The sequence below is a fragment of the Dermacentor silvarum genome, chromosome 1 (genome assembly GCF_013339745.2).
Source record: "Dermacentor silvarum isolate Dsil-2018 chromosome 1, BIME_Dsil_1.4, whole genome shotgun sequence".
Lineage (NCBI taxonomy): Eukaryota > Metazoa > Arthropoda > Arachnida > Ixodida > Ixodidae > Dermacentor > Dermacentor silvarum.
Genome location: NC_051154.1, coordinates 94125931 through 94270109, shown reverse-complemented (window position 1 = coordinate 94270109; position 144179 = coordinate 94125931). Strand labels below are relative to the sequence as shown.

General features: G+C 47.5%; 1 protein-coding gene across 2 annotated transcripts; it reads left to right on the top strand.

The window, feature by feature from the left end:
• Positions 1-23647: 23647 nt before the first annotated feature.
• Positions 23648-112163, top strand: LOC119432722 (ubiquitin-conjugating enzyme E2Q-like protein CG4502). 2 transcript variants are annotated; one of them, XM_037699881.2, is made up of 6 exons: positions 23648-23980; positions 104739-104988; positions 107185-107492; positions 107934-108161; positions 109631-109832; positions 110191-112163. In XM_037699881.2, the coding sequence occupies exons 1-5, from the start codon at positions 23663-23665 to the stop codon at positions 109778-109780; spliced, it is 1254 nt and encodes a 417-aa protein (XP_037555809.1). In that variant the 5' UTR covers positions 23648-23662; the 3' UTR covers positions 109781-109832; positions 110191-112163. The 2 variants fall into 2 exon arrangements, with proteins under 2 accessions (XP_037555809.1, XP_037555817.1); XM_037699889.2 differs by lacking the exon at positions 23648-23980 and adding an exon at positions 92454-92816.
• Positions 112164-144179: the final 32016 nt, after the last annotated feature.

Below are 144179 nucleotides of genomic sequence, written 5' to 3'. Positions count from 1 at the left end.
CGGTTAGCATTGAAGCAATATATATAGCGACAAATCGTATAGCCACCGTCCAAACACCCTATGAGGCGTGTACTGCAGCGGGACTCCTCGATCGGGCCTTTCTATCAACACTGCGGCATCGCGCGTGGCCTCCGAAATGCGCCGGTGCATGCGCTGAGAAAGGCAGCCGCCGGGCACTTCTGCCGCGCCTTTTTCTTGACACGCTGCGTAGCGACGCTGCGGAGCAGTCCGCGCGTTGCCTCAGAGATGAGATGCGTGGCGCGGGGAACGCGTTGTTCCCTCGCTTGCCGCGCACTCAGTGGCACTCAGTGACCAAAGTTGGCGAGAGATTCATTGGAGAGCGGCACATACCGAGTGCATTCGTGGCACAGCTCGCTAAAGCGTTGGCGTGAGGAAAAAAAAAATTAAATTGTGCGTTTTTACGTGCCAAAACCACGATCTGATTGTGAGGCACGCCGTATTGGGACTCCGGAATAATTTGGACCACCTGGGGTTCTTTAACGTGCACCTAAGTACACGGGTGTTTTCGCGTTTCGCGCCCATCGAAATGCGGCCGCCGTGGCCAGAATTTGATGCCGCAACCTCATGCTTAGCAGCCCAACGCCATAGACACTAAGCAATCACGGTGGGTGGCGTGAGAAACTTTGAGTTGGCGTGAAATATGTTCATCGAATACCGGCACATGTTCGGTGGCACATACCCAGTGGCACACAATCATACAACTCTCACCCAGTGACCCAAGTGGGAGAGAGAGAGAGAGAGAGAGAGTGAAGGAAGTTAGATACGGACGGACTGGGTCAAAGTTCCCAAAGAAAGCTAGTAGCATTAAAAATGAACATGTACGAGAAAATTGTGACGGAACAGGAGAAACCCGAAACTCAATAGTGCGTCTTGCAAAAATATTAAATAATCTAAAGAAATTTTGAAATATTAAAAGAGAACCACACCGAACCAGCGCTGGCAACCTTCTATACTGACGAAAGCACACTATGCAAGCCGACATTAAGTAGTTGCGAATGAATAAGCTTCGCTGTCATTACTTTGATTGACTTGTTCGGTTGGTGTTGTTTTAACGTCTCAAACCAATGTCTGGACCATGAAAGACGCAATAGTGGAGGACCCTGGGTTAATTTTTACACAACTTGATATTCTTTAATGCGAACCTTACATCAAAGCACACGAGTCTCTTTGCATTCCACCTCCACCTGAACGCAGCCGCCGCCGCATCCGGGAATTATTTCTGCAACTGCCAATGCGACTGTTTTGCATCATGAGCTGTGCAATACGTCGAGATATAGGCGCCCACCAAGGAATTCGATCTGTTCACAGCTACGTCGAGTTATACCACGTTTACTATACGCTGGCGTGCATTATAAGATCAGACACTGCTGGCTCCATATCTACTTTTCGTGAAGATGTGGAGCTACGTCTTTCTTTCTTTAATATTATTTTTAGTGAGAAACACTTTATTCGTAGCTAACTGAAGAAGAAATAAACTTTATTTAAAGTGCCGGCACTTTGCTTTAGGTGGCCTCAGGTGTCGGCTCGAAGTCCTTGGACTCGGGCGGCATCTTCTGAAGTAAATTTTTGTTCACGTACGACGGAGAACTGCGCTTTCGGTTTCTTATGTGTAAAAGAAAGACAACACGTTTGCATTGTTTTCAACTACTGTAAGACGGTGAAATCTTGACTGTAAATTATAACAGCCGTGTGTTACCTATGTCCGCCGTTTTATATACAACTTCACTGTAGTAGTGTGTTCTTTATCCTGTAGTCATTCTCACCTGAGAGTCTGAATAAGGTATGCGCGCTCTTGTGTGTGTTTGTGTGCGCGTCCGTGTCTGCCTTTTGAGAGCATACAGGGTGCTCTTTTTTTTTTTTTTACAGCGAAGCAGTATATGCCTTAGGCGAAAACACTCGTCGTCCGACCAAAGAAACCCTCCGGCGGAAATATACCTATGGAAAACTCGCGCCTCGTTCACTTGGTATATACCAAAATTGGCATGGAAGGGTACGAATGTATGACTAACATGACTGATAGGTCATGACATCAATAACATCACATGCTCGTCGGTTACGTCACAATTAACGATATTAAAATCACGTGTGGCGCATACCCGCATTGGATATGTGGGTATTGAGCCAGGGATATGCGGGCATGAGCCAGGGACAATAAATAAATAAATAAATAAATAAATAAATAAATAAATAAATAAATAAATAAATAAATAAATAAATCACGTGTGGCTCGTGCCCGCGTTGGATAAGTGGGTATGAGCCGCCGAGAGAGGAGCGGGACGGATCTCGTCGGCGTCGCGCCAACGCCTCGGCAGGAGATCGGGCCCGTGATGTGGAGCGCAAGCGGCAATGTCGGGCCGATCCGGCGGCTCGTGTGGCCGAGCTAGACAAAGACGTAACCAATAATTGAGAAAGACGTAAATGAACCGTCGGGATTGACCCATTGATAAACACCGGGGCCGCACATTTCAGCTTCGCTGGTTTGCCATCTGTGCGGGATGCATGGGCGGTGTAATTTTTTTAGCTGCACCAAAGTTTTAAAAATGATCTGTGGCAGATAACACAATTCTAACCATCGATATAAATAACTCGATGAGGCGGCCATTACTTCTAGGAGAAATTGATTAATTGAATAATTATCATAATTACGCTAATTCACTTTTTAATTACTTTATGGCACACATGTCAATCTACGAATTATAGCCGGTGAGTTCGCGAGGCGTATACACTTGGAACGAATTATTAGGACTGCAATTTTCGAAGTGTCTGACAAAATGCATTGGTGTTCCATGTTACTGTTGTGCTTGAATGCATAAAATTGTGTTTTCTTGAAAAATGGAACGCCAATGCATTTCGTCGGACATTTTAAAAATTAATATATCCAAACGGGTGCAGTCCTGAGAATTCGTTCCAAATTGTTGCATCTGAATAGGGAGGCACCGGTTTCAAGGAATGGCTTTATTGTCCGTGCTGCATACTGGCAGCATAAAGCAACAAGTCACCTAGTACCAACATGAACAAGAATATATATACAGCCAAAGATACACTCGCGCATGCGCAACAACATGGTGCTGTCACTATCACTTCATCATCCAACAGCGGTAGACACACTTGCCGTATTCCAGATAGCGACACAACACTTCCTTCCCTACTAGATCAAAAACGGTCGTAGCCCCAACGCTCAGGAGGCCGCCTTTCCCGGTTGCTCCGTCTTAGTGGAATCTGTTCATTATCGGTTTCCCCCTGGTCTGACGGCCGTGGTTCAACTTGAGGCTTAGGCTGAACTACAGGCAGCGGAGGAAAAGCGACCTCGGACGCGTGTGGCAGGCACATTTCCCTGTTATCTTGATTATCGTCGTCAAGCACGGAATGTCGCAACTGATCTGCATGTACAAAACGCACTTTGTTTGCAGTAACAACCAAGTACGTAGTTGGAGACTTCACTCGCGTAACTTTTCCAGGAAGCCACTTAACTGACTCGCCTCGCATCGAACGAACCAGCACACGGTCACCAACTGCAAAATACCGCGGCTTCGCTCTGCGCTTATCTGCTGACCGTTTCACCCTTTCATTTTTCTCAGTCATAGCACTTGTCAGCTTCGGTCTCAGCAGGGTCAATCGTGTCCGAAACTTCCTTCTCAAAAACAATTCGGCCGGAGTCTTTCCGGTGAATGTGTGCGGCGTAGTTCGATAGCACAAAAGAAAGTTGTCTATTCTGTGCTGCAGGGTTCTGGTACTGCCTTTTTCTCTATCCTCCAACAACTGCTTGAACAGTGCAGTCTTTGTAGTCTGTACAGCACGCTCCGCCGCCCCGTTGGATTGCGGGTGGTATGGAGGCGTGAATGTGTGTTTTACACCGTGCGCTTTCAGAAAACTTTGGAACTCCTCGGCACGGAATTGCGGCCCGTTATCTGTTACCACTTTTAAAGGCAGACCATGCGCAGCAAACAGCGATCTAACCACTGCAACTGTCATAGTGGCCGTCGTCGTGTTACACACTTTAACTTCCAACCACTTACTATAAACATCAACTGCTAAAAGGAACATTTTACCTTCTTTCTCGGCAAAATCAAGATGCACCCTTTCCCATGGGTGCTCACACGTTTTCCAGGGAGTCAGAGGCGCTGGCTGTGCAGCAGTTTGCACACTGACAAATGCTGCACTTTCGCACCGTTTCTTCAAGTGCCTCATCAATTCCTGGCCACCAGATCATTCACCTTGCTACCATTTTCATCTTTACGATTCCCAGGTGCTGTTGATGCAGCAAGTTCCGTACAACATTCTGTAAACATTTCGGAATGATTACTCTATTCGTCCAAACGACGCAACCAGCTTCAACAGACAGTTCAAAACGTCGAACCCAAAAAGGTTGCAATTCCTGAGAAACAGCTTTTGGCCAGCCATGCCATATGTCGCGAACTACCGTTAGTAGTTTGTCGCGTGTTGTTTCACGCTCGATGTCCTTTGCTGTCAGAGGAAGATTGTCCAGAGTGGAAAAATAAAAAATTTCTTCAGTTTTCTCAGCTATCTCGGGCAATGGCAGTCTAGATAAAGCATCTGCATGACCAATTGCCGTTCCGGGCTTGTGTGCTATCTTATAGCTGTAGTTAGCTAGGAAAGCGAACCACCGGTGTACCCTAGCAGTGGCCACAGCACTGGCTTTCCTTTTCGGGTCGAAGAGCACGGTTAGAGGTTGATGGTCTGTTAACACATTGAAAGCTCGACCATACAGATAGTTGTGAAATCTTTTCACACCAAACACAATGCTCAAAGCTTCTTTTTCGATCTGGCCATAATTACGTTCAGCGGGGGATAGTGACCGCGACGCAAATGCAATTGGTTTGTCTTTTCCGTTCACGACATGCGACAAAACAGCACCAAGACCATATTCGGACGCGTCACACATTAGCTGTATTTCTTTTTTTGACATCGTACAACTCGAGAACATTGTCATTTGTCAGCATTTCTTTGCAAGCCCTAAATGCATCATCACACTGACGCGACCAATGCCACGCTGTTTCTCTGCGCAACAAGTCATGCAGGGGTTCTAGAACCGTAGCCATGTTAGGCAAAATTTTGAGTAGAAATTTATCAAGCCCAAAAAGGCTTTCAGCTGGGTCACATTGTCCGGTTTTGGCGCATGCTTTATGGCTGCTACTTTATCCGCAGTGGGATGCAAGCCATTTTTGTCAACTTCATGACCCAGGTATCTTATTCGTTGTTGGAACAACTTGCACTTATCAGTGTTGACCCTTATGCCATGTTTTCGTAGGCGTATGAGCACCTGCTCCAACCTGTCATAGCACTGCTTTCGATCTTCGCCTGCGATGATGACGTCATCTAAGTAACAGGCCGTGCCAGACAGCCCGTGTAGGATTTGGTCCTTCACTGCTTGAAACACTGCCGGCGCGCAGGCTACGCCATATGGCAACCGTCGGAACCTGAACAAGCACAAGTGTGTATTGACAGTGAGCAGTTCTTGCGCTCGCTCGTCCAATTCGAGCTGCAAGTACGCCTTGGACAAATCCAGAACAGAAAACACGGCTCCGCCATGTAACGTTGCAAATATGTCCTCTGGCAGAGGGAGCGGGTACTGGTCAACCTCTATTGCACGGTTTACCGTGACACGGTAATCACCGCATAGCCGAAGCTCCTTGCTGTTTTTCTTTGGAACAATCACCAGAGGGGTCGCCCAAGTACTGTGGCGCACCCGGTATACGACTCCAGCTTTTTCTAAGTTGGCCAATTCCTGCTCGACTTGTTCGCGCAGCGCGTACGGCACCGGTCGTGCCTTACAGAATACCGGTGAAGCGTTCTCTTTAACAACAATGCTTGCCTTGAAACCTGTTATTGCTCCGTAACCAGGCTCGAACACTTCGCGATATTTGTCAGTCAAGGGTATTTCCTTTGTCAGTGCGTTCACTTGCATTACTTCATGCCACCGGATTTTGACTTTACAGAGCCAGTTGCGGCCGAACAACGCAGGCATTCTCGCGCCTTTAGTCTCTTTAGCAATTACTAAAGGCAAATGAAAGCACTGCTCATAGTATCTCACTTCAACATCAATTATTCCTATGGTATCAACCGGCGTGCCATTGTACGTAACAAGTTTGATATCAGCGTGCCTGAAATTAGCACTTGGGAAATGCTTCGCGCACTCTGCTTCCGACATTACGGAAACTGCCGCTCCTGTGTCTAGTTCCATGGATACCTCTTTCCCGTTCAACCGTACATTTATTAAAATGGCAGGACTGCCCGAACGGTTATCGGTGTGACAAAGCGTAAGCAACTCTATGTCCGGAGGTTCCGACTCTAATTGATGTACAACTCTGCTTTTGGACATTTTCGCAATATGACCTTCCTTTTGGCACTTATAACAAGAGCTGTTCAAGAACGGACACTTTACAGGTGCGTGCCGCCCCCCGCATCGATGACAAATTGACTTAGCTCTTTGCATCGAAGTCCTTGGTGTCGGATTGTCGGGGCCGTGGCCGCTGGATGCCCCTGCCTCTGAGCGCGGTCGCCTGCAGCTTCGATGATTTGCTCTGCCAGTGGACGTCGCTGCTGCTGTACAACTGTGCAGCGCTGTTTTCCGCAACCATTTCCAATGCATCTCTCGCTGCCATCTCCATGGCTGTAGCGATGTTGCAAGCACGGTCCCAGGTGAGCTCGATGTCGGTCATCGCCAGCAACCGGCAACGTATGGCCTCGGAATTCAGACCGGCTATCAGGCGGTCCCGCAATGCTTGTTCCAGGAAGCTGCCGAAATCGCATGAGGCTGCCAATTTCTTGAGCTGGGCCACGAAGTCTGTGACACTTTCTTGAGGCGCTTGCTTCCTTTGATTAAAGTGGTATCTTTCGCTCACCACTGAACGCCTTGGGGAATAGTGCTTCTGCAGCGCCGCCACGACTTCCTTGTACGTCGCTGTGCTGGGCGTCTTTGGGAGGAGCAGGCTTCGGAGCGTCACATACGCTTCTTCTCCGATGGCGCTCAGGAATAGATGTAGCTTCTTGGCCTCGGCAACCTCATTAGCCGAGGTGTACAGTTCGAAGCGTTCGACGAAGACGTCCAAGCTTCCGCTGTTGGAATCAAATTCCGGTAGCTTGCCGACCGCCGTTGCCATCTTCCGTTTTTTTGTTCTATCCCATCCTCGTCGCCAGTATGTTGCATCTGAATAGGGAGGCACCGGTTTCAAGGAATGGCTTTATTGTCCGTGCTGCATACTGGCAGCATAAAGCAACAAGTCACCTAGTACCAACATGAACAAGAATATATATACAGCCAAAGATACACTCGCGCATGCGCAACAACATGGTGCTGTCACTATCACTTCATCATCCAACAGCGGTAGACACACTTGCCGTATTCCAGATAGTGACACAACACAAATGGATGTGCCTTGTGAACTCAGCGGCTATAATTGGTAAATTTAAATATGTGCCATAAAGTCACTAATTAAAAGTTAATTAGCATAATTATGTAAATTAGTCTTAAGTATTTTGATTTCTCCTAGAAGTAATGGCCACCTCATCAAGTTATTTAGATCAAGGGTTAGAATTGTGCTATCTACGACAGGCAAATTTTAATAATTTGCTGCAGCTAAAAAAAAAAAACACACACACACACACGCTGTATATATCGTGTGGTTTATAAACCGGACACAAAAGTTTCTTTTAGGTTGGGCTGGTCACTGTGACAACTCACCGAACTTTATGGCTCGTTAATGAATAAGATTACCTCCGGCATCCTCGTGCCCCCCCATACCGGCGGCCGCGGTGGCTCAGTCAGCTAAGGCGTTGCGCTGCTGAGCACGAGATCGCGGGATCGAATCTCGGCCGCGGCGGCTGCATTTCGATGGAGGCGAAATGCAAAAACGCCCGTGTGCTTACGTTGTAGTGCACGTTAAACACTTTCGGATCCATGAAGTGTGCCGTGAAGTGTCACGACGCTCAGCGGAGTAGCTTTATAGTTAGTATACCACTCAGAGCAGTGACTACAATTACTAGGGAAAGCAGCATATCATATGTGACATTGCCGAGCATGCGCGATAAGTTGAGCAGCGCGGGTTTTCTTTTATATTCGGGGAGGCGCGCCTTGTGCGTGATCGAGGCTTAGGAAAGCGCGCGGTGTCCCCCAGCGGCACGTGGTCGTTATTTATGCCCGCTCTCGTCCCATTTGTTTCGCTCGGCTGGCCGCACGCGTCGGCCGCCGTGACGGGAATGCGATCCACCGTCTTTCCCACTCGATCAGGCCGCCCTTCAGCGCGCGCAATTACTTCGGCGCGCACGAATTTGCGGCCGCCGCACTCGGGGCTTCGGGCGCTCCTCCCCGTGAGCGCGTGCGCCGCGTCGCCGATGCAGCGCCCTCCTCACGACGAAAACCTACGCCAGGGAATCAATCAGATTACAGAAGACGCTTAAAACGGCGTTATTAAATCATCTTCGCGATTAGTGAAGACGGAATCGAGAAAAATTAAGTTCGTCTCCTTAATGCGAAAGAAAAAAAAGAAAGAATATTAATAATAATAAAGAAGGAAATCGAAGATGAAATTTTAGTTTTGTTTGTTGAGCAAGGAATGCGCTGCCTTTTACTTTACGAATGGTAAAATTGTTATTTTCAGTCGTGTCGTTAGGTCGGGTGCTGAATCCCGGATGCCGCGCTTTCATGATGGTGACGAACACGTGCTGGCGTGATATAGTAACTAAATGTAATGTACTGCAATAAGCTATATGAGTATGACACCGAGCTGCCACTCCGCGAATGAAAGTTCTTCTTGCGACTTCGTGCATGCATATTTCTACTTTGATCTCCTTTCGTGTGTCTTTATTTATTTTCGCCTCCCTCTTCTTCTCTTACATGTGGGAGTATATAAATAAATAAGTGATTCATTAGTGTTGTCAAAGTTCCGAAGCCCTATAAGGTCTGTCAGCCTTAGTACGAAGCCCTGGTACTAATTTCGACCACCAGGAAACGAACCGCCCTCTTCGTGAACAGTAGTAGTATACTTAGGGTTCAGTGTTCTCGGTTTTTGTTTTTTTTCCAAATTTGGGAACACTTTTCTCGCATTTTGTTTCTACCACCCAAAAAAACGTGCTTTTTTTTTCTTCTTCTTTTTTCTGTGAACACTTTTTCGCGTTCAAGGTTATACATTTTTTTCGTATAAATATTTGGTTCACTAACTTTGTTCACATCGACACGTTATGACTGAAGATCCTGTGGTTCAACACTGTAGTTGCATCCAATACACAGAATAACTACGTTTTCGAGAAGCAGTCCTGCAAAGGAACAACGCCATACGGCGATATGACTATCAAGGAATTACGAGTGAGCGCATCTGATATACGAACACAAATAAACTGAGACTTTATTTTGTCATTACGTGGACGTGGCGCTCCTACGAATAACACAGAGAAAAAAATTACTAGATACCTCCCCACGTTCCCATGAGTGGACTTCCTCCGCAGCGGCCGTGGCGCGAAAAATGCAAGGTCACAGGCAATCTCTCTGTGTAGCCTTCCAAGTACAAGCGATCGATAATTTCCTATTCACGTTGCAAGGTAGAGTGCTACATTGGTGCTTGTTGAGCCTGAATACTGCGTACGCATACGTATATATGACTCGTTGAGGCGAGCGCAAAATGTCGCACACTAACAGAATGGTTTAGTCGCCACATTTCTTCGTATATATAGACAGAATGCATCTCCTCCTCCGCACATAGTCGTTACGCCACCTGCACGCATTCACTGAACACACCGGACTGTGTAGTTCGGTGCCGGCCTGAGCTGACCGCATTATGACACCGCTTTATACGGGATGCGTTGCCATCTTGCGGTCCGAATTGACTTCCGAAGACGCAGGTAGCTACACATTTTCAGTGCTAATGACCGCGGGATATACCGGTGCGTGGTTTTCAACGTAGCACTAATGGTGATAAGGAAAGATCGAGAGATCAGCCCAGGTACCGCCTGCATGTTCGCTTTGGTTCTTCGGCAGTCGTCTTCGGCAAAGATACCGCTGGAATTGACATGAGGCGTATAATGGCGCCCGCAGTAACTTTTTCTGCCACGACACTATCTCAGCGATATGTGATGCCTCGCCACCACTTATTCCTTGAAATGACCCCGCTAAAGGGCAGTATTCGCCGAGACGTCGCTGCAGTGGTCAGGCTCGCTTGCGTCGTGTGGCGTGCTCTTTTTCACGCTTGCAGATTTTTATTTCCTCACCCTTGCTCTGTAGTCTGAGCAATGATGATTTCGTTCGAGGAGAAGACAGTTTCTATGTAGGTGCAGTTTAATCACGGACCCAGAAAGCCCATCCTAAAAAGTTTCACCATTCGATTTTTTCATGCTGTTCTTGATATCGATAATACGTAACAGCCAGGTTAGCTATACCGTACTTCTGCAGCGTAAAATGCTCCAGTTTCTCTCTCTCTCTCTCTCTTTAGGCGCCTTTCACGGCTTATTTACGTGAAGAGCTCGCTAACGCCCCCCCCCCCCCCCCTCTTATCAGTATTCAAGTGGGTACAACTAACAATTCCAGGCGTATTTTTTTTGTCCCCCCCCCCCCCCCCCCCTCCTTGTTTTTAACAAATCTTTCAACATAAGGCATTTGCCATGCAGATGCCGGTTAAAGAGACTCTGGTTATAGCTGGTCCTATAGCTCTCAACCTGAGCGTAATCAAAGCGTTTGTGCTGAGTACGATCAATGGCGATGTGATCACACACCAAATTAACATCACGACTGGGTGCGGCGCCTGCTGTTGCGAACAATTATATAGTGTAAGAACCTTTTGAGAAGCCTCCAAAATTAAATATTTCAAGACGCATATACCGATCGCGGACGCTTTCTAAATCTGCGCCATTCATAAAGCGTAACAGCGCGCAATGGCACTTCTTGTGGAACATATTTTGCGAGGACGTGGGGTATGCCGCTCCCACTCTCCCCTGCCTGTGCGGTCCCTGCGTTGTGGTGGCGCACGGACCCCCAGCGGCCGCCTCCTATTTCGGGGGCCGCGCGTCAGCTGCTCACGGTCTCGCACGCGCTATGCTGTTCCGCGAGTACGCGCATTATACGGTTGTGTACCGCGACATCCCTCTCTTGCTCGGCGCTAATTGCACTGAAGGACTGGAAGCGATAAGTTACTTCCCGTGTTTGCCCTGAATGGCAAGATACAAATGAACCAATTGTTTATCGACTGACAACAACGTCGTAAACTTGGCTATATGAATGCCGCCGATACGATAACCACAGCTAAACATAAAAGAAAAGGAGGCTGGGGTAGCACCAATACTAAAAAAAAAAAAAAGAAAAAAAAATACTTGCACACGTAGACGCAAAGTTGCATGCATCGTATACCAACTCGAAAGTATACGCGGATATCCTTATTTTTTGTCTTTCTTTCTTTCTTTCTTTCTTTCTTTCTTTCTTTCTTTCTTTCTTCTTAACGCAGACCTTCGAGCTTACGGAGGTTTCGCAACATCTACGTGTCGTATAGCTTCAGTTGTTTACTCAGTAACTTTTAATTGAGTTACGACTATTAAAAAGACGATGATAGGAGTCGATGTGCTGATGGATAGAGGCCGCTGGTAGAATTCTTGGTAACGCGGTAATATTATCGTCGCAAAAGCGTCACACCAAGGTGGCCAGTGTAAAATAGTGTGTGTGCGTGTCACTTCTGCATGTGTATTAATAGCGTTTTTTGTAAAAAAGATTATGCATGTCCGACGCTCACGTTCGAATCTATGTGAAGCGAAGCTTTCAATCAAGCGGTTAATGAAAAGTTATTCTATATTCGATGCGCACAATTGTGTTTCTTTTCAACTTATGCAACGTGTAATCACATGCTATGCTTATGCACCGCACATGTCACAAGTTTAATTTCATGCAGTGCTTATGTTTATGAACTGTACCTTTCACGAGCTACGCCGAAATGCGAACATCAAATCAGGCGGATGCTTATAATAGTGCGGGGCGTCGATACAACGATGTCGCGAGGATGAACGGCATGTGTGATGTCGGTCGGAGGCAAGAATGGCTAGCAGAAGTGTATGCACAGAGAAATACGAAGTATTCTGAATACATTCTATACCCCTGGAGTAAAAATTACTTATGCCCATTCTGAAGGATTGGCCAAGAATGGGCACATATATCCAATGGCCCAAGGATGGGTAGCCGAAATATGAGAAATTAAATAAAACAAAAGACAAATGAGCCGTTGAATATCATGCGGTATTTTGTTAAGATGTCTTTGTGCTTTAGAGACATTATACGTGCAGGTGTTGTGTCGTGACTTATTCTTTGGCTACGCAGTGCAGATGTGCTCTCACTGGCACGACTTGGTATGCCAACATGCAGTGCTATAGAAGCCGGTTTGCTGGAGCCTGACTCGTGAGTTTATCAGGCGAGAAACCGACAACCGACGACCCACGCCATGCCATGGGAGGCAGGAAAAGAAAGATTCGCTTTGAAAAAACTCCGCCTATGTTTGATCATACTTTCCCTGTGTTCCTTCAGCAATAACCTCATGATGGTAATGTCTGTCAACACGCAAAACTGCAACGGCGGAACCGACGCGGAAAAAGGGTGCCAACATCGCCTTTCAGGAAATCAATGAATAAAATACACATTACACTAGAAAAACAATGTGCACATGTTCTTTTTTTTTCTTTTTTTTCCTGTTCTTTTCTCTTTTTTTTTTCATCAGGCGTCAAGCATTAGCGTGCAAGGACCTCTTGCAATGTCATTGTGTTTTATTCCAAAGAGCTTCCAGAGGTGGAGGGGGTCTCAAATTATTTCCCCGTAATTAACGCTCTATACTGATCTGCATACTTGAATTTGCTGTATGCCACATTTAAGGTGAACTTTTGAAAGATTATGGAACATGGTTTCATGGCGCAAATTTAGACGGGACACAGCGAGATACACAGGACAAGCACAGGATCGGCATTGGTCCTGTGTATCTCGCCATACCCCGTCTAAATTTGCACCGTAAAACTATGTTACATCATACTCGTAACCAACTAGCCCACCTCAGTGTCTTGATCACTGTTCTTTAAGGATTCATCGTAATCGGGCCGTTCCGGCGTGACCTGGAGTCGAGCGCAACCATGGCCCGCGTTCTGACGCACCGATGTCGCACATGTCGCGGACTTTGCTGGGAAGGCCACCGTAGATGTTGCATCAAAGCTGGAAGCCTTACACACTGGGCTCCCGAAGAAGCCCTGCAGTTAATTCTTTCTTTTCATATTGCTTTTATTCTGTAAAAGCTTGATCTGGTGCCGACATGTATACTATTGAATACTGTCTTCGCTTTGCCCATACGGTGTTCTATTGGGTGTATGTGTGTGCGTGCGTGCGCGCGCGCGCGTGTACCCCGGATCACAAGCCGCCTACACGGCGCCGTTCTGCCGTCATCGTGGTTGCGTCACCATCGTTGGCCGTTGTCGTCATCGTGCCGTTGCCGTCAGCATTCACGTATTGAAAACGGCGCTCCCGGGCAAGGCCAGCGATGACCTGCAACGCAAGGTCCGCCCGGCAGCTGAAGGCACTTCCCTCCTATAGATGAGTGCCTCCGTCCTTCCTGTCCGCGTTACTCCGCCTAAGGAGAGTGTAGTCCGCAATTCCGTGGAAGATGACTACATGCGAGTCTCCGGTCGCTTTCTGTCCATGGCGTGTCACTGGCCATAAAACACCAGGAAGGTCCGTCTTCGAGCCTTGACTGGGCATTGCAGTGAAGCGTGTAGTTTCCAGTTCGCACGGCATAACCCAGCAGCAAAAATCCAGCTCAGAGACGTGGAGGAAAACTGCCTCGTCTGCGCCCCGCTTTATGGCTATGAGCCTGTCGTAAGATGAGTTTTCACGCAGCCGTCTGGTTCACCTTTAGCTGCACTTGCCACTCAAAAGTGTTTGAATTGCTACGTTGTCGGGAACAAACCCTCTCCCTCGAAGAAATAAAGTTAAAGAAATAACCATAAACTGTCACGCCTTTATATTTGCGCAAACGTTGTTACTATGATATATGGACGGCGCCAAGCCTATATATACTGCACTAGGAGCAATAAAATTCCAAGCACGCATAGTTTTCCGAGAAATTGGTTGCTCTGAAACCAGATATAAAGAGCGGCTGTAAAACAAGAGATACTCTGTGTGTACAACAGCAGCTGTTGCTTCCAACAGTTTTGGATAATATTAACATATCGATTGAAACAGATATAATCACTTTAGGTCGTTTCAAAATTTACAACGCATTCGCATCACTGACCTGCTTAATCCTGAAGTAAGTAAGGCCGTACGAAAATTTCGACGAATACAAAGTTGTACTCGACAGAAGCTGAATACTTTAATGTGTGCCATCTTGCCGAAAAAGTGTACGCTGCCGCTTCGTCCATCTGACACTTAAGCCCTTAAGCCATACGCTCTGCCGTAGTGAGGTAATTTCGCTTTATTCTTTGTGGCGTGCCATCCCCCCCCCCCCCCCCCCCCCGCGCCCCCATTCTGCCCCATCTTTCTTAGCATTCTGTACATCCCCTCCTCTCTAAACAGCAGAAGGTGTTGTGCTCTCACTATGGTGGCTGGTTGTACCGGCGGAATCTACCACCTCGTTTCTTTCTCTCTTTACCTTGGTGTCTTCTTCATGTTGAAATAAAGATAATGATAATAACAATACTGTGCGCACGTACCGCAGTCTTATTACAGCGGCAATAACATTTTTTTTTAGTTAGCATGACTGTTAAAGGTAACTGAAAAAAAAAGTGCAGTCCGCGTCTTAGCTGAGGCTGAGAAATTCCAAAAGACAGTGCAGTACAAGTATAAAGGCAAAATTTTCTGCAACACATTATTCGAGGCAGCGGATGTAAGAAGCTAGCGACAACGAACCCAAACAAGTACTGCGTAAAGACGCACAGAAGGGAGATATGACGCGTGCCTGAATCTTCTTTCTTGAAAGCGTCTGCACATGCTGCCGCTTTGCATTTTACAAAACAAACAAGCATGCGCGCGCGCGTGTGCACGCACATGCACGGACGACCCCCCCCCCCCCCCCCCCCCCCGAATTTGCACCCTTTTTTCAGTTGGTGTGCTGAACCCTTTTAAAAATATATCACCCCAACCAGACGGGCTTCCGTCACGCACTCGACTTGATCCATTTGCGACAGGCATACGACCAGCCTTTGATCACTGAAATTCGCCGGTACGTTTCACTGACTACGCGCATTCTGGAATTCAACGGGCATCTGAAATTCAACCTTGATCGCCTGCAAGTCTCAGGGCCTTATTCCTTGTTCAATGCGTCTACACAGGCCCGTGTCGACAAGGTTTGGTCTGAGCGTGGTTTCCAAGGCAGAACGTCAATTGCTACAAGCAAGAATCATGCTACCTGGCAAGGACCAGGTACGAAGGCTAAAAAATGACGCGTGCTTTTCTCGCCGACGCTTGAAGTTACGCTGCCCGGACGAGCTTGCTCGCATACAACTGCACGCCAATTACAAAGCTAACCCGCGCACCCACCAATTACCAAGATTGCCTGCGCACGACAACAAACTCGAAAGGCTTAAAAAGCGCCGCACAACGTGTTTGCCAGGCGCCCTCAAGAACGTGGTGCACAACCTTTCCTCGTACGTGCGAACCTGGCAGGACCGAGTTGGCGGTTCTAAACCTCGGCCTCAACTTCAATGTGGAACCCGCAACAGACGTGAAGAAGTTGGTATGCGTCGCTCAGTGTGCTGTAAGTTTGATCAAGCATGCACACCACCGCGACGAGGCTCGCACACGTGTTGTAAACGTCTTGTCAAAGCTGCACACTCAACCCACATCGGCAACTGTGTCCCAGAAGGAGCGTGATGCCATCAAGAGGCTACGAGACAACCGGGAAATTGTGATACTTCCTGCCGATAAAGGGGACGCCGCAGTCCTACTAGACATTCTTCCTCTTTCTTTCTGGGGTTTTACGCGCCAAAACAAGTTATGATTATGAGGCATGCCGTAGTGGAGGGCTCCGGATTAATTTTGACCACCTATGGGGTTCTTTAACGTGCACTACAACGCAAGCACACGGGCGATTTTGCATTTCGCCTGCGTCGAAATGCGGCCGCCGCGGCCGGGATTCGATCCCGCGATATCGTGCTCAGCAGCGCAACGCCCTAGCTGACTGAGCCACGGCGGCGGGTAGTCTTACTAGACATGCGCAAGTACAAGGGAAAAAAAATGCGTACACTACTGAGTGATGCTGACGCGTTTGCCCAGGTTGCAAGAGAACCGATGCTCAAGTTGCAAAGGAAGCTGCCAAAATTGCTGGCCGACATCTCACGCATGGTACCGCCTCAACACAAGCAGCTGTATTACATACTGATTTGCAACAACGGATCAGATCCAGCCATATACGGCATGTATACCGAAGATAGACAAGCCTGACGTTCCCTTACGCCCTATAGTAGAATTCACCCGTTCGCTGCTCCACAAGCTGTCAAATTATCTGCATAGAGTCATCTACCACTTGTCGGCAAAGGACCTACCAATATCAACAACACTTACGACTTCATTGAGAAGGTTAAAGATACAAGGGTCCAGCCGGATGACATCTTAGTTTCTTCGATGTAATATCACTTTGTACACGCGTCCCCATAGCCGTGAAACTTTCCATCGCCGCACTCGACAACGATACCGCGTTGCCCGAGAGGTCCCCCATCGAGGTGCACGATCTAAGTAGGCTAGTCAAGCTTTGCTTATCGAACACATATTTCATATTCGAGCAGAAGATTTATCAGCAAATTCATGGAGCGGCAATGGAGCGTAGATTTCGGTCACGGCCGCTAACATAACGATGGAGGCTATCGAAGCACATGCGCGTTGTCCTCCTTCACGCCAACGCCAAAACATTTCTCCGGCACGTTGACCACTGTTTCAGTAGTCTACAGAGGGGGGAGTCTTCACCTGTTCACGGCTCACCTGAACAGCATGCAAGCAGCAATCAATTTCACCGTAGAAGCGGAATCTAATGGCCAGCTACCGTTCTTGGACGCTCTCGTAAAACGCGATGGACCTCGTTTGCCATTCAGTGTGTTTAGAAAGCACACGCACACTAGACGCTACCTTCACTACAATTCGGTGCACCCGTTTCGCAAAAAAAAAAAAAGAAAAAAAAAACGTTGTCAGCTCACTTCTTCACCGGGCAGACGAAGTGTGCAAAAGAGCGGAAGACCATGTGGCGGACAATGCTATCATATACGGCAGGACCTAGCGGCCTGTGGGTACCCCAGGAACCTAATTCAATCTGTTGGACGCCAGCTGGCTCGCGAAGCACCTGTTCAGTCGGGACCCATCATAAAAAGGGGCCGCAATCCCGTACGTCCCAGGCGTTATCGAGACCCTGGCACGGGTGCTTCGATCACATGACGTGCAGACAGCGCATGTTCCGTCGCGAAAATTCAGGCACGAGCTAGTCAACGTGAAGGACCGCCTGGACAAGGACAGGTTCCCAGGCATCCTATACGTGGTACCATGTGCAGATTGCCCATACGTCCACAGACGCGAGACCGGTAACTTCAGACACGACTTCAACACCTGGACCGCCTAGACCGGTAACTTCAACAGGTTGCGTCAAGTGCCCTGGCGGAGCACTGTGTGACTACGTCACATACTATCAGCTAGGAAAAAGCACGTGTGATGGCCAAGGAGAAGAATCTATCTTCACGCCTTTATTTATGGAGTCATTGATCATCCAAACTACTCCGCACACCCTTAATCGCAACGACAGGAATCTTCTGCCCGTGTATGCCAGATGCTTTAATCATACGCGTATCTCAGGACTCAATAAAGTTATTTCCTCCATACGCGTATTATGCGCCATACATAAAAACCGCGCACTGCGCCTGTTTTCACTCATTGTGAAGAAGGCTCCGGTGGGGGAGCCGAAACGTTAACAACGATTTTAAATCTTTTTTTTGGCTGGTGTCCTGACCCCTTATTTCAAAAACAAACTAAGAAACACCGATGGTGCAAATTTAGACGTTTTCCATCCTTGGAAGGGGTGCAGGACATTGCTCCGCTTTTCCGGACGCCCTTTTGCTCATCTTTTATTTGGCCAGGTCATAAGTGGCCGACAAGTGCTTCAAGTCGACGTCAACAAAACTGAGAACCGGCCAGTCATGATTGCTGCGGCGCCGTTTCTTAGAAAACGTTCGAGCACATGAACTAAAGCACAGGTGACCGGCCAATAACAATATTCCTCACTAAAGAAAACCTTTCTGAATTAAGCTCCTAGGCGCTATGACGTAAAGCTCACGTAAAGCTCACGCACCATATATGTTTCTATTCCATTTCTGCCACTAGCCCTCCACGATTAGCCAAAAAAATTTCAGGCCGCTCTCATTTCGCCTGTCTTACAAGCGACGTCACAAAAACCGCGAAAACTCCCAATCTGACATGATGTGTACACACTGATTATGCAGAACTAGGCAAAAAATATATTTACAATTCAATGGATTTTTCTCCATTAGGCCTCCGCTATTTCAGGCCGCTCTCATTTCGCCTGTTTTTCATGCGACGTCACAAAACCGCGAAAACTCACCACGTCAAAGTGACGCGTACGCACTAAACATATACATGAATATGTCGAACAAAACTGAATTCTTTTTTTTTTTTTTTGAAATGACCGAAAACTACCTCGTTACGAAAGGAACGAGGCAGTCTGGTTGCTTGCCGATCGCTCTGGCACTGGCTGCTCGAGGCCTCCCGGGGAGAATTAATTTCTGCGCGTGAAATTGCGTGGCAGTTAAACGTTGTCGAGCACCTTCGGCACTTATACGACGTCGCTCTGCCAACTCTGCTTTGCTGAGGATCCGTTTTAGCGGCATTTATAGTCTTCCGTTGCACGTCGCCGCAATTTTTCTACCAGCCACCGCAAGCTAGGCAAGGGAAATTGGACCAATCGCAGACAACGGCACCGCCCTTTCACTGCGCTAGCTCAAACCCAACGAAACCATCTCCACTTCTGCGCGCTTCTCACCTCTCGTCAACCAATTAGATAATAGCTTTTAGACGTTTATAAACTGCGCAAGAAAACGAAGACACAAGAAGGAAAACACACACGACACCACGTGTCGTGTGTGTTTTCCTTCTTGTGTTTCGTTTTCTTGCGCAGTTTATAAACGTCTAAACGCTATGAACCAACTAGCCCACCAGAACGTCCTACTGAATTAGATAATAAAAACCTGTTAATGTAGGCAATGCTATATTGGCTTTCAAAGCAAACAAAAGTGACATCCTATAAACGAGGAGAGCGTTTGATTGGGCTTTCACACAACTCTGCGGGTCTCCGCCCTATGCTTGCGTGGGCGGTTATGTAAATTTGACGTCAGGAACTTGCAATAAAATCGGAATCGAACAGTTTTATGTTATAAGGCCCCTGGGCCCGTTTCTTTTTTCTTTATTTTTTTTGGTACTCATTCTATTTAATTTTCTATTCTTCTTACCACGCGGCGCACCGACTGGCCGATCCCAGCCATAACGGCGAGGTGCGCGTCAGGTCCGAGCAAGTGACGAAGGGCGAAAAGAACGGAAAATGAAATGAAGCAATAGAGAATACGGCCCCTGGATCCAAATACTCAAAGCCATCTTGTTCAGAAGTGTTCGTCATAGGCCGGGTGCGTAGGGTAGCAAACCAGTTGTGCTGAACTGGTTAACCTCCCTGCCTTTCCTTCTCCACTTTTTCCTTCCTTCTTATTGCGTTCACTATCGCCATTGGCCCGCCCACGTTCTTAGAAACCGTTCTTGCTTACGAACAGCTTTGTGAATCCGCAGACTGAATTCACAAAGGCGTCTTGCCCTTATACGTGTTCACGCGAATTTTTGTCATTAACCGATCTCCTTTGCTAATGTCACGTTCGCTATCGCGGTTAGTCGGCGCCTGTTCTCCGGAATCGCTCTATAGCGTACGATATCCACAATGAATATGAACCGAGAGGTACACCGAGCAGGCCACGAGGGCGCTTTTGTGCGTGATGGGATACATTTTAGCGATAGTGTAGCAACACCGGCTGGACGTCGATTTGCGGCGCGGCAGTAGCTCTTTCAGGCGGGCTCCAGATAATCAGGTATAGAGATAAAATATTGACTGTAGCGACACACCAGCAAGAAGCAGAATTAGACCACAAGAGCTAAGACGTACAATGGATAAGTATATAGAGACAGTGAAGAGAGAGAGCGAGGAGAGGAAAGACAGGGTGGTCGCAAACTGGAAAAAGGGTGGAAATTGAAACGCAGCTGAATGACGAAGCTATTAGCGTGTACGCCTTCGCCGAAATGCATCTACGGGATTTGGACGAGCCGTTTGTTATTGACATTTTTGTATGCGCGGGGTGCAACAGAATGACTGGGTCAAGGAAAGGCGTAGGAATGCTAATTAGCTTTTTTGCTTTTGCTTTCAGTACAGTTCTCACGAGTTTATCTGGAATTCTTCCTTTTTTTTCTTCTTTTTTTTCACTATCAGATGGTATTTAATTAGCATCGCGATCAGTAGCGTTGCAATGTTGTTAGCGTGCTTGAAAGTTTATCAAAGTGACGATGATCATTTCTTGAATCTGTCTACTGGGACACAGTGAAAGGAAGTCACTTGAAAGGGCATATTCAATGATCTTGCACCCCCTCTACGAGAAACGAAAAATTGTTTCTTTCACTATGTCAGGATTTACAGAAATACTTAGTGGTTTGTTATAGGTGTACTCGTACATCAACTTATACCGGAATAACTGAAAGAAAAAAATAGACAACAATATTTGATGAAGTCACACGAAAGTAATGCAAAATACGAGCAGGTGAAGAGCCAGAACAACCTGTCACAGCAGCACATCCGGTACAGCTGACAAACAGAGAGAAAGCTCTTTATCGAGCTTTCTTTTTTATAGCCGGCGTATATTCGCCTACATAGTCATCTTCCTAGGATGGAACGAACTCAAAGAAGGGTCCTAGAAGACAGTGGGGATATAACAAAAGCAATACTCCTGACAAGATCACAAGAACTGTACATGTAGCTTTCAGCACTCTCTCTCATCTCTCTCTCTCTCTGTGTGTGTGTGTGTGTGTGTGTGTGTGTGTGTGTGTGTGTGTGTGTGTGTGTGTGTGTGTGTGTGTGTGTGTGCGTGTGCGTGTGCGTGTGCGTGTGCGTGTGCGTGTGCGTGCATGTGCGTGCGTGCGTGCGTGTGCGTGCGTGCGTGCGTGCGTGCGTGCGTGCGTGCGTGCGTGCGTGCGTGCGTGCGTGCGTGCGTGCGTGCGTGCGTGCGCGCCCTCACCAGTCCGGTCTTTCGCGCTGTTCTCTTCGAAGGAGAGAAATAGAGAGAAAAGTCATAAGGGAAAGACAAGGAGGTTAACCAGGCTGAGCCCGGTAGGCTACCCTGCACTAGGGAAGGGGAAAGGATTGAAAGTGGAGGAGGAAGAGAGAAGTTCACATCCTGCACATTTACACAGTCATGCGTTCATCGCTGAGTTTCGTCACAGGCGGTCATACAGGCCAGTGCACCTCAAAAAACGCAGCAGCGCCTTTGTAGCCCTGCACATAGCAGACGCACGAGGCCACGGGCCCAAGATCTTCCCATCCGTAAAAGACCTGTCGTCTAAGTGCTCTAAAGCCGTCCGAAGGGCACTCCTCTCATCTTCGTATCTAGGACAGTCACGTAAGAGATGTCTGGTGGTTTCCTCAACACCACATGTGCTGCAGTTGGCACTGTCCGCCATTCCAATTAGGAATGTATAGGAGTTTGTAAAAGAAACTCCTATTCGCAGGCGGCACAGTAATGTTTCTTCTCGTCAGTTAAAACCCGATAAAAGTTGTAATTGCATCTGTGGGCCCATTGCATATAGGCGCCGATTGGTAAACTCTGGTGTATTCCATTTTCTTAGAGTTATAATATGTGCAAGACTGCTGAGGTGTCGCGCTGCATCCGTTCTTTACAATGGTATCGAGATTCTGTCACATTCTTCATTTGCCTCACGGGCAGCTTTGTCGGCACATTCACTGCCAGTGATGTTGCAGTGCCCAGGTAGCCACTGAAATACAATGTCGTGGCCTTTGTCCACCGCTTGATGGTAGCGTAATCGTATCTCTGCTACCAATGTTTCAACAACTGTACAGTTGACAGGGTGTGAATATAGCAAATTACAAACCCTAAAGAAGTTTGGAAATAACATGGATGTGACTGTGTAGTAGACGACGTTGACAGAAGTGGAACGCCGTCATGTGTGTTCGTACCATACTGAGTGTGAAGAAAGTATGCCGCGTATCTCTCTTTTTTTCTTTTTGTGACTGTGTGGTCTTCCTCGATGCGGGCGAGCCTGGCAGCAAGCGGTGTCCGAGACGTGGAACTTCGAAAACGTGCGGTGCGGGCGACTGGAGCATTTTCATGGGGGTGGTTTCGCCGGCGGAAGTGGCCGCAAAGGCCCCTGGGGCATCTGCTCTCGCCCGGCCGACGCAGCCGTACACGAACGTAACTTTCCCTGGGTGCGTGCCGTCAAAGGATTCTTCTGCACGCGGCCAACCTTGAAGGGACCCCGAAACAGATGGGGGCGAGTGTGCGTCCGTATCGCGGTCGGTTCTCGCTCAGCTCTACTATCAATCAGTCATGGTTAGTTTTGTTCTTTGCGTGGTGTTTTCGAGACCATGTCTGGTCGCCTAAACTCTCGCTCCTATTGCATCGCGTTGGTTTGCCTTATTGGTCTGAGTTGGCGATTGGCGGAGTGGCCGGCGTCTCCCACCAGTCCGCGTGTCTTTTGGATGCCGGAAAAACCTATAGTTAAGGAAGAGGTCTCAGTCTTTTCGAGGAGAGCAAGGAGACGGCAGTCCACGCGCCGCTTCAGCACGGGAGACCAGGCCAGTCAGGCAGGCCGCCGCCGACCGGTATGACATCGCTTTGTACGTTGTGTGTTTGACAAGTGTACAATGTAACTTTATCTTAATATCAAGTTCAATAAACCTAGTTTGTCCAATGCTACCTTTCGTAGTAGCTGCCGATCGGTGCTTGCCTCTGCCGGAGCTCTTCCCCTTTATCGTCGTCTTCCGGGTGAGCTGATGAGTCTGAATGCAAACAACTGCGTCACTTCGCTTCGTCAATAGTTATCGAAACATTTTCAATGTTTCATTCGCTGCTGTAGGACAAGTGAAAGGGTTGTGTTGGTACGTCTCCCTTCTCCCTGTGTCTTCGCAGCGCCTGTAACTTTAAGTATCCGTACAACCGAAGCCTGAGAGCGACGATTAGGCCCTCGAGATAAAAGTATAGCACCGAAAGACTAGGAAAACAGCGAGAGAGGGGAGGAGGGGAGAAGGATGAAGAGTCCGAGAGGCGGCGGCCCTCCAAGTGATCACTCAGTTCCTTGATCTTTGCAAACAAACACGGGGCGCGCGGGTGCTCTCTCCGGCGACGCTTATCGACCGCGAGGTTGTTTCTCGGTTCCCGTGTTGGTCCGCACGCAGCGTGCGGACCCCCAGCGCACGCCGGGGCGGGGGTTGGGGGAAGGGGGCCCGTTCCTTCGAACCGGCAAACAGCGCCGAGAAGCGGGGAGAACTCGCGCCGCGGTCAAGTGCGGGGCAATTTTCGGCGAAACCACGTGATGCCATTCAACATCTCCCATTGGTTGCCAGAACCTCGCTGGGGGTCTCTGATGGGCGGGTTTCTCGAGCGCCATCTTGGAAGTCGGCCGGACGTCGACTGCTGCGGTTGTCGCTCTCCTGCTACTGCACTGGTGCGTCACGTGAGCGCGCGGAGCGGCGGCGGCCGTCGAAGGGAACAAAAAGCACAGCGCCGCGCTGCGGACGGCGCAGTCAAGGGGACGAAGCGCCGAGCAGGAGACGGCCGCAGCGCCAAGAGCGCGGGGTTCCGCTGCCGACTCCGGCCTGCCGCCTGCAGCAGCTCTTCCCCGGGGCCGTGCGTGCGGGCGGCCCATCACAGCAGCCACCTCGGAGCCAGCTGCGGATACACGGTTAGCCACCACGCACGTTGCCTGTACTCGTAGTGATCCGCACGCGCGCCGCGCTGCTGCTCCTGCCGGGTTACAACCGCGCTCTCTCGCCGGGCTCCGGCGCTGCGAAGTTAATGGTCCTCACTGGCGGAGAGCGAGGAACACAGCGAGCGCCCAGCGATATACCACTGCATGCTTTCTTCCCCGATCCCCAAAGCGGACGCTTCCTGTCCCTTTTCAGCGGTTGCTCACGTTTACTTTCATATACTTGCAGCACACATGACAGAAATACCGTGGTGTCTGTATTTCTGTCATAAGAGACACGGCTAATAGAGTCCCTAGTGCTGCTTTTTTTTTTATCTTCATGCTTTTCTAGCATAAACAATTTGTGAAAATATATTCTGTACGGTGAAAATTCGGCCTCGCTGCTCGATATTAAACAAAGCGAAATTGTCAGAGCTGCCACGGACACGATATTGTCTGTCAATGTTCCCTGTAATCATGCGGAGGCATGTTACGATATAATATCTGTGGCTATTACCCACATTACTCTCCTGGAAGCCCTTGTAGCGTCGATATTTCATGCGAACTATAGGCGCCTTGGGCTGAATTCACAAAACTTAACGTTCGTAAGTGCGGTTGGCTATTGGCCGGCCGCCTTTGCTAACTATGTTTGCCACATCACGATTCGCGGGCAGCTATCCAACGGACAATTCTAGCGTATGAACTATTTTGTGAATACGAGCCCTTGTTTCTTAGCACGCAGCCGTGGCAAGTTCTATCGCCGTACTCGGTTGCAGTGCTCATGTATAACACTGCGGAACGAGTCTCAAACATATGGGTCTTTGGAGCGACAAAATATATTCAGGGCCTTTCTAGTGCGCCGTCCAGTAACGTATCCCGTCACACGCGTAGCGACTTCGAAGCCTTGGACATGCAATGTAAAAATCTCGCAACTAACTGCTCGTATAAACATCGCACCGAACGGCTCGTGCGTCGAAAGTAATGTAAAACACGTGCAGATGATGATACAGGAGGACCTATCGCAGCAGTACATGCGCGCAGTTATTTCCGGCTGTTATCAGAGAACGCTGAGAATATTGAAGACCACGCGGTAAGCCAAAGCGTGCGCGGATGATAAGCCAGACCGGCATATCGCAACGCATGCGCATAGATAATGCCGGCTTTTATCAGAAAGCGATGCGAATATCCCAGACCACGCACTCGGACGTTATCGCGAACCCTTTCGCAGTTGTAAACAAAAGAGAGAGAGAGAGCGAGAGAGATTTTTCGTGCAAGAATCACGGTATCATTATTCAGGCACGCCGTAGGGGAGGGCTCCGATTTGATTTTGACCACCTGATGTTCTTTAACGTGCACGCCATGCATGAAGCGTTTTTGCATTCCGTTCCATCGGCATCCGGCAGTCGCGGCCGGAATCGAACCCTCGAGCTCAGCCACGCCATAGCCACTGGGCTACCACAGCGACTCCGTTTCGAGACGTCTGTTCTGTGATTCTTGGAATACTGCAGTATTTATGAAAACTACTGTTATTCGCAGTAAGTATTTCTGTAGAAAAGTACTACAATAAGATACGGACGCCACATGACAGAAAATTTGCACGCAAGCCCTGAATAGCGTGAGCTTGCAAATGAACTTCTGCCATGTGAGTGTTGTGCTCTCGGCAGCTGAAGCCCGCATTCGCTGAAGAGTCTCTGCGAAGCGATTACAGGGACAATAGACGATATGCAAAACCTGCAAGGGCGCTTCACCACACGCCTCCTTTGATGTAACCAAGATGGCGAATCTCGGGCTAGAATCGCACTTGAAGTATGAGCATGCGAGATGGTAACATCATTCCTGCCGCTGGCCATTTCCCGCACCGTCCAAGCTTTCAAGGCGCGTGTCTCAGCGTTACTAGCATGAACGCGGCCATATTGGTTCGGGCAAGTTAGCTGTGTGGGAAAGCCCACTTACAGACTTTCGCATGTCCTCTATTGTGTGGCGAAAGTTTCCCGGAATCGGAAAGTGCGCGGTGTTAAACTTTGGGTGTAAACGCGCACTCTGTTCACCCGGATTAAGATAATTAATCCTGACCAGAGATCCAGCTCGCGCTGGCGGCTAGGGGCCAGGAGCTGCTGGCCGTATATGGGTCCCGAAACCAGGGAACCACCCCGTCCGACGTCTGAGAAGACGCCGTCATTTGCGCTCAATAAATGTTTTTTTTTTTCTCTCTCTCTCTCTGACCAGAGTAAAGATAGTTGCGTGGGTGAGGCGTTCGATGATGAGCACTGCTTTAGTTTTTTTGTGCCGTCATGTTATGGTTCGATGTCGCTCTATAAATTACGCATATATGGCTCGCGCACGTGGGCACGTTCGCAGACATAAGACAATGAGTGCGGTAGTCAGCGCGAGCTACGCCGTCGATGGCCGAGAGTATCAGACGTAACATTAAGTTGTTTACCAGCGCTAATGACTGCCGCTCCGCGTGTAGGTAAAACCGTGTTGAGAGATCGACCCAGGAGCAGCGAAACTGATTACATAGCTCTATCGAGACATTTGCGTTCCCGTGTCCTGACGCCCAAGCATGGTCATATCAACCATGACCAAGCAGTAAAGTTTCTTTCAGCATTTTCGAATATACTTGCAAAAATCTCAAGACGTGCTCTAAATCATTTGTATGCCTACGACCAGTATGTATAAATCGAGCTTGATAAATGATGAAATCGTGTCTAACGATAGCTGTCGATACCAGGACGGAACACTTGTTACATACGTACAATAGAAGCGTAGTACTTTTTGTTGAGATGTGCGCTTGTGACATGGTCATTGCGAATAGTGTTTTTAGCCATCGTGGCCGGAAAATATTTACGGCTAGCACCGCCTCGAAGCGAGCAGGAAGGACAAGTTTAGCAGAATAAATGGCACTGACATTTCGAGTCAGAAGCCCGTCTGACCACGCACAGCACTGTGTTCCCCAGATCCCTAGCTTTTCCCCAAGCTTGTCGCCGCTGCCTTCTCCAGAGGTCCTCGATGTCAAGGCCACGAGCCTTCTCTCTGGCACTACGGCAGCCCGGACTTCGGGGAGCGCATCGGCCGGCGAGAGTGCCCTCTGTCATTGTTGTCCCGTTCCAGGATGACTGGTCGCTGGACTTTTTCTTTGGCGGTTTGGCCGGTTGAAGCTCTAGTTGCAATAAACTGTCGCTTCCACTGGCTCAGAAATATTAATGAAAAGATAACGTTTGACAGAACAGAATGTTATATGCGAGCCGCAGGTTTGCAGACGACACAACCCTGTGCAGCAACGCTGGAAATGACTTGGAGAACACTGCAGGTGAAATTACAACAAATGACCTAGGGTCTGAACGGGAAAAGTTTAAGGATAAGTTTCAAGATTAGCAGGCAGAAATATTCAGCAGAGGTACCAGCAGCCATGCATGAGGCATTGCGCGAGTATCCTAGCAAATCATCTATAAAGATTCCACAGCTAGATTAATCCCCCGCAGAAAAAAATCCGTAAAGTACCGATCACGAAAAGGAAAGGAGACACAATTTCTCCGATTCTATTCACTACATGCTTAGAAGTATTCAAGTTGTTAGACTGGGTAGAATCTATGACGAATATCTCCCCAACCTTTGCCGTTTGCACATGACATTGTCCTGTTCAGCAATGGTGGAAATGACTTGTGACAAATGATTGAGGACTTTAGCCCACAAAGTGTAAGAGTAGATCTGAAGACTAAAAATCCACAGGGTCTCTTATGTTAGCTCTAAGACGACTTGAAGGCGAAAGCCCAAGTGTCGATGCATTAAAGACGGACACATGACGTACACATCCCCCTTAATTCGCTTAGGCTACTTCGCTTAGTCATCCCTCTTAATTCGCTTACTCATCCTGTTAATTCGCTTATTCATCCTCTTAGTTCGCTTATTCATCCCCTTAATTCGCTTAGTGTACTTCGCTTAGTCACCCCTCTTAAATCGAAAGGTCGAGGGTTCGATTCCCACTCAAGGTCGTTGGTTCGAGTTATTTAATTAACTATATCTTAATTAACTGTGCCTTAATTAACTTCGCCTTCATTAACACCAAAGGTCGTGGGTTCTACTCTCACCTATGGACGCGTTCTCGCTCAAGGTCGACTGACTCATGAGACATACAAGGTTTTCGCCTTAATATGCAGAAGACGAAGGTAATGTTCATAGCCTGGAAAGAGAAGGAGAATTCGTGATTTTAAGTTATCCCCTAAAATCAGGTCAAGAGTACGTGTATCTAGGCCAATAGTCATGAGAGACACTGATCATGAGAATAAAATTTGCAGAAGAATGGAAAATGGATTGCAGTGCATACAATATGTATTACCAAGTCATGACCAGCAGCTTACCGCTATCCTTTGAATGAAAATTTTACAATCACTGCATTATACCGCTACTAACATATGGGGCAGAAACTTGGAGGTTAACAAACCAGCTTGTGAAGAAGTTGAGGACCAGGCAAAGATGTATGGAACCAAAACTGTTAGCCGTAACGTTAAGAGACAGAAAGACAGTGGTGTGGATTAGAAAGTCGATATTCTTGTTGGCATTAAGAAGAAGAAATGTAGTTGAACAGGCCATGTAATGCGTAGGGCAGATAACCGGCGGACCATTAGAGTTACAGAATGTATGGGTGCCAAGGAAAGGGAAGCGCAGTCGAGAATCGCAGAGAACTGGGTGGTGTGATGAAATTAGGAAATTTGCAGATGGTGCCAGCTGGCACAAGACGGGGATTATTGGAAATAGCTTAAGGAGGTTTTGGTGCTGCCGTGGACATAAATAAGATGATGATGATCATGATCATGATGAATCTGGAAAAAAGTAAGCACTAAGCTAACATACCGAGGTGGCTGCAGGGGGAGGAGGCAGCGAACAAGAGCAGATAATTGGGCAAGTTAAGATTCGTGGTTGGGCGCAGCGCAAGGGGCAAAAACGAAGAAAGTGGTCTCGCTTTTTTAGTCTTCGTCTCTTGCGCTGCCCCCAACCACGAGTTCATGATTGGAAGTCAGCCTCTGGAAGCTGTGAATGAGCAGATTCATCTAGGCCCCGTAGTCACTGGGCACCCAGATCATGAGGAGATCCAATCCGTCAGACTCTAGACTATAGTCTAAACGTTGACGTCTACGACGACATGCTGAACGCTGTGATACGTAAGAGTTCACAGGTCGGACAGGATGTCCGAGTTCACCATAAACGTCCACTGGGTGTCTTAATTACCTAACCGGCCGCCATTGGCTCTTCTTTTTCACCTAACGTTCCGCCTATTTCCATTCCACATGACCCGATCTCCGATGCATAGCCTGAAGTTCTTTTCTCCGACGGGGCACACACGCTCTAACCCCCCGCCGTGTGTCTGCCCTTTCCCCCGTAATCGCATCGCGTGTGGGCTGGGACAGCCCTTGCCAACTTCTGTGACCTGGGCCTGCAGGGGTCCTATACACTTTAAGAACCTGCGAATTGCCCGAAATGTTCTGCCTCCTCGTCCGCAACGGATGCTCACCAGGCTGTGCTGTGTCAATGCATGGGTAAAGGCTACTCGAGAAAGAGTGCTTAGAGGTACCGGGAGACGTACAGGCCAACCTGAGCGCTATGTGCGGTTGCTCATGGACAATTGGTTCTGTAAGGCACTTATGTAATTTATGCGCAAAGCATGCCTGCACGCATTTATTTATCGTTTATTTGACTACTTTAACATGCCGTGTGGTATAATACGTGCGCAGAAAAAAAAAGGAATATCTTAATAAAAATGAGCGCATACAAACGAAATTTCCAAATTTCCATCCGAAATTCACTGATGTCTTTGAAAAGTATGCAATCACATATATAGTGCATTCTGCCAGACTAACTTCAGGGTTCAAAACGTGGCTGATATCGAAGAAGTTTCAGAAGAATCTAAGGAACGCGCAAGTAACAATCGAGCGGGAAATGACGTATATAACGCTAAGAGGAAGTCAGCAGTATGGATTACCGAAAAAGCGCATGTAGCTCATATTTTAGCTCATAATAAGATAGAAAAGAGCAGTTGGGCAGAAAATGTAATGTGCATAGCGGATAACTGACGGTTAATTACACTGATATAATGAGTGCAGACTGAAGAGAAACACTGTCGAGGGTTAATTAGTTAACCAAATTCTGGAGTTTTACGTGATTTGAGGCACGCCGTAGTAGGGGACTTCGGGTTATTTCCGACCACCTATAGGTTTCTTTAACGTGCACCTAAATATAAGTACAGCACCATTTTTGCATTCCGCGGCCATCGGAATCCGACCGCCGCGTTCGTGATCGAACCCGCGTCCTCAAGCTCAGCAGTGCAAGGCCACCAAGCTACCGCGGCGAGTAGGCGATGGCCGAGGATGAGGTGACTCAAGGAAATTGGGAAATTTGCAGACAGAGAATGGAGTCGGACTACGGCAGCAATTGGGGGATCGCTGGGAGAGGCTTCCGTCCTGCAGTGGACGTAACAAGATGATGATGATGGCGACGACGATGATGAACGCGTTTTGCCGTGACACACAAACTACGCACGGTTGCTGAAGGGAAAAGGTCGTGATGTTTGGGAACGCAGGGGCGCTTAGGCTCAACCCATGACCCCTGGACACGGACTTACCAAAGGAAGAGCTGAGCGGGTGAAACAAGAAAGCGCGGATGTAGCAGGTGTGCAAGCGTGAAGCACGGAACCATACTGCCGTGTGTGCGTTGGCTATAGAGCTGAAGGCATTTCAGGTGAACTATCCTCGAGGTTAAGGCGTCGGGGAATAACAATGTGCACAGCTTAAGTGTCTAGCAGCCGCGTTCCTGGTCCAATCGAGAAATTGCGGCGACGTAGCCAGTACTTGTGGCACAGAGACAGAGCACGGAAATATCTGTAAAAAAAAAATGTTATAGAGTGACTTAAGTTATCAATCACGCTTCATAAGGACATGTAGATTTAAAAAAAAAGAAAAAGAAAGCGGCTAAAATCGAGCATTGGGATATAGCGGTCAGTCAAGTTCGAACGGAATAAATCATTGCAAATCACAATCATGCGGACTTCCAGCAAGAGCGTTATTATCTACGCCGTGATATCGATCAACGATTTAAGCGAGCGCTCCGAGCACAGGAAACGCTCGCATCTGACACGAGGCTTCCATCAGCACTGAGGGATACAAGGGCAATTATGAGAAGCACCAATGTATCGAGCTGTACCATATGCTGCTCTTAGACTGGTAGCTGTTTGTTGGATTCGTGAGGTTATGCCAGCGCAAAATAAAGCGAGACACAAAGGGAAGACACAGAGGAGGTAGCGTATATCAAGCTCATCAGCCACTATCTCGGGAGCGTCTCTATAGCCGCCAGTATAAAAAGAACTGAAAACACTTCAGATACGGAAGGGCAATGCTCGCGCTTTTCCGGGCTGGTTTGATGAAACTAAGTACGCTCGTATGCTGGCATCTTTTTTTTTCCCCCTATTTCTTTTACGTTTTTTTTTTTTTTTTTGGGGGGGGGGGGGGGGTGCGTGAATGCGGGCTGAGGGCCCGTATTCACAAAGCAGTTAGACTGCTTCGTAAGGGAAAAGGCGCCGGCCAATGTAATAGTGAACATCCGTATTCACAAAGCTGTTCATGCGCCGGTTCGCAAGAGCACAGTTTGCCAGACAGTAGAGAGTATAGTTATAGAGAGTAGCCGTATGTACACAGTATATTAAACGCTCGAGCGATTCGTAAGATTAAGATATACGGGGTGATCATTTTTAAGTTTCCGGAATTTCTAAGGATCGCCTGTTGCAGATAAGAGAATTCTTGTCCTTGAGCTGGATTATTCAGAGAGGCGGACACTACTTGCATGAGCAATATAGAAACACATATTCAACTACTTTACTGAAATTCTCAAACTGACTTCTTAATCAATTACTTTACGGCACATATTGCAATTTACAAATTGTAGCCGGCGAGCTTGCTAGGCGTATCTACTTTGAATGAATTTACACGATGACACCAATTTGCAGATACGCGCCATTAAAGTCGCCGTAAATATGCACTGTTGTTCCACTTACTTTTTTTTAAACAAAAACGCTGTGTTATGTATTGAAGCACAAAAGTAAATGGAACGCCCGTGTATTTCGTCGCACACTTTGGCAATAAATATGTCGAAACTGGTGTCGTGCTGGAGCTTAAATCCAAGTGGATACGCCTCGCAAACTCACCGGCTACAATTCGTAAATTGCAATGTGTGCTGTTAGTAGTTATATGTGCCGTAAGAAGTTGGTGAATTTTTGTAAATTAGTTGAATACATGTTTCGACTTCTCACGTTAGCAATGTCCGCCTCTTCTAATAATCGAGCGCAAGGAGAAGAATTGGGTTATCTGCCACAGGCGATTTCTAAAAATTCCGGAAAACTTAGATATGATCACCCCGTATAGGGAATACATACAAGTAAAAACGGCCAGCCAATTACAAACGTTTCTTACAAATTAAAATTTTTTGTTAAAAAGGCCCTTGATTCCTCTAAATGCGCTGCGTGCGTTCACCTCCTAAGCGGCCGAAAGGAGAAGAAGGGGAGAGAGGGGGAGCGATTGGTAAAAGCCAGTGAACATATAACCCGCGGTTGCAAAATGACCTGATCGAATGCGCTCAGAAACGACGTTAGTTCACGAAATTACAACGATGGCTGGTAAGGGTTTAACCGAATTTCGTTGTTGCAGTTATCACCATCTTGTTTGTCATCACCATATTTTCTTGGTTTAAAAAGCCTTCAGTCCGCAGCCTTCGTGCCAGCCGCCATACGATCTTGAGAGCTGTCATCGTTGTCATGCCGTCGTCTGCCGTCATCCTCGTCGTAGTCTTCGTCTGGCTATAGATATATGCTAAAGACATGAGTGACGCTTAAAGCTTTCCTTTGTGTGGTCCACCACGGTTTTTTTTTTCCCTTCTTTTTTCGTTTTTTTTTCTTGCGCAACCGAAATGTACACTTCGATTCGAAATGGATTTTAGTCAGATCTTTAGCTATCACAATTGACCACCGCCTATTTTTATACGAACCGCTATAGCGAACGAACCGCTTTGTGAGTACAGGCCCCTAGGGCACAAGTAGTTCGTGTGCGTGTCATAAGAACAGGAAACGCTAAGTCGCGACAGCGAGCATGCTATTTCTCGCTGCTACCCAACGGCAAGACAAGTTCTTAAGCATGCTGTTTTGTGAATTCAGAGTGGCATCTCGCAGCTGCGTGACTTCATTCGGGCTTACAGTTCTATGATGGCTTCCAAGTGACCCAAAAAGCCGACGGGCGTTCGGTACTTCCGATCGGGCCGGCTTTCACGCCCTGTAGGCAGCGGTGAGATGCGTCGCTGGAGGGGCTCGTTCCGCTGCTACGCTGCCAGGCCAGCTGCTTGCGTTCACATAGAGCGCAATGAGCCGTGCGCGTCGCTAGAGCCTTGGTGTTAATTGCCTGCAGCGAGGCGCGCCGATTAAATCCCGGTAAGTGGCGGCGAAGTGAACGCCGATGCTTCTCCGTTGGCCTAATTTCGAGGGGAATTGATCCACGCCGAGGCGCAGGCTCACGTGCCCAACAGGGTCCCGAAACGCGCGAGGAAGCATCTCGGATCCAAGGACGCGTTAATTATGTACTCTCGTATTCGCTCGAAGAAACATTTCGCGGTCATTCCGCACTTGTTATGCAACTTTCATCCAGCGCCAGTGGAGCGTCCGCAGTGGGCGCATAACTATAGCGCAGTAGTTTCGTCCTGCTGGTCCTTTGGGGCCTCCCCGGTTGGAACGCGACGCTGGGTCGAAGTGTCCGTTATACTTCGCACCCAGGAGTGCGCTGGGTGCAACTGTTCTTCGAAGAGCGAAGCAGAGGAGCAAATAAAATGCCGGTGCGCTTCCGTGCGTGGTACGCGATTACTTGGGATACGTATCAGCCACAAACACGCACAAAAGTAATGGAGGAAACCCTGTTTGTTCCCGTGGAACGATGGCAATTCCGTGAGCCGCCCGTCCTTGAATTATTGATCCGGATGCAGAGAAAGGTCAAGATGGAACGGATAACATGTCCAAGCAGTACACTGCAGCCAGCACCAACGCTGCGCTTTTTAAACGCATGGGACCCGAATGCGCGGCGGGAAGGAAGGCAACTGATAAAGCAAGGCCGCGATTTTGTAGCGATGCCTTTCCGGTGCTAATGCCTTTTCGCGCTTTGTCAGTTGTCAGGGCAACGGTCCGCTCGCGTTATCAACGGGATCAGCCGGCCGTGAGCGGTGGATGATAAGACTAGTATAGAATGGGTAATAAGGCATCGTTACAAAATACCGGCCCAAGTAGATAGCGCGTTACATGATACACAGAAACTCGGTGTCCGTCACTTGTATGTTCGTATTGCATCTCACAAGTTTACTGTTACGTAACTATACTGTATTGCGTGAACTGTGCCATTCACGTTAAAGCTTCTGGCTACCGATTATGCAGCGCAGTGGGCTGTCGCAGAAACCTTCAACGCTGCGGTCGTTATGCAACAGTGAATAGTTTCCTCCACAGTGCGCTTTTCAGTGCCATAAATGGGTCTCGTCACCGTGCGCTGCTGAAGTCGTGCTTGCGAAAGTGCAGAAATTCTTGGCATAAATAACGAGCGTCTCAAGCAACCGCAAGCTGGAAACACGCGCGGTAAATGCCGCCTTTCGCGAATATCTGATCGTGCCGGCAACAAACCGGAATGTTGTCGAGGAAATATTTTTTATACACACTAGCCGCGCATCAGGTATGCAGCGCGCGGTTCTGCTCTTGTGGCCAAAGCTGCGCACCTCCCACAAACCTTTTTGTTTGTTCTCTTGCTTTTTATTTTTCTTTCTTTTTTTTATTTGTCCAAGCGTACGAAGTTGTAACTTAGTCTATGCAAATGGTCAAATTTTGCGCAAAAGCGATTTGCGACGAAAAAACTGCATAAACCGGACTTCAGACATGGGTAGCTTTAGGTATCCGGCTTTCCATTATTTCAAATGGCGCGTACGTGTCCGAAGCATATAAAATGTTTTACAGAACCGCAATTCTCAGTGCATATAACATCACCTGACCGATGAGTAGATAAGCGTAAACATGTCCCTGCGAGAATGCGAGAACCACGCAGGACGAACCCCACGAAGGACGACCGAGCTAATAAAGAAAGGAAACATACGATACAAACAACGATGTAAGAGCGGTTTCGACAACCACCTTTTGCGATAACACCAATAAATGTTCACTTGCTAGCAAGTGAACATATATTGGTACCTAAAATACCAAGACTTTCTACGTATGCAGTTTGGGACTCACCATGACGTCAAGAAAAGTGCCTTAATCCTTTTTAAACAAATTCGTGAATTCGTGTTGATAAGATGTTGCCAGTATTGGATTACTTTGTTGTATTTCCGTATGTTACTGGGCTCTCGCCTTTAGCTATCGTGCCTTCGTGTATTAGCTCAGATTTTTTAAAATCCACGCGTATCCAAGACCTATAGTTCGTTCATTTTAATAGATGAATCCGCAGTTGATGTGTCTAATTACGTCTATAATCCTCAACTGCACCTTGTAGCAATATAGACTGTGTTTTAAAGTAGTCACATTGTGTTTGATACGCGAAAGATATGCCAAACAATGAGAAATGTTTCATTCATTCATTCTGTACTGTACCCGCTCCTGAAATGTCGCAGTGCGTCGGGATACCAACGCACTGCGATCCTTGCTTTTCTTTCATCCGAACTCGTTAGCGCTAAGACCGTCCTCGATAGATAACCAACTGGTTCGACGCTATGCAACTCTCTTCTATATTTACTTATACTACCACAAGACAAATTCACCAGTTGAAACGCTGGCTTCAATAAGAGGCTCGAGACCAGTTCAATTAAATCGTTTTAAAGAGTGTGAGTGGATGATTTATTTGGATGAAATCGGAAATGGTGGTAGCTATTGTGTCGCCGGCTTCTCCACGAACAATAAATTGTACAATGATCAAAGGATGAACATGAGGTTATTTGAAAAAATGTTCCGGCGTAAGCGCACATTTCGCAAATGTGCCTCAAGAGCCGATATATATATATATATATATATATATAACGGCATTAAGACGGCACATTCAGCACTCTCTGAAAGTAAACACAAATCAGTGAATCGAGTCCATCGAATATTACAAAATAAATAAATAAAGACACACCAAGTGTTAATACAGAGATATAATGTCACTTTCAGTAACGAAGGTTATAAAGCTTTCAGAGCTTAAATATCTCGTAATTATTATGCACTGCTCAAGACTGCACAGAAAGTTCCCAGATGAGAGACACCCAGGGGCAGCTTGCACGAAGCTTTTTACCGTGGATAAATTTGATGACGGCTGAAAAGCTTCCCGGAAGTGATGGGCTGAACAAGCAAGTTGTGCAGTGCAGAAATGTAAAAAAAAAAAAAAAAAAAAAAAAAAAAAAAAAAAAAAAATTACCGCGAGTGTCACTCCTCCGTCACTCGATAAATTCCTATGCAAAATCTTACTGTCGCACACACGAAGTTGTTACTCATACGTAAACTGCTGCTTTGTGCAAGCGGCTTCCGTTACATATATTTGTCTCGTTATTACAGCAATGTGAAACAGCTACGTCCCGGAGCGCGCAGCTCGCATTAATGCATTGATTGTGGCAGCGTCCAGTGTGACGGCATGCAGTTGTCGCAGCGTACGAGAGATGCGCGGCCTTTTTCAGCCGCCACCCGTTTGACTTCCGCGCCATGTCGCCCGGGCGCAAACTAGGGCGCACAGGTTCTACTTTCGCTCTCTTGCTTACAGCGCCGCTCCCCTATAGGTCACGCTAGAACGTCGTTACCAGGCAGGCCGCGCACTGTTTGGCCTCCTTCTTCCCAAATCACGAGAACGGTGCCGACCGCTCGTTTGGTGTGCCGCGACAAGCATGTGGACGAAAGGGATCCTCGGAAATCGTTTCGGGCGCTTGGTGGAGCTGCCGTTGTCTCTCATATTTTTTTTACTTGAGTTTTATTGCGCGTTCAGCGTTCGTGCATATCGAATTATTGATCCATAGCACCGTTTTAAAGAAGGCCAGAAGCTTACAATGGACAAATATGTACACAGCCATGGAAAGACCAACAGTACCGCGTCACTCATGCGTCATACTGGCCTGCTTAGTTACTGCGTTGTATAGCCTGCCTAGTTCGAACTCATTACGGTACTGTATGTCGGCTAAATTCGCACAAAAATAGGCACGCCCTTTCGGATTTCTCACGACATGCCACTGCAGATAGCGAAGATAAAGAAAAATAGTGCTGCGCTGCTGAGCTCGAGGTCGCTGGTTGGATTCCGGCCGCGGCGATAGCATTTCGATGGGGGCGAAATGCAAAAATGCTCGTGTATTTCGATTTTGGTGCGCATTAAAGAATCCCAGGTAGTCAAAATTAATCCGGAGTCCCCCGCTACGGCGTGCCTCATAACCATATTGGGGTTTTGGCACGCAAAACCACAGAACTTAAGACAAAGAAAAGGTACCTCCTCTGTTATTCGACTCAGGCGGATTTCTGTAGACGGCCATTAAGGATTTACTTGAGTTAAGGGGGAGTACACTTCAACTCTGGATGTAACGAAGTTGCAACACGGAAATTGAAGAAAGAAAGAAAAAGAAGAAAGAAACAGTAAAGCGCTCGCGCCATCCCATTCGCGACATAATACATAATCTTTCAGATATCCATTAAAGAATTCACTTTCAAGTTTCAAGGAATGAAAACCTACATCAAGTAATTAGTCGGTAAACCTTGAACGCCGGTAAACGAAGTTGCACGCACTTGATAGAAAAAGATCGCGGTTAAGGCTGTCTGATTGGTCGAGTGTTTTACAAATTAATGACAACTGAACATTACTGGGGGGTAACTCATGGGATCCGGACCTAACAAGTGTTTTACAAGAAAGTTTAGCAGGCATACAAATCACGTATCTGTCAACAACTACGCGGAAGACATTAGAGAGTTTTAGAATAGGGGCCCCAAAGAGCTTTGCGGGTGTTAGCGTTGGGGCATGCATGAGTGAATTGTTTTAGAATAGGGCTTTGCGTTTGCGAATAGCGTCTTGCGCTTGCAGAGCCACTACGGTGTCAAAGAAAAACTATTATAAATATTAAAATAAACTATACCCTTTTGTAATAAGAGTAATTTTGACTTTCGTGTTTTTGCGTTTAATAACAATTTAGAGCTTATTCTATTAGCCGCAAGCGATTTGTTGCGCTTAGTTTTGAGTAGCCAACTTTACATGTCTTTACTAGCCAAGCTAATCCATGTTAGGCCTACAAGCCATGAAATCGACAATCGAATTCGGAATCAGCGGCGTCCAATGAATCAATCTCCATGACACACGTTAGTTGAGAAAAAGCGATAACTGCAGACACTTCTCCTAGCTTACGAACTTTACGCGTTACCACGATCGAGCCCAGTTTGGCGCTCGGTGAGAGCCGTCGCTTCGATGAGTGCCGCCATGTTTGTTGACGCAAAGCTTTTGGGGTAGCTTTTGGGGCTCCCGCTAAATCAGTGAAATAGCGTGCCCGACGCAAAACCCAAACGCAGTTTGCGTCTCGCGCATGCGCAGTGGCTTCGATGCTATTTCTTTGGGGCCCCAGAACGTTTGGGGCCCCTATTCTAAAACTCTCTATTACATTTAAGTCTTCACTTACACGAAACTATGCATCACATTTATCGTTTCGTTAATACACGTTGTTGCCGCACATATCTACAAATTGATGTAGTTAGAAATCGCCTGCAATAGAGTATTAAAGTTGCACGCACAAAGCTTATCCACAAATACGTCGACGCTTGTGATTCTCCGCCTGTGGTAACACGGACACCAGCACAGCTATACAGCACGGGCGGTTGCTGTATACTGTATCTCAGGTTTTCACTCGGCAATATGCGCGGAATCGATTTCCAACTGTCGGCAAGGCGGAGGGGGTTTCGCAAAAACGGAATTTGTCAGCCACCATGTGCTCGGCGCATAGCGCTGCGTAAGATTTTCTCTTTGCATATTGTTCTGCTATGAGGAGGTGAATGACAAGGTTTCCTTTCGTGCTTTCATTTCTACGCAATGAGAGAAAAACGATCGCAGTCTTGACAACGCCCTTCTTTCATACGCGACGGTCCAGCGAGATGATGGAATAGCCAAGATAATGCCCTCGTGGTCGTATCCGTGTCCCACTGTTCATTTTCTTCCTCCTTTTGTTCGACCAAGTTGGTCGACCGCTGCACCATGTCAACAGCCGGTGGACGCTCACCGTCGCAACGCCCACGCGGTCGCTGTGACTTTGTGGCTGGCAGGAAGCTCTTGGTTCTTTTTTTCTGGCTTCAGCATAGTTCGTGAAAAGCGTCGCGCGTGGAGCACGGACGGTGGTTTTAAACATAGCTGGGCAAATTTCTGGAGTTCATTGTCTCCGGCAACAGAAACAGCAATACGGTGACTATAGAAATAATGGTCGAAATCCCCGTTTTTATTTTTTTTCCTTCCTTTTTAATATAAAGCACGCGCAAAAGGACAATGTTGGCCAGTGATCGAGTCGCGTTCGAGCACTTGGAGCGTGACCCGCAGCCCCGTCGGCGCTCCATGGCAACGGCCACTGGCATGGGCCCCCAAGCGCGCACTGTTCATCAGCCCCGACCGCGGACGATGATGCCGGTCATTTGAATGACTCGCTTGCCGCTAGGGGTGGGGGAAAAAGGGCGTGGAGGTGGAGAAGAACTTTCATGATGACGAGTTTTCATCGTAGGCTGCGGAATTAGCTTTTGTTTACTAAAGTTATTGAATCCCCGCAATTCATTCATTTACTTCCATGGACCAACGGAAAAACTTTAGCAGACATCAACAGATGGAAACGCTCCAGGGGCATTGAATGATTTATCAACAGGTTACTGCTAAATTAAGGTGACCGTGACGCCTCTAACAAGATGCATTAAGTTTAAACGAGGCTTTGTTTAGAGGAACGCGGAGAATTCGTTTTTGGACAACTTTTTTTTTTTTTCTTTCGCGAGACGTGCTCCGAGTAACCGAGGTGCTGCCTTTACGCTGCTCAAAGTGAGATCATTATGCAAATTTGCCACAACGAAGGACTGATTGCCGTCGACTTTTTATTCGCTTCCCTACCCCTGTTTAGAAACACGCCTTTCTGTCTGAGCTTAATCGCACGTGCGTGAGAAGTGTTGAGACTGTCTGCGTGTCAAAGCGGAGAGGACTCCGAGTCCCCTTTCCGGCGTGCACACGCACGCGCGCGCACAGATGCACACACGTACGCAAACGCCAACATACAACACACATGCCGTTCGCTCCGGTGTGCAACCAGATGTTTCCGTATCACCGCCGGTAATGTCGCATAAAAGAGTCCATACATTATTCACTGAATAATTCATAAAGAATTCCTTGTTTTTCGGCAGTGGCGCCTGCTATAGCGGGAGCGTCAATACCGTCATAAAGGCCTTCGTCAGGTTTGTTGGCGGCAGCCTGTACCACCGGGGATTATTGACGAGTCGCGACAAACAAAATATCAGAACAAGCACGAGGAAAGAGTCGGGAAGTATCCGCCTATACAGTCACTGAAGCGGTATTTCGCACAATTTCCGTTAGTCGACAACGTGTAACGCCATGCATAAGGAAGCAGGCCGACCAATGAGCGCGGAAAAAAAAAAAGTGCGTGAATCGTTCTGACGGTGTCTTCCAACGTCTTAGTAGCAAAGTGCACATTAGGGCGAGTTGCTTCGCATTCATTCTGCTCGCCGCGCAACACGGACGTGAGCACAAGTGGGAAGGGTGCAGGGCAGACACTGTCCTGTATCATCCTTCTGCGTGCTTATACTGCGCACGACCTATAATTGCGCTACAAGCAAACTGAACCTCCAATGTCTATTCGGCGTCCTGATCAGGAGTTCGGTAGCGAAATCGACAGGGAATCGCACGATAGAGAGAAAATTAATATTGTGATGCATGTAAATAGCAGATAACCTCAGTATTAAAAGCGTTAGTTTTTATAGCCCCGATCATTCGCTTCTTCGCCTGCTTGAAAACGTTTCAAATAGCACAAGACAGCGAGGAGACTCGGCTAATTCGCACCATACCGCCAGCTGAATCTTTCAGGCACAATCAGTGGTGTTGCACGCAACGGGTCTGTGAGCTGCATGGCGGAAGCAGTTTGGAGCGCTTAAGGTGTGCACCATTAATCCGCAAGCCCTCATACAACCAGCTGTTCCAGATGACGCGCCATTTCAAGACACGGCTTGCATTCACGGCTCACTGCAACGAGCGCTTCCCTGATGCCGAAATTTCACGATCCAAAGAATGGTCACACAGACGTTGTATTTTGAAACTAGACTATATTATTTTATAAAATTCTAAGCCTGGGCCTGAGCACAGGGTTGAGCAACATGGAAGATACACATATCTTGATAATGTATATTTAAGATGATATTTGGATTTCTTGTACTTGTATCATGGTACATTCGGCAAGACGGGTATCAGGAGGAGGAAATAACTTTAATGAGTCCTGAGGAACCCCCTCCCCACCCACTCTTTGTTTAGTGGTCAGACGGGTATCAGTATCTGCATTTTCTACACGATAATTAAAGTGTTGTGTACCATTCCTTGTTTTTGACATAAATAAATTTTAAGGTACTTGGCACTCCTATATCGCAAGATCCAGGAAGACGCCCAGGATAATTGAAGGCCTGCAAATAGTTGCAATTAAAAGTTTATTCTACGGTAATTGAAATTTTTGCTCGCTAAAATTTTAATAACCAAACGCGACAAAGAAGATCAATAATGCACTCAGTGGCACCGAGAAGAAACTGTGCAATTTCCAATTTTAACGAATGGCGAGCGCCAGCCCGCATGGCGTGTGACATTCATGCGACGCGCGCATATTAAAAACGAGAAGCGAATTAAACCAAAACTAAAATTAATTATCATTATTCCTGAAAGGAGTATATAAGTTTCGGAACAGCATGATCGAGGCATGCTATATCTCTTTATATAGAATAAGTACTGATTTCTGGCCCTGGTGGTATTGAGGAAACGTGGTACTTAGAGCATATGTACCTCAATACGTGCGAAACAAAACGCAGGCTCTGCTTCTAAAATTAGCACAGTGACGTAATGCTCTCTCATGAGAACGCAAAGAAGCATTGAAGTGAGGCGAGTACTGTGGCCAAATGCGCGTGATCGGCGAGATATCCTATGTCGTTTGAGAGCTCCTGACGTGTTTGCTTTTTTTCTCCGCTATTCTGTCCGTCTCCCCCCCCACCCTTCCACTATAGTGTAATGTATCAAACCAGATGCTTCGCTTCCGGTTAACCTCGTTGCATTTCCCGTCTGACTTCTTTCTTTCTCTCTCTCTCTCTTTCTTTCTTTCTCTCTATATATATTCTGGGAACTTCCGCAAGAAACCTGAGCCTCACTGATGACAGTCGGTGTGCTATTTTATATCACAAAGATTCTGCTGTTTCACTGTCTAGCAGGTTGCACTGTCTGGTTAACCAGGTTGCACTTGGTTTGCTACCCTACATTGGGGGAGCGGGAAGCGAGCAGAAAAGGAAACGGCGAAGTAAAGGAAGAACAAGTGATGCGCGCACGCGCACAACAGCGTTCACCGCACAATCAAAGGCGGTCGCAGAGCTCAGTCGGCCTCAAAAAGTGTAGCAGTGCTGTTGCGGCCCTGGATGACGGTCGAGGCCACGGTCCCAGTATTTGTTTCTTATGTGAACGGCTCTTCCGATGCGCGCTTTGCAATGTGATCATCAGCAGCGCCGTGCATCTCTAACTTTCAGCTGAACCTAAAGATACGCTCACTTTGAAAATTGGTGCAAACCATCTATGCTGTTGTCATTCAGTCCCGCTTACTGCCGCCTAAAATCGAAATGTTTGTAGCCCGAAGTATTGTTTATAGACATAACTGTTACGGTCCTCGGAAGATATGGCTACCTATTCAGTGCGTCATCCGTAGGTGACTTGGAGCAGTTGCAAAGCTGTACAACCCGTAGAAAATTTGACGCCTACCTGCAAGCGAGTTGGCCCCCAGAGCAGTGTTTCCTATCGATTATGCATGAAGTCTGCATGGAAAGGTCACCGATTGCGCAGCCTGCCTGCGTTGATCGGTTGCAAACACTGCCAGCGCCATAGACTGTTGCGGAATGGCGATGTAATGCCAACAAATGTTCTTACTTGTTAAGGAGAAACTTTCGAAGGAACGAGACCATATGTTGACAGGACTTAAAAAAATTACGAGCTAATTATTGTAAATATAAAAACAGTCGGCGCGTCGAGCTGCTTGTCAAATCATCTTTAGCGGCTGCCCCGTTATCTTCGTGCTAAAACGAAAAATGAATGATTTGAACTTGCAGCAGCAAATGCGGTGGAGCTGTAATGGCAAATGCACGCGTTTATGAAAGTATCTTAATATACAAATAGCGGGTATGGGATATGGGACCTATGGGATATAATTAATCCGCTTGTATCTTGCATCTCTCAGTATCTTGTATTTGTTTCATGAGAACTATTTCAAAATATTTCTGCCAGGCCCTGTATATAGTACCCACCACCAAGCCCTACTGACGTATATTAGCGAAAGCGGTGTGCGGTTGTACTTATATTCATATTGTGCTGTTGGTCAAATTTCAAAAAAAATAATAATAATAATGCTCTACCGCGTATGCACCACCATGTTACTGGTCCAGTATACTCTGCAAGAAAACACTTCCAGCTGGCAACTATACTCTAAATAATTACGCAGTGGTGCGTGTGAAACAAGCTGAACTGAACTTCGCTCATGTATATATTTTGCGAGGCATATAAACTTGAAAAAACAAGCTTAATTATTACAGACAACTGCACGGGCACTTTGCACTCTGACACACGTGTATCTAACAAACACGCGTTGTAACAAACACGGCCGCACAGAGGATGCGCACCAAAATTATAAACTCTTGTGGCAGTGCAAAAATTGCTGACATTTTCTTCACATTCTTCGTGGACATCTCAAAAAAAAAAAAGAAAGTTTTATTCGCTCAACTTTGCTCTCTACAAAAATCTGACTAACCTTTCGGTTGTTTCCTTCATGCCTTTAAAAAAGTTGATTTAAACAGTAAGCTGGACCGCGTATCTTCTTTTTTTATTATTTATTATTATTATTATTTATGCCACTTTAAGTCGGCGTTTCCGTGCGCCATTTGTGAAATGCATCTCGCATCATAAAGAGACAGACGCTTCACAGAGTCGTTGAACTAGATTACGTCGTGTCGGGTCAGAGTAAAGTGAGTAATAAAATAACTTTGGAGATATCGGGAAGCCTTATACGGTTTATTACGCGACGCTGAGCGCGGCTGGAAATTGGAAAAAAGGAGCCTATAAACGGCAAACAAACCGAAAAATAACCCGTTACAAAGAGACATACCTACTTTGACATTTGGGGGAAAAAATAACAGAAGAGAAGATATTTTATATGTTAGGGGAAGAAAAGATACCATAGGCGTGCCAGAAAGCGCAATCAATTGGATTAATCACCTATTAAGATAAAGACGCGAGAAACAGTTGGCCATTCGTGAATACAACAAATCTGAGATCACTAGCATGTACAGGTTTCTGAACTGTAGAAAGATCGGTCACGCCTGGTAGCCATCAAGAATATTGTCTGCACAAATATTGTTAAGACACGATACGGAGATGTTCAACGCAACGTATTGAGCCGAGAACACTGGGAACGCTGAGAAATTTCGCCGTAAAGTATTACATCATTGGACTCTGTCCTCTCATGATCTGAAAACGGAGTGTGAAAACTTTCGCAGTAAAAGTTTTAGCGCAGGGCGTTGCCCTTCCGCTGTCCGAAAATCGCTATGGAGCAAAGTACGCGCGTGTCGCTGACCTCAACGCGTTCTTGCAAGTGACGCGATACGCACCGTGCGCCAAAAAGACACGGGCGATGCGCCAGCGTTACCTCGGGCGCCAAAAGGCAATATTCAAACATCGGCAGCTATTCTCAGAACGCGTTGCTGAATGACGAACACCTTTCGCAGTCTCTTCACTGCATCCATGTTGCGCATCTCCAGCTATACATTTGCGTAGAATTAAGCGGCTTTTGGTGCACATCCGCCCTTTTATCAGACCGAAGTGCGGCCCTTATTTATTTATTTTGGTTAACTCCAACTTTTGATATTTCAAGTAAACGTCTCTGGGAAACTAGGAGTTTGTATCCACGCGAGTGTCGATTGTGCACGTTAAGGCACTAAGAAAGGGAACCCTTAATTAGTGTTTAAGCAGCAGTTCGTGCAAACCCTTAAATAGTAACCTCACTCATTGCTTGTTGTTGTATAGTTCTCGCCTTGACGAATATGTTCCGGATGGAGCTATTTTTTCTTTTATTTCGGCGCCAGTATTACAACAACAACAACAACAACAAATAAAAATTACCGGCTTGGGAAGAAAATTTTGTGTTGGCTTTCATTTGATGCGCCCTCGCACTGGAATGGAGACATTATTTTACCGAACAACCGTTATACCGATTTAGATGTGATATTCGTTGTAGTTGTATTCAAATGAGTGGTGGACCTTTAGTCGGAGGGAGGGGGGGATAAAATGTACTGACAAACTTTTATTTAATGTATTGAGCTTTTTTATATTACTTGTTTTGTTAAAAATAGTCTTAGTTCACTAAATTGTAGAATTCCAAGATTCCGTTTTGCAACTCTGCTCGCTCACAAAGAAATTATTCCCGCTTCGTTTGTTACGGCGCCTAAAGGGACACTTTATCGATATGTTCAATGGTGCCGCATCGAATAGTACGTCATTTTGGAGATTCTTGACAGACCTCAATTATATAATTAATTATATAATATGCAGACATATTTAGAATGTCAGTCCTCTTCGCGTTAAGTGCCATATAAGCGTGCTTGTATAATTTATATGTTGATTTTATTTACAAGATTATCAAGGTCGAAACATGCCGTTTCGATTCTTGCGAATTGGTTGCGCGGTTGCTCTATGTGAACGCGGTGACGTTGCGTCCGCGACAAATCTTCCACATTGCGCTCAAATTCGTATGCGCGATTCTTTCACAGCTAAACAGTGTAATTGAGAACATACCTTTATGCAAAAAAAAAAAAAAACTACGGGAAAGCTCTACCAGCTATGGCAGTATTGGCAGTGTTTCTTTTTACTGTGCAGAAAAAAGAAGAGGTATAGAGATTGTCTGCATTTAACAATACCTTCAGTAAGTCTATAGGATAGCCAGAACACAAACGCCGAGGCATTGAAGTGCACTTGCTCTATGTGGATGGCATAGGAGAAGAAAAAAATTTAAGAAACGTCGTTTCCTAAAACTAAGAATTTCTTGGACACACGTCCAAGGCTATGTAGAAAGACCGTTCGCGTATATAATCAAACGTACAGAACATTTGCCCTGACAATGAGAGGTTGCTTTGAAAGCCATAGAGCTGAGATTTAGCAGGCCATGAAAGGAAGACAAAAAGCACGGAGAAAAAGTAATCAAATATGTTCGCTACTTTTATAACAGCCATCACGAGCCGCTAATGACGCCGCAAAGCCAGACTGAAAACATTCACGCGGAGCGGAGCAGTTTCTATTGTGTGCTATTTTTTAGAACCGCACAATACCGTTCGAATCAATGCGAAGTCACATTGGTGGCGACCGAAGAGAGACGCCATTGTCAGCTGCAATGGACTGGATAAAACGTTGCAAAATATAAACTGTATGCAAGGTTGTCAAGTTCAATACTCTATCGGATACACCTTAAGTTGCCAGAATCTTATTTCAAACTTCAGCTTGTACCATCCGCATAGACTATTTGGGCTATTGCATTTTTGAATGACTCAAAGTTATATATAACACAAACATTTCCCGGTGGTCTCTAATATTCCGTTAATTTCAGAACTAAGGTTCATGCTTTTAGATACAGCTCTTCACGCGCGGACATGCGAAGTAACGGGCGTTCCAGTTGCTTTCTTAACAAAACGTCATTTTATGCATTGAAGCACAAAAGTAACTGGAACGTCAATGCATTTCTCCGCAAAGTTCGGGAATTAATATCTCAAGAGAGAGAGAGAGAGAGAGAGAAAACATTTATTTGGATCATCTAGGTCGCTGATTGGCGCTGAGCCGTGCTCCCTCAAGGGCTGCAGAAGATAGCACCATCCTTTCCTTTCCCAAATGAACCACTTAGTTGTAGGTCGTTGATCTTGAGGACGAGTGGGTGGTGTCCTCATTCCAGGATTCCACTGGCCATGGCTGCTCGACGTACTTGCTGGACGAGAGCTTCTTGTCCCGCCAGGGTATCGCCGGTCAGCTGTACCTCTCACCGCTCAAATGACGTGCTAGGCGTCTTTTAGTGTTGAGGTTTGCCCCCGCACCCCCACGAAATGTGAAAGAGTGTAGGGCGTGTGTCGCCGCACCAGGGGCAGATGCCGCGATATGTTTGTGGGTATATTTTGCTGTATTTGCGTAGGTTTGGGAATGTGTTTGTTTGGATAAGCCTGAGAGCTACTGCCTCTTCAGTGCTGAGCTTTTTTTGAGGGGGAGGATGAAACCTGCGGTTGAGTCGCTGGATCTCGAGTCCGTCGCAGTAATTGGATGGCAGGGGCACGAAGGTAAAGGGTGGGGATTGATGAAACGATTGGTTTTGCCCCGCTTGGTTGATTAGCGCTCGAGCTAAGGCATTCGCCCTTTCGTTCCCATCCAGTCCCGCGTGACCCGGCGTCCACGTGATTTGATGGGATTCTTGCAGCCTCGGGCCTAGAATCTGAGTCGCCAGCAGCGGTGTTCGTCCATTCGTAAAGTTACGGCAGGCTTGTTGCGAGTCGGTAACGACATGAACTTCTCTGCCCACCCTGTCATGTTGGTTTATTACTAGCGCCGCGGCTATGGTCTCAGCTGCAGCTGGGGTCTCTGCCCTGACGGAGGCCGCAAGGGTCAAGGAGTTGTCTCTCCCTTTCACGGCGGCTACCGCGAAGAGGCCCCCTTCAGGGTAGAGCACTGCACGGGCTCGGGCTTACCCGAAAGCCCGGGCCCGGCCCGGCCCGTGGGCCGGGCCGGCCGGGTAGAGCAGTTTTTTCACTGGCTCGGGCCGGGCTCGGGCACGGCGTGTGCTTTTTGACCCGGGCCCGGGCCGGGCTCGGGTTTTTTGACGCGGGCCCGGGCCGGGCTCGGGCTTTCTGCGAGTTATTCTCGGGCTTCTCAACTCTGAAAAACATGTATTTTTCGGTCTCGGGCCGAGTTCGGGCCAGTTTCGAGTCGGGCTCGGGCTTAATGTAAAGGGGTGGCGGGCCGGGCCGGGCGGGTAACGTAGATTTTTTCCGGGCCCGGGCCGGGCCCGGGTCTCGTCATAAAAGAAAGTTTTGATCGGGCTCGGGCGGGCCGCCCAATGTAAAAACGGGCCCGGGCCGGGCCCGGGCCGCAAAAAGCGGCCCGTGCAGTGCTCTACTTCAGGGTATACGCCGCCACGTCCACGTCCACGTACGTTACGTACGGGTCACCCTTGAATTATCGGCGCTGTCTGTCGACGCGAGCCTTGCGTCGTCCTTCGTGGAGTTCATGACTCATGTGCTTTGGTATGGGGTTCGCCTTGATCTTGTTTCTGACCTCGGGCGGGAGTGATCGTTGCCATCGAAGGCATGAAGCTCCGTTGCCGTTCCGGTCTGGTGAAGGATGGCTCTGCCCGCCGCCGTGTTCTGTAGTCTGGCTTTTTGCGAAGCCATTACCGCGTCCGACAGCTCATCGAAGGTGTTGTGGATCCCGAGAGCCGCTAACTTCTCGTTTGAGGTGGTAACAGGGAGACCCAGGGCCGTTTTGTACGCACATCTGATGATGGCATCGACTTGTTCTTCGTCGCGTTTGTTTAGCGAGTGGTGGTGATACTGCATGCTATACGTTACTCTGCTGATCACCAGAGCCTGGACGAGGCGGAACCTGTCTTCTTCTCGCATGCCCTTGCGGCCCCTTGTGATTCGTTTGGTAATCCGCGAGATCTGGTTGGTGGCGGATCTTAGGCTTTGAATGGTGTGGGAGGCTTTCAGGTTGCTCTGGATCCAAAACCCAGAATCCTAGTCTTATTGCTTTCCTTGATCTTGTGGCCCTCTAGATAGAGTTCGATAGGGCCGGGGGACTTGTAGATTCCTCCTCCGTGCACCCGGATCACCTCGGACTTCTCGGGCACGCAACGCATCCCGCTCGCTTCCGCAAATCTCTCCACGGCCGTCGCGGCCTCCTGAAGGGTCGCCTCTTTTCGCGCGAGGGAGCCCTTGGTGGCCCAGAGCGTGATGTCGTCTGCGTATAGGGCGTATTCTAGGTCCGGGATCTTCCGCAGCTCTTTGGTCAGCGCTAGCATCGCGACGTGAAGAGAATCAGGGAGACTATCACCCCTTGCGGCGTTCCTTTGTTCGGTGCGTCGATCTTATCCGATCGAGTCTGGCCTATTCCGATGGTTGCCATCCGGCCCGTCAGGAACGATTTAACGTAATTAAAGATGCGCTCCCCGCAGCTGATGTCGTTCAGTCCCTTGAGAATGGCCTCGTGAGAGATGTTATCGAAGGCTCCTTTCAGGTCGAGTGCGAGCAGGAGGTGTTCTCCTCTCTTCGGGATGCCCCTGAGAACTTCTTCCCTTAGGATTAGGAAAGCATCTTGCGCAGAAAGTCCCGGCCTGAAGCCAAGCATGGTGTGCGGGAAGAGGTCACCGTCCTCTATGTAGTGTTGGAGGCGGGCTCCGATGACCCTCTCGTACAGCTTGCCGAGGCACGAAGTCAGCGAGATGGGACGCAGGGCGTCGATCGCGGGCTTCTTGACGGGTTTGGGAATCGTCACGATTTCCGCGTGTTTCCACTCGTTCGGTACGTGGCCCTTGATCCAGAGTTCCTCGTTTAGGTATTCGGTCAACTCCAGGATGTGCATCGGGCTCAGGTTTCTAATCATGGCATTGGTGATTTTGTCAGCACCGGGAGCAGTGTTGCGCTGTGAGGCTCGTGTCGCGGCATACACCTCTTCCTCCGTGATCGGAGCGTCCAGTTCTGGTCTTGGATCCCCTTCGTATTTTAATATCTCGAAACTGATGCCATCCGGAGAACTCGTTCCAAGTGGATTCCAAGGCCTTGCGAACTCCACGGCTAAAGTTTTTAAATTGCAATGTGGGCCATAAGGTAACTAGTTAAAAACTTCATTAGTGAATTTTTGCTAATTAGTCGATTCTGCATTTCAATTTTTTGTGCAAGTAATATCCGCCTCTTCAAGTAGACCAGCTCATGGACTAGAATTGCGCTATCTGCCACGGGCAACCAATTTAAAAATTTTGAAAGTGTTCGCTGAAACACCCGGTATATCGATGCACAAAGGTATTTAAGTAAGTTATCGCTGCGACAGCCAAAGTACATGAACCGAGTCTGCCGCCGAACTTCATATATGCGCCATGCTGACGCGCTTGATGCGCTAAAAGTGAATGTGCATTTTATTTTAACGTGAACGTCTGGCCACAGGAACCTCGAAATGTGCTTCCACTTAGTCGCATGTTAACAGGCCATTCACGAGGCTTCTATACAAAAAGAGAGAGAGAGAGAGGAACGTGGTGGGAAAGGCCGGGAGGTTAACCGGAAAAGATTCTGGTTTGCTACCCTGCACTGGGGGAAGGGGAAGGGGAAATGAAAGGTGGAAAGAATAGGGAAGAGAAAAAGCAGTCACGAAAAAAAAATCAAGGAATTAAAAAAAAAAAGAAAAGGAGGAGGTTGGAAACGTCTGTGAGAACTATAGTCTGTCAGATAGTCCACTCGATCGCAAAAACTTCAAGAGTGCCTTGACTGACTTATTGTGTGACGACTGTATAGGCCGGCGTTCCAGGACTGTCTGCTCCGAAAGCGGCCGGTCGTCAAGACGTGCCAGCGCGGTCGCGAATGACTGCCTATGTGCGCTGTATTGGGGACAGTGACAAAGTACGTGCTCGATTGTTTCCTCGTCGCCGCAGTGGTCACACGCAGCGTTATCCTCCCATCCAATGCGGTAAGCAAACGACTTTGTAAATGCGACACCAAGCCACAATCGGCAAAGTACTGTTGTTTCGGGTCGGGATAGTCCAGGTGGAGGTCGAAGTCGAAGACAGGGGTCCAGTCGATGCAGACGTATGTGTTGCAAACTAGGTGTGTTCCACAACGATTGTGTGGCATCGTTTGCAAGCACTCGAAGTTTCGCTGCTGCATCTGTTCGTGACAGCGGGATTGGTTCCTGTGCGCCGTCTTCATGAGCAGATCGAGCAGCTTCATCAGCATATTCGTTGCCCATTACGCCACAGTGGCTAGGGAGCCACTGAAAGGTGACGTCGTGTCCTTGCTCGACGAGGCAATGAAGGAGCTCTCGGATTTCGAGGACTAGTTGTGCTTCTATACAAGATATTCACTGTGCGATTGCGACAACAGCCATGGAAGCGCAGTGCGCTGGCGCCTCTTTTCCGGGGCGAGAAAGGCGATAACGATGGCGAGGCGTCATGCCAAGTCATGCACGCCAATGACGAATGGCCAAAAATAATCGTTACCGGGGCGGTATTCTCGGATAATCACTTTCAGAGATGCAGTTTCGCGAGTCTCAGCACTGCTCGTCAAAGCATACTGCCCATCCGGCCGACAGCGCTCTTGAAACTGTAGTACGAAGATAGCGAGCTTGGCGCAGCGCCAGCAGGAGGAGAAAACTTTATTCAAAATTTCAGACAGTAGATCTGAAGGTCTTGGCCTCTAGGTGGCCTCGGTTGAGGCGAACTGCAGAGCCCAGGTCGCGAGATTTTCTTGGATGGTCTTGTCTTCTGACCTTAGGAGGGCCTCCCAGGCTTCCTCCGAGGGAGCTGGCAGTAGTTGTTTCGGAGGGGGCTTGGCAGAGCATCCCCATAAGATATGATTTTGGGTGGCCAGCTGGTTCTGGCCTCAATTTAGGCCAATTGGGTCCGCCTTTCCACACGTAATATATATATATATATATATATATATATATATATATATATATATATATATATATGCCAATCTGTGTGGACAGGGGAAAGAGTCAGTTTGTATCTGACGTAAAATCGTGGCCTGTTCCTTGGATAGCGTCTTATTAGGAACTGGGTAGATTTTCCTAACCTCTTTGAAGAATCTGGTAAGTTCATTAAATGTGGTCACTGGCTCACTCCAGAAGTCCGCCGAGTCTGAGGAGCACCCCGCCCGGTTGGTTAAGCCTCGGGCTGTTTGGTGCGCTGCCTCGTTCCCTGCATTTACCGAGTGAGCAGGGACCCATACTAGTTCTGTGGTGCGGTCGGTTTGGGGATATTTGATGATACTATTCGAATGTTTGGTTACGTATCCCTTAGCGTAATTTGTGAGGGCACGCTTGGAATCACTTAGCATTTCTTTTTCGGTTTGAGAGTGAGTGCTAGCGCTATGGCCGCCTCCTCTGCTTCTAGGGTGGAGGGTGATTTCACGGATGCCGCAGTTCGGACGGTAACGTCTCTAGTCACCGCACAGATTATGTAATTTTGGGGGTCCTGTTTGGCCGCATCTACATATACCACTTCTGTGTTATGTTTAAGTTTTTCGTCAAGTGCCTCGGCCCTTGCTTTGCGTCTATGATCATGTCTACCTGCCAGCATGTGTTTGGGCAAGGGGCGCACCAGTAAGTGTCGTCTTATCTCGTCTGATAACCTTTTTCGGCCCACTGAGGTTGCAACGGGGTCAGTGATAAGAAAATTATTGTTTGCAGAAGAAGAAAACCAAAGTTAGGCTATCATGTATATTCCTTCGAAACCCTTTTTTTTTTCTTTTTTCGTTCTGGGCTACAAATATTTGCAGATTACGTAATATTGTTTTGCTTACCAAATTTTTTGCTTGATCTTGGTTTACTGCTGTGTATCATTCTTACTTCATTTTTTTCGCTTCAAATGCTTATAAGATGCATGTATAAAGTTGTACTTGCCTTTAACTTTTTTTCTTTTCCCTTTTTGAATTTTGCGATCAATCTGTTTATTATAAGTATAATTGATTTTCGCATGTGTCCTTAAAATGTTCTGTACTGTCATACTGCTGCTGCTGCTGTATGGGTGGCACGGCCCAGTCAGGCAATGTATTGCCTTTAGCTGTGCCCCCTAGGACAATTCTTATATTGTCCTAAATACATCAATAAAGAAATAAAAGAAAGAAACTCCCAGCCGTCCTAGAATGTATCGACCCGTCTCCGATCCGAAAAGACGTTCCCTTTGCGATGCTTTGTGTGCTGCTACAAGCTCGTCTAGCGTGTTGTAGACTCCTAGTTTGAACATTTTGTTAGTTCTGGCATAACGAGGAAGGCCTAGGGCTGCCTTGTATGCCATGCGTATTACACTGTCAGTTTTTGTCTTGTCGCAGAGGCGGAGATGGTAGCACGGGAAGGCATAGACGATGCGGTTTATCAGAATGCATACGCCAGCTTCCGTCATACCTCTACGTTTTGTGGCTATTCTTTTGATGAGGCCAATGATCTGCTGGGCTGTGTTTTTTAGCCGGGCAATGGCTTCCGTGTTCTGCGTGTTGTGTCGGACTAGCATGCCGAGCACACGAATCGTTAAGACCGGTTGAACTGGCTTGCCGTTCATATGCACCGTTAGTGGACATCAGTCTTGTCGTCACGAGGCTTGTTCGACTTATCTCTGATAATCAGTAGCTCAGATTTCTGCGCCGAGCAAGTTAGTCCGTTATGCTGTACATAGGTTTGCACCGTGTCCACCGCTTCCTGCAATGCGGAGCATAAGTCTCCATCCGAACCACTGTTGGTCCAGATGGTAACATCATCCGCATATACGGACTGCTTAATATGGGGGATTTTGTTGAGTAGCGGTGGAAGCTTCCTCATAGTCACGATAAAGAGAAAGGGGGATAGGAAACACTGTCGGCATTACACGCGGACGCGTCCGGTGCCGAGTCATGCGAAATCTCGTGAAAGTGACACTAAAGTGATTTCCCGATAATACCGCCCCAGTCCCAGCTCGGGTACGTTTTGGGAGCGGGAACCTATTTGCTGTAATGCGAGGAAGAACACCGTAAGAGGTCATTTGCCAAAGGACACTTCACACGATGTCGGATTTTACGTCTCGAGTTTGAATTGCCGGCGTCCTCTATGTAAAACCGCCGCATGAGTTTGCGTAAGGTCATGCCCCATCGCGCAGTTGTTTAGTATATAGCTCACGCCCTGGCAAGCGCTCACGGGGTCTCTGGCGACTGTATAGCTAACCAAAAAGCGCTTGTGCACAGAGCGGAGAAAAAAAAAAAACGGGAAATGCAGAAATTCAAGTATACGCACCTCGGTAGCCCTAAGATTCCCTCATTGTGCTTATGGTTCCGTTTTCAGTTCCATTTGCGCGGAGGGGGGGTTCGATGCAGGAAGTCCTGATGAAGTACGTCTCTCTTTTCTTTCTTTTTTTCTTTTTTTCTGCACTGCCTTCGATACAAAAACATCGAGCCCAAAGGGTGTTGCAGCAGGATGATGTCGCTGCAATTCCCTTTAAAAAGGCAGGACTCTTTCTTTCCTTTTCCTGGACATATATACATATATTATTACTTTAGTAAATCTTATAAACACATGCACACACGCACTTCACACAAGCACACGTACGCACGCACAATCATCAATGCGCGTGCATCTTAATCATAATTAAGCTGCACGCGCATCCAATCGATACAAATAAGTGGTGTCGCAATTAAAAAGTGTCGTTACTGTCTTTTCACGACAAATGTAATATATTTCAATGCAAAAGGGGTTATGACGCACGACCGGTATAAACAAAGGTAAAACAGTTTCTCGTCTCGGTGGGGCAGTATACCGAAAAAAAAAAAAAAATCCTTGGCGATTTAGCGGTAAATGCGACCATTACGTCGCAGCTTTTTCAGGTTCCGGTTCCACAATTAAAACCACGTTCACCGTATTTCAAGGGTGGTTCCGGAGCTCATTCGACACACGTCCTGCCGCTTCGAGGAGGGAAGTGCAACTGACTGTGGTCCGTAGGAGACTACCGTTAGTTGCACTATACGGAGAGATTATTTTTAAGTTTTCCGGAATTCTTTAAAAAATCGCCTGTGGCATATAGCATAATTCTTGTCCTTGAGCCGAATTATTCCAAGAGGCAGACATTACTAGCACCAGAAATGTAAACACAGTCAATCAATTAACAAAGTTCATTAATTAGCTTGTTGATTGATTACTTTAGTGCACGTATGGAAATTCATTCCGACTGGATACGCCTTGCAAACTCACCGGCTACAATTAGTAAATTGCAATGTCTATTAGTAAATTGCAATGGCAAATTGCAATTAGTAAATGCAAATATGTGCTGTAAAGTAATTGGAAAGTTAATTGGAGATTTCTCTTTATTTGCTGAATATGTGTTTCAATTTCTCGTGCATGTCCGCCTCACTGAATATGTAATGCCTCACATTATATATATATATATATATATATATATATATATATTGGATTAATGACAACAGTGAACTGATGAACTTCTTAGTTATTTACTTTACGACAGATATTGCAATTTACGAATTGTAGCCGGTGAGCTTGTCAGGCGTATCCACTTGAAATGAATTTCCAGAACGACGCCAGTTTGGAGATATGCGCCATCAAACTCGCCGTAAAATGCACTGTTGTTCCACTTACTTTTTAAACGAAATGCTGTTTTATACACTGAAGCTCAAAAGTAACTGGAACGCCTATGTATTTCGTCCCACACTTTGGCAATAAATATGTCGAAACTGGTGTCATCCTGTAAATTCATTTCAAGTGGATGCGTCTTGCAAACTCACCGGCTACAATTCGTAAATTGCACTATGTGTCGTAAAGTAACTAAGAAATCAATTAGTCAATGTTTGTTAATTAGTTGAATATGTGAATCCATTTGTCGTGCTACTAATGACCGCCTGTTCGAATAACCCAGCTCAACGATAAAAATTATGCTACCTGCCACAGCCGATTTTGAAAAATTCCGCAAAGCTTAATTTTGAACACCCAGTATACATATATATATATATATATATATATATATATATATATATATATATATATACGAACACTGCATAGGGTGTGTTTAGTTCTTGCTGCAGAAACACAATGCCCTAGACCTTACGTGTAAAAAGAAGCAACAAAAAAGGAGGAGGACTATACGTTGAGCTAGCACACATGCCGCTACCATTGTCTCCGAAGCTACGATAGCTTCCTTGTGCAGGATTACTCAAGTTAGGATTCCGGTCATGCCGATAATTCCCTTCCGTGCTTTCGTGTGAACTTTCCGCTTCCGGTGACCGCTCATTTCCGGACCGGAAGTAATCACGCAATTCCTGCACCAACAAGCTCAGTTCTCTCTACCCTCCTGCAAGTTCGGTGACTGAAACGTTCCGCATCGTACGTCCCGCGTCTGGTCGCTCTCGAGGGATTCGATAGTCTTAGGGAACTCGGACTATAATAGCATTTTCGTTAAAATCGGTGGCGACTTAGAAGCGCCCACGACATTGAGTATCGGAGGCACTAGCGTCTTTGAGAGTGCAAATGGTGATGTATAGTGCGACTGGATGAGCTTTCCGATGAAACCTATCTTCTATCACGTGGATCCTCTTTCAATTAATACTCACAATCACGAACCACGATGAAAACAATGAAAGAATGAAAACAAAACGCTGTTATAACACTAGAGGCTTGGAAGTGTTCTTTGCTGAGGCACTGTGTTACTTTCGAGGAAAATATTAACTAATCATTTCTGCTGTAGGTTTCTTTGTAGTTTCTCAAGCGAAAATCCGCACTATACAATTAAAAAACTGGGCCTCGTCTTATTCAAACACCATTGTCAAGCTCGGTTCGAAATCGTTTATTGTAGGTGCGCGTCGTCTTAATCACCCAGCTCGTGCTGTGCTTCTGAACGGCGACGAACTTTCCTGAAAGGAGGCGGGGCTCGGGCGGAGCAATTGCCGGCATGTCTTGCCAGGCTAGATCCGCCTGCAGCCTACAACATCCTCCTCCTGGTGTACGGCACGGAAGTTTTGTCGTTCCCTGTAATCATCTAGGAACTCGTTATTCTTTAGTAGCGATGGTGACACATCGAAGGAACCACTCGCCGTTGCTTTCTTTCGTAACTCTACCCATGCTTTGTTGACGATACAGGGACGGGTCGAGGAGAACAACTGTCCGTCACTGGTTTCGCTATTTATTCTTGAGGCACTACAACAGTGTGTTCCTGCCATGCAGAATGCAGCGTCAAAACCGCGGATGACCCACGCGCTGTATTTATAGCGTGACCTCTTCAGCTGTTGTCACTTGTGTACGTCGATATAGCGCGGCTTCACATTCGGGCCCCGCCTCAGCCGCGCCAGCCCCACAAGGACATCAAAACAACGTACTTTTTTTTTCACGCGCTGGATCAATTCCGTGCTGCTTCAATGGCTGCATACGCGTCCCGCACGATGGCGTCTGTTTCCCGTCGACGTACACTCAGGATCCGTCAGCGTCCGAACGGAAATGGCTGCACAATATTACTCCCTCTGGAAATGTCATTACTATACTATGGTCGACTTCTATAACAAAGCTGCCGCCTTAGGCGCAACTCGCACTCCTTTTTTTTTTTTTTCCTTTCTCTTCTAGAAAGATGAACGCACGTAGAGCGCGAAGAAGAGTATTGAGAACGCGAGGGCTTCACTAGCTCGACGCAGAAGGGACCCGAAAGAAATGGTAAATCGTACAGAAAAGGAGAGGGCGTCCAACAAAAGTGGAGTATCGGAGCACGTTCCGCGGCTTCGCCACGCGAAGACGATTCATCACGGGTTCCATGCACAGCGCGGCAGGCGCGTATCGAGCGAGCAAACCTAAATATAGAGAAAGAGTCGCCATTGAAAGGCGCGCGCGTAGCCTGTTCGCTGATAGCCGCCGCAGTGCTCTCTCACTGTTGCCGCGGGCTCTCCACGACACGTGCAACGGCGGCAGCGACGAGGTGCTTTTCTTATAGCCGCACCACGAAGAGTTTGGCGCAATCCAGGGGCCGCTGCCGCCGGTGTGCACGATATATCGCTCGGAAGCTGTGCAGGATCCTCACACGCGGACTCCAGGCAGTCCCGTCCTCCCCGCCGCCTTTTGTGCGCAAAACTTTTGGCTTTCACCGAACGCCGGCAAAGTTTGATTGAGCAGCTATCCCGGGGCGCGTTTTTAATCACGGGAGGCCCCTGGACCGATAAAGCGCGAATTGCGCCGCTAACACGAACGATGATTGCAAGCTTAACAGCGACATCACCTCGAGGACCGCCTAAATCAAGCCCTTGTCGTGCTTTACTCAAGTCGAGATGCCTCCCGGTCACCGAATCCCCCTGAATTACTCCACGCGGGCTCGGGGAGCGCCATCAAGGAGAGCCCGCGCTGGCTTCGCTGCTTCTCAATTCTGCGCAACGCTTCTCGAGCAACCCGGCCGTTCGGCACTCGAGGTGAGTGCCGCTAGTTTCCTTGGAAACGCGCACGGGAAATCAGGCTAGTGCAAGTAGGAGTTTCATACGATCAAAGCCTCCGACGAGGTCCCCGATGGCATATCGAATGTATGAAGCTGTAAAGAGAAAGAAAGAAAGAAAGAAAGAAAGAAAGAAAGAAAGAAAGAAAGAAAGAAAGAAAGAAAGAAAGAAAGAAAGGGAGAAAAAAAGAAAGGCGAAGGGTGGTCTCTGTTGGAACGTCATCCTTTTGAGCCGACTTCATGCGCCTCCCCACCCCACCCCTTGTTTTTAAATCCGTGGAGAAATGGTGATGTAATTTTAACCCGTCTTGGCATATCAATTCGAAAATGGCGTGGTGCGTTTTCCCAGAAGGAACAGACAGTCCCAGGAGCGGTTGTAGCACGTGGCAATACCGAAGCGGTCATATATATACATATATATTTTTAAACTGCCGCTTAGCATTAACGAAAAATCGACCCTCGCAACGCAGAGCGCGTCCGGCATGTCCATACGCAACGGAAACCTCGAAGTAGTAAAGTTAAACTGACCTGACACGAATCGGATCGAAAAAAAAAAAAAAGATGTTTCGAAATGCAAGGCTTCCTTGTCTTTGTTCCCGCCGCTTTCCATTCGCGAAAGGCCATCACGCGAGAACGCCGTCAGAAAGAACGGATATAGCTGCGCGATATTGACGGATGCGTCGCCGCACGTTCCCCGGATTTTCTCCGCCGCCTCGCGCCGTGGAACACGGGCAGCAGCAAACAAGTCACGACGCCGGAGAGAAGAGCGTGCATTCGCCGTCGGCGACGGACGCTGTCATTCGGCAGTTGCGTTTCTCTCTCTTTTTTTTTTCCACATCCAGCCTTTTCTCGCCCGGTGCAGTGAACCGGCGAGTCGTCGCGAGAAATATCCGAGTGTCCCTGTTCAGCTGCATTGCGCAGTCCCTCGTGGTGGTTTGGAAAGCGTCCGGCTTTTTGGTTCAGTTGTGTTGAAACTATAGCAAAGAAACAGACGAGCGAAAAAGCTCGTCGGTTCAACACGCGGCGCGGTCGTCGACGTCGCGCGCGCGCGAGTCTCCGTGCAGTCGTCTTGTTGCGAAACGTCGACTGTTCCACCTTTCCGATCCTCCTCTCCCCCGGCAGAAAAGTCATTTCACTCTTTCGATCAACTTTTTTTTTCTCTCTCTCTCTCTTTCAATGGATGGCTCAGTAGTCACTTAGTGTGGAACAAGCGAAGTGATTGCATTTCGTTTTCCCTGGCGCCCTTCATTGTCGATTTCCCCCCGAGAGCTAAAGTAATAATACCATACCCCTCCCACGCTGAGCGCTACTTGCGCCTTCAATGGCAACGCTGCTACTGTCACTTGTTGTTCAGGGCGTTAGCTAAGAAGCGGACTTCACCGAAAAGCAAGAAGACGGTAACATCTTTTTCAGTTAGGATGCAAACGCAATCCAAATTGAAATACATGGTCTCTTAGCGTACAATTTGGGATGTACGCGTCTGCATAGCGCTGACAGCGCACACGAGCTCCGAGAATTTCTCCGCCGATCGAGTCACGGACACGCATGTTAACTGCTAATTTCGCCGACCTGACTCCACATTTTTGTCTTCCATTTTTTTGTGTCATCCTTTGTTTTCTTACTCCACTATATGTCACTTTTCTCTCTCTTGAACAAAATGAAGAGCTAAAAAGGGTTTCCCAAGTTCTTTGTGATCAGAAGTCGTTAGTAAACTGGAACGTTTATGAATGATGGTTGTTATAATAACTACGATGCGTTGCTGCTTGTTAAGCAATGAATGAATCACTCAATCAATCAAGTTAAAATTCCCGGAAACAACCTGTCAACTTTGGCACTGTCGCGCTGAAGTACAGGAAAGTTAGCAAAAACGGGTACTCCGTTCTTGCTAACTTTCCTGTACTTCAGCCTGTACTATATATATATATATATATATATATATATATATATATATATTGTGCAAAAAATATATCAAGGGGAACAACAGCACGAGATGAGCATTGAACGATGATTTCTAAGCATATATTATAACCACAAGAGAGAGTAAATGCTAAATGAAGAAAACTTATTCCAAAATTCTCCAGAAGGTGTAGCAGGTACGACTTCATTTGTACGCGGTGATATTGCGCTTTCATTTGTATTCGTACAAACGTAGTTCCTTTCTACTTGCGTGATGACGATTTCTGTCAAATATACAGGGCCCTTAAAGTCAAACTATCAGTAATGTTATAAAAAAAAAGGCTACTCTAGCTACGCAAATGCTTCTTGTGCGCTTTGGCGGACACAATTTTCGCGAGGTAGCGTCAGCAAGTACATAAATAAACAAATTTCGTTAGATAACATTTTTTTTTTTAATTTCGCGATTATGGTATATGTGTATATCAGAACCATGAAGACAATCGTATTAGAAGACAACTCCATCTTATTTGACATTTCTAGAGAGTTTGCGTTCCAAGATACTCATGAAATTTTCAGTACGCTAATTTCGCATGCAGAGACGGGAGTCGCGACACTAAGAAGCCAGCCTTGTGATAGTGCGCAGCATTTAAAATGCCGGCGGTTCCACCAATTGAATTGCATGGACGTCGGTAAACTTTTCCGTCGTGCAAAAAGCTATTTGGCCCCTCTCGTTAGCTCCAGCTGTTCACGAAAGGAGCAATTTTTTTTTAAACAGCGGAAGAAAGAATTTTAAATATAGAGAGAACAGTTTGGAGTTGATGCAGTTCATTTGGCTTTGGGTGGGACATCCGCTAGCATTTTACGTGCGAAGCGTTAGCGCATAGCTTTTCTTCGCAGCTACGACTCTGCTCGTGCAACTTTGCTACTAGTGAAGTTAGTTTCAGCGCACGCAGCTTTCACGCGCGAACAGTGTAGCAGACGATACGAAGCCACACCTCTGGGTACAACTGTTCCTGCACAAATTTGTTTCGATGCGCGGACCCGCTAGCTGTACTGACGCTTTGCGGAACGCGGCCTCGCGCGTTCAGTCTATATAACTCTGCTCATCGCTGTATACGCTGAGCTACAGTGGCTAGCTAAAGCTGACATTTATGGTGGCCACTGAATATATTTTATTAGTGGCCAAGAAAGCGAGTGTGCCGAGATTTACTGACAGATCATCATTTCATAGCGGACCCAGTTAGCGCGCAGAAAGAGAGCTATACTTTCTTCGGCTTCGGGTGCTGCAAAGGCCGACGTCGTCACACGAGGCTTCGCCTTCTTTCTCTTGTCGCTGCGACAACTTCGACACTTGTAACGTGGTGTAGGAGTAAACAGTGTGCCTTATTTTCACCGTTAGATTTACTAATTCGACCAGCAAAGGCACAACAAATTGAGCGCCGTTCGGGTGGTGGTGGTGGAAAACTTTTATTGAGAAGGCCCGAAGTAAAGAAAATTAAAAAGCAGCGTTGTGGGCGGCCTTCAGGCTGCCGGTTGTGGCGTCCAGGCCGTGCCTAGTCGCGACGTCCTCTGCCCAGGTCACCAGCCGGAGTTGGAGATCCGGTTCGGTGCTGGACAAAGCAGCCTCCCACTGCTGCGGACTGGTTAGGTGCCAAGAGGCAGGGGGCAAGTGCGCCGGGCAGGAGAATAAGATGTGATCGTAATCGGCGCGGGAGCTGTCACATAAGCGGCAGGCCGGCGAGTACGTCCCGAGGTGGAAGAGGGCAAGACGTGCAGGAGTAAGAAAGGTGTGGGTCTGAAGGTGGCGCCACAAGTGTTGGCGGTGCTGGGAAAGGGATTTGTGCGGTGGCGGCAAGGTGAGACGAGATAGGCGGTAGTGCAAGGGGATATCGTGGTACGTGACGTCGCGCGTCGCGCGTATCCATTCCCGGCGGGGGCGGGCTTACTCGGTCAGTCGAATCGCGAGCGATGGAATTGGCCGCCTCGTTGCCAGGATGGGCCGCGTGAGCGGGCACCCAGATGATTTGGATTGGGCGAGAGGGGAACAGTGGCGGAACGCAAGATACCGGAGGCTGGGGATGCCACCCGTCCAACCGCGTAGTTGTAGACTGCAGGCTTGGAATCACTGAAAATGTATTCCGCGGAGGTTTGCGTGATGGCAAGAGCAATAGCTGCCTCTTCGGCCTCGACCGAGGTCGAAGTGTATACTGAGGCAGTAAGAGTGGGTGGGAAAGAGTTGTCAGTGACTGCAAGGGCATGGGCTGGGTAGTGGCGGTACGGGGCGGCGTCCACGTAAGCCATGCCGGGTTGCCGTTCGTACTGACGCCAGAGCGCGGAGGCTCGCGCTGCTCTACGGGACGGGTGGTGTCCAGGGTGCATATTCTTAGGGAGGGGATTAACGGTTAGCAGGGAGTAGACGTGGGAAGGGATGGGCAGTGAGGTGGGAAGAGGGGAGAGTTTAAGGGTAGAGAGAAGTGCGCGACCAGGCCGAGTGCGATAGAGACGGAGGAGCTGGGCCGTGCGATGGGCCTTTGTCAGAACACTTCTTGAGGCTATGAAGAAACAAGTGGTTTTGATCGTAGCGCGCCATGCATTTTAAATCCTGTTCAAAGCTTGATTTTCACACAAGGCTGTATTAGAATTTATTCCTTATCTGGAAATGGAGCTTGTAAACAACTTTACGTACCATATTGTTTTTTCTTTCTCTCTCTATCTCGAAACGCGCATCACGCGGCACTTAATAAAACCACCGCGTGCGACGGTAACCAGAATTTTTATCATGCTTTTCGTATTCTCAGCAGGATGTTTATCCAGAACAAGAGGGAGGTTCACAGGAAGATGAAAGCTTGAAGTTATTAACATTGGTAGAATGTCGCTGAAGCCAACGTTTCGACAGGGGGACTTGGCTTCGTCAGGGCAGCAAGTGCGTTCCTTAGCAACTTTTTTATGCAGGCATAGCTTCTGTTCTTTCCCCTGAGCGCTTGAAAAGATGTGTTCTGCGTACCTTCACTCTGAACCCAGCACACATTTATCAAACTCAGTTTCTTCTATCCTACTCAATTTCTTCTAACGGTTTTACGTTTACCTTCCCCCCCCCCCCCTTTTTTTTTACCTTTTCTTTTCACGTGTGAGAACAGCCTATCTTCTTTCCTGTTTTTCTGGAAAATGAACCCCCGGTACTGTCAGCGCGTGCTTGCATGTTTGAAACCGCTTCCGCTTTTATCAGCCAACCTTCTAAACCAGCATAACCACTGAGGGTAAGCTATGCGTACATAATGAAGCTACTAAGGAAACCAGTTGCTGCTCTAATGAAGACAATTCCCCTTGTTGAAAAGTCGGCTTCAGCGACATTCCTTATTATAATACTGTTCATCACAGCAGCGTGATAGTGCGTTAAGATTAATTGAGTAACATTTCAAATTCTAATTTAAGTCGTAGACATTTCACATTCCAGCACGAAATACTCCAGGTTTTCTATAATCCGATGTATACCAGGGTTGTTTGTCAATCTCAACACATAGTAGCAAATCCCTTGTTACAGGCACACACGTTAAAGTGCAACTGACACGTGCCGAGCCAGAAAGGTGCAGAGTTCTTTTCTAGCGCGTCGTCTGCTCGCCATTAACGCGCGACCTTGTGCGCTGTATAACAGGTCATAAATGTATATAGCGTCACGCCTATGAAGCAGACAGACAGACCCAGTCTTGGCGCTTGCATGGTGGCGCTGTCGTCCCACCGTTTAGATGTTGTTGATGGGCGTTAATTTACTGTTCTGTAAAAGCAGGATGTGACGCGAAAGCGAAACATTCACACGCGCACTGCGTGTGTGTGCGTACGTGTGTGTAAGTTAATGTACTGTCTCGCAAAAGCAGAATGTTTCGTGACATTGAAACACTCGTGTGTGTGTGTGTGTGTGTGTGTGTGTGTGTGTGTGTGTGTGTGTGTGTGTGTGTGTGTGTGTGTGTGTGTGTGTGTGTGTGTGTGTGTGTGTGTGTGTGTGTGTGTGTGTGTGTGTGTGTGTGTGTGTGTGTGTGTGTGTGTGTGTGTGTGTGTGTGTGTGTGTGTGTGTGTGTGTGTGTGTGTGTGTGCGCGCGTGCGCGCGCGCGCGTGTTTGTGTGCGCGCGCGCGTTTGTGTGCGCGCGTTGCGTGCGTGCGTGCGTGCGTGCGTGCGTGCGTGCGTGCGTGCGTTAGACCCTATATGAACACAAATATCGTCCGCCTCACTGCATTTGACTGCATTGTCCTTCACTCGGCATCCGTTATGCTACTCTAACAGGCCACCCTTCATTGCATGACCAGCCGGACTGCATGTCTCGCTGAATATCATCTGTAGACTTAAATCTACAGTGAAATTTGATGGCAACAATGATATTTGCCAGAAAAGGTTCAAACACTGTACTTATATTTAGAAGTACGTAAGAGAACCCCAGATAGTCCACATTAATCCGGAGCCCGCCACTACGGCGTCTTCGGTAGCCCGTTGCGCAGCTTTGGGGCATGCAACTTATAGTTAAACGCCCAAATGTCTATACGCACAAATAACAGCTGCACGAATTGCGCGTTTGCAGACGAATTTATTTACCCAGGTGGTTTCTCAGGGCAGATGAAATTCTCGCTAAGGCATATGACAAACTGAAACGGGTGAATTAACTTTCAATTTCCGGGCTTTAGAGCACAGTTTGCACAGTTATTTGCACAATTGAGGGCAGTCATTATCAAACGCTGGCCCGTTTCGTAAAGTTGTCGCAGGTGCAGATGTGTATTGAAGATTATGCCAGTGCCGAATCAAGCGGGCCCTGGAGCTGAAAACATGGCGAGCGCTGTAATCCAGCACTTGCCTGTCTCAAACATTCTGCCTGCCGGCGGGGAGAGATAATGGAACCAGTGGTGCGTTCTAGAGCGCCGGCGGCTGCGAGCAAAACTTCTCATTGAGAAGAGTGTCGGCGCTCGATAAGGGCATCTCGCGCTGCTCAGGCGGCTGAATCCTGCGGCTCCTTGGGAGCCGGCGCGTCCTTGCAGAACGGCCATGCGGCGAGGCGAGCCGAGAATGACGTCAGTGCTTTACGCCGGGCGCAGCCCCGTTGACGACCGACGATCGATGCGGGGGTCCCGTCTGACGGGGCCGGCACTACGGCCACGGCCAGAAGTTTTAAACCTTTCAAGACGGTCGCGCGGTCTCTCAAGCGGCGCCAACGGGCCATTTGGGCTACTTTATGAATATTCAATCACGACTCGGGGTCCATTCGGCGGAATCCACTGGTCGTGAAGCTCAACAGTATGCCCCGGACTTACGCGTACAGGCGCGCGACTCTACGAAGCGAACGCCGCTCTCGGCGCGCGTGACATGTACAGCATGTCGCAAAAACATGCAAAGGCCAGCCAGCCGTTGCCGGCAACGGCAAGCTGGCTATTGCAATTTTTGTGGTTGGCTCCGTGTTTTTCAGCGTCTCGCTCATTTTTTTTTTAATTTGTGACGTCATCAGGACAATTTTCATAGCCGCTTGTCTTGACAAAGGCCGAACCGCATTCTAGGTGCACTGAAAGAAGAAAAAAAAGAAGAGTGTACGCGTCATTTTATTTTTTATTTGTCTTTTGGGCTGGTGCTGTAAACTAGAACGATGTCGTCCAGTCGATCTTTCCATTTTGCTGCATTAGGTGTGCGCAGAACCGTGAACAATAGGCGATACCATGTTTCCTTGAACTTGATTTCCTATTTCCTTTTCATCTTCTGTCGAGGCTGCCGGAGGTTAGCGGCGGTCGGCGCAGTGCCATCTACCGTATCCCCTTCGGAAATTAGGTTTCGCATTCCCTCAAAGCTAGCGTTTGAGAGGCAGAGCACGCTTTCAAGGAGAAGTGGCGGTTTAGCTGGGAAGCTTCGTCCCGAAACGCCGCTGTTGAGCACTCCTGACCAGAAAGTTTGTCTCGTCCCTCGGTGACAACTTCCCCCACATTCCAAATCACTTTATGACGTCAGAAAATTGGCGTCTGCCATTGGTGAATTCTGGTCACGTCGCAAGTGAGCAAGCTAAGCAAAAGGAAAGGAAGCGCAAATGACAAATTCAGAAGTATTGAGTGCAGGTCTTGGTGAAAAGCGATGAGTGGAAATAGCAATACATAGTAAACAAATAAATGTGCGGCGATGCTACCAGAAAAAGGTGAATAGTGTATAAGTTTGTCTCAATAGTGTATAAGTGTGAGATAGACTTTAAATGCAAACAAACGTCGAAGCAAGGGATGAAGACGTTCCGACTGCAATAGCTTGCCCACAATCCGCGCTTTCAAAAGATGAACTCATGAGGATGATAGAAAGCTGTGAAATAGCAAATAACAAATTAGGTAGTAACAACACAAGGAAGGTATCATGGTAAATAATGTATCCCGAAAAAGAAAAAAAGAAATGAAAGGGCGAACCACCGTAGGACGAAAGGAAACAAAGCGCTGCGCTCCTATCGTCCTTTCGTCTTTGTCCCGTTCACACCTTTGTCGCCATGAGGTAACAGCGAATGTTAGCATAATCTTACCGTTCTACCGTTACCGGTACCGCCTGCAGGCGAATGCGCGCAGCTGGGAGAAAAACGGCTCCGCTAAGTTGCGGTAACGTTAACTGTAGAAGGGCGAGTGATAAAGTAATCTAGTAATAGAGTTCAGGCTAATGGCAATATCAACGTAGTAGTCAACATTTTTGTACTGCTTCAGTTACCACTGGTAAGAAGAGATGGGGTTGGTTATAGATTCGTCTTCAAGTCATACTACGAGTGATGGCTAAAGCAACAACAGGAAAGAATGGTTCTACAATCTGCAGCCGCACTAACGTATTCGACCGAGTTTAAAGAGCATACAGCTGTACATCACACGGAGGTAAACCGAGGTAAACTATACATAAGGCTTACTACAAATTGAGGTTTATTGTAGTAAATGGTTGAAAAATTTAGGAGAAGAAAGAAAAACGCATGTTAATTTGTTCTCTACACTTTTTCATTTTCTATTTCCTATATGTACGGACCACTCACTACAATAAACCTCAGTCTACAGTCATCCATACGTCTTGTTTGCCTTCTTCATGACGTTCTGGTTGCATTCTGCTTTTTAATTTTTTTAATTACGTCGTTATGAACCGACTAGCTAAGAAGCAGCCGCTCCTGTAGTAACTTAACGAGATAAAAAATTCATAAACCCCTTTAGCGCTTCGTTTAGTACAAACTGACCTATAGAAACGGCAAACATTTTAGCATGCGTGCCTTTGAAAGGCCAGAAGCGAGTCGCATTTACGCAGACTACGGAACCACATAGGGCGTATTTCCGACGTATTTGCGGGTTGGCGTTACCATCGGCACAAAATTATGCTACAGGCTGTTTATATGAAAAGTAATTGCCACTATCAAAAAAGTTGACGTCTAAGTTGTCTCTTTCGCTAATATGGCATCAGCGTGAGCTGCGATACTATAACTTTGGATTCATAGTCAGCACCCAACGAGCGCCGGAACATTGCTAGGCGCCTGCTCTGTCATGCCTTGTCACCGCGTTTCTTTGCCGATCGCGTCTTGAAAATCAAGTGTAGCGTCATTTTGTGTAAAATTACGACGGGAAACAGATAAGGTGCGTATTCAAGAAAACCATATGACCCATTTGCCTCAAGTTTGTCCCCAACAAACAAAATAAAGTATGCTAAGAAACACCCTGGATGAGTCGGGACATCATTCAGTTTAAACGCAGAGTAAAAATGTTAAAAAATAACTTAAGGTCATAGCAAAATCCAACGAAAGTCTTGCACATGCAGTGCATCGTTCAAAGGAACATTATTTTAGTACAACATCACCTAACTTTATTACAACCGATCCAACTAAATTTCGGGACTACTTGAGTGAAAAAGGGGAAACCAGTTTCGCAGATTTCTGCTAAAGGCGTTATTATTAATGAACAGATAGACATCACTGAACAATTGAATACATACTTCAACAGCGTCTTTTCTGTTACCACTGCTAAAATCCCCACTGCCTCAGCTGATGGTGTACATGTGAATTTTATTAGCTACCCTGGAGTGCTAATAAATTTATTTAAACTCAAATAAAAAATTACATAATATTAGAGTGCTAATAAAATGTTACTTCACCATTAAACATTAAACTTCTGGACCTGATAATATACCAAATGTATATACGCCGAGTCCGTTGCAAGATACCTGGTTGCCATATTTCGTGCTTCCCTCTTGTGTTCAAAATTACCGAGTACCCGTGTGGTGCCCATTTTTAAGAAGGGTGATCGTCTGCTTTTAGAAAATTACCGTCCAATCTCAATAACGTCAACTTGCTATAAGCTAAATTAAGCACGTTATTGCAAACGCAGCAATGAGTTTCTTGAACAGAACAAAATTTTAACGAACTCTCAACGTGGTTTTAGAAAAGGATAATCCACAGTTACTCAACTAGTCACGGTAATTCACTCTTTTGCATCTTCTATCGATAATAACACCGAAATTGATTTATTTTTCTAGATTTCAGTAACGCTTCTTTTAATTCTGACGCCACTGGTTTGAATTCGACTTCAGACGTAAATTCGATCTAAGAATGTCGTAACTGAAAGGATCAAATTTTTATCTCTTCGTTGGCTGATGTTTGTTACGAAGCCGTTGAGCCGCTGTTACTAATTTTGATAATGAAGTTGCAGATTACGACGCCGCCGGAACCCTGCTTACCAGAAGCTTCTCTTACGGAAGTGCCGGCTGTCCGCGACTGGCCATCGTTACGGCGATTGCCTCGCTCACGCCGATCGCTTTTGTGACTGGCGAGCACGCATTCGAACGCCGGCCAATACGGAAACGTTCTTTCGGAAGAGACATTTTCTGATTACGGGACCTGCTTCACTCCAACATATGAAGAACATGCAAGAAATTAAACCGCATACCACCATGGTGGAGTAACTTTAAAATTGAATGCCTCGGGGCATCTTCCTTCTCGTCCTGCAGTTGTGTGCGCATGCATACCACATCCACGCTCAGGTGTACGGCACACGCTAGCATCCGCTCTCGGCTTCTGCGGTTTCTCGCACTTTTCTCGGTAGTCGTGAATCTACCCGAATAATGGAACAGACTTTTCTTTCGGCTACTGCAGCTCTCCTTCTGACGCGCCGAAAATTTGAAAGCGAGAATTGTGGCTCAGCTAGAGTGGTGTAGTGTGTTTATCAAGCATAACTAATTATTTGAGGAATCGCGCCGCTACACGGGTTAAATTTTATCGCGAAAGGAGACCTTCGTCCGTTTTCCGGAAGTGGGTGCAAGCACGAAATACCTGTTATTACGTTATCAACGTACTTTGGCGATGCTCACCGTCGTCATCGCCTTATTTCCTTACGTCTGGCGAGACGACTTCCTCTTTGTCTGGCCATGATCATGACCCCGTATTTCTCGCAGTTCCTGGAACGGTGACAGATTAATGGTCGCCTCACACTTCCTCTTCGTCGGTGACACGTAGTCCTTGCACAGATGCCGCGCGTTTCGCAAGCACCAGCGGGTCGTTCAAGCGTATACTGGCGCCATTAAGCCGCGGCGCCAATAAGTTCACAGCCTATATAGTTGGTTGAGTGCCGTGCTGAAATCGAGAAGTCCTGGCTTCGATTCCCCATTTAACCAATGGCGCATGGTTTTGCTCCCTTTGCTTTGTTAGGGCATGGCCGGTGACAAAGGAAATTTAGCGACATTGCGAGTTTTGGGAGGACAGTGCACGAGCTCGGCTGGTGACTAGTCATAAAGCGCCGACTCTAAACACCACCTGATTCTACGACGCCTGTTTTATTTTGTCTTGGAGACATCCTTGTTGCTCGGGCAAATCGCTTCACTGCGATGTAGGACTGAGAACGATCGGCCACATTGAATATCCTGACAAATCCGATTACACGGCCTCCGTGCATGTCGTCTGTTGAGACGAAAGGTTGATTTTTGTGACTTAAGTATTAGCCGCTTGGTGAGCCAACACAATGCCAAGAAATGGCATTACTCCCGCGGACTTCGCGGCTACATTGAGGGTAGTCCGGAAACTATTCCGCCCGAGATTTATGGAGAGGTGTGTTCGCTGCATACCTGCATATCTTTGTAGATACACGCACCTTCTGCAAGAAGGCAGAAAAATAGCGTAACTGAGCTAAGCACCATGATTTCCGTATTTCGACTGGTACGTTGTGCGTTGTATTACACCTAGCGCTATTGATCTGCTTAGTTTCCTGTATATTACAGAATGTTTCGTGGTCAACGGCGCAAGAACGTTTAGTATGCCCGGTTGCCTAAAAGTTTGGGTAAAGTGACACTACTGCTACCAATCCCCTATCTAAAGCCCGAGCGTAGTAACCTTACGCGGGAAATCCACATGTTTTGCGTTGGTTCTTGAATCCCACGTGCGCAATCGCACACATTTGACTCTCTCTCTCTCTCTCTTTCTCTCTCTCTCTCACACACACACGCGCGCGCGCGCGCAGAATCATAAATGTGCATGCAGCTTAATCATAATTAAGCTGCAAGTGCTTTTGGGGGTTAAACTTGAACCCCGCCAGTATAGACGAAAAGTGTATCAAGTGTACCTCTTAATATATGATAAAGATCACTGTATTGTGCCTCTTCACAAATTAAAAAGAAATGTTTTTTTTTCTTCTCTCTCTCTCCTTTAAAGTACCAATCATTGGCTAAGTCTACATCACCTAAACAGCTCCTTCCTGAATGTTCACTGCCCACGAGGAAACACCATCTCGTTCACATCAGCACGTGCAGAGCCTAGCGCTAAGAGTCAGGCGGTGGGCGGTCCGGCACGGCATGGTGCGCGGAATGGATCACGGACTGTGGGCTTGTGTCCTGTCACTGCAATCCATCGTATTTGGTATTTCACATTGGCCACCTCAGTATGCGATCCACGGCAGATCACACGACGGAAATCTATATTTGTGTTTACCCCAATAGCCGGTTATCGATCGACTCACTCCCCTAGCCGTTTTAATGTTCGCCAGTGACCGTCGCAGGAATCCCAAAGTGCTTTGCGAGAAGTTTATCAAGGAAAAGATCCGCAGTAGCCCGCGAGGATTGAAACTCCGTACCCACAGATGGACAAATATTTTACCTGTCAGTCACTCCGCTTACGGTATAAAGCAGAGAAATATTGCACCTGGAGAGAGCGCTCGCGCTTCGAGCTGCTATGATTGGAGGACGCGCTGTAATTGACTGACGCTACGCTCTGCAGCTCATCCATGAACCAGCACCGTGGCGAAAGAGTTTAAATGAAGCCAGCGGTAACAAGTGCAACGAATCATATAGAAAAAAACTTAAAAATAAATAAAAAGCCATGTGTCTTCACTTATCCAAAACCGGGGAGCGCCTCGTACACAAACGAAGACGACTCGGAATCGTCACTGAATAACGTTTTCTTATTCTCGAAAGGAGATTGTTTGCGCGCATCTGCGCGCTTTTAATCGAGCCGATGCCAGACTAAAGAGCTCGATACTTACTGCGGATTTCGCCCTTGAAGCTCGCTGAAACTTTTAGAATCGATTCATTTCTAGTATGGCTGAAAACGTCTGGGAGGAGTCCGTATATTTTTTTTTATCTAATAACTTAAAATGTTCCGATACGTCACTTTTTTTAACTCTTACTAAAAACAAATGAAAAATGAGTCGAACAGCTACTGCACAGCGCCGATGTACCAAAGCAAGATCGTTCTAAATAAAACAGAAAAATAGTTACAGTCACCCTATGAAAAACCAATTATTTTACGGCATTATCTTAGCACCACGCTTTGCGCTAAACCCCGAGAAAAAAATTGCGCTCACGATAGTTTTTCAAAGAAATCGGAGATGGATGAGCTGGACGCGTTGTGCGCGCTTTTCATCCTTTCAAAGCGAAGCTTTATTTGCGAACCATCCCGGACTTTCCTGTCCGTGGCTAATGGGTGCTGCTGCTGTCTTGCCGAATAGCTCACAGTTACATATAAATAAGATAGATGAATTACATGCACGATGGTAGGAAAGTAGCCACGTCCCCCAGCATAGCAGCCCGATGCTCTATACTTCAATCCTGCCAACGCCAACTAGCTCTTTGAGATAATCGCCGCGTGTGTCGCACTGCGTAGCACGGGCGCACGAGGGCACATGCGCACGCCCCAGTTTCCTTTGCGCCAAAGACGAGAAAATGAAATAGGCAAAGTTATAGACTAACACCTGAGGCGAAAGCTTCGCTTCACACAGATATCAAGATGTGCGTTGGATCTGTACAATTTCTTCTTCTCTTACGTTTCTTCCGAACACAAGGCGTTATTCTAACTCCACGCATACCCCAGCCCCCCCCCCCCCCCCCCCCCTTTCTTTTTTTTTTTTTTTTTTTGAGGCTGCGACACGTGCCCGCGCAGCGCAGTCTCGGTTCAGGAAGAAGGCAAACCTTTCTATTCTTACAAAAAAAAAAAAAGAAGAAAAGAAAGAAGAAAAGAAAAAGTGCTGTTGGCGAAGATGTCCGGTCAGCGTGCCGCTTGCGAAAGAGAGCCACCCGACCGCGCGTTGCTCACGGCGGCGCTCATTTGTTATGATCGTTGTGCAATCGGCCGGCGGTGCAAGCAACGGCACAATGGAAGTACAGCCGCGTGGCCCAACACCCTACGCAGCGGCGGCGGAAGACGGCACTGTGTTTCGCTGTCGCTCAGCCTGTTCTTCGGGGTCTTTTTTTTCTCTTCGTTTTTATTCTTATCACAGGGATAGGGGTCTCCAGTCAGCCGGGGATGAAGCTTCTTTCTTTCTTTTTCTTCTTCACTCGTGCAAGGGCCATGTATTGTTTCCATGGCTTCGTTTCTCTGTTGGTATAGCGGGCTAACTTAATTAATTTGTGCAAGCCTCCGCGTACATCCGCAGGAGCCCGACAAAGCTACTTGTGCTGATCCGTTCTTGTACGGTCTGTATACCCTTACGAAAATGTCACATCTGTACTGTTAGAAAAGACGTCCATATATAGACATTATGAAAATTTGGCAGATATGACAGTATACGGGCCTCTTATATGGTCATATCTGTGAAATTTTATATGTCGTCGCCACCCTATAAGTTTAAACCCTATATTTTACTGGTGTATGCATACCGTGTAGCTATGGTTGCATTGCATAGAAAAGTCTATCTCGTGTACACCCGTGATCGGAACTATGCGGACCAGAGGTTCTGAAAGAAAGCCGGATTTCTTTCAGACTCAGACTGCCAGCCGAACCTGACTAAATGCACTGCGATGTTTGAAACGCCAGTAAATGAAGCCTGAGCTGCAGTCTATGGTTTCAGGTTACATCCTAAGGCATCAAGAAAATTCTTTTTTTTTTCTCGGAGAACACCTGATCTGCATATTTTTGATCAAGAGTGTACATACTGAAGAAAGCTTTTCACATAATGCAGCTATTTTACACATATACATATATTCGAATTCAACACAGCCCTTAATCCTGGCGCATTTATTCAGCTGTTCTACATTACATCTTGCGCCTTTTTGCTTCGGAGATCACTGAGCTTTGCCCAATAAAAAGAACGATACTGTATTTACACGTAAATAAGGCGACCACAAATGTAACGCGAGGGGAGACTTTCGGTATCTCCGAAAAAAGAAAAAAAATCTATTGCGATTATAATTGTATCACGAACCCGAATATAACGCGAGACGCGTTGTGAGGCTGTAAATTTTTGGGGGAAAAAGCTCGCGTTATATTCGTGCAAATGTAGTAATGTTTTCATTAAATTAAACATTCTTTCTTCAGAAAGCCCTTGTGTATGCTGTAAACGTCAACATAAAAGCAGCACATATAATAGTGATGCTTACATTCTTGTCTGTGTGAGCTCGAGACCCACAATATTTTAAATGTGTAAAGCTGAGCCATACAAACCCCTGACCATATTGAGATTCGAGATATGCGCGGTCAAACTTGCGGTAAAAATGCACTGTCGTTCCACTTTTTTACCAAACGCAGTTTTCAACAAAAATAATTGAACCAAAAATAACTGGAACGTCAGTGTGTTTCGTCGCACGCTTTAGGAACGAATAGGCAGCCTTTACGATCCGCTGTGCTCAGACTGGCATATCCTAGCAATGTGCACGCAGCAGCCAAGCAGGAACGCTAGTGCGCGTGCTCACGACGCCCATGCCATAACGTTGCCCTCGCTCTGTTACAGAGCCGACTGAGCAGAGAGCGAGGGTTTGTCTTCTTGGGTTCTTTGTGGTTTTGTAGCTAAGCTGAATGCACGTCGCTCGCGTTTCCAGGAGATTCACTTGTCGAAAACGCAATATCAACGCAGTTGTCTGCAGTGCACCAGCGTGTGAAATCTTAGCGCGGCAAACTGGAATGTGGCGCTCAGCTAAACTGTCTATATTAGGGGCCAGGACTTACGGAGTCGCCGTCTGTCGGAAGCGCCTCGCTTACGTAGTATGACTGAGGGATAACGCGGCGCGCTCCTCGTAGGTTTGGCCCTGTCGGTGCTCAATAAAAAAATCACGCCTGAGCCCCCCTGGCCATCTGTGTAAGTACTTTCTATGCGAGGGAAGTTTCTTACTGTCAAGAGAATAATCTTGGGCAAACAGAAAGCGCAGAATAGTTTACATGCGCCATCTATTTACCGAATATGTACAGTGAACGCCCATTGCGCGCGGTCGCCGCGATGGAGTCCCCCGAACCAGCTTCTTGCGTGAAATGTAGGCACTCGCTGAGAGCAGACGATGAAAATTATTTTCTTATAATTTGCTATCTGTATAACCGAATGGAGCATAACAGAATGAAGCCTCAATGCAGCGATAGCACGGTTCGCAGCGACCGATTGCACGTCTGCATGCATGTCCGCGCACGATGTTTCGCTTTCGCTGCGAGCGCGTTTTCGCACCGTGCCCTGAGCTTTAGGCAGCAGCGTATGACATTTGACAGTACACAAGCAACCATTGTTGCGTGGACGCCACAGAGCTGTTCAAAAATAATTTGGTTATAGATATCGGGACTTCGACGCCTACGGTGACTTGTGATGTGCTATCGCGACGATTCAATCAGTTTTTTTTTTCTTCTAACTTCTTGGACGTTTCAATATCGTTATTTCTCAAGTTGCGTCGCACTGTATGTTTATCGCTCTTCTCAGCGAGGAATTTCCCGCTGCTTCTTTTTGTTAATTCAGTACATTCATTGTTTGGTGCTAACGCAAACATGACCATATGCTATGCCTTTTTTGAATGTGCTTCTTACCGTTTCCTTTTCCATTCTGGTGAACTTGCCGGTATCTAGCATCAGCCAGTTCACAGACTAAATCTTCATGACATTAACTGGGCAGCGCGCGCGGGCGAGCTTCTCAGTGCGCGCTTTCTGCTACTCACCGAACATCGCAGCCCCAACGCCGTAGCAGAAATCTTGCTCGCGGAAGTGCTTGCTACACAGCCGAGTTGTAGCTGATGGCTGCTTGCCGGTTCCAAGTTTCGCAATCCAAGCTACATGCAGCTTGGCCTGTGGGTACGTGGAAGGCTGACCCCGGGCTCCGTTGCGTACGCGTCCGGCACTGCGGTACCGAGCAATAGCCTACTATGTCGGACGCCTTCAAAGGCAGCCACTATTGATAATAGTGCTTTCAAGTGTTGTCAAGCAGACACCCGAAGCGGGAAAACATACCCACTTAGTCGGGACCGTAACGCAGGTGGGAATAAACTTTCGTTTTCAGCTCGCTTCGGCGCTTCCGAAGCAGACGACGCGGCCGCTGTGTCCACGTGATCCCTCATAACACGTCACGCCGACCGTGGCGCCAGCTTTCCAGCGGTGGAGCTCACCCCCAATAGTATCTCGAAACTGGTGTCATCCTGAGAATTAGTTCTAAAGGAATCCGTCCCGCGAACTCACCGGCTACAGTTCCTAAATTGCAATATGCGCGGTAATGTAATTCGTCAAAAACTTAGTTAAAATGCCTTACTTAGGCAATTGTGCATTTCGTTTTCTCGTGCAAGTACTATCAGCCTCTTCGAGTAATCCGGCTCAAGGACTATTATTGTGTTATCTGGGGCACGCGATTTGTTTTAATTCTGTATGTTAAAAAAAGCCACCCTGTAAAAAGCCAAATTCCTAGTGCTTCGTTCGTAAAGTGCTTCGTTCGAATAACGTAAAGTTATTCCATTGTGACTTTATCCTAATCTCCTGACATCAAAGTTCCGTAACCGCCGACGAAAGCACGTGCGGTTACACGCAATGTTGTTTCAACAGCCCAAACAAACGCCCTCCTCGCTTGTAGGAGGTGACATTTATTTGTTTTCAAAGTGAATAGCATTGCTTACAGCTACATATTTTTCTTATCTAATTGGCTGGTGAGAGGTGAGGAGCGCACAGAAGAGGGGGGGGGGGGGGGGGGTTTAAGTGGGGCCGAGATATAGTGCAGTGAAAGTAGATAACCGGGTAAAGAGAGTGGTGCCGGTGTCTCCGATTGGAATGCTTCCCTTTGCTTAGCTTGTGGTTGATCGTCAACGTTTGCGGCGGCTTTATTATTAAACATATACATACTATTGAAAGGAGTTAAATATTCAACGTTGCGAGTTTCGGGAACTTTTGCTGAGCCAACGTGGTCTAAGTACGAAAAATATTTTGAAATCCGGGACGTCACAGTGACGTACCGGTGATGGGGATTCGATGTGAAATTCAAAAACTGCAACTTTGACCTTCATTTTCCCTTCTAATAATCAACCTATTATTTCGAAATTACCGACAACAGAGCTTTCAAAGAACGCTTCATCCGTCTAAAGTGATTTAGCGTTTTGCTTTGGTGTCCTTTATAGATGCCGCCAATACAGATGCTCAGTGATGAAGATTTGCCAGAGCGATGTCGTATACGTGCCGAAAGGGCTCTGCAACGTTATAGTGTCACGCAAAAAAATTATTATGCGCAAGGAAATCAATTCTCGATGGCAGCTCCGAGTACACAGCGCTGGAGCGATCATTGGGCAGTCATCTTCTATTCCTTTCGAAACGCCTCCCCCCCCCCCCCCCCCCCCCCCCCCCCACTCCGGCTATTACAAAAAAAGTTCAGTTTGTTGTTCGGCGTATTCGTGGATCTTTAGGACCCAAACCTATTTGGACGTGGTAGGTTTCCGTGGTTTTGTGACGTTGCGTGGTATAGGCAGAAGAACCTAGGCATGGCCTGAAAACGTTTTCACCAATCGCTGAAGGTTAATAGTGACAAAGGTAGAGAAATGGAAAGAAGTCTTTTTCTTTCGTTTGGCCTCATCATGCCTAATCTGGCATAAAAGGCTGGGTTCCATCGTTTCTATAAGTATGTACCAACAGGCCCAGCAACAGACTCTTCTATGCATAATCAGTGTGTACACTAGAGATGGGGAGTTTTCGCAGTCTTTGTGGCGTCTCGTGACAAATAGGAGAAGTGGGCGTGGCCCCAAATATGTTCAGGAAATGGAATAGAAACAGATTGGAATGGCTTTACGGTATAGCGCTCGCAATTCATCAACTCACCTCTCAATAACAAGAGGCCATATTCACAAAGCTTTTCTTTCGTAAGTTCCCTTTGCCATTGGCTTGCATGCCGCCTCCGCTAGTGATATCTCTGGCATCCTGATTGGCTAAAATTCTTTCACACAAAAAATTCTAGCGTAAGAAGTTTTTCTGAGTTCGGGCCAAGAACTGCAAATGGCCTGCGACGCGCCGCGGTAGCACGGTGGCAGTGGCGCTGCGCTGCTGAGCTCGAGGCCATGGGTTGGATTTCCGGTTGCGACGGGCGCGTTTCAATGCGGGCGGATTGCGAAAATGCTCGTGCACCGTGCATTGTGTGCACCTTAAAGAACGCCTGGTGGTCAGAATTAATCCGGACTCCAGCACTACGGCGTGCCTCATAATCAGAACGAGGTTTTGGCACGTAACACCCTAGAATTTCATATCTTAATTTCCTGATCTTTACAAAAAAGCACTGAAACAACAACTGTTGCACTCATAGGTGCCTGTAAATTTTGAATTAAAAAAAAAAATAAAAACAAAACGAAAAGTGAGACAACTCACACAATATATAGCTTGAAGCACTCTAGGGTGGAGTGGGGGCCGTAGCTCACGTGGCCGACGGAGGCCCTTGGCCCAGTTTCTTTGAACCGAACAAGAGCGTGTGGTGTAAACTCAGCAGGAGTACGTGCCATGCCTGTTGTTGTCTTTCCAAAGTAGTCGGGGCTTCTGAGCGTTCTTTTCTCAACAAACACACTAGAACCTGGTTCAACCTTTACAACCTGGAAAAAAAAAAGAAAGAAGCCCAGCTAGACGAAGAGTTTATGAAAAATTTCCAAGGCGAAATAAAAAAAATCTATATCCTGAGGTTTAACGTCCGCAGTCAGCACAGCGGGTTATTAAGGAAGCCGTAGTGGATGGCACCGGATTAATACCACCCGTGGTTCTTTAGCGTGCACCTATATTATGTTACATGGGTGTTCTTGCATTTCAACCCCACAAAAATGCGCCCGTGAGTAAAGCCCATGTTGATGTTTATTATGAAAAGTATTGCCCCCCTCTCTGTAAAAAAATGATTGTGCATGCATTGGGTTACAGTGTATTGAGATATGGCATTACGGTCTTCGGATTCTGTTCGGATTGTTGGAGGTGCAGGGTAGACAGGATTATAAAAAAATAGATTCTTAAAAATGTTGCCTATAATTTCCAAACAGTAACAGCTGCAAATATCTTCCGTGAACTTGGTCTACCGAATTTTCAATCATTGCTTGTTGAAACAGTTGTCGTAAAACACTATTGGACTTCCGCTTTCAAACAAAAAAATACCTCCACAAGGGAACTTCGTAAACACGTCCGCTATGTGGTTCCTCGTTCATCCACAAGGTATGGTGCGGCCAGACGCCGTGCTTATGTGCCGTACATGTTTACCAAGTTACCAAATGAAATTTTTAACGCTACTTCAAAAAGCATGCTGAAAGAATTATTGAAGTAGTTCTTCCACAACACTTTGGCATCGTAATTTTTACTGCTTCAACTTCTGTTTCAAGTAGAATAACCAAATGTTATCTTATTTTTTTTCTGGTCATTTTTCTTTCTTGTCTTTGTGTCTCATCGATATCTTTTTTTTTTTATTTACCGTTTGTATCATGCTCATGGCACGGTCCTACAAGCCAATTGAGGCTTAGACCGGCCTGTTTGTGTGGCTGTGTATTTTTTGGTTAAAAAACATTATTATATTATTATTATTATTATTATTATTATTATTATTATTATTATTATTATTATTATTATTATTATTATTATTATTATTATTATTATTATTATTATTATTATTATTATTATATCTATGACCACAACGCTCGAGGTCCTCGTACCAAGGCGTCTGGCGCGTTTTCAAGAACTATTAATTGGAACTTTTTATGTACCACCGAACTTCAATCCTGTCATGCTTGATGAGGTCATCACATAGATTGAACATGTTGTGACCACGCGTTCAGAACTACTTATTCTTTATGACTTTGGCACACCTGGTATCCAGTGGAACAAGTACGCCTATTCCCACCACAGTAACTTCTCAGCGATTAAATGCTGCTCGGTGTTATCGTTTCCTAGATTTTAGCGACCTTCAGGCATGTAATTTAACTGAGAACTGTGGCGGTAATGTTTTTAGACTTGTGCCTGTCAAATGTACAGAATGGAAAAGTGTAGCGCTCCGACATTTCCTTTGTTCGTCCTGATAACTTTCAACTTCGGCTTGAGATATCCGCGTCCTTATCGGACTCACACCATAACGGTTCAGATGTTGGCCTTTCCGAGTTTTTCTGTACAGTTGATTGGACTCTCGTGACTAGTATATGCGATGTCGGCGAACAGGCCCATCAGTTCACCGAGCTCGATCGGAATGCTGTGCATGACATCATTCCCCAGTGCGAGCTTAAACGATGTGAATTTCCCTATTGGTTATCTGCGGAACTGCTCTAAAGCGTAAATAGCGTGCCCAGTGAAAAGCCAAAAGTCTCTAGCCTAACAAATGGATTCAAGAATTTCGCTTCTTGCGCTTCCTCTGTAATCACCTGCATAAGGCGGGATCGCTAGTATCACACTGAGTCATTGGAGCAGAGCGCCTCTAACCGGCCGGCGGAATTTCGGGGGCTGTCGTATGCGCTTCAACAAACGAAGAGATCGTATCCGTCTGGTCGACTCCTGTGATAAGTGCAAGCAGTCGCTGATCGTTTCGCTGTTCATTTTTCCTCTATATGTAAACCGTCACCTGACAGCACTGCCCACCAGCCGCGCTCTTGTGTTGGGATTTCCAGCTCGGCACTCTTTGACGAGAATCTCATCAGCGAATGCCTCCGGCGTCTGAGATCATCTTTGTCCTGTGGCCTAGATGGCATCGCGGCCGCCATCGTCAAACGCTACGGAAGTATCTTTGTATCTTTGCCGACATCAATATTTTATAACTGTCTGAATAATTCAACTTTCTCGCGTGCTTGGAAAACCGCTCGCGTTTTTCCTGTCTTTTAATCCGGCTCCAAAACGGACGTCACAAACTATCGGCCGATTTCTTTTCTCTCTGCAATTTCCAAGATTTTCGAATTAGCTATTCATAGTGCATTGTTGCTCAGTGTAAAAAATGTTGTTATTCCAAAGCAGTGCATGGATTACTTTCTGCACCACTCAACGACTACCAACCTAGTCAGCTTTTTGATGCAGGTTTCCACGCGCGTCACGCAAAGGGGACAGCGACCTCAGCAAAGCCTTCGACGCAGTCAATCATCCCCTACTGCTCGGAAAGCTTGCGCGCTACAGTGTTGAAGCTGCTATTGTATCTTTACTACTCAGCTATCTCCTCGATAGGTACTGCTTCGTGAGTGTCAATGATAATTCTTCTTTTGTCTATACGGTATCTAGTGGTGGTGCTCCAAGGTTCCGTGTTAGGTCCGCTTCTCTTCTTAATTTTCATCAACGACGTTTCCTCAGCAAACCAGAAGTCATCATTTCTTCTTTACGCTGACGACATCAACATATTTAAGGAGATACACAGTATTGAAGACTGCCGCATTCTGCAGTTCGACCTATTCTGCTTCTTTGAATGATGCCAGGTAATCACATTAAACTAATCGAATACCAGAGTTTTATCACATTCGCATAAAACCCATAATACTGTCTTCCCTTATTCTGTTGATCGTGCAGTGTTGACCAGGGTTGTTGAAGTAAGCGACCTCGGTGTGCTTTTTGATTGTATACGTTGTAGGATTTCGAGCGCTCGCAATAGTTGTGCAACGCCGTTGCATTGAGTTTCCGAGAACTTCATGTCCCTCGCCTCCCTGCCTGGACGGGATGACAGCGGGTCATAAAACACTGTCACTCGGCTGTCATCCGGTCCACGGTGAGGTCAACGGGCTTCTCCCATTGGCCGACTTATTGGCGGGATCGGGGCCCTCACTTGCGTGCGCTCTGGGTGCGCGCGCGCAACGCAAGACGGGGCCTGGGGAGACCAGATACAGGCGTCGCATGCAAGGTGCGTATGTGTTCCGCTCTGCCGACGGCGGCCCTTTTTCCGGCCGATGGTTACTTCGGCTCGTCGGGGTCCCAGCCTCGGCGGGCGTGCGCACTCTTCCGTCGTCTCGATGTCCTGAGGCAGCGCCGTCCGATCGTGCATACCCCCTCCCCCCGTATATTCTTCTGTTTGCTTCTCTTTCTATTTTCTCTGCTGTGACGATGGCAGGCGCTGGCCGAAGTATAGGCAGCCGCTTTAGACTAGGTTCGTTGTTCTTTTTTTTTTTTTTTTTTTTTTTTGTCGCGGTACGCCGTTAATGGCCAGCGGCGACCGTGTGGCTGTGTTGTATAGTAATTATACACTCCAATTCAGTCGTGTTGTATCGGAACCCAATAACTATCATGTTGTTCTTTCCGGCGAGCTTCGCCTATAGGTCTCCCTTGCTGCGTGCGCGGGCTCGCCTTCCCCAATAGCTGGGACCGGCTGGGCACGCGAGCACAGCGGCGCGTCGGCATGCGGAACGGCCGCAGCAGGCGCGGACGCGGCGCCCTGTATGCATTGGAGGCTCGTAGTGCTCGAACCCGCGGTGGTGCTTCGGCACGCGCGATCGCAGCGTGCGCGCCGTGAGCGGGATGTGAGAACACAACGTTAAGCTTCTCCGCCCACTCTAAGTGCGTTGCATCACGAGGCCTGAGCGCGCTCGGTTCCGTCTGTAGACTTACAAGAGATTTTCGTACCCCACTACCCATCTCCAAATTGTTTGCGTTCATCGGTTTCCCATTACTTGAATATGCCTCAGCGGTGTGGAATGGCACAAGCAATTCAAATACCATTTTAATTGAGCGTGTGTACATGAAGTCCCTGAGTATATATAAACGTCGCTTTCTGACCTCGTGCACCAACAACTTCTCAAGTCTGAATAATAATCCTACACTTCCGTCACTTAGATGCAGACGAAGTCGTACCAACGCCCTCTTTTTAAACAAATTTATATTCATGGAATTAGTGCATGTTCGGATCTACTAGCTCCTGTTTCACTGCGGGCTCCGCAGAATACTACCAGGGAACATGGACCTTTCCACGTTCCTGCCTCTTTCAGCAGATTCTCGCCTCTCCGCTGAATGCAAATTCTACATAACTGTCATTTTCTCAATCTTGATATCTTTCAAAACGTGTTGTCTTCTTTCTGTTCCAAGCTTCGCGCTTTCTCTTGAACCTTCTCTCTAGCTGCACTCATCTCCTATTTTCTCATAGTTTCTCTCTACTTCCGTACTTGTTGGTTACATGTCCGTACATTGAGTGTTAAGGTTGTTGTTCATTGTGTATCTGTTTATCTAGTCTTTTTGTTTTTGTTTTGTTGTTCTATTTTTTATCCCATACTTTTAGTCGTAGTTCTACATTTTTACTTTTTTTGTTTTCGTTTTCTGTGCACCAGAACCCAGACCTCAGTGTTGTTCCTGGGCACATTGATTGATTGATTGATTGATTGATTGATTGATTGATTGATTGATTGATTGATTGATTGATTGATTGTCATACGCTTCCCGGCATAGCGGAATCTTCCTTAATGCGCGAGATTTTTTTTTTTTTTGTCCCCAAGCATGTTTACTCGACGCCTCCTCCTGCGTAATGTGTTGGCGCACGATATTGGTTACAGCAAAGCAACCGAGTCCGCGACTGTACGCGTCCCGCAGGATAATTCTGACGCGTGTCGGTCCCGACGATTAACTGGATCACAGGATGCCGTGTCCAGTGCAGTCATTATGGTGTAGCAGGAACGCGATCGGTGACCATGCGCACTGGTATGCTGACCGTTGTTAACTCGTTCCACGCCGGCTTTCGTCGCCTTCGTCCCGACCTATAGCGTCGTGGGGCGGCACGTCCTTCTTCAGCTTATTTTGCTAAATCGTCATTAGCGACTCAGAGTTCGCGCGCTGCATAAAGTACTGCCAACTCCACCCATGTGTACGGGAGCTGTACGTGCGCTGCATGTATCTAACGCCTCCTAGCTAACAGAGCGTGCTCTCACTGCGGCCTCACGCATATAATAGAAGGCCGACGCTCCCATTTAAAACCGAGCCTTCGGCAAAAGAGCTATCACCCTCACTGAAGTGTACGGGCTATCGGCCTTCCTATACATGATGTCACGGCTAAAGCGCGCAGACCTTGGAGATGTCAGTGTACCTCGGAGGCGATAAATAGCAAATGGTAACTCGCACATCTCAGGGGCAGCGTCGGTACGCTCCACACCATTCATAAAGTGTCGCTGAATGCACTTGGGCGATAACTCAGCTGTTCGGCCCGAGGGCTGGCTCCGGCCCACACCACGTGCTCCCGGGACTAGTCCGTGCACAACTTGTGTCTCTGGGCCCACGGTTACCCCCAGCAAATGGTCCGCGTCGAAACGAGGGTACACGTACACGCCCGCCAATTACTGTAACGTTCGAAAATTGTTCGAATACTACTCCAGCCCTGGAGATAACTCGGTCGTTCCCTTTACTTGCATTTCATCGCGGTTGTTTATCGCTACGTCGTTAGGATGCAGTGGTATGTCGCTTTCGAGGTACGCTTCCCATAAAATACGCAGTGAAGTATATCGGTGATGTTCCATGCACCATTTCACTCATCAGCCTTTCTTGCGTAAAGGGCCTCGTTATTTATTTTTTTACTTGGTATGCGTGCGTGTGCAGAGAACGATAAAGGTGTGGGTGGTGCCGCTTACTCCTTTTCGCTTAACCATACAGGAGATAGCAAACACAGGCCCGCAGTAAAAAGACATACAGATAAATACTAAAAGTAAAAAGAAAAGTGCCTGAATGTCATAACGCCGCTGCGCTTACTGCAAGTACCGCGTTGAATATCTGTCAATTCATTTTCGTCGCACGTTTTTGAGACGGGCATCTCGAAACAGGTGCTACATTCATACGTCTTAGTAAATATTCATTGAAGCAACGCAAGAGAAGCGAGACAAGGTGAGCGTAGTCTGCCAACCGACAGGTTATTCGAAAATAACGTAAAATATGCATACTGTGAACGACGCAGCTGATGGGGGGGCTGCATGCTTGAGCCTAGCTTCAGTAGCACCAACAAAAGAAATTTCTTTTCCGCATTATTCTTGATGTTACCGCATTCTTGCGGTCTGCGCTTTCCAGCAACGATGTAACCTTATCGATCTTTGTGTTTTATTGATATTTTCTCTGCCTTGTTCACAGTACACGTTTCACGTTATCTTTCCGGTGAACAGTCACTTGGCAGACAGACATCACTCACCTTGTCTCCTTTTTCTTTGTCTTGTTTGTTCCTTGAGCGCAGCATACGTTTGAATCACCCGGTTTGTAATTATTTTACAGATCATTCTTTGAGCACTGACTGGCACTGATTCCATGATTACAACATGCGCACTAAAGTTATTATGAACGGTTATGAATTAAAAAGTGCACTTAGTGAACTTCAGTGATTGTCGCACAATCCCTGACGTGCATTGGTCACTTGCCCGCTGCTGCTCTATCCGGCTACAGTGCCTCCCGGAGCAGATATCCTGCAGGCGACAGTGGAATTAGAGGGCATGGAGGGAGAGATGTCTTCTCCTTCTCCTACAAGCATTCCTGGCGCGTAGAAGACTTCGAGTGCGAAAAGACTAAAGCATCTAATAGCACCATGGTGGCTATGAAGGACGCTGAAGAGTGGTGCATACCACAGTCGCAGGAGTCTGGAGGCTAGGATGTGTGGAAAGTCTTTCCCACTTGCCCCATAAGTGGCGCTATATGCCGAATTACGAGTACGCCTGGTACACATCCGTGAGAAAAGAAAGAAGAAAGTGCAGATGTATAGAAGGTGGAAGACTATCAACGCCGTTCAAGGCTCTCGTGCTAGAACAACGAACGAGAAGACGCCATAAAGAGCGTCTGGCCGGCTAGACAAATATTTTCATGTTCTTTACGCGGTACCAAAGCTCCGAAGAAAACCGCCCTAACAGGCTATGCAAGCACCGTAGTAACCAAAACAGTTTTTCCAAGTACTTCAGTCGATGTACAGAAGATCGTCTGCGTGTGGAGAGGCGATCGATCTCTTGGCCGGGCTAAGCTAGTGATCCTGACTTTCTTATCAATCGACTAATGATTTTATCATAGCTTTTTTTTTTTGTCCGGTAAGTCATACAACAAACTACAAGCAATAACATGCTGTAGCGAAGACAGACATCAAGGCGCGGTTACGTTGTGAGCACAGATTACTTCCACAACGTCGATTACAATTACACGGCGTCAGTTGACTTTAAAAAACAGCAACCGACTGCGAGCTGCGTAGTTTTGTCTTCTTCAGATATGTTATTTCCGTTAAACAATTCACTCTTTAAAGCATTGCGCAGGCTGCGCAATTTTTAAAGAGACAGCGGAGCTGATGGGCACCTAGCTAGTCCTGGCCTTTGGGATAGGCTAAGCACTAACAAGTCATCCCAAGCAATTTCCGAAATTTATTGATTATTGATCGATTATCGATTAGCTATTGCCTGGCTATCGATTGGCTATCGCAAGGTATTGGCCACGTATTCGGGCTAGGCTAAGCACTACCAAGTCATCCCCAGCACTTCCCGGAATTTATTGATTATTTGTCGAGTATTGATTAGCTATTGATTGGCTATCGATTGGCTATCGGTGACTTACTCAGCTTAAGTTGTCCCAACCATGCTTATCTACACGTAGCCAGGCTCAGCTTCGCTAGTTCACAGGGGTATGTGCCATTGCTCTTGGACCCTTTCTGCACTACCGCCAGGATCGGTCCACATACAACTTTTGTTCTGTTAACGCGCTACAAATTACGGCCAGATTGAACAGCTCCGCTGTTAAAAAGGGTCGTTCTAGTTAATAGTTGTCACAAATTCGTTACTTTTATATAATTGCGCGTGATAACGGCAAAGTTAGTAACATTAGTGACTAAACAAGGTATAATCACTGTTAGTAATGGGTTTCAGCTACAAATTCCGCACGCAGTTAGCCCCACTGGATGCGATGTTTCTAGCCTACAACACCTTTGACCGGACCCACTCTGTAATATGCGGGAATGAATCTGCTAAATGCGTTATATGGTAGACATTGTGGTGCTAACCCTCAGTTAGCACCACCGTTCAGTTAACCAATCAGTAGCTGATTGAATGGTTCGCGACTAACACTCTTATTTAATGCATAAGAGCACAGATCGAACAGCCTTTCCAAACGAAAAAGACGTCTCGTTCGTACAAAACTTGCTACTGAAGGAGACTCGTGCGGAAATTGACTTGCAGTCGTGAGAGAAACGCACAGAGAGGCCGAGTCTGCAACGCTTACCATGCACCACTATGCTTAATGCAAACTGAAGTGCGAGCACAATTTGTTGATAATTGTACTCAAAGCAAGTGGGGCAAAAGTGCGTAGATAGATGTAATACAACCTGCCGGGACAACGCAGTATTATTTCGTTGCATTCGCGCAACGTGCCTCAAGCGGCGTGCTAGCGAAGACACGCATGGGCAAGGTGTTTTTGGGTGAGTGATTTGCACTTGACCCTTTTTTCTCAATGTCCCGCGGCGCGGTAAATGCAGAATAATAGTATATTTCTCGCTCCACATGCAAAAAGAAGGAAAGAAAGAAGCCCAGCATATAAGGTGCAATAAAGTTCCAGCATGGCAAACGAGATGACGCGGCAGTATAGACGTGGCGGACATCAAAGTGAGTACCCGCTCTATTCAAATATGTTCGGCGGAAATCTCCCCAAGGCGGAGTAAATCCACTTTGTGGATTTCTACAGAACTTATTTGAATAATTCGCTTACATCAAGCTTCCATGCGCTTCCAGCGCTTCGAGTTGTCGATTAGTTTGGCCTCCCACTGCCACCTTCGAATCCCCAGGTTAGCTCAGCGTCGCTCGGCTAAGAGAGCTGCTGCGTCGGAAGGGGCTACGGTCCCGAGTTATCCCTAAACCAGGACCAATTCGTCTTCAGCTGCGAAGTTTGCTTCCGAGCTGTGTCCTATATTGTAGAAACCCACTTCAGTTAAGTGGATGTCATTTTTCCTTACGTGAATGTCCGCTTTACAAGAGGCAAAATGGACAGGGCCAAATGAAAGTCTCAACTTTATTTTCCAACTGGTTTGAAAGCGGCAGCCAAAAAAGAAAGCTGTAAAACGCAGCCGGAAAAGCACCCTGCCCCCTTTGACTATGCAAGACTTGGTACAGCACAGCTACCGCACTGTCACGTCGAGAAAAAAAAAAGTTCGGCAGCATGTTACACTCTTGTAAAACGTGAAGGCGAAAGCCTGCTGCACAATTGGTAATGCGCCGTCTCGCGTCGTCGCATAGCTGCTTTCGCAGTTCGGCTTCTTCGGCTCGTTTTTGCTTGCTTACGGAAGTATGAGCCATCGCTTACGGGGGTATGAGCCATTGCGAAGGTCACGCGTTTTTTTTTTTTTTATTGCGATAGCAATTATATGGACACTTCAACCGAATTTCTGCTGTCGGCGTCGCCGTCGCCGTCGCGTTCGCCGTGAGGTTCCCTATAGATAAAATCTTCGCCGCGCGCCGTATGCCCGAGCGGAAGCGTGCGGGGACGCGCGCTGTCACGGAGAGCGAACGCACTCAATCTCCCACGCGCAAGCAAGGAAGCGGGAAGCCAGCGCCGGAGGGAGCGGGGGGGGGGGGGGGGGGGGGGGGGGCGCACTTCTCCTCTGCCAACTAAAGGGGTTATACTGCCAACAACCGCGCTCGTCGCTCCGCCCGCACCGTCTCTTATCTCCCCACGGCTCTGACCTTTATGCGCCGTGCATTCGCCGCTCAGTTTCCGTTGAAGCGATAGACCGCACGTACCATCGCCGCTGCGGCGTTTGCGCTTGCTGCCAGCGTTTTGACAGTCATTGTCTGCAGTCATTCAGTGTGATCTATTCATGTTTGTTTGTGCGCGCTCACACCACGCTTGTTCATTCAGTTAGTAATAGTCGGGCCACATTTTCCAACGCACGCTACACATGCAATGCTGCCCGGATCGGCAGTGCAGCGCTACAGGTGTGTCCCTTCGCACGGCACGCGCTGCCCACGGGAAGCGCTTCTCATCAACACCACCGTTTCACACGCGCCTTCTCGTGGTCATCGAGTCTCTCTTCATTTCGGTCTACTTACGCCGCAGCACACCTGCTTACTTAATCAGCTCATGTTTACTACAATTCATATTGCTACCAAAGCCGCTCACCTTACTTCGTATGACATTGCTGTGTTGCTATCGCATTCATTGCTTCGCCCTTAGGGCGAAACTGTGACATTTTTAACCACTCGACTAGACGCCGCGTTTCTGTACGTTGTGCGCGTGATCCCAATGAATGTATGCACTGTTCGCTTCACTTTACTGAGTGCTTATAACCTCTGCATTACGAGAGGGATGAGCCATTGCATTTTTGCTTGCTTAAGGGGGTATGCACCATTGCTGATGGTGACAATTTTTGTACCCCTGGACCGGACGACGCGTTTTTTTTTTTTCAAGGACATCGGAGGTATGAGCTACTTAAGGCTTTCGGATTTAAAAAATTAAAGAAAAGAGAGAGAGAGAGAGAGAACTTACACAGATCTTGTAAACATGAGAACTTGCAGGCAGTATGAGATGCCGCAGTGCACCAAACAAAAATAAATTGCAGAATTCACAATATTGCACGATCTCATGTAGTACACGGCTGAAAGCAACAAAATAAAGCATTAAATTCTGTGGTGTTACGTGCCAAAATCACGATCTGATTATGAGGCACGCCGTAGTGGGGAACTTCGGAGTAATTTTGAGCACCATGGTGTTCTTTAATGTTCACCTAAATCTAAGCACACGAGCGTTTTTGCGTTTCGCCCCCACCGAACGAAATCCTCATACTAACTTAATAAAACCGCGTGCGCTAACTGAATGGTCGAAATATATAGAACAAAAAAACGCTTAACCTTGCACTCGGCCGCGCAACGCTTGAAACAGCGAAGCAGGGCGATCATAGCCCAGCATTTTCCGGAAGTGCGCGCGAACTTTTTATCTTATTACTCATGATGATGATAATTTCTTTTCGCGCGTCTCGGACTTACGGCCGTCACTGCGCGTTGCATAGCGCAGCTTGCAACACCGACACCGCGTTCCAATGCCGACACCGCGTTCTAGGAGACCCGCTCCGTGAATTTGTCTCTCTCTCTCTCTCTCTCTCTCTCTCATAGCGCGCAAAACCTCTTCACCTCGCAGAGCACGAGCGTACGAACGCGCCAGCTGTGGACGAAGACGACGACGCTTGAACGCAATCATATGGTTCGCATAAATGCATGTTCTACAAGCGTGGCTGTATAGCCTATATGGTTACGACGCTCGCTTTGGGACCGGGGGTACGCGGGTTTGAATCCCGCCTCGGCAAGAAAGTTTATTTTATTTTATTTCTTGGTAGTTTCTTGATTCTCACCACAAATTACGTCTGGCTTAAACAGCTTCGCTGTTCAAAGTTCGCAAAGTCTCTGGAACAAACAAGATCGCACTTTAGCGATACGAGTCAGAAAAATAAAGGTGTGTCAAATGGTGATCACCATTGCAAGCGCCGTTAGTCCTGCTGGCACGGAAGAGAAAATTACGGCGGCGCAGTGTTCACTCCTGACTTGTTGGGATTCAAAATAGGCAATGGCAAATTCTTTTTTATGAACGTTTGTGAGTTACAAGTCGTTCTAAAACAGCACACTCTCCCAAGTTTCGATTATAGTTCCATGCGTAAAGGAACACGTTCGTCTAAGCAAGCTATTCTTCATTAAGAAAAGTGATAATTTTGCCCGTTACCGTAATAAAATATTTGTAAAATTCAAGTACATTTTATTTAATGCACCCAGGTTATTTAAACGTTTTGAAGTATGTGTTGGTGTGTTTGCTTGCGCAGGGCGTTATCAACAGCAGGTAGTATCCTTTCCTGCAACTTTCTTTGTGTAAATTCGTATCATTTGTATAGTGTCTCACACGAGATGACATTAGTTAATATGCGAGACATAATGCGTTATATATCCCCATTTAAACTGAAGCTTTAGGACACATCAATTTACGATTTAATACACCAGTTATGACTGAACTTCCGGAGAACAATACATGGTTATCCCATCGTAGTGCCGAAGAAAAATATACGCCTAGAATTTTGATCTCGTCACCAACTTTAGTAGATGTTTCATTTTAGGTGATCATGATGTACCGGAACAGTGATAGCTTTCCGGAGAAAAACACGAGCTTTCATTTTAGCTCAAATTTTGTTACACCATGTACTGAGCTGAAGAACTAATACGTATAGGTAATACATAAATAGTTCATACGAATTAACATGTAATTTAATGTTGCAGTCAGCTCTAAACAAACACAAACAAACTACAAATAAAAGTAAAACCACATAAAATAAAAAAGGCAGTGGCACCGAATCGGGCAGGGCGACCCGTCGTCATCGCTGTCATTGCTTTAATGCGAATATCATTCTTGGCATTGTCAAACCAGTTTTCTTTCTGACTATCTATCTAACCGTTTTCGTGGGCCGATCCCGAAGGCATGCAGTGAAGTCTAAAAAATCGCCGTTCACGGCGCTCTTAAATAAAAATAAAGATCCTTGAAAGTGTTCACCGAATTCATTTACATCTCAAAATAATGCTATTCGCATACTTGGATGACCATCATAGATGAGTCGTGCCCGAATTTTTTGTTGTCGGGCCTGAACGACACTGTATACCAACCACTATGGAGGATGGACCAAGATTCGCGCGATAACATTATATACTGTAATAATGGATGTGTATATAAGTTTGTTAAGACGGAGATGGTTCATTGGCCCGTTCTGGGGAAGGGACCGAGGGGCCCGAAAGTAACTTTGGTCGCGCCGTTTGAACAAGACCACCTTTCCTAACGAAAGCCAGAAGGGAGCCACGCGCGGGCAGCTCGTGGCCAGCAGCCGCGTAAATCCTATTCTTGTAGTCCTCGAGCCACGATGCATCGACGTGTTTGGTTCGTGCCGCGCTGGGCATGCCGGACAGCCTCACATTAGGTGTCAGGCCGTTGGGTGGCATGCCACATCGGCATCAGGTAGTCGGAACATTCTTGTGTACTTCCTTTGCTGTTGTTCGGGAGATTTCTTGCAAGGCAATCTACTTGGTTGTTATTCGGTTTCCTTTTAAGAAAACAAAAAGCAGTGCCCTAATCGCACAGCGACGTATTGTCGGTTTCCTCTCCTTTTACTATAACCTGTTGGAGCGGGTGATTCTTTTTCGTCTTTTACTCACTGACTCACACGGAAACTACGATGATTCTTAGAGTGAAAGCTTATATCAAGCAGTGATCTCTGTTTAAATACGTATACTTTATTCAGCAAAGAAAGAAAGAAAAAAGAAAACGTTGAGGGGGACTTGGCACAAAATTTTCCTGTCTAATCTCCAGTGTTCTATTCGTTAATTCCCTTGTTTTTACGCACCGAATATAACCACCCGATTCATGGCCAATCCCCCACTGTGGGTATGCGCCACAACCACTCAGGACAACAACAACTACTACTACTACGTGCGATACCTTTAGAAGGTAAGACGCAGAAGAAGAAGTTTGTTGGGAGCCGCCAGGGGGCACCGAACCAATGAGCGGGCATTGCGCGTTCTAAAAGCACGTAGGCGCGCGCTCACGCGGCAGCATTGGAGCGAGCGACGACGTGATCGCCAGCTGCCAGTCGTAGTGCGTGCCTGTGAGAGACGCGGGAGCCGGGCTTCTCCATGTCGCTGATGGCTCGCGATCGGCAAGCAGAAGAGGGCCAGGCAGGCACCAACGACGCAGCCACGCGTCACGACCAGGCTCTTGATCCGCTAGCAGAAGAGGATCAGGAGGGCAGCGATGACGCCGATGGGTGTCAAGACCAGGAAGTCGCGGAGAACGCAGCTGACTACGGAGGTGCCGATGAGTCGCTGCACACCGAGGAGTCGGAGTCGGTCGCACAGGCCGAGGGCTCGGCAGTGGACACTGACGCTACTGGTCAGGCAAGTGGCTCGCGGCGGGCCCCGTACGCACTTTGTTGGCGTTCTGGGGCGCGATCGGAGATCGTTGTTGCGCGTTCAGTTTGCGTCCAGTTTCGCCTCACACAATTGGCCTAGGCCGCGCGACGCTGTCAGACGCGCCCGGCGTCTGACAGGGCTTTTTAGAACGTTGTGACAGGCCGGAATGCGGACTGTCCGTCGAGTAACCGAATGAAGGGGACTCGATATGCAGGGACGTGAGAACGACTTGAGAACAGCATTTCTCTCCAAAGGTAGCACTGAGGCTGCATTCATGATTTTTTTCCTCTATAGCGTGCTGGGAATAGTGCATGGAGCTGACTGCTCGAGAAATTTGTTTCTGCACTTGTATTACGAGGGCACTGCGTGATTGTCATATGGACAGGTGGCCGGTTGAACAAGTGGGCAAGACACTCCGAGGAAGATAAACGCGCGCTATACTTCTACGATGCTTCCGTCGCCCTTTACGATTATATAATGTGCATTAGGGTGTTTCAGTGACTAATATAGGCACCGTCAAGATGTGTTACGGATAAGAGCGGCATCTGTGCCCTCTTTAACTTCGCTGCAAATGAAACCATTGTGGTGAAAGGCCTAGAACTGGCGCTGAAGCCTAGTGTTTCTGTCACGTTTTGCCTTCAGCACCCAGGTAGCTTGAACATAGGTGCCGGTCTCGCGCAAGGTATAGTAGATGGCGTTGACGCGAGCATGGAGCACCCGAGGGGACGCCAGACTGGACAAGATGGCTCGAGCCAGCACCGCCTTTAACTATAGAGGTGTCCGCACAGCATGCTACGCGGCGTCTCCGGTCGCCTGCGTAGCAGGCAGCCAGGCTGCGAAAGAGGCGTAAAAAATGCTGGTGCAACAAATACGACAGAAACGCGGCTAAAACAATCCAGGCGTCTGTTCCACGCAGGTGTATACACTGCTCGCGCGCCGTGATCCTCCTCTGGTGTCGCCGTGAAAGCGCAGCGGTTGGAGAAAGGAACGTATACAGCGCAGCCTTTCACGAGCACCAAGAGAAGCGACCACAGGAACGCCACGCAGGCTGCCAGATGTCGCGACGCAGCTGCATTCGCGCGAGCTGCGTTGAGCATAAGCTTTCACCTGTACCTCAAGGCTGTGGCGAAGATTTTATATAGCATTTGTAAAGCGAAGCTTTTTTTGGCTGTTTCCCGGGGTTTGGCGTTCGTCGCCGTTTTCTCGCCGGATATATTTTTGGATAACTTCGGTCACTGGGTATGTGCTGGCTGCTGTCTTTCCGAGTAGCAACTTGCTGTTGGCTGCCGTCTGGCCGAGTATAGACAACCCGGTTGACTTGGTATGAGGCCGAACAGGCAACTTCGTCACTGGTTATGTACAAATATATACCACTGGGTTTGACACGATTCATCTTGACTGGCCAAGAATGGGTTATGTGCTGCAGTGACACCAGAGTTATGAAGCCACAAATGTATGTAGATATGTGTCGCACTTCTCTGCGCCCAAACAACTCTCATCAACATTACTCCGTCGGCAAGTATATCATGCATCGACTTTGTCCTCGTGACGCAGACAGCTACACAGGCGACGAGGCTGTTCTCGTGTCCTCCCCTATATATACTGCTGCTCCCTCGCTAAACTCAAACGAGCTCCGCGTCATTGAGACTCCAACATTGCGCTGGATATGCGCGTTTTTTTTTTTTTTTTTTGCCTATAATCGCCTCGTATTTATTACGACTCTGCATGCAGAACGCGCTTTTTATGAACTGCAATACGAAAATGTTCTGAGCAATCATAAAATAACGTGAAACTTGCTGCATGCTGTAGTGCGAAGCGTGCCATATTCATAGACACAAACATTCATCTAAAATATTGGACGTGACTTTTTTTAATATTCGCGTGTAATCTTCTACTCAAAAGTGTGGCAAGCACTCCTCCTCTTACGTAAGAGCTCCTCTAGCGGGGAAGTGTGAAGGAAGCTTTGAGTATTCACTGGCTGCCCCCAAGGGCCCTGCGAGGCAAGAGTAATGGTTGAATCCGTTAGTCATCTGTCGACTCGCCAGCGGAGCTCGGCCGCATGCTTGACCGGACGGCTGTGCTCTTCGGGCGCAGCGACGGACCTCTCCTTTTGCTTCGCGCAGGCATACTTTAAACCACCGTCTAGAATAGATGGCGCTCAGTGTTTCTCCACTTTTTGGTCTCGCGCTGCATAGCTTCCTTCACGGCATCTGTGTCTTCACAGTTCGGCAGGGTGCGGAAGCGGGCTACCACAGCCGGCAATTACTGCAGCAGCGCAGACACGAAGTGCAGTTTGTATAGAGTGCTTAATTGCTTGACTCAAACGCGCCGGTCGACAACCATTCTTGCAGAATGAAGTTAGGAAGGCTGTATAATAACTGTTTTAGTTAACCGAATAGTCTATACCAAGAGAAAAATAAAGAAGTAACCATTGCGAGGCCCCTAACAATATCCTAGCAATAGCCGCCGAGTAGCTAGGGGCACGCGACAGCGTTTCTGCGGCTAACTCCCCCTGCTATAGCACGACAGGCCGCGCTCGCATTATTTCGTGATGCATAGAAACGGTGGGCGTCGCTCTCTGACTGCGCGAAATGACTATATATGAGACGAATTCGACGGGCGCCCTCTTACCCCTGGACACCAATGCCATAGTGTGCGATTGCCATCTATCCTGCACCGTCGCGTTCTTGCGGAACAACGACCCCGCTTTTGCGAAACTAGTGGCGTCTGTATGCAGTTCGCGTCCAAGCTAACAGCGCTCCATTGATATCTTTGCATACGTAGACCGCTTGCGGTGGGGTAGTTGCTTTCTTTCCCCATTTTTTTTTCTCCCGGATTCATCGCTCCCTTCTGGTGGGACGCGGATTCCCGTATTGTCATTTCCCTTTATTGTCATTTTTCGGCTCTCATTGCTCGTAGCACGTAGCATTCGTGGCTGTCGGTGCTGCATGAGCCATACTCGATCCGCTGGGTAGCATTTCGTACACGAGCCAGTGAAAGAAAAGTAGAGGTTTCCAGTAGACTAATTGGAGCACTCAGAAATGCTCTAGAAGTGGAGCACAGAACTTCGCTAAAAAGCTTTACGAAGAAAGTGTACGATGTCCGTGCTCTGTATATACATTGTTTGGTGACCAGGCTGTAATATTTGTTTGGGAGGCGGAGCTTCAATGGGAATGCAGGCATCATGGCACAAAAGTGGCGCACCTTCTCCAGGAATTCCATAGAGTCGTTCACAAGCGTAAGCGTGCAGTCATCATATGCGAGATCCTTTTCCGCGACCACAAGATGTACGCAGTTTTTTTTTTCTTTTTTTTTGTGTGTGTGTGTTCTCGATCATGGGGTCTGCTGATAGAAATGCGACTGCGCAGTTACACTTCATGTACAGGAAGTGAGCAAGGAGAAAATTTCGTCTAGCCCGTGAAACGGGCAGAACGCGTTAAGGACGTTCTGCAACACCTCTCGCCAGTTTTTCAAGCGTGGTCGTTCAGGACTGGTGCAGCAGACATGAGCAACCGCCCTTCTTATTTTTCTTTATCGACCCGTTAACGCGCAGGATTGGCCGGCAGCTGCTCTTTCGAACAGTTCTAGCTTAGGAACTTTTCTTTGAATCCGAGCCCTGGTGCCGTATTCGCAAAGCCTCTCCTCCTCCGTAAGTGCTTTTTGCCGTTAGCGGGCAGCCTTCGCTAATATGTCATGCATCGAGATTGGCTGGAATAGGCTCTTACGAACAATTCTATCGTGTGAGAGCTGTTTGTGAATACCACGGGCCCTGGCCCCGCGTACGAATGTCACGAGCATAGGTGCACTGAGAAGCCGTCAAAAGCCTTTAGCCTTGCTGCGCATTAACAGAAAACAAGTTGACTTATGTTAAGAGGCGCACGCTGCAGCACACCTTGCGCGCACTGAGGGCTCCGTGTTCGATTCAACTCGTGCCAGAAAGCTGAGCACACGGGGTTGCTCGCTCTACGCGCGTCGCCATGGGACAACCGGCGCATTCCTTCAGGAACGAGAAGGTCGAGCCTGATAGGCGAAGCCGGTAGCTTGGTCTATTGTCGTTTTGCCTCTGAAGCGATCGCATTCTGAGAAAAGCAACGACGAGGCTATTGCGTTGCTGCGCAAGCTTCTAGGAATCTAACCAATACGAAGATTCGCCTAAAGCATGATCGTATATAGAGAGCGAACTATTTCGCGGCTGTTAATCTTCAGTGCGTTCGTACGACCTCCCCCTTTTTTTTTCGCTTCTCCTCCTATGGGCTCCCGTCCGTAAGAGCCAAAGCGCCCGTCGCAGCCAGGGATCGAAGCCCGCACAAACGTCGGCCGATCCCGTTAATGCGGTCATTTGCGACGCCCCGTGCGTAGCATGCTGAACGCTGCATTGGCTAGGAAAAGCCGATGAGTGTTTGGGACAGATCCGGCGCGCGTGTCAGGCAGGCGGCGCTTATGCTTGTTTCGCAACGCGAACTGCCGCGGGGGATTATGTCTGACGACAGCCCCGCCCACGCCACCTTTCGGGCCCACTGTTAACGACTGCTCTGCGCTCATCAGCACGTGTCTCCGCGCTCTGTTCCTCACTCTGTCGTGCGCCACCCTCATCCTCACTCCGTCATTCATTTCTTTGTCTCTTATTGTTTTTATCTTTTCCTTTAGCTACGCTTCATCGCGAGAAAAGGAGCGGTCGGGCGATCGCCATCTTGGTACCCTTTGCGAGCAAGCGGCATTGACTAAGCGACCGGTTTTGGGATAGCGTGGCCTGCTCACTGGTTTTAATATGGGGAAATCAACTTTAAATGAAAGTGGGGAAGTCGTGCTGCGTGCTGTCCTATTTAGTCAAACATACTTCCCTAATTTCTTGCGTCTCATTATTTGTTAAATGCCTTACCGAGTACCTTCTTGTTAACGTTCCTCTCGATAGTAACTTCTTGTTAATGAGCAAGAAGAATAAGGGAATCCGAGGGGATGAATTTTTATTAGTCACAGTCTACAAAGAAACGGACAATGAAGTCAGAGTATTAAGGCGCGGAGAAAGTTAATTTGTCACGTTCAACTGAAACGTAGAAATTGTAAGGCAAAGGGAAATGAAAGTGGACGAACAGATAACTTGTCGCAAGTGGGATTGTAAGCCACATATTCCGCCTTATACGCGTGCGATGCTTCGTCTTACCGCGGCGCCATCTTACCGGCCACTTTCTGCAGCTGTTTGTGTGATTGTAAAAATGAGCCCTGGGAGTGTTAATCAGTGCCTCTCACGGCCAGGGCGGCGGGCCTTGTTAACGTAGTGTTGCTTTCACGCAATTCTTTGAGTTTTGAAAGAAAGAAAACGAACGAAGCACCTGAAATACAAAAAAAAAAATTCCGATTGCAAGGCTCAAATCTGTGTGAGTGCAGTCCATTTTTGTTCCGTGGCGTAAGCGAGTATACCTAAAATCTAGCTGCCGCTGCCAAATCTTACCCAACCCGGCTAGGAAACTGCGTGACACAAGATACGTGCCCGGACTTGACCTTCACTCGCAACATAAGACACGCAGACTGGCTCAACACCGAGGAAACCCTCGGTAGCGACCACTGCACCCTTAACACTACATCTACATTATGCACACGCACCCTCAAGCGTTCCGCAACACAGGCCCGTATCCCAGATTGGACCAAATTCAGGCAGAACTTTGACACACTATAGGGGCGCTATAACGTAAAATGATTCCAAACTGTTTTGATTCCAATTTCTGCAATCAGCCTCCACGATTGGTCAAAACGTTTCCGGGCCACTCCCAAATTCTCCTGTCTGTCACGCGACGTCACGAAAACCGTCATAGCTGCCCATCTTATATAATGTGTACACACTGATTATGCATGATTAAATCGCGCAAAAGAAAAATAATCATTCCTTATTCGACGTCTTTTCACCATTAGCCTTCTGCTATTGGTCCAATGTTTTCTGGCTACGCCCACTTCGCCTGTCTGTCACGCGACCTCACAAAACCGCGAAAACTCACCACGTCAAAGTGACGTGTACGCGAAAAAAATGCATTAATATGCCGAACAAAACTGAAAATTTTTCTGAATAGCCACAGACTGCCCCGTTCCGAAAGGAATAGAAGATGGCTGCCCGCCGATCGCTCAGGCCCTCGCTACTCGCACCGGACGGTGAGCGTGTATTTATTTGCGCATGATATACCTTTTTGCGTGGCAGTAAAACGTCATCGAGCCCTTTCGGCACGTATACGACATCGCTCTGCCAATTTTTCCTTGCTGAGGATCCGTTTTAGCGGCATTCTTATCCTTCCGTTGCACGCCGCCGCGATTTTCGACCAGCCACCGCAAGCTAAGTATATAAGGCGAAGCGGACTAATCGGAGAAGCCGGCACCACCCTCTTCATGCGGTTATCTACTTTCACTGTGCTGGCTCGGCCCCATCGAAACTCTCTCCACTAGAGCATGCTCCTCGCCTCTTGTCAGCCAATTAGATAAGAAAAACCGCTGAGTGTAGGCAATGTTATTGGTTTTGAAAGCGAAGAAACGTGACCTCCTATAAACGAGGAGAGTGTTTGGTTGGGTTGTTCAGACAACGCTGCGGGGCACCGCCCGATGGTTGCGTCGATCGTTACGTTAATTTGACGTCAGGAGTTTGTAATCAAAACAGTTTGGAATCATTTTGCGTTATAGCGCCCTAGAATCCGCGCCCATTTCCGAGCAGGGTTACTCAGCATGGTCCCAACACATGCTGACACCTTCGCTCACATGAAACTCAGATCCAGCTGTCGGAGGCAGTCACGGACGTGGATAACCACCTCCTACACCTCTGGGAAGCCCGTCGCAGCCTTTTCCGCCGCTGGCGACGCCAGAAACATAACAGAAAGCTTAAAGCTCGAATTTCCGAGCTGACCCAGAGAGCGGCCGAGTACGCGGCCCAACTCTCCGACTCCAACTGGGTGGATAGATGCAACACGGCCGCGTGACAAATGTCCAGCCGCAACACATGGCGCCTCTTTCGAGCCCTCATCGACCCAACTCAAACACGAACCGAAACACAGAAATAGTTGCAGAGAGCCATGCAGTCTTTTCCTGGCAACACGACTCAACTGGCACAGAAACTCCGGGGCCAGTATCTGTGCACAGCCCAAGATTCCCGTGGACCTGCATACTTTTATGCAGGCAGAGAGAATATGGAACTGGATCAACCGTTCCAACTCCATGATCTGCGGGCGGCCCTTGCCAAAATGAAACGAGGCACTGCCCCGGGAAGGGATATGATCACTGTGAAGCTTCTGGCGAACCTACCCGACTCAGCATACCAGTCCCTCCTCGACTACATCAATGCAATGTGGCGCGGGGACACCGCCCTGCCAATCGACTGGAAAACGGCTCTGGTAACCTTTATTCCTAAGGCAGGCAAACCAATTGATACAGATAACCTCCGCCCCATCTCTCTCACCTCCTGTGTGGGCAAACTAATGGAGACAATGATGCGGGACCGGCTATCTGCATATCTTGAACACAAACATGTGTTTGCGGACACCATGTTCGGATTTTGCCCACACAGATCCGCACAGGATGTCCTCCTGCAACTCAATCGGGAAGTCCTTAACTCCCTTGAATGCCCCCATAATGACCGAGCAGTACTCGCCTTGGATCTTAAGGGGGCATTTGGACATCATAACACACGAGATAATACTCACTCACCTAAATCAGACCGACTGTGGCCTCAACACATTCCGATACATACGACAATTTCTCACAGATCGACATTACTACATCCGCATTCAAGACAGAAAGCACGGTCCTTACCTACTCGGCATGCGGGGAACCCCCCAGAGCGCGGTACTTTCCCCACTGCTCTTCAATCTGGCCATGATGCACCTGCCGGCCCAGCTGGGTGGTGTCGCCGGCGTGCAGCACGCCCTGTACGCCGATGACATCACCCTGTGGGCCACGCAGGGCAGCATAGCGGACATTGAAACCTGCCTGCAAACAGCGGCGACGATAGTAGATCGCTACGCTCGCCACTGCGGTCTTCAATGTTCCCCGAAAAAATCGGAATTTGTGCACCTCCGCCCCTCGCCGAAGTGCACAACTCAAATCTCTCTGTCTCTTGACAGTGGTCCCATACACGAAGCTGAAGAGATCCGGGTACTCGGACTCTACATCCACAAGCACAGACGGCCAGATACTAGATTGGCCAAACTCCGTAAGGTTCCGTAAGGAACCAGGTGGGCCGCATGGTCCGCCGGGTTTCCAATAAACGCGGGGGGTTACGAAGTAAGGATGCCTTGCGGCTGGTAAACGCCTTCGTGACCAGTCGAATTCTCTATTCGACTCCTTACCTTCACGTACGGAAACAAGAGGAGGAGGCCCTTGAGGTCATCCTCCGCAAAATTGTTAAGCGTGCCCTGGACCTCCCCGTCACCACGTCCAACAGCCGTCTTATATCCATTGGGGTGGTGAACACTTTCCGGGAGCTCCGGGAAGCGCACCTTACAAACTAGTACACACGCCTGTCGCAAACGGAGTCAGGTCGCCGCCTTCTTGCTCGACTGCATATCCAACACACCATTCCCATGGAGGATAGATTTCGCATCCCCGACCTGTGGAGACGCGCCCTCGACGTGCGACCTGTTCCAACTAACATGTCACACGAAGATCATAATGGCTGGCGCTTGGCGCGCGCGGAAGCTCTAGCCCGACGTTATGGCAACAAAATATGTGTATACTACGTGGACGCCTCCGGTCCTCACCACGGGGGATGGTACACGGCGGCGGTAGTTCACAACAGCAACACAGTTAACCTCCTCACCTTTAGAGCCCGCAATGCAACACACGCGGAAGAAGTCGCCATCGCTCTCGCGGCCTCACATTCCGATTCGAAATACATAATCACCGACTCGCGAGGGGCCTGTCGGAACGTCGAACAAGGCTGGACCCCCTTTCTAGCCTATTATATCTACAGAAATTGCAAACGGGATACGGACCCCGCACACCGTTACCTTATATGGTGCCCTTTTCATCAGGGGTTTGCAGGAAACGAGGCAGCAGACGCAGCCGCCCGCGCGCTCTCTCACCGGGCTGTTTTCTCCTCCCCACCCGATCAGGAACCCGATTTTAATCCGGCCTATACCTTTAAAGATATTACAATATACTATCAAGACAGTCATCGCCTTTACCCCCGCCCATGTAAAGGCCTTAGGAAGGAGGATAAGCGGCTCTTTCTCCGCCTTCTAACCAATACTTTGCTGTGCCCGGCAGTTCTAAAACATTTTGACCCCTCCTTTAGTGGCAACTAGTAGCCCGTTCGATATATCCGTCCCAAAAATCCGCAAAAAAGTCTATTTGCATTCCAGTTAAGATTGTCCCGAACCTCTAGAGGGACTCTCTTGGGAAACTGCAACTCCAAAGTATACCTTTAAAGATATTACAATATACTATCAAGACAGTCATCGCATTTACCCCCGCCCATGTAATAGCCTTAGGAAGGACCACATTGTCCACATTGTGGTGTAGTGTCTTTAGACACCTATCACATGGTATGGGCCTGCCCCGCCAACCCGGCCATTCCCCCCATCCCCAACCCAACCCCGGAGGACTGGGAGGCGACCCTGCGCGGCTGCCACGACTTACAGGCCCAACAAGCCTTAAGCGGGAGACACACGGTCCGATTCGGCGTCTGATCCGGCGTCCGACGCGCCGGAACGGCAGCAGGAACCGAGACGTTTTGCCGTGCCGAAGCGCCGGATCGGATGCCCGGCGTCCGATAAACTGGACAGATTTTCATTTTCCGACGCGTCCGACAACCGCACCGTCGTTTGGCCGCAGCCAATGACAACGCGCCTGGCATGTGACGTTCTCTGACTACAACCCTCCCCCCTGAGGCCAAGTTAAACCCCCCCTTTTGTTTAACCCTTTTTCTTCCCTTGCGCTTTTGAGTACTGCAACTAAGATGTAAGGGCCCATTCACACTTGCGACTAGGCGAGGTCGCGCGACCAAGTTAGTCGCAAAGCGACCAGTCGCAAGTAGTCGCAAATGGTCGCTTTTCTCGAAATGCGACCGTTTCGGGCCAGTCGCTCGCTGTTCGATTTTTCAGTCGCGCGACCGCAGTCGCAGAACAGCTGAACCAATCAGATGCGAAGGAACAGGACGTCCATATACGCTGACGCTTATTTTACGCGGCGATGACATTGCAAGCAGACGTGAACGGCATATCGCGAGACATTTCGGTTTAGCGACTCGTCAGTCGCATTTGTAAGTGTGAACATCGTTCGTGCTGAGTAGTTTGCTGGTCGCCAGTCGCAATCGGTCGCGCGACCTCGTCTAGTCGCAAGTGTGAATGGGCCCTAAGACGCGCAATCGTCTGCACACTCGCAAAAAGGGCATTTTTTTTTTTTTTGCAATTTCCCGTGAAGAAATTGAAATTAGTGCTGTTTAGATGGTATTGGCGAACTAAGGCAAACTGTCAACCCCCCACCCCTGGCAGAGATCATGGGTGCGCCACTGCCAACTAGGGACCTCCACCTAGTATTTGTAAGGACCAGTCCCTTACAGGCTGGTCCAAGCATACCTCCTGTCCCTCCACAGCCAAATAAATCTTTTCACCACCACCTACCAAATCTTGTAGTTGCTTTCCAATTCGATGAGCGTGAAACGAAACTGAAGGAGCACGCGTGCATTGAGACTATATTAATATATATATATATATATATATATATATATATATATATATATATATATATATATGTTAGTCCCACGGCTAATTAGCGGGAGGGGGGGCGCTGAGCTATTTAAAGCGGAGATTTCTTAGCTACTTTCCTGCACTTTGGAGGCAATCTAAACGCTATCGACTGCGCAGACCCTGCCGTCAAAACGCCGCGCTCGACAGCTGATGGAAATTATGCCACATATACAGGGTGTTTCAGCGAACACTTTCAAAAATTCTTAAGGGTTGCCTTTGGCAGATAACAATTATAGTTCATGAGCTGGTCTTCTCGAAGAGGCGGACATTACTTGCACAAGAAATTGAAATGCATAATCGAATAATTAACAGAAATTCACTAATTAGGTTTTAAACTAGTTACCTGATGGCCCATATTGCAATTTACAAATTGTAGCCGTGGAGTTCACAAGGCGGATCCACTTGGAACGAATTCTCCTGATGACACCAGTTTCGAGATTAATTAATTCCCGAACTTTGCGGAGAAATGCATTGGCGTTCCAATTAGGTTCTTAAGAAAACGTCGCTTTATGCATTGAAGCACAAAATTGTATGTTAACCCTTTTGACCTAAAATCCCTATATAGTAAAAGTACCGTCATCTACTCTTTCCTCCGCCGTCTCCTCTCCTAAAACGCTTGTTTTTGTCTTTACTTTTTGCTTGCGCACGCAAGTCGACGGTGGCGCACCTAGAAAGTCTACGTTGAAGCTTTCAGGCCAGGCGCGCGCCGCCGGTGCCGCCGGCGACTGCGGCTGAGGCTGCGCAGTGTGACTTTCAACATGGCTCTGAGGTGGGAAAAAAAACAAAATATAAAGAAGTGAAAGCGCGCTCTATCATCGTCCAATCGGAGATACAGGAGAGAGAGAAGCGGCGTTGATCAAAGGATCGCGGTACTTTTCTTATAAATAGTATTCATGTAACGTCACGCAGTCATATCTGACCGCGCTGGTACCCAAAGATGGTGACTACGATGACGTCAGTGCAACGTATTATCACGCGCAAACTGTTTAGCTTTTTCACGGCGATTGTTTTTCACCGGTTTATCATTGTTATCGCTCTGACGTTCGACGCAAGACGCGCTTTTTGTTCCTGTCATGCTGTCATGTTCCTTGCTTACGCCCCTTCTCGACCTGCTGGTACCCAAATATGGCGTCCGCGATGACGTCCGTGCAACCTATGTATATAGGGACTTTATTCTGACCTGGTGCAGGGCGATGCCGCGGTGACGGTGCACCGTCCGCCGCGCTGGTCCTTCAGTGGGCGCCTGAAGCCGAGAGGCCGGAACCGCGGCGCGTCCAAGCCAGCAGCATCCATGGCAGCGGCCGCGCTGCGCAAGCTGTTCCGCGGCGAGCGCCACCGGCTGAGCACCGGCGCCAACCACAATGAGCCCAAGAAGAAGAAAGAGAGCGCCGAGGGCGGCAGCCGCCTGCTCAGCCTCTGCGCCGGAAAGGCTTCCTCCGGTTAGTGTGTGTTGCCCGCGTTGCCAATACGTGGGCTTTTCTATAGACGTTGTCTGCACGTATAATGTCGGCTCAGCTTTTTTTTTTCTTCTTTGGTAAAGGCTTATATATATATATATATATATATATATATATATATTGTCGGTGTCCCAGCTATCACGCAGCACGATTTTTAAAAAAGAGTGGAGTAGTGGAGTAGCCACCAGTAATATTTTCGTTACTGATATTTAATTAGATAATTATAATTAATTATCTAACTCGAGAAGTACTGTCCTAATTATCAAAGTGTCAATGAGAAATTTGTAGAGCAACATGAAAAACTCCCCATACAGCTTTCTGTTGCTCAATACGTGCTATCATAAATGTGTTTTTCCGAGTGTGAAAGAAGCCCGCGAATATACGCAGAATTGCCGCGCGACTGGCCGCTCGAAGCACTTTGCGTGTATTCGCGGGCTTCTTTCACGCTCGGAAAAACACATTTATGCACCACGTATTGAGCAACAGAAAGCTGTATCGGTAGTTTTTCATGGTGCTCTACACTTTTCTCATTGACACTTTGATAATTAGGACAGTACTTCTCAGTAACGGAATCTCAGTAACGGAAAAATGACTGGCGGCTACTCCACTGCACTGGAAACAATACGCACTAGGTTTGCTAGGCCTAACGCCGTTCCTCTTTTTTTTTAATCGTGCTGCGTGATAGCTGGGACACCCTGTATATGCAGTATATATGTGTGCGTGTGCGTGTGTGCCTGCGCCGCCCTTACTGGTGCTGGCTCCGTTCGCGCGCGGGTTCGTCAAGAGGCTGCATGGATCGAGTTCACTCAAGCATGCTTTCTTCCTTGAAATGTGCTACGAAATACTTTGGAGATGCAGTTTCCCAAGAGAGTCCCTCTAGAGGTTCGGGACAATCTTAACTGGAATGCAAATAGACTTTTTTGCGGATTTTTGGGACGGATATATCGAACGGGCTACCAGTATTTTTTCTGGTAAGCAAACATGACCTGCCTACTGCTCAGTTTCAATTTGCATCATGTCTTACTGCTCATGATTACGAAGTTCTTTCTGGGGTTTTACGTGCCAAAACCAGTTCTGATTATGAGGCACGCCGTAGTGGAGAGCTCCGGATTAATTTTGACCACCTGGGGTTCTTTAACGTGCACTATACAACGCAAGCACACGGGCGTTTTTGCATTTCGCTTCCATCGATATGCGGCCGCCACGGCCGGGAATAATTACGAAGTTAATTCATGAATATATTTTAATTAGGTACCTGGACAGTAATGTCCGCCCCGTCACGTGATCCACCTGAATAGGTCGACTAGCGCCACACGCTACATGCGACTTTTAAATTATCGGTTCGAGCCTTTAAAAAAAAAAGAAGAAAAAACGTTCGGCAGCCCCAAGTCGCAGCTCTACTGCAGTGTACCCCTTCCCGTGACTTAGCAACCCCAGTCATACAACCGAACGAATGTTTACGTGAGCAATGCTCAAAATTGGTCGTCACATGAACGCGATTGTGCACTGCTCACTCACTCACTGTCTTCGCTTTCATTTCATTTATTTGCTCTCAGGATCGAAACATCTTGCAGCCGAAGCCTAATTAGCCACTTAAGTTTGCCCGCTTGTGCCCCTGCAAGCGGGCAAATTTATGTTGAGTGGCGTTTCGGGTTATCGGTGACATTGCGAAATTTGTAGTTCTCCATTGTGTGAAAAACTACTCCAAAGATGTACACCCAAACCGACCACGGTATTTCAGAAAACGTTCAATTCCCGAGCAGCCTGTAGCAACTGTATACGACAATGCTGGTAGCATATTCTAGTCGAGGCCCGAAATGCAAACATCAGGCTGCGTTGGAAGGCTGCGGGAATATTCAGATTTTTCTCAGATTTCATGGTCCGTAATGTTTTAAGGTTTATTGTACAACTCAACAATGGAACATACCGGAGGGATTGTGACCGGCCGCAGATTTTTTGGGGGGGACTTGGGCTTGAACGCAGGCATAACGGTACGTGTAAGCTTCGGGTACGCGGGAGCTCGGAGGCGAGTATCGAGGCAACTACATCGCGGTGACGGGGTGACGGAAGGAATCGATGACGCCGTGTGTCGGATAACTCAGATCGACACACGCTATACGCGTGCAAATCGTCGCGCCTTACGCCACTCGCTGAGACAGGAGGCCGGGTCCTTTCCAGAGCGCGGGCAAGGCAAGGCGGCCCGCAAGCCAGCTGAAGGCGCGTCGCCGCGTGCCCCGGGGAGCCCTGCCGCCGCCGGCGGAGGCGGCGACACGGCAGCGGACGCAGCTGCGGTGTCCTCTTCCCGCACGGCGCGCAGCCCCCGCAACCGGGTGGCGCCCTGTTCCCAACAGGCGGCCGTGCGCGCGCGCCGCCTCATGCGCGAGCTCCAGGAGATCCGGCGACAGCAGACCCGCGGCCAGCAGCCTTCCTTCACCGTGGACCTAGTCGAGGACAACCTCTACGAGTGGCACGTGCGCCTCTACCAGGTGAGCGGTGAGATCATGCCGCGCGACACGATCAGGTGGCAGCTGCGCGCGTGGGTCTGCTTATGGTGATGCTGGCAAAAGCATGGTGTGTCGGCGCGGTATGCGCTTAGCAAATCCTCGTCAAGTCGAGGCTTCTTGGGAACTGCGAAGATGAACATCTTTTGGAGCTGTGCCTAAACGTGTGTCACAAATATTTACAGGTGCGAGTGTACCTTGTTGGGGCTTCGTTGTTTTACCAAGAGTAACAGTCGCGCTCTGTGCTTTCCGCTAAGGACCGCCCGACATCAGGGTTACAGTTCCTGTGTGCGATTCTGGGTAAACGCAACTTCACCAAGAGTCGACATTTCCTGTTGCGTCTTGGGATGTAACGCGGAGACGGGCTTATTTCGAGCTGACTCTCGTGCAGCGGCCCGCTGAAGAAGCGCCTCGCTTTGCGCCCAGGTGGATCCGGAGAGCCCGCTGTGGCGAGACATGCAGGAGTCGGGCGTGTCGTGCGTCCAGCTGAGCGTCTCCTTCCCGGAGAACTTCCCGTTCGCACCCCCGTTCGTGCGCGTGCTGGCACCGCACATCGAGCGCGGCTTCGTCATGGAAGGCGGAGCCATCTGCATGGAACTGCTCACTCCACGGGGATGGGCGTCTGCTTACACGGTCGAGGCCATTCTCGTCCAGGTGCGAGCCTACGTTCTCCCGCTCATTCTGGGGCAGGTTATACGCTCGTAGTTTGCTACACTTGAAGCAGGTAAAGCAGTACTCGTGTTTATCTTTTAATGGCGTCTCACACATCCTGTCTTTAGTGTGGTGAGATAAAGGGGAGAGGGAAGTTGGAAGAAATAAATTCATGCTGCAGGTTGTGAGACGTAGTACCGAATGCACAAAACTTGGTTTACGTAAGAACATCTCTTAACGGCCGATGCATTCGGGTGCCTCTCATCTCTATGTAACGGTGTGATCAAGAGACGTTCGGCGTGGTGAATTGCTGACGGGATTTAGGCAAGAGACATGTTGTGAATACGGGCCCAGGTTATCTTTATGCAGTAGAGAATTATATATTTACGCGATCTTATTCCTCCCCTCTACATGTTTCGACTTGGTCGACTTACGTCTCAAATTTCTGAGGGACAATCGTCAACGATTTTAGGTCTGGGTGAAAACCGATCGCGATGCTGTAGACTGCCAATTAGGGTGGATTCACAGAGTGGCCCAAATCCGCAGAATCGCATGTGGGAATTCACAGAGGGGTCAGGGGAGGGATTATCGACGTCGCTTATGGCGAACTCATTCCTCCCGCATGAGTAGCAAGGTAATGTTGCTTGCCGCCGCCGAGATTCGTCATTCTGAGGTCGGTGACCACGATGACTGCTTCCCTCGTGTTCAGTTTCTGTCCCACTATACATAAATTTTTCTGCGTGCAAAATAAAACCTGAGGCTGACAGTCGGCGCTTGACGTACGTCTTCTCGCGCGTCATTCCACGTATTTTGCGCTGTTTACAAACATGCGCCACAAAAGCCTCTCTAAAGTTTTGGGGACCGTTTATATATCAACACACCCCACGCGTTCGCTCATCAATGGCAGGTACGTGTCACCACACCGTCCAACGAAGGCGCGACATTGTCTCAGCGTCGTGCGCGGCTCTTGATGCTTGGACGTGGAACGCTCACTCGTGTGAAACTTGCCAATTATTGCGGTGGCGTGGGTCCCTTCTCGTGGAGGTATGACCGCATGTTCCACGAGAGCAGTGGATCTTGAGATATCATCGAAAGTGCGCCAAGGTGAATTCAGTGCAATTTGTATTACTCAGGGCAGAACTTGTAAGCAACGCAAGATTGACTAGTCACTTCGAGGGCGTCAAACGAAAAGTGAGTCACCTGTGGCCGCATTCTCATTCGGGGACACTTACGTTTGCGTGACGTGGCGTCTGGCGTAACGCCTCAGTGGAGCGAAAGGTGCTGGCGTAGCCAATCAGCGTCCACTGAAAGTGATATCCACGACGGTGATTGACCGAGGATACCGCTCTTATATACGTATACGATAGTTTCCTCATAAAAATAAAGTGAACAAAATTCAAATGTTTCCAAAGTTGCGGTTTGCTTCCGAATTTTCCGAACTGCATCTTTGACATTTGAAACGTGCGTCGCAGGTGGCCGCGTCGCTGTCCAAGGGCCAGGCCCGCATCGCCACCAAGCCAGGCAAACAGTTCAACAGGAAGCTGGCCGAGTCCTCTTTCCGCAGCCTGGTCAAGACTCACGACAAGTATGGATGGGTGACGCCCCCGCTTGCCGACGGCTGAGCTGGGAAGCAGAGCGCCTCAGCCCGGAGCTCGCCCGTGCACGGGTTTGCAGGTGGGCGCTGTTTCGTGTCTTTATTTGCAGCGAATAGCTTTTAGGGATCAGCACACACTGTTTTAGGTTTCCCCGTGAGTGAGTGCGTGCGTGCGTAGCCGGTATGTCTATCCTTCGGAATTCTCTCCGCGCATTACGCATATCAGTAACAGAGTAACAAAGTTGCCAACAATATTTTGAGATTCCTTTTTTTCTCGAGCATTAAGCTGCTTATAAGCATTAATAATAGTTGACAGGATGGCCGATCGGAAATGCCGGATATTATAGCATACTGGACCAGATCAATCGGAAGAAAATGTTGCGGTAACGTTCTCATTCCGCTTTTATAGTTTTGCTTCATTTTCCTCTGTCCTTTCAGGTGGATGACGATGGGTGCTACTCAGACATTGCCAACGAGGAGCTGTTTGCCGTTTCGTTTTTTTTTTTTTTTTTTTTTTTTTTTTTTTTTTTTTTTTTTTGTCCAGGGAACCCCGGCCACCAGCGGTACCGCGTCTTCATTTTGCATTGTGAAAAAAAAAAAAAAAAGAAAGTGTCTGTCACACCTTTCTTTGTGCAAACATATGTCTCTCCCTTTTCTTTCTCGTATCCCTATTGTATGCTTTATTCCCGCGAGCTTATCACCAGCGTGTTCTAGGCGTAGCCTGCCACCGCCTGTTGGCGGCTGTCTGTCCTGAGCAGTGGTGGTTGCGCGACTGCGGTTGCGGCGAAGACGGTGTAGAACGTCGCGGCTGTTGCTCCTCGGTTTCGCTCAATATTTGTACTATCTCAGCGAAGGCGCTTTCCACCGCGACAAATTTCTCTGCCCCTTGCCTAATCGCCCTACCCCAGGTGTAACACGTAGAAAAGCAGGGACATTTTTCCTCGAATGTCAGCCATTGTCCACGTGATTGTAGCTCTAAGCACATTATTTCAGTACCGCGACTCTGTCAAAATGTATCGTTTAGAACGTGCAGGCAATCCAAGTGAGGGAGGAGGAGGAACAGCTTTATTAAAAACGCCAGACAATGAACGTCAGGAGAGAAATCCTTCTCCCCCGTCGCCCCTAGCCGTCGGCGAGAATAGTGAGGGAAGAATATAAAAAACGAAAGGTCGTCGTCACTGCCGCTTACAAATTGCGGCCCTTGCAGATAGCGACTAGTCCCGACAACCATATATATTCTCGACCCGAAGAGATTCTTAAAGTTGAGATGTGATTTGAAGACGAACGGCAAGTTCACTGGCAAGTCGTTTACCAGCCGCCAAAAAACTGCGGAGAGCCCCCGGAACTCCATCATTCCAGCTGTGCTACCGCTTGCTGCATAATGTTCCGCTACATGCGAAATCTTTGCACTCGAGACCAGGTAATCAATGTTTCGGAGAAAATATTTGAGCGAATCTTTCGGTACTGTAGTGAATGAGTTTTAATGTATACGTGTTTGTCAGAATTGTGCTCCGTACGTGACCGCGCACTCTGAGAAGTTGGCGACGGAACATCGGAGGCTGTGATGACGAGCGTTCGTTCCTCGACCGACGCGACTCTCGTCTCTGCGTGATTATAGGCGTCTGCTTGCTCGAAAGGATGTAACGGCACGAGTGCGACATCCATTCGTGGTACGGCTTTATTCGCGCGTGGGCCAGCCTCGAGGAGGCTGAGCGCGCTTCAGCGTTCGGGATAGGCACTCCGTGAAAAAGCGGCAGCTTCGACCGAACAAAATAAGAAAAAGTCAAAATCATACACGATGGCTTGCGTTGGTCGCAGCGTTTGCGCTTATTAGGGCACGCATGAATACCCGAACATGATGCGTTTGTATGTTCTTGGCCTGTTCGAATCCACGCATTCGGAGTGGAGGTAAAAATTGACGACGACTCTCGCACAGCGTGGGCGAAGCGGAGGCAAAGCGCAGGCCCACGCTCTCGTGCGAGTACGCATCTCGTTGTCTGTAGCCCAGCAGCGCCCCCTTTAGCTGTCGTCCCGCTATCCTTCGTGGTGCAATGGCCTACGAGACTGCCGGTACGACGACAGTCTCGGAAGCCATTGTGGCGCAGCGGAGATGCTGTGGTTGCCGCGTGGAACGCGGGCCTCGCTCGCGGGCGGCAGCAGTTTTTCTTTTTTTTTCCTGAGCTCTGAGCCGCCAGAGACGCTGTTACTCGCCGCTCTCTCTCACTCGTCGCGTGCAAGAGGCCCCACGCAGCGACGCACCGTCCTCTGTGTGCAGAGAGATTATCGACAGGAAAACAAGTACTATCCACGTAGAAGGCTTGTCGTTCTGCTGTACCGTGTAAATACTGAGAGAATGAATGACGTATTGAAGTGTCTCAAGACTGCTTGAATAAAGGCAATTTGTTGAATGAGTCGCTGTGCTTTTTACCGCATGTACCTGGCGCACGTCGGACGTCTCCGCTTGGCCTGAATTTTGCCTGCGCAGTGAGACGTGTTCTTTCTCGGTCCTGTTTTTTTTTTTTTTTTTTTTTTAACGCAAAGACCTCTTTCTTCCTCTAAAGTGCCTTCGCGTCTGCTACGCGCTATGATGCAACCTTGGTCGCAAAGTTGTTTGGCATTTGGAGGTAAGGCAAATATTTCGCCCAAGGCAATTTGGGAAACAAAAGACGGAATGGCTCAGCTGTGTAAATGCATTTGGAGGATGCCGACTACAACGAAGAGACTCGGCACTTTGTGCTTGCTTGTGAAGAACGCTAAGCACATGCATCCTGAGATACAGAAAACGAGAACTCAACAGAAAAGTGCACGCACGAACATACCTGGCTTCCATTCCGCAATTCCATTACCCAAATTTTCTGGCCAGAGGGCCCGATTGGCGACCATTGGCGGTGTTGAAGGTCGGACAATAACGAATTAAATAAATATAAGTGAAATTCGTATTAAATATTCGTAAACTTATGCAACGCTATTCGAAGTAGACTAAAAACTTTAATCCAATTAATCGACGTGCGTTTTTCAAATCATTTATTTGAAGAACGAATTTATTTATTTAAAAAATTTGAGGCTGGTGGTTAGAATTGATTTATGTGGGAAGTTTAGATTTTCATAATAATACCACATTGTGTAGTTGTGACACAGAAGACAACGAGCATATTAAAGTCCTTCGATATCGCATGCAGGAACCTCGCAGTACTTACACAGAACAGAAGATGAATCGAAATGGCTCATACTGCAACGGCAGCGTACGACAACACTGAAACAAGGCACGCAGCACAATATGCATGAGGTCTGAAAGAAATTTCACACAGTTACTAAGGCTTTTTTTTTTTCGACTAAGAACGATGGTGGCCGCTGACTACAACGCACAATATATAAGGAGAAATGGCACCAATCGGAGCGGATAGAAATTGCGGCATAAAGCAGAAGCAGATGATTAACAAAATATCAAAGGTGATAATCACGCCAATAAATAAATGTGGAGAAGAATTCTCACCTACAAAAAGAATAAAGTGAGGCGGAAAGAAAATACTTACATGTTTACATTAGCGTATTCAAATATTTGCAATATTAACATATGTACAAATGGGGAAGCACGTGATGATAGCGAAATTCCGCACCGAGCAATAAGCGGAATGTACTATATTTGAATGCATAGAAATTGCGTCCCATTGCCACGACGTGAGGACTAATGTGACTGGTGGACCTGAAGCTTTAATTTTATTACTTCAGTGCACTGCGGCGGCAAGCCTGTTAAGCCAATAATAAGCAGAGAAGTCAGGTGTTCGTCAGATAAAGTAACCCTGTATCTTGACTTCCCATTTTTCATTCTGGAGAAAGTTTTCTTACAAAGGTAGGCATATGGGGCTGAAAACTGACATGTACCCGATGTCAAATTGCTTGGAACTGTTCGGAGCCTATTGATTTATAGAAATTGATTAGATATTTTTCTTTGTACTTGCACTTCAAGATGCTGTTTGACTGCAGTTCAATTGCTTCTAACTGAAAAGAACATGTCACTGCATCCACATCGTAGCTAAATAGACCTTGGATCATTTAGTTACTCTTTTCTAACTTCAAGGTCCGATAATCGCTCGCAAAATTGTGTGTGCAGTTGACCAATGATTCTTGTCGCAAATAGGGAAAGAACTGCCGTAATAGTAACCGCACTAATCCTTGAGCAGCAACAGATATTGCACCTGTTTCTCAAAAAAAAAAAAAAAGAAAAAAAAAGCTGCAGTTTTGCCCTGAAGCCTTTTATGAGGCGTGTGCGAATATATAAATAAAATGCTTCCACTTCGATTTTGCACCGTTTCTAAAAAAACAGCAGTTTTGCCCTGAAGCCTTTAATGTAGGGATGTGCGAATATCAAAATTTTATAATACAAATCGGATACTTAGCTTCGAATATTGAATAATGATATGCACATGTATTTATTAGCAAATTGGGTTAATTTGTTATGGTGGAACATTGAAATTACATTGTCAATGTTAAATAACTAGACTAGTCAGCTGTTATACTAAAATATTGTGTATTTGGCTTATGTTAACTTGGAAAATTGAGTAATTCCCATTAGCTGTCTTCGCCAGCCTGTGCCTTATTCTACGCATCAAATGCCCGTAAACTCGGACGCGTTTGACCCTGTGCCAGTCGTCACTCATCGCACTTGCTATCAAGCAATAAGCTCAAAAATAAGGGTGGTGCTGCAAAAAAAAAAGAACAAAAGAAAAGAAAGAAAGAAAAAAATGCGCCTTCGCTGTCCCCATACGTACCCGTGCACCTTGCTGAGAGGCTGGCTTTTTCACAGAGCTTATACGTTTAGTGGCTAAGTATACTTTACAGCCGGAATTTCGCTAGCAGCGCGAAATCGTCACAAATTCCTCACAACATCGTCTCAATATTCTTAGATTAGAAACAAATGCTAAAAACCGTGTTTGCTCCCTCACAGCCAGCAATATATTCGATTCAATGCGAATATTCATTTCGATTCGAATATGCAAATCCAACCGCATATGCGAACATTTTCGAATATTCATTTTTCGAATCGAATACGAATATTGAAAATATAATATTCGATAATATTAGAAATTTCCGTATATTTGCACACCCCTACTTTTATGTCCACGTGCAGGTTACGAATGAGGTGTGCCTCTCTTTGCAGGTTCACATTGAGCTTATTCATGTGGTCCATTATTAAGTCGACGCAAAAGGCCAATTTCCAGAGCCGCTCGTAACTGGACAGTGTAGTGACTCGGGGCGATCCTTCTGTGGAATGAGCACGTTATTTCTTCCCGAAGGTTAAAGAAACGAGACAAAACTTTTCCGCAGCTCAGCCACCTAACTGCCGCGCGACACATCGCGTCCACGAACTCGCACTCTGTCGCTTTTCGGAAATTTACGGAACTGGCGGAGATTGAGCCCTTGCGACCTCATAAAGTAGCGACTGTAGAAACACGTTTCAGAACACAGGGACATGTCCACGTATTTCCCACAGAGGACCTGCTCGTATCCTGCAGCGGAAGAACACTGGCTTTGAGAATTCGCCAACTTCAGCAGCTTTTACCTACGAGCCCTTCTCTAACTCCAAACATGACGGCTATCAAATTCCAAATTCCGGCTATCAGAGGGCGCGGAAACAGAAACTGGGAGGCCAACGCAAAGCCGTGCCCCTCGATGGGACGTTCGGCTTAAGTCTCCCAGCAGTGGCAACCAGCGCGCTACGGCTCCGTGCTCCTCGCCGTCGGTGTGGTGTACAGTGTAGCCGGCGACCCTCTTAGATGTAGATTGAAAGCGTTCGTAATCATGTTAAATAACCTAATTTTCTTTTTCCGACCTCATGCATATTGGGCTTTGTGCTTTGTGTCAGGGCTGTCCCACATTGTCATTGCCATATCTGCTATTTGTTCTCTGTAAATATTTTGAGGTTCCTGCGCGCTTTCGGAGGCATTTGTGCTCGATGTGTTCTGCGTTAAAACTATGCCATGCGCTTATGTAAATAAGGTAGGAGTTGCCAAATGAATAACTTGTAATCGTGCACCTGCATAGAATTGGTCTTTTAATCCAACTTAAAAGCTGCGATGAAATATGTACTTTTTTAAGGCTTGGCAATTTGGTCGATTAACTATTGCGTAATTAATTAGTGGCTCAGTCGCGATTATTTTGCAAAAGGTTTGATCAGTTCAACAGCGCAAGAAAATTGCGTTGTGTGCCATACAAAAATGCTTGTACGCACCTGAAGATAGCTCTTGGTGTAACTTGTCTTCTCAAGGAGTAAGATATCCTGTACGGGAATGTTTATTCTTCACAAATATAGGCTGTATGGCTGCGATTACACAGAATAGAAAGAAGGAAAAATATTGCCGGCTTCTCAAACGTAATGCCATGCAAAATTTTCAGTCTCACTTTATTATAATAAGCCTAGGCTCCAAATTATAGCAGTCGTGTTTTCTGGCGACATATTTGAAACGCAAACATTGTAAAATATAAAATAGCGCAATACACATGAGAGAGAGCAAGACGAGACAACACGAACGCTTTCTGTCATATTTATTTTTCGCAATTATACACTAACTGGCCCACACTTCTATGCTACCTAAACTTAAATTCTCTATGCGCAATATTCAACACGGATTCGCAGAAATGCCAGGATTGCATGCGGTAACCACACACCAGCAAAAAAAGGGCTGTTTGTAAAGAATGGTGACGCCTCCCACACAACCTCAACGTCGATCTGCTTGGTGCAGGTAGAATAACGGTGAACATGAAAAAAAAAATGCGTGCTTCTGAGAAATGTGGGCAAGCTTGTTTGCAATCACTAATGTTACTTATAATTTTAAATCGATATACCGACGACACTGTGCGACACATGCAAAATTCAAATCGTAAAATAGTTATTTCGATCCTTTCCCGGACGTTATCCCAGACGGTCGACGACACTGATTAAAATAAATTATTTCAACAAACCACGTCAACTGATCCGAATAAAAATATTTGACTATGTACGGCCACTGTGTTACTTATGTGCACTAAATTAGTTTCAGAAATTTCGGTTTTTTTATTATTGTGGGCCCTCGACACCGCCACTGGTCACCAATCCGGCCCTAGCTCTGGCCAAAAAGGTTGGAGACCCCTGCTTAAACCATTAACATCTAGACGCACCCGATGCCAACAACAACACTCTCTGACCCCATATTTTGAACGTATGGAGGTATTGAAGTATTTCTATTTCCCACGTACCATTATTGCCAGGAGTTCCTCGTCGCATCCATTTGATCAGGTTAGCGGATGATATGTATTTCTTCAACTCGTCATGTGTGTTTCAATTTTTCTTCGTAACCGCCCAGCTTGGACCTGCGCATTGTTGCCAGTACTTTAAATAAATAAATAAACAAATAAAATATCAAAACAAACGTCTAGGTACATATATCGGGCCAGCGCAAACCAATACTTTACTAAGACGAATCCAAAAGTAATTCATTATAGGGACTGGTGACATGGGAACCTCCCACCGACGGGCACCCTAACACAACGCATACGATATTCCACGAGAGTGCGGACCCCGACCACATCACTCCCTTCCAAGAGCAAACTTGTACCTACCACTCCAACATGCCCAATGCCTGTTTCAGGGCGCATCCACGAAGATCAAGGGTGCCCGCTCCACTATACATCGGATCGCCCCTGGTGTGAGTGAGCCTCTGGACTGAGGGGCTTCGTCTCTTATTAGCCTCTATTAAAGAAAGATATAACTGCCCGTCCCTTCTATTTTAAGCATCTTGCTATTTGAAGAAGTAACTTTCATGTAACATACTAAATGAGTACACGTTACCACTGGAGAGAGTTTCAGTTACGCTGATGAACAGTGACTCACAAAAGTACAAAGCCACTTGAATATACTTTGTTATCTGAGTGATTCAGTTATTTGAATTCTTTTTTAGTTGCCTACAAGCGTGAATGCCAAATCAATAGCGAAATTGAGCAAAACATGGCTCATTGAATGAACAACTTTAACCCTGCCCTGTTACAAGAAGCGTTCATTTACGAACTTATAACTTGGGTATAGGGTGTAACTAAAAGGCGGCGCAGCAGCACGCGTGCTGACAAAAAGCGCGCGTCGAGTCACAGAATGCTGCAACGACCATATACGCCGCGGCTCCTGTCAGGATGAAACTGCATTAGGCGCAGGGTCAACGATCTGCCACCTGACCTTCCTTTACTTACAGTTTAACGCCGTCAAGCTTGGCTGAGATGTGGAAGCGCGTCTTGATCGAAGCCGATAGCCGTTACTCTCTCCGACGTTTTATTTTCTGTCTCAGAGAGAGCGTCCTCGGAGAATCAAGTTAGCCTGGCCACCGAACAACACGAAATCAAGTTTCTTTGGACAGATGGAACACAGTAAGCCAGGTTCTCGACCTGCGTCAGCGATTACGGCTGCAGTCGCATAACAATGCCCGTCACAAACAGTTGCGCAAAGGTCGGCGAAGAGTTGCGTTGTTACCGCGCGCGTGGGACGAACAGCCTGTCACTGCTTGAATGTCGTCAGTACTTTCTACTGGCACAAAATATAAAGGGTGTCGCTCTTGGTTCCACCAGTAATCGTTCGCCGTATACTGTGCCAGTCGGTGTAAGCGCGATGTTTGGCAAGGTCATAACTACCGCTCGCGTACGTTCACAATGAGCCGCTGGTAGATATGAGTCATCGTTTCCTGCTCTTTAAACCCCGTTTAGAGACGGAATTGAAAGAACCCGACAATTTACACAGATCTAGCAGGAGCAATTAATCACTTTCTTTATAGGTTGTGGGTCTGTTCAAATAAAAGTAGTCACAGGTGTGTACCAACGTTTTACTTATTTATTTTTTCTAGGAAATCTTTATATTAGTTATTGCAATCAATTGCTCCATGTTAATTAAATATCGAGCTTGTTTTCTCGGCGCGCGTCTTAGTTTCAGCAGGAAAAAATATCGTAACGGAGTGAAGGTGAAAGCCAGCTCAAGAAATTGCACGACGTTCCAACTTTGAACAAACCTGGAAAAAGTAAAAACAATTTGGACGCTTTCAAACTTTGCACGCGCTCGTAGAGAACCTTGTAAACGAAAATGAGGTACATTTGCAATGATGCCTTGCATACATTGACAACACGGACAAGAAATTAGAAATCTGGCTTTTGAGCGGAAAAACAAACAAAAGAAAAGGGAGGGTTTCTCTACAAATTTTTGCTAATGTACCTGTACCAATGATTTCAATTTCGCGATATTATTTTTCTGTGCCTATTCCGCTGCTTTCTGAGTGCGGAACAAAATATATTCAGTCTCACTTCTTTAAGGCTTTCTTAATATTTGCGCAAAATTTGAGGCAACACAAAACATCTAACGTCTGATAAGTTTCTGGGCGGAAATTAAAAAAGAAGAAAGCAAGAAAGAAAAAAAAAACAGTCACCTCCGCGTGAGGGCCTACAAAGCGTTGCGCGTGATTAAAGTCATCCGCTGTTTTTAGACGTAAACTTTCGTAACTTCTGTTAGTTACGTGTTTGCCTTTAAAAATCCTTAGAAATCATCCTTGAGCATTGCAAGCAACTTTCCTCAGCTAGAAAATGCAACAAGTAGCAGCCATCACAAAAACCTGACGCTTCCGTGAAGCCGACAATATAAAACAGGGATCTGAAGCTGCTTTCATTTAAAAAAGGGGGAAAAAAACGAAAATCTAGGATTTTACAGGCCACAACCACGATTTGATTATGAGGCACGCAGCAGTGAGGGACTCTGGATTAATTTAGACCACCTGGGGTTCTTTAACGTGCACCCAATGCACGGACGTTTTTGAATTTCACCCCCATCGAATTTCGGCCGCCGCGGCCGGGATTCGATCCCACGCCCTCGGGCTTAGAGCGTAATGCCATCGCCATTACGCCACCAAGGCGGGTGCTGCTTTCATTTCCGTGACCACCCTATGCTATAAAGGCCAGATTAGGCTATAATTGATTGCTGAGTCCGGTGTTGTTTAACCAAACGCCCCAAAGTAATGACCTACATAATAATGCGTCATCATATTTTCAGGTTTTCGCTACTAACTGCGTAATTTACTGGGTGATTACTAGTGCTACGACCACTAGATAATTCAAAGCGACATTGAACGCATTACCAGTTGGTTAAAGTCAACTCATATATATATTTTTAATTCAACAAAATGTATTTTACCCGCATACATCACAACTCAAACTTTTCGTACTATATAAATAACAATAACCCTGTGCCTGAAGTATAACATATTTCGGATATTTAGGTGTAACTCTCGCATCGAACCTTTATTGAAACACTCACGTCGCCAATTGTAGCAATGCTTCCCAGTCTTTATGTTATTTACGCCGGAGCCTTAGTAAGCCGCCGACAAATGTACAGCCACTGTCAGACTTAACACGAACACAGAAAACCCATTTCAATTTACATCGCGAAGACTGCACAATCATCTCTTTTTTACGCGCGCCTACGGTTAAAGCAAGCACTTTTAATTGTCTTGCCCTTGCGAGTGTCACCCGTATGTGGAAAGACCTCCCCAATGTCAATCCAGCTGTATCTAACAAGGAATAATTTCCACATCACATAAACCAGCATTTTTCTTAGATTAACTCCGTGCAGCAGTTTCTTGTTTTTGATGTGTATTATTTGTTTTTGTACTCGTTATTTGTACTCGTTACCACTGTTTTTCATCTTTACACTTTATTTTTACTTAAAAACTTTTATGTTAAAAATTTTTTTTTACATATCTTGAGTTACAAGGCTGCATGTCATATCCGAATTTGTATGTTCATTTCGTTCATTCTCAAATAATATTCTAGGGTTTCAGCGTTCTCGTTTTTTTTCCCCAGAATTCAGCGTACTTCCATCGGTTTTTATTTCCAACCGAAAATTCGGTGTCTTTCGGTGAGTGTATTTTTCGTCGAGATTACCGTTTCTTCTTTTAATTATTTAATATTTGGTTCACTGTTCGACGCTGAGACATGTTGTACGAATACACATCCTGCTGCTCGACAGTGCGATTGCAACGACAATGTAACTAAGAAAACGATCCGCAGTCGCAATCGTGTTCATGAAATCGAACGCTGGGCGCGATAGCCACTGGATCAGTGGCTCTAGTGATTCTACGCCGGCATTGGGGGGAAGTGGTAGGATATGCCAGTAGTGCTATTCATGTAGTGCTGGCACCCATTTATGGTACGCATAAATGGCATTTGTAACCCACAGGGAGACGACGCAACTCGGGGCACTCACTTACAAACTCGCGCGCGTACAAAAGCACTCATGCATATGTGCGCCATCATACAATCTACGGCTCATCACGGTTTTCCGTTGCACTCGTCGCTGATAAGGCAGCGCCGCTTGTTAGCGCAAAAGCCTATGTAATATCACAGCCGTTGTATAAAAAAAAAAAAAAAATCAGTAGCCCTTCCCCTGTCGAGGAAATTGGTGTAAGCGAAGCTCGTCGTGTGTTTCTTTGGTGTTCCTCCGAACGAATTGCACTGACGAGTACCACTTTGTGCTCGAACCACAACTGGTCACACGCACTGCAGCTGGCTCGAAGTTCCAGATGAGAAAATCGCGTTGAAACCTGGTCGTCGCACCGGAGAAGTTGGCGCTAGCGTTACCGAGGTGTGCACCACCGTTGTCGGGTTCCTGGAGGGCAAGACGACGCTGACGTTTGGCCTCAACATCGCGCTCCCGCAACTCGGGGTCCGCGGCTCTTCGCTGACGTTTCGCCTATAGGCTTCGGAAGCCCTCACGCTATAAAATCGGCACGTCGACAACGAGCCCTTTCCCGAGCGCGTTCATTCTGGATGAATTTCCATAAAATTGCTTCAAAATTAAATCTGTCCGTTACGGTAAGACCATGAATGGCTCATGACCCCTTAAGCAATGGCTCATACCCCCGTAAACGCGGCCTCCCCATTGTGACGACAGAAGAGAAGTGAAATTCTACGCTGGAATGATTAGCGGCAACGCAGCCAGCTGTGGGAGCAGACGACGACGACGAACGCGGGAGCAGTGGCACGAGCGCGTGCCGAGCACGAGCACAAGCGCAAACCAAGGGGCGCCAACGAGCCAGCTGTGGAAAAAGACGACGACGCTCGAGCCAATGCTGATGATGATAATTTAGTCTGTACAGGGACGGGACCGAAATCTGTGAGTTATAACAATCATCGCTTGAAAAAAAGGTGCGCTTGCCGCGTGCATCGAAAACGGCGTTATCCGCCGTGGCGCCACCAGTCAAGGACTGCATGTTGTCTGGGAACGGCGTAGAAAAAGCATGAATAACGCGCTAGCAACGCCGTCGCCCGTGGAAGTAGACGCGTCCCATCCCCCGCAAGTAGCGCCGTTCGGGCCAGCCAAGCGGCAGCGAATGCTACTACGGCTGGGACGCTCGCTCCATTGCAGCCCGTTTGGTTTGGTTTGGTTTGGTTTGGTGCCTGTATATTGCAGCCCGCCTGACGCGGCAGGCCGTAACTCTTTTTTTTTTTTTTCAATTCAGCGGCCGTGGTAACATAAAGCCTGTGATTTTAAACAATGCATGTGGTGCACTTAATAACAGACGACTTACGTACAGTGATCTGCGATTACGTGCTCAGCATCCAGCTGTATAGTGCCAAGGTTTCAACGCAAGTGGCGCGACATACCGTTTAAAATTATAATTCCTACTTAAACAGCGAAGCGCAAACATTATGTTCGATTATATCGCTACATATTATGGTCTTCTCATTTCCACTATAATCTCTTGACCCGTTTCGGGCAGTTGGCGGTCTCTTTAACGTCACCGAACTTGCCCAGCTCATTTATCGCAGTGGTCGCAGTGCAAAGGCTGCGAGGACCCGGACCGGGACTACCCCGACCACACCCTCTCCTCCTCCTTGCTTATCGTTTTCGCCGCAGCGACAGGCAGAACGGAAGCAAATTAAAGTCCCTATATAAGAAAAGTACCGCCATCTACGCTTTCCTCCGCCGCCTCCTCTCCTAAAGCGCTTGCTAAAATATAAAGTGAAAAGCGCGCGCTATCATCGTCCAATCGGAAATACAGGATAACACAGGAGAGAGCGAAGCGGCATTTGTCAAAGGATGGCGGTACTTTTCTTATATAGGGACTTTAGAGCAAATGACACACAAGAAAAGAAAAAAAAGATAAAAAGGTAACGATTGCTTGGGCGGCATGTTGAAGCGTGACTTCGCCAAGCTATTTTCATCCGTACGCGTGTAGGTTCACGGCTGCGCAACTATCCGCGTCATATACCTCTATGGTAAATTTGTTTTATAACTCACCTTTTTTTTTTCAGTTAAAACAAAATTCTTGAAGAAAAAAGAAAAACCTTGGTGTACCTTTTTCCGTTTAAACTGAAAAGGCTGAACGCTAGTTATAACGGAATAGAAATCATTATTATGAAGCCCGCTTACCCAAAGCCCATTGTTGGACCTAAATGGTAATCTTTTAAAACAAGAAGTGCGTAACTAAACAAATAAATAAATATTCAGATTCAACGCAATGTGTGAATCGACATGACGCGAAGATTTCTTACCGATTTATAAAGACTCTTTTTGCATATCCTTCATCTGTTTTGTCAGCTTCAATTTTTCAGCATGACGTTTTCATTGCTTCTTTACTGCCTTTAAGAGTAATGTTCACGAGTAAGACACGAGTAAGACTATCTTACTCGTGTTGTACATAAAACACCCATGTACTTAGATTTAGGTACACGTTAAAGAACTCCAGGAGGTCCAAACTTCCCGAAGTCCCCCACTATGGCGTGCCTCATAATCAGATTGTGGTTTTGGGACGTAAAACCCCATAATTTAATGTTTTTTTTTTCTCTTTTACGCATTTTAAGCACGTTATGCATCTGATTTCAAAGTCAATGTGGCATCTTTCCAAGGTCAAATGTGGGTTTTCCCGAAGTCAAAATAGTGTTTCTTTTTTAACACATCGTACACGCTTTCCACATTCACTCACGGCAAGTTTATATGCACGCTCTTATATATATATATATAAATTGTAACGCCTTGGTTGAGGCGAAAGGAAGAGGAGGAGGACGACGAATCTTTGGTGTGCGGAGCGCAGAATGAAACCGGTGCTGGACTGTTTTCCTAGACTCTCATCCATCACCTGTAAATAAACACGCCTCATCCGTAACAGTTTTGTGGTGGAGGTGCTGGGTACTCAACCAAGGCGTTACATTATATATATATATATATATATATATATATATATATATATATATATATTGTTCCAAATGGGCAAATATTCGCATTAATAAATACCGGAATGGATTATTTTTGACCACATGACGGTTTGTTCCGATGCCAGATTCTAATTTCTTGCCGTCCGGCGTTACTAAGTCGTAGGTGACCGAGGTTGACACGCCATGGGCACCAAGAAAACAGGCGACCGGGTACACATCACAATCTACCAATATGACCATGCCTTCAGCTTCAATTCGCACTGCAGACCCCGAAGTCGCCGAGCAAGCCGCCATTGCCCTCGCCCTGCTAGACGGTCGTGGGTCTGAGATCTACAGCGATTCCAAAACGGCAGTTAGGGCTTTTCAGAAGGGTCGCATCGCCGAGCAGGCTGCTCGTCTTCTTAGCGTCTCCAATCCGGATGCTCTCACGCATCATTCGATTCACTGGTTTCCCGCTCACGTAGGGTCGGTCGAGGGTGCTCCCCCGAACCTCAATGAGTCTGCTCACGAGGCTGCGCGCGACCTCACCGACCGCGCTTCCTCTGTAAGGAGAGCCGACACTACAGTACCGACACCCCTCCCCCCTACGGCCACAGGGATGCTCCCGCTACTCACAACGAGGTGACAAAATTTTTCCACATCTCCAGAAGGGTCTTTCCACCCGCTCACCCCAAATTGAATAGGGCGCAAGCTGTTTCGCTAAGACTTTTACAGACCGGCACATATCCGTGTCTGGCCGTTCTGCACGAAGTTTACCCTGACGTATATCGCGACGACGCCTGCCCATCCTGTGGGCAGACCTCCACTCTAGCACACATGCTCTGGGAGTGCGGGTCGAGATACCCCAAGTTCAGCAAGGATGAGTGGGACTCGCTTCTGCGTAGCCCCGCTCTAGACAAGCAAATCCTGGCTGTCCGGTGTGCCCGCGACCGGGCTGGTGGGCTAGACCTGCCGGTCCCGACGTGGGACTAGCCGGGTGCGCGACGAGTTCGCGTCCTCGCCGGACCTGTAATAAAAGTTATTTCACTCACTCACTCAATATGACCATGCCAGTATATAGGTATGGCGGGACGCTAAATTGGCTAAAAGCGGCAGAGCCGGCTATTGACCTGTAGCGGCGCTGCCAGTCGGCAAGGTGGGACGCTAGAATGGCTACGAACGGCAGAGCCGGCTATCTGCCTGTATTGGCGCTGCCACTCGCTTGCCGAAACAGGCCCTTTAGTGGCATGCCCGCACTGGGCCACTGCTGACGCGAGTAGTGCTGCCGGTTTCAGGCCTATATGTGTGCCGGCGTTTGCCGTGGTATTGCCGTGCTGGGGCCAGCCTGGTTGTTCTGCCTGGGGTAGAGACGAAGGCGTTGCTTTAGCAAAAACTTGAACGGTTTATTTACAGCATGATAGTGAAGGCTATGGAGATGAGAAGAGAGGGATTAAAAAGTACACGGCGGGCCGCTTATATAGGCCTCTAGGAAGGAAGTCGTGCCCGAGGTCGGTCTCGGGCCATTCTTTTCAATGACGGTGAAGAGAAGAGGGCGAGAAAGATGCTTCATCTCTGTGGGAGAGATGCACTCCCCCTGGGGTTGGTGCGACGCCTTGGCAGGCATGCAAAGGAGTTCCTGCCCCGAGGTGAGAGTTACCAGCCTCGGGCCATTGACGTCAGTGGCGCATCACATGATCGTTGCTTTACACTGCGCTTGAAGGAGGAGGGCATTCTTTCGTCACGAAGATACTAGTATCATCCGCAGAGTGCAAACTAGCTCTGTGCATTCCCTGTTGGACAAGGGGGACGTTCTCCATCGCCGCAAAGCAACCTTCAACCAAAGATGATCTCGTCCCGGCCGGAAGTCCTTTCTTCTTGTAGGAGACGACACAATATATATTTGGCACAAGGACACGGCGTTGCGGCAGCGTTCAACCACCACGCCACACACACAACATTCCGGATATTGGCTTCTCGTCGGCGGCTAGAAGTCTTCTCTCGCGAGCCGCTCGAAGCACAATAGAACGCCATACTGTAGAAATTTGCCTTGTAGTTGAAGTCGGTGGACAAGCGCCATGCCACGCGCAAACATGCCAGGCACGAGTCACGCACCACACGTGATTGGCTTTAGCGGAAGTGGCGAGTCGTAACAGGTTCTTTGCCGTATACCATCACTCGGTAGCGTTTTTTCATTCCGTACCCATCAAAATGCAACCGCCGCGGTGACCGACAGTCCAACCCACGTCTTCATGGTCAGCAGCAGTTCCGCCACAGTCACCGAGCCACCGCGATTAGAATTAGTCACGTCTTAGCTTTAAAACAAAAGGGAAAAAGTCACAGTTTCGCCCAAAAAGGCGAAGCATCGATTGCGATAGCAAATTAGTGAACAGCTATATGAAGTACGGACATTAGTTTTATCGGTCGTATAAACTTGCGAAAATTCGCTTACTAACTAAATTAACAAGCATGGTGTCATACGCGCACAGGTAAACATGAACTCTAATATGAATACAGGACAAGAGAACAGCAGGCAGCGTGTCTCAACCAGAATAGCTCAGGCAATCTCGAGCTCGCGCCTTCCGGACGACTGGCGATGTGGCTGCAGCGCTGGGTATTCCTCTTCACTACAATCGCCCCCATCGGAAAAGGAGCCATCCTGGCGACTCATGGTGAACATAGAATCATTGGGCCGTAATACGGCTTCAGGCGTTGTACGTGGACGGTTTCACGACCACGGCAGCGTTGGTCCGTAGGTGGCGTGACAGGCTCGACAATATAGTTCACAGGCGATGTCTGTGCTACAACACGGTAGGGTCCTTGATATTTGGAAACAAGCTTGGATGAGAGTCCAGCAGGAACGGCAGGAACCCAAAGCCACACAAGGGCGTCCGGAAGAAAGTGACAATGCGGGTGATCATCGTCACGTCGAGATTTTTGTTGCCATTGGTCGACGGCTGTAAAGGAACGGGCGAGCTGACGGCATTCCTCTGCGCGGCGGCCAGCTTCAGAGATGGGCGTCCATTCGGATGAGTCGGGTCTGTACGGAAGAATGGTGTCGAGGGTAGTCGAAGGTTCGCGGCCATATAAGAGGAAGAATGGAGAGAAGTTTGTGGTCGCCTGTGGTGCAGTGTTGTAGGCGAACCTGATGAATGGCAAAATGAGGTCCCAATCAGTGTGATCAGACGCGACGTATTTGGAGAGCATGTCGCCAAGGGCATGTCGTCAAACCGACGTATTTGGAGAGCATGTCGATTTGGAGAGCATTTGTCGATTTGGAGAGCATGTCGACAGACGTATTTGGAGAGCATGTCGTCAAACCATTAGTTTGAGGATGGTAGGCGGGGGTGGTGCGATGAACGATGCGACATTCAGCAAGGAGCGCGTTTACGACTTCGGAGAGGAAGACACGTCCTCTATCACTCAAAAGTTCGCGAGGTGCACCGTGACGGAGAATAAAGTTTTTCAGGAGGAAGGATGCTATTTCCCGAGCGGTGGCAGCAGGCAGGGCGGCTGTTTCTGCGTATGGCGACGACTATCCAGCGGTTTCCGGAAGCCGTGCTCGGAAGGGGTCCATACAGGTCAATGCCAATGCGATCGAAGGGCCTGGCCGGACACGGGATTGGCTGGAGCGGACCAGAGGCATGCTGAGCAGGAACTTTGCGGCGTTGGCACTGAGGGCACGACCAAATGTATTTGCACACAAAGGTGTACATGCCACGCCAATAAAACCTGGAGCGAAGCCGGGTGTAGGTCTTGAAGACACCCGCATGTGCACACTGCGCGTCAATATGAAAGGCAGAACATATTTCACCACGAAGATGTCGAGGTATGACCAGCAACCACTTGCGGACGTCAGAGGCGTAATTCCGGCGATAGATAAGTCCATCCCGAATTTAGAAGTGAGATGCTTGACGGCGCAAAGCTCGAGAAGGTGGAGGAACAGTCGAAGGGTTGGAAAGGAAGCGGATAAGATCACTAATCCAGGCATCCTTGCGTTGCTCCGAAGCCATGTCGCAGACTGCTGGGAACGAAAGCACCTGGTCAACGGCAGAGAGGCAGCTATCGCTTTCGGTTGACACGGGCGAACGGGAAAGCGCGTCGGCATCGGTGTGGCGGTGGCCAGACCTGTAGACAACGCGCACGTCGAAATCTTGCAACCGCAATAAAGCACAACGAGCTAATCGACCTGAGGGGTCCTTCAACGTGGACAGCCAACAAAGTGCATGGTGATCTGTAATCACGTCGATGGGGCAGCCATAAATTTAAGGTAGGGTCGAAATTTACCAAGTGCCCAGATTATGGCCAAACACTTCCTTCTCCGTAACGGAATAATTCTTCTCGGCTTTGGTGAGGGTGCGGCTTGCGTATGCAACGACGTACTCGTCGAATCCAGATTTGCGCTGCGCGAGCACAGCGCCGAGTCCAACACCGCTGGCGTCGGTGCGTACTTCTGTCGGAGCTGTCGGGTCGAAGTGACGCAGTATAGGCGGCGAGGTCAGTATACGACGCAACTCTTGGAAGGCATCGTCACAAGCGGACGACCAGGCGTAATCGTTCAAGTCGCTCCGTAGAAGCTGATTCAAGGGAGCGGTGATGGACGCAAAATTCCGAATGAAGCGGCGAAAGTAAGAGCACAGGCCAAGGAAGCTGCGAAATTCTCTTACGGAGGAAGGTTTGGGAAAATCAGCAACTGCACGGAGCTTGGCGGCGTCAGGAAAATACCGTGTTTAGATACCACGTGGCCAATGATGGTGAGTTGACTTGCGCCAAAGTGGCATTTCTTCAGGTTGAGCTGAAGGCCGGCGGAAGTTAGGCACCGTAACACTTCCTCCAGCCTACAGAGATGGGTGGGAAAATCGGGCGAAAAAATAACCACATCATCTAAGTAGCACAGGCACGTTTTCCACTTGAGACCACGCAAAAGGTTGTCCATCATACGCTCAAATGTTGCGGGGGCGTTGCAAAGCCCAAAAGGCATGACAGGAAATTCATATAGGCCATCTGGTGTTACAAAGGCCGTTTTAGGTTGGTCTTCGGGTGCCATGGGGACTTGCCAATAGCCGCTGCGTAAGTCGATAGAAGAGAAGAACTCCGCGCCTTGGAGACAGTCAAGGGCGTCGTCAATTCTCGGAAGAGGGTAAACATCTTTACGAGTTATTTTGTTAAGACGACGGCAATCGACACAGAATCGAATCGATCCATCCTTCTTCTTAACAAGAACAACGGGAGATGCCCAGGGATTATCCGAAGGCTGAATGACGCCGCGCTTGAGCATGTCAGCTACTTGGTCATCGATAACACGGCGCTCTGTCGCGGATACACGATATGGTCTTTGTCGCAGTGGCGCACTGGTACCCGTGTCGATGCGATGACAAACAGTTGACGTGCGGCCCAAGGGAACATGCTGGCAGTCGAAAGACGAACGGAACTTGTCGAGAAGGTGTAGAATCTGGGCGCGTTGGGAAACAGTCAACGTGTCGGCGATGGAGCCATGTGAAACATCGGGCAAAGTCGGCTCCTGCGCGAGGTTACAGGTCACTCCGGCGACCTCGTGACTGGCGATGAAACCAGTTGGCATGTCAATGATGGCAGCAGGGTCGACACACTGGACGCGGCCAACGCACTCCCCACGAAGCAACGTGAGAGGACAGGACAACTGGTTGGCGACGAGCAGTCTGCTGACGCCGGCATGAACGTCCAAAAGAGCGAAAGGCAGCGGGGAACATTTGCGACGAGCGAAAATGGCAGATGGCGTAAAAAGTGCGCTGGCACCATCAACAATGTTGCATGACACTGTGGCAAGGGCGGATGAGTGCGGTGGAATTGTAACGTCTGCGGCAAAAAATACTTTATCTTCAGGTTCACAAGCGTCAAGGAGTGGGGCATGACACAGCGTTTGAAATTCCACTTCAGCACGAGAACAGTAGATGACGGCCTTATTAGCGGAAAGGGAGACCCAGCCCAAAATAAGATCGTGGGAACAATAACACAGCACCAAAAATTCGATGATGTAGAGGAGGCCGTTGATCACAACGCGAGCAGTACACGCAGCTGCAGGCGTGATGCGGTCGGCGCTTGCAGTACGAAGTGATACGTTTGACAGGGGCGTCGTAACTTTTCTGAGCGAACGGCAAAGATGCGCCCTAATAACTGAAACTGCGGCACCAGTGTCAACGAGAGCGAGTGCAGCGACGCCGTCCACATATACGTCAATAACATTAGTCGGAGAAAAGAGAGGCCTTGTTCTGTTCGTGGGTGACGCAGTTCTTGCCTCTGGAACTGCGGCGATTAGTTTTCCCGTTCAGGCGTAGAAGGACGACGACGCATCGGTGAAAGCGAGCGGCGTCGAGGTGATGGCGGACGGCGGTCAACAAGAGGGCAGTGGTCGGAATAGGAAGACATCGGGCCAGGGTTCTGAGACGAGGAGGATGACGGGTATGGGGAAACGTGTGGTTCGGTGTCGAAGCGACGGCGGTAGGATGGTGCGCGGCGACGGCAAAATCGTGCAATGTGGCCAGGTAGACCACACTCAAAACATATTGGCCGGTTGTCAGGAGTGCGCCATTGTCCACTGCTGTGTGGGTACCGCGGCTGAACGAATTGAGGAGCTGGACGCAGTGGCACGGCTGATGGGAATGGCGCAAAGGCCTGAGGTGGGGGCCGCGCGAGAGCCTCGGCATAGCTGAGAGGTGCAGTCACCTCGGGAAAAGCAACGGGAGTAGGCACCGGTGTAGTCTCGCGGGCAGAAGGGAGAGCTGCGCAAACTTGCTCGTGGATGACCTGGCGAAGGTTGGCCGGCAAAGGCGAGGGTGGTGGCGTGGTTGGGGACAGCAGCGAAAGCTGACGAGCGACCTCAGCACGGACGAACTCTTTTATCTGGCAGAGCAGGGAGTCCATTTCAGGAGCCGCGGCCACGCTCGCGAGGCTTTCATCGGACACAGGTGGGCGCCGTGTGAGAAGACGCTGTCTGCAGAGCTCGTCGAAACTCTGGCAAAGCTCAATGACCTGAGAAACAGTGCCTGGGTTTTTGTACAGCAGCATATGAAAGGCATCGTCGGAAATGCCCTTCATGATGTGGCGTACCTTGTCCGCCTCCGCCATCGTCGGGTTGACAACCGGCAGAGGTCGACGATGTCCTCAATGTAGCTGGTGAACGTTTCACCAGTTTGCTGGGATCGGCTTCGTAGGCGTTGTTCAGCGCGAAGTTTGCGCACGCCAGGCCGACCGAAAACGTCCGCGATGCTGGTTTTGAAGCTAGCCCACGTGCGGAGATCGGCTTCGTGGTTTTTGAACCAGAGCTTGGCGACGCCCGATAAATAGAATATCGCGTTGCTGAGCTTGAAGGGATCGTCCCATTTGTTGGTGTTGCTGGCGCGTTCGTACGATTCCAGCCAATCTTCAACGTCTTTCTCATCGGTGCCGCTGAAGATGTCAGGATCCCGCTGGCGCTGGGCACCGGCACCTATGATGGCTGGAGTAACCGGTGGGGATGTCGGGCTGGGGTCGTCAGGCATGACGGACGGCAGAGTCCGGTGCGTAATTCCAGGTTGGGGGAAAACCGCAGCCCCTCCAACAGAATCTAATATGAATACAGGACAAGAGAACAGCAGGCAGCGTGTCTCAACCAGAATAGATCAGGCAATCTCGAGCTCGCGCCTCCCGGACGACTGGCGATGTGGCTGCAGCGCCGGGTATTTCTCTTCACTACAGAACACATCTCGCTCGACGACTGCGGAAACTCGCTGTGAAAACGCGGCACTCGGGAAGCGGGGCAGCAGCAGCGAGCGAATTCGTGCGGTCTCTCGCTTCAACGCGGACTAAACGTCGAAAGCACAGCGCATACAAAGCTACCGGCACTGGGAGTACTTTATCCACATCGCAGATCGCTTTGAAGATGAGGCCTGCGCAGGCGCGCACTTTGCGCACGTCGCAGATCAAGATACGGCGCCTCCGCGGCCGCACCGTAAGCAGCAGCCGCCGGAGTACAAGTGCGTCGCTAGCGCTGCCGTTAACGCTAGCGCAAAGCGCAGCTCAGTGGCGTGCACATGCGGAGGGCAGTGGTGGCATTGCTACTTGGCGTTCGTTGCAAAGCAACAAATCAGCCGCCGGGGAAGCCTAAATTCCTTCGTTCCACAGGCAAATTCGTTGTAGTGGTCTTCTTTGTAGAGGCGTTCACAACATATTTGAACGACAGGAATTTAGTCGGGGCTTAATGAATCCTTCGTTATAAAGGTCATTTCTTTGTAGAGGCGTTAGATGGTAATTGTTCAACGCGAAGCTAAGAGGCCGCCGGGTGCCGAAAGCAGTTCAAGACACTTTTTGTACTTCGAACAAAATGGTGAAACATATGTTACGGGGATGTTGGGAGTATAGACTGGATGTATTTACAATATATACACAAGTAGGGTTAGTGTGGTCAAGACGGCTGACCAGCAACAACACGCAGCAGCCAGTGTCTCTCGATCTTCTTCTTTTCCTTCCTCCTATCCTTCCGTAACAGGACCCCCGGGTGCTGAAGCGCCGTCTCGGCGCATGTCAGGCGAAGAACTGCGAGCGAAGTATGGCTTCAACCGCGAAACGTGCACGATGTCAACTGGCGTCGCACTTGAGGACGGATCAAACTGTAACGGCGAGATCTCGTAATTGACGTCGTTCCGTAAGACCGTTCGTTTGTGAGTGGTACGCGGTGAACAGCTTATGCTCTGTGGCACAAGAGCGGAGGAGGTCGTCAACAACTTGAGACAAGAACGAGCGGCCGCGGTCGGTAAGTAACTGTCGAGGTGCACCGTGGTGGAGGATGACGTCATGGAGGAGAAAATCTGCGACGTCAGTTGCGCAACTAGTCGACAACGCCTTGGTTATCGCGTAATCGGTAGCGACGGCGATCCACTTATTCCCTCTAGTCGTCGTCGGAAAAGGGCCAAGCAGGTCAAGGCCTACGCGATAGAAAGGTTCAGAGGGAACTTCAATTGGAAGGAGTCGGCCGACAGGTGGCAGGGGAGGTTTTTTCTGGCGCTGACACAATTCGCAAGTTGCGACATAACGACGCACAGAGCGGTAAAGTCCCGGCCAGAAGAACCGGCGCCGTACGCGGTCGTATGTGCGCAAAACTCCAAGGTGTCCCGCCGTTGGTGCATCGTGAAGTTGTTGGAGAACGACGGGTCGTAGATGACGAGGAAGGACAAGGAGAAACTCAGGGCCCTCAGGGTTGATATTGCGGCGGTAGAGGATGCCGTCGTGCAGCACGGACATGCGGCACAGGCCGTCGGTGCTGCCAGATTGCACTCCGGCAACAAGACAGACTTCCCACAAGTTATGAACCCCGAGATAATAAGGTGAAATCACGTATCCCCCCCCCCCCCCAATCATTTCTTTCCAAAACTTCATCGAGGGAGTGTGCCTCGCAACTGCTTTTGGACAATGTGCAGTGCCAGTCAACCCACCATGGGTTTACAGCCCGTGCAACTACACTCTACAAAAGGCGGGAATCGTCATTTCGCCTTTGGGGCGTGGAACCGGCGATACCGAAATGGCGTTGCCGCTCACGCATTTCTTGTTCTTCGCGCAGGTTAGTGACACGCATTTCAATTATGTGTGTTTCATGTACGTTATGCCGGTTCCACCCCCGTACTGTATGCATGTGTTGCTTCTCATTCTGTAGCTCGCACACCCATGTTGCGCGTGAGGCACAGGTTTTCTTTGCTGCGGCGAGCTACGTTTTACTTTTTGCTTCTTATTGTATGCGGGGACGTTGAAATGAACCCAGGTCCTAGCAAAGAGGTCCTGCAGCAACTTTTGCAGGGACAGGCAGAAATTAAACAAAAACTTGCAAGCATCGAGAAATATCAGGACGAAAACAAAACGGCAATGCTGGATCTGAATACCCGTATGGATATTTGGAATCAAAGATTGCAAGTCTCGAGGAAATGCACACCATTGTTGAGGACTGTAGAGTGAGTGGTGAAAAACAGCGGTCTGAGTAGCAAACCCTGATGAACAAAGTGGACGATCTTGAAAATCGATCTAGACGGTGTAATCTGCTCTTCTATGGCATTAACGACGTGGAAAAACACGAGTCACATACGACTTCTGAAAAAATGTCACAGTTTCGCCCTAAGGGCGAAGCAATGAATGCGATAGCAACACAGCAATGTCATACGAAGTAAGGTGAGCGGCTTTGGTAGCAATATGAATTGTAGTAAACATGAGCTGATTAAGTAAGCAGGTGTGCGGCGGCGTAAGTAGACCGACATGAAGAGAGACTCGATGACCACGAGAAGGCGCGTGTGAAACGGTGGTGTTGATGAGAAGCGCTTCCCGTGGGCAGCGCGTGCGAAGGGACACACCTGTAGCGCTGCACTGCCGATCCGGGCAGCATTACATGTGTAGCGTGCGTTGTAAAATGTGGCCCGACTATTACTAACTGATTGAACAAGCGTGGTGTGAGCGCGCACAAACAAACATGAATAGATCACACTGAATGACTGCAGACAACGACTGTCAAAACGCTGGCAGCAAGCCCATACGCTGCAGCGGGCGAAGGTACGTGCGGTCTATCGCTTCAACAGAAACTGAGCGGCGAATGCACAGTGCATAAAGGTCAGAGCCGTGTGGAGATAAGAGACGGTGCGGTCTAGGACGAGCGCGGTTGTTGGCAGAGTAGAAGTGCGCCCCCCCCCCCCCCCGCTCCCTCCGGCGCTGGCTTCCCGCTTCCTTGCTTGCGCGTGGGAGAGATAAGAGACTGTGCGGGCGAGCGACGAGCGCGGTTGTTGGCAGAATAGAAGTGCCCCCCCCCCCCCCGCTCCCTCCGGCGCTGGCTTTCCGCTTCCTTGCTTGCGCGTGGGAGATTGAGTGCGTTCGCTCTCCGTGATAGCGCGCGTCCCCGCACGCTTCCGCTCGGGCATACGGCGCGCGGCGAAGATTTTATCTGTACGGAACCTCACGGTGACGGCGACGCCGACGGCAGAAATCCGGTTGAAGTGTCCATATAATTGCTATCGCAATAAAACATATCCTAGAATTGTGCAGGTCTACTCTGGGAATAGACCCTGGCATCGAAAGGGCCCATCGTCTCGGACGGTTCAGTCCGGAACCAACTCGGCCAATAATTGTTAATTTCAGTTCATTTAAGGACAAAGAGGGTGTTCTGTCGAATGCGAGAAAGTTAAAAGGAAGTTCTACTAGCATTTCGGAGGACTTCTCTGAACCAGTTCGAAAAAAGAGGAAAATACTGCGGAATAATGCTAAAGCTCACAAGGGCACCAGGAGAAGACAAGGAAAAAGAAGCCTAGGTCAACATTTTTCCAGCAGCCGGAACCGTGCATCATTTTCTGAGACGCGTTGAGAAGCTCGCAGCTGTCAACCTCAAGCGTTTCAGCAGCAGCTCACGTCAGCAGCTCATCATCACGGAACCTAGGTCACGCAAACATCCTGGTCATCGGCGTCCCGGCGTCCACGCTGAAGTCTCCTGGCAAGCTAACTGCGCGGTGGTTTGGCTGAGTTTTGGGTGGATTTGACCTACTCATCTTAACCACCTCATATTTACAGGACTTACCTAGTGCTTGAAGCAGCGCTGATGTCTAAAAACTCTCCTGGGCAAGGGCCCAGCCCTTGGTCAGCCTCCCTTTCTCCTGATGATTTGCCTTTGGAATCTTTCTTCCGCAGCGGTGTTAGCAGCATCCCTGTCGCGCTGGTGCCCTCGAGTGGTGGATTCATCCGGCTGAACAACCCACAGGCTGTCCAGGCCGAGCTCCAAGCCATGACGCGTCACTTCCAAATGATAAGCGATGTCTGACAATTTGGAAGAGGTGGGATAATTTGTAGGTCATCAGATCCGACCTGTGTTGCAGACCTCCTAAAGAGTAAGATTTTTGCATCTGTGCCGGTGAGTGCGTTCATTCCTCCCCATCTAGCATGCACTAAAGGCATTGTCCGGGGCGTAGACTCTCGATTGAGCCCAACTGAGCATCTGGAGAAGTTGTCTGATGCTGGTGTCATAGCCGTATACCGATGCAACCGACTCGTAAACGGGGAAAACGTTGCCACTGAATCGGTTATTGCTACGTTTGCTGGCATGTCCTGCCCATCTGAACTAAAAGTGTGGCCACTTATTTTTAGAGTGGATCCTCTCCCTTCCCGTCCACTACAGTGTCGGAACTGTTGGCGTTTTGGCCATAGTGCAGGAGGCTGCAAATCAAATGCACGCTGTCGCGTCTGTGGTGAGGATCATTCCCCTAATGAGTGCACAGCTGAAACCGAAACATGCTGCCTGTGTGGAGGAAACCATGCGGCTAACTGCTCGGCAAAAACTAATGAAATGCAGGTACTCGAGGTAATTGACAGGCGAAGATGTTCGCGGCAAGAGGCTATTGCAGTCGTCAAGGACAGAGCTTTTGGATACGCTGGCGTCACTGCGAGGCAGTCGACTTTAAATGAAGACAACTTGTCTAAACTCATTGAGTCAGCAGTGGAAAAAGCGATGACAAAGGCTATGCAACATATTGTTCAAACTGTTACAGAATGCATTTCCCAAGTGTTTACCGCTCAGATGACACAGCTGTTGCAAACAGCCGCAACACCAATCACCAAATCACTTGCTTGTGCTGCAGAACAGGTAGCCAGTTCAGTCCTAGCGCCGAATACCAGATCGGACCCAACGTTTGTTGGATCCGATCCTTGTTCTTCGCGTCAGACAGACTCACAGGATGACATGGAAACAGGTCATGATACCAGGCCGCATAAGCGAACTGGTTCTCCAGTAACAGCGTCTTGTCCCTATTCCAAAAACAAAAAGGGTAATCCTATTTCTCATTCTGGCATCCAAGAAAGTACATTGCGACGGTAGTCGCTGAAGTAATTATATCAATTAGATCATCACCATAGCTTCTTTAAAAGTGCTACAGTGGAACTGTCGTTCCTTGATTTCTGCTTCAATAGACTTAAATTGCTTAACAACACATCTTAACCCTGACGTAATAATTTTACAAGAAACCTGGCTTACTCCAGAGAAAATTTTTAATTTTAAAGATTTTCGACCTTTTCGATTAGATCGCCTTTCACTAGGAGGTGGTTTAATGATTTTGTTGTCATCTAAATTCTGTCATAAGGCTAAAATAGCTTTCAAGTTAATGTCTCCGGAATGTGAAATTTTGGCAGTACACCTTAGCATACCAGGCTACCGTACTTTTTCGATTATAAATGCTTATTTCCCTACGGGCGTACACAGTACATACCAATTGGATAGTGCGCTTGCTAGCTGCAAAAATCAAGTCATCCTTACTGGTGACTTCAACTCGCATCACGTATCATGGGGTTACAGAACAGATGCATGTGGGACGCGTCTATGGGACTGGACCATAGATAAAAATCTTTCATGCCTAAATATGAGACGACCCACATTTGTCCGTGGCCAATCTCGCTCAGTGTTAGATTTGACGTTTTCTAGCACAAGTATTGCCGTGACATCTTGGACTACGATTGATTTCTCTACAAACAGTGATCATCTCCCAGTATACTTCGAAATTGCATGCCCATTAACATCAGTTGAGCGACAAGACAGAATATTTGTTAATTGCAAAAAATTTAAAGACTGCTTACACTCTTCCATTGCGTCATTAACTAATACTAATGACGAAGAAATTGGCTTGAAAATTTGTTCAGCGTTACCGATGTCCCGACAAAAGTCTGAATTCGTAATTCAGACAGCTAAACGTACATCATCTAGTCCCTGGTGGAACAATGAGTGCTCACGTGTTTAGCGCAGAAGAAAAGCTGCTTGGAAAAAACTTCTACATAATCAGAGCCCACAAAATTGGAAAGATTATGAATTTATTTCGGCAACCTTCAAACGCACTGTCAAACACGCAAAAGATGAGTACGATAAAAAAACATTTTGACTATCTATCTGAATCCAAAAACAAACGTGCTTTATTTTATTTCCTTCGATCTAGAAACAGACTCCCACTGAGCGTTAATGTAGACTCAATTGTCTATACCGCACAGGAAATGCAGGAGTCCTTAGACCTATTGGCTAAAGGATTGGAGAGCCGGTTCACAACGCGTCTTCAAAATTCTGGTCTTACTCCTACATTCTCGGACTACAAAGAGATATCCTATTCGGAACTAGCACAGGTCATGTTACGGTTACCAACTACAGCGCCTGGCCCGGATGGAATAACAAATGCAATGTTAAAAATTTTCTTCCAAGAAGCCCCACGTGAGCTTCTGAAGTTGCTAAATTACTCTATTAGCAATGCATGGATTCCACATGAATGGAAGATCGCCAAAATTATTCCGTTACTTAAAAAGCAAGGGGCAGGGTATACTATCGACAACATCAGACCAATTGCGTTGACATCAAACATAGCAAAACTTATTGAAAGAGTGCTTCACGGGCATATAATGAAGTTTATTGATGAAAATCAATTGTTGAGTCCTTGTCAAATTGGATTTAGATCTGGCTATTCAATATGGCACGCGCATGTAGACCTTGAAAGTCGCATTAACATCGCCAGACAGAAAAAAACAATATGCGGCGTTAGTTACTTTAGATATATGTAAAGCCTATGACAGCATTGAACATGCAATTTTAACAAATCGGTTACAGGGCCATGGCTTTCCAGGATATATTGTATCATGGGTGCATGAATTTTTGAAAGACAGGGAATTCTTTTGTTTTCGAAGCGGCTATTCATCTGGTAAACACAAGCAAACAAGAGGTGTGCCTCAGGGATCGGTACTTTCACCAATATTATTTAATATTTTACTGAGCGGAATCCCCGTTCACCCAGGTGTCAGTATTATGCTGACGACATTGCCTTTTTTGGTATGGCTAGTGACCTATACTCCCTTTACGAAATTTTGCAGTCCTATCTAAAGAAACTGGAAGGCTGGCTGGATAGCTTACACTTAAACCTGAATGCTAATAAGTGTGCTATCCTTGTTTTTCCCGTTAAAGACCCAGTATACATATCGCTTAACTATCATCGCGAAGATATCCCACAAGTACAGTCACTAAAGTACCTTGTAGTTATCTATAACGGAAATCTTAACTGGCGACCGCATATTGAATATCTTGCAACAAAAGGAGCTCGTACAATGGGCATTTTGCGCAAGTTAAGCAATCGAAGAACAGGTATGCAAAGAAAATCCCTTTTGATGGTATATAAAATGTACGTTCGTCCAGTATTAGAATTTGGCTGTGTTTTATTCTCAGGTGTTCCGTCATACAAGCTTCGACCGCTAGTTTTATTAGAGCGAGAGGCGCTACGTCTGTGCTTAGGCCTTCCAAAATACGTTGCAAATGCCGTATTATATCTGGAAGCGAGAATCCCACCTATTCTATGCCGATTTCACCTTCTGACCGTTCAGACTTTCTTACGACTATATGAATCACCATTAAGCCGTCCTCAAATAATTTTCATCTCCGATCCACAATTATTTTTTCCCGTTCATTGGCCCAGGTTTCATACACCACAGATTATATTTGTGCAAAAATTACTTGAACCACTAAATGTGCAAATTCGCGATGTGCTTCCTAACAATACGCATTCAAATTACCTGGATATCAGGTTCGACGATATTTTCCCAAACCACGCAAAACTACTACCTTACAGCATCTTAAACGCCATGTTACAAGACCACCTAAGCTCCCTAGGAACAAATATTATCATTGCAACAGATGCATCACAGAGCGAGGAAAAGACTGGCATTGGGATATTTTGTCCTGCACTCGACTGGTCTTTTTCTTTAAGATTGCCCGATTTTGTGCCTATTTTTCTGGCCGAGTTTTTAGCAGTAATCCTAGCTTTACGTAAATTAGACCAAACGACTACAACAGCTGCTATCCTTACTGACTCCCTTTCTGTATGCTCTTCCCTTACCGCCACTAATGATTCACCTATGCTAAAACTATTTTACTTGCTAGTTCCTGCCCATGTGCAATGTGTTCATTTGATTTGGATACCTGGTCATAAAGGGTTGTTTTTTAATGAAACTGCCGATTCACTGGCAAAGACCTCACTTTCCGGCCCTGTTCTTCCCATTCTACCAGTGACTGCACACATCACGGCGGCTAGATTTCGGATGCGATCAATTAGAAAAGCCTTATCAAACCCAGTTCTGACTGCTTCTCCAGATTATAAGCACCTGACATTTCCCTGGCGTAGCGAATCCTGTAACACAAAGATGCTTGAGGTCTCTCTCACCAAATTACGTTGCCGTATACCCTCCCTAAATTTCTACTTACACAGGTCGGGTTTGGTTCCCTCCCCCCTCTGCCCGTTTTGTAATGAGGAAGAGACGATACACCACTTTCTTCTATCTTGTCGCCGCTTTACTGCGGCAAGAAAACGATTGTTGGAAATACCTTTTCGAAGGCTTGGCCTGGACTTAACAGAACCTAATATTCTTTCGTTCGGGGCGTCCACTTTGGGATTCAGCCACAGGGATGCTTGCTTCGCCGTCCAAACGTTCCTTACAGACTCCAAACGAATACCCTGCTAAATTATATCCTTTTTTTGTACTTTCAAATTACTGATTACTCATTCGATATTACTTTCTTGATTTACTTTAACATATAACTCTACGCTGTTCAATACTAATTTCATAGATATTCGGAAATGTATCCTCCATATTAATTTGGAATAATCCACCCATTTCTTGGCCAATCCCCCTCCGTGGGTAGGAGCCACAGGCGTGATAGGCTACAACAACAACAACAACAAGGGCACCAATGGTAAAGCGCGTCTGAAATACGATGTACTTTATTTGAATAGCGCCAAATACATATATGACGAATCTCGGGGCCAGGTGGTTCAAGATACTTGACTGACTAAGCCGGAGCGTTATGTCTTGTCATTTCTTGTTCTAAATTGCCGAAGTGTTAAGAATAAAGTAGAGGAGCTGCGTGGTCTAATTGACATGACGAAACCGTCGGTTGTGATTGGAAGTGAATAATGGCTAGATGGTGAGGTCATGGATAGCGAATCTTTTTCCCAGCAACTACATCAGCTATCGAAATGATCGCAACAGTCACGGGGGAGGTGTCTTTATTCTTATAGACCACACGGTTAGCTCGTGTAAGATCGAAATTGATGTAGGGATAAGTGAGGCCATATGGGCTCAAATTAGACTTCTAAATGGTGAATCCTTATCTGTGTGCTCGTTTTACAGACCACCTGGAAGCCGGCTTCATGTTTTGAGTGACCTAACTGACATGATTGAAACTGTTAAAGCTGACTGTTTAGTTATAGGGGGTGATTTTAACATTCCTGAAATAAACTGGTGCTCAGAGAGTGTTTCATCTCGAGCCACTACTGCATTAGGCAAAGAAATGCTAACTCTCTGCAATTCGTTTAGTTTATCCCAGTTAGTGCTGCAGCCAACGCGTGGCAATAATGTTTTGGATTTATTATTGACTAATCAACCATCGGTAGTTCAGTCCACCCTTATATTGCCTGGTATCAGTTATCACAGTTGTGTTCTGGCGGAAATGAATTTTCAGTATGTTAAACTTGAGCAATGTGGCAATCGGCGCATTTACAGTTATTGAAAGGCACGTACCCTTGAGATAACACGTGCATTAGAATCTTATATTGATGTGTTCGAAACTTTGTCTGAATCGCTCAGCGTAGATGAACTGCAGAACTCGCTGAAAGACAAACTTTTCGATCTACGTGAACGATATGTACCGTCGTGGGTTATGACGCAACGTCGCAGCAAAAGCAAGCCATGGTTTACAAAAAAGGTGCGTAGAGTCATTGAAAAGAGACAACAGTTATACGCACGTTTCAAAAGAAACCCATCGCACGAAAACAAGAATCAGTTACGAAAGATTACAAATGATATGAGTGCTTTGGTTAAAATAGCCAAATTTGCCTATTTTCAGTCCTTCGACTTGTGCATCCAAGATCGCCCTAAAGAATTTTGGCAGTATATAAAAAGAAATAGAAAGGATGACTTGTCCTTCCCACCACTCGATCATGACGGAATTATCGTTCACAATAATCTGGAGAAAGCCAAGTGCTTTAATGCGTTTTTCAGCTCGGTGTTTTCAACTGCTGAAATCAACATTAGCCCTGCCGAATGTCGGCCTGACTTTATCAGTGCTGAGCCCATGGCGGACGTTGTATTTGATCAGCGAGGAATTGTGTCGCTCTTAGAAAGATTGAAAGAAAACAGTGCCACTGGACCCGATGGCATACCCACGATCCTGCTCTCTTCTTGTGCGTTCTCTCTGTCAAAGTACCTGAAGATTATTTTCACCAAGTCATTACAGGACGGATCTCTACCTGATGAATGGAAACTTGCAAACGTTGTGCCAATACACAAATCTGGACCTAGAAATATTGTTTCAAATTATCGACCAGTGTCTTTGACCAGTGTGATATGTAAAGTTTTAGAGCACATGTTTTATACTAATATTATGAGCCATCTTAGTGCATACTCATTATTAAATACCCATCAGCATGGTTTTCGCAGTGGTTACTCGTTTTTTTAACTTAACAAGCGCACTGGATAAAGGGCATTCTGTTGACTGCTTATTTCTTGACTTCCGCAAAGCATTTGATGTTGTGTCACATTCGTTATTAATAGAAAAATTGTCTTGGTACAACATAAATGAGAACGTTATTAGATGGATAAAGGAGTATCTGAGCCTGAGGCGTCAGAGAGTTGTTATCAACGGGAAACAGTCGCATGACGTTGATGTGACCTCAGGGGTGCCTCAAGGATCCGTCCTGGGTCCTTTACTGTTCATAATTTACATGAGCGACATTGTCACAGGTATTTCTTCACGCATGCGACTTTTCGCGGATGATTGTGTTTTGTATAGAATTATCAACGATCGAGGTGAATGCGAAGCATTACAACAGGACTTGTGTACAGTAGCTCAATGGTGTGAGGATTGGGGAATGCATATTAATTTACAAAAGTCTATACATATGTGTTTCACTAAAAAAAAGACTCCTCATGATTTCACGTTTAACATTAACAGTAGCAAACTGCTATCAGTCTCCGAATTTAAATATTTTGGCGTATATTTTACCAGTGTAATGTCTTGGCACCGCCATGTCGATTTTGTTACTGCCAAAGCCTGCCGCGCCTTGGGCTTCCTGCGTCGTAACGCCAAACATTTTCCTGTAAAAACCAAAGAACTGTTGTATATATCAAATGTTAGAAGCATACTTGAGTATGCTTGCACAGTCTGGGACCCGAAATCTCTACTTGACATACAAAAGCTAGAAGGAGTTCAGAATTTGGCCGTTCGTTTCGTTTTTAATGACTATGGTAGGTTTTTCAGCGTATCGAGTGCGAAAAACACTTTGCGCTGGGACACACTTCAAAAACGTAGGGAAGTTCTTCGGTTAAACTTTTTTCATATCATATTTCACTCAAGAACTGGAATTGACCGAACCCAATATATATTTAGCCCTGATTATGTGTCCGTCCGAAGAGACCATTCGCTCAAAGTTAAAGAATACAGGTGCCGGACTGACCTCTTCAAAATGTCTTTCTTTCCCAAAACAATTTCTGACTGGAACAAATTGCCTGGGGAGATAACATCAAATGACTCATTTTCTTCCTTGCTGTGAAATTATTGTGTTTAATAATTTTGTGTTTTTCCTATCTCAATGTTGTTGTTTTTTTCGCCGCCTGAGCGCGGTAGTATACATTGTGCACCTTTTCCTTCTTCAACACTGTAATGCCAGAAATGGCGCTGTGGGTACTGTGATAAATAAATAAATAAATAAATAAATAAATAAATAAATAAATAAATAAATAAATAAATAAATAAATAAATAAATAATAAATAAACAAACAAATAAATAAATAAATAAATAAATAAATAAATAAATAAATAAATAAATAAATAAATAAATAAATAAATAAATAAACTGATACGTACAACTTAGCTATCTTGCTTTTTTTCCGGAGTTTTACACGAATGTTTAAGACAGTAGCAAAACACAAAGGTTGAATTTATAGCTGCGCGTCTAGAAATAAGCAATGAAACAATCCCAAATGAAATCCATTGTAACAAGCTTGTTTTTTCAAAAGTTTTAAAAAATGCCCATTTTTGGGGGGGTTTTTTTCGCTCAAAGGTCAAATTTGTTACTTTTTGGTCGTGTTGTCGGCTTACGCAATAAAATGAATTAACTTTATTTATATTTACAATACATCTACGAGCGGTGGAAAAAAGACTGATCGTGTAGAAAATCGTTTTTCTGTCATGC

Coding starts and splice junctions, on each gene's coding strand:
- LOC119432722 (XM_037699881.2), top strand. CDS start 23,663: ATGGGCGGGTTTCTCGAGCGCCATCTTGGAAGTCGGCCGGACGTCGAC. Junction 23,981..104,738: donor GAGCCAGCTGCGGATACACG/GTTAGCCACCAC, acceptor GACCTGGTGCAG/GGCGATGCCGCGGTGACGGT. Junction 107,493..107,933: donor GGCACGTGCGCCTCTACCAG/GTGAGCGGTGAG, acceptor CTTTGCGCCCAG/GTGGATCCGGAGAGCCCGCT.